General features: G+C 35.9%; 1 long non-coding RNA gene across 1 annotated transcript; it reads right to left on the reverse strand.

Moving 5' to 3' along the window:
• Positions 1-17227: 17227 nt before the first annotated feature.
• LOC308640135 lies at positions 17228-81880 on the reverse strand. Its single transcript, XR_014020182.1, has 5 exons — positions 81798-81880; positions 54255-54327; positions 39267-39436; positions 20787-20913; positions 17228-17360 (listed from the first exon to the last, which is right to left on the reverse strand). It is a non-coding gene; the product is annotated as an uncharacterized lncRNA (long non-coding RNA).
• Positions 81881-122670: the final 40790 nt, after the last annotated feature.

Here is a 122670-nt window from a genome sequence, read left to right on the forward strand (position 1 = left end):
ATTTTGATAAAATTATACAAGCATAGAAACTCTTATTTATAATTCATAATTATTTTGAGTTGGGAATATAGTACATTGGTAAACTGCTTGCCTCACATGTAAATATCTGGTTCAATCCTCAGCACCAGAAAAATAATGATATTTTGTCCAGTTAAAACAATAATTCATAATTATTCTAATTATTCATTCTAATGTCTTTCCTATTCCTATCTATTCTACCTTTCCTGAAGGTATCTTTGGATAATCTACTGAACTTCTCCCCTTTTCCTCTCTCATTTATTGTGGTTTAGCCTCCACATATCAGCAAAAACATTCCACCTATGTTTTTTGTTTGTTTCACTCACAATGAGAGTCTCCATGTCCATTTAATTACTGGGATATGTAATAGAGTCATTCTTCTTTATGTGTGAGTAATATTTTATTGTTTATATATACAATTTCTCTATCCATTTATCAGTTGATGAGCATCTAGCTTTGTCCCATAGCTCAACTCTTGTGAATTGTTTTGCTATAAACATTAATGTGACTTTGTCACACTATATTATGCTGATACCAAGTCATATATGTGTATATATATATATATATATATATATATATATATATATGATATACATATATGTTCTCTTACTATATATATATATATATATATATATATATATATATATATATATATATTGAAGAATGTGATAATTGGTTCAAAGTGGGGGGGTGTTAAATACTAGATTTTCCTTTTTTTTTAAATTTCCACAATGCATTCCAGAGAGGTTACACAAATTTGCAGTCTCACCACAATGTTTGAGTGTTTCCTTTTTTTTCCACATCCTCACCAAAATTTGCTTTTACTTATATTCCTGATAATTGGCATTATAATTGGAATGAGATGGTAGCTCAGTGTAGTTTTAATTTGCATTTCTCTAATTGCTAGAGGTGCTGCCTTCTCAGTGTTTTTGACTTTTGCTTCTTGGTAGCAGCATATATGGCATTTTGGGAACAAGTTTTGCTTTATTTATGAAGTGTGGACAAAATTCCACTTGAAGGAATGACTCTGAAGCTTAATACACATGACCATGAGTCCATGGATGACTCTAACACTGTTGTCATGACCATGATTATGGAAAAAATGAATATAGGGTGAGAAGAGGGAAAACAAATAGGGAGCAAGAAAGAAATGAAACATATTGGGGACAAAAAATACACCTTCCTCAATTAAGTGTAAGTGAATCCAAACCAGGCCTGGTCCTCAGATGTTTAGGAGAGGTATGGGCCATTTCTCCAAATACCAGTTCCTTAGCTAAGCGAAGCTGAGACTGGTAGCAATGTGCCCAAGATGCTCCCAGCTATGGTGTGCAATGTATCTCTGGAAGTCACAACTTGAGGTAAGTATCCTCTTGAATTTTCAAGGTTTAATTAATGCACACACCCCTTTTGGGCACATTGATCCAAGAACTGAGATTACTGCTGGCACAGACTCTTGGTAATGGCAGACATGACCCACACTCCCCTTGTATTTTCTGACCAGTAGAGGTAGCAGCCCCAACAAGGAAGCTCTAGTTTCAACCCAGTGTTAACAAGAAGCATGCCAAATATGGCTTTACATAGTGCTGATGAAGGAACTCCCTATGGGATCCTGCTGAAAAAAAAATGGGCAAGAAGAGAGACAGAGAAACAGACACAGAGAACTGTGGTCATGGTACTTGACAGGTAGTAGTGACCTTGAGTTCTCTTACAATACTGGAGAAGGAGCAAGACCTGTGAATAGTCATCCTGAATTGTAAACCCCCTGAGGTTAGGGTCAGGGCTCAACCCCCAAGCAACACTGACACATTCATTCTCATAGGAATGTCCATTCCAAGCCTTAAATTTTTAAAAACTTTTCCTCAAGACCACATGCACTCTGAAAAATACAGTGTCATTCTTCTTGGTGTGGCACCTCCTATGAAGCAGGACAGGTTTGGTACCTGGATGAGCTTCCTAGCATACATTCTTAGGGACAGCTGTACAGGGCATGCAGGCCAGAGTTGGGTATCCCAGGCCACTCTGAGGCACTGAGTGGAAACAGGGATTATACTTCAGTCATGTATTTCTATATTTGTATGCACTAGCAATAAGTTCACTAGGACCACTATAGTTATATATGGGTTGAAACATTTTCCTCAAGAAATTCAGCATCAACCAGCACAGTAGTAATCTCATCACACATGCAATTAACAATTTGTTTTTACATATGAACATTATCTGAAATAAACCATTCATACTTTTAAACCATCATTCTTAGGTCTGCATAAGAGCTTGTAGAATAGTTGCACCATAGATACCCAGCCATATTGCTATATTGGGTGATTGGGTTTCTTATAGTTTTTAGCCATTCTAAAAATAATCATAATAAACATCTTATGCTAAGTAATAAAACAAGAAGTGAGTGTAGAGGAAGTATTCTTGATTGGGGAATGATTTCTTTCCTCTCCCTTCCCTTTTAACAAGACCACACTTTCTTGGAAGTCTAGGCTTTGGGGATAATATCTGTCCTTAAATTGTTGGGACCTCAACTTGTAGCCTCTTTGTGTCTCTCACCCATACTCAGCTTATCTTTCTGGTGTAGTTGTACAGATTTTGAGCAGGTGGGATGCATTGACCTCCTAAGGATGACCCTTACCAACACTGAAAGAGGAGGCAGACTGAATCCCAGTTGTGAAACAGGGCTGAGCAGAAGGGAGCTGAGTGGCCAACTGTGAGAGAAAAGAATTCAAGCCACAATGACTTCACATTGCTTTCTGAGACAGAGGAAATGTACTTTATGTGCAGCCTTATGGTTTATGCAATCACATGAAGCCTTCTCCATCCACAGGATGAAATGTCTTGGAGTCTTCAGGATGAGGGAAAGGTGTGGTGGGGCTCTCTATATCCTTTAGTTTTTCCAAGTTTTTTTTTTTTATTTCTATTTCTATAGGATCATTAGCTTCTAGGAGGTCACGTGGTTCATCTCCTAGGTGAGAGAAAGTCATTGTGACTACATGGCTATTCCACAGACTAGACCATTTTAGAATGAGAAGTTTGCACACTCTGTCCTTAGAGAAAGGAGATCAATGCCATTTGTGATAGAAATAATCTCAGTTGAATAAAAGAAAACTTTGTGCAAGGAATCAGGAAATATTGATCAAATACAGCTTTGTCCTACCTGTTTGTGCAAGATAGACCAGGTCCCTGAGGACTGATTTTTTTTTTTTCTCTTCACAGTGACTGGTATTTGTTCTTACTCTCAAAGGCCCTTTTTTATTCTGGGGTTGGTATCCTCTGTGTCTTCCCCCTGAAAATTGGTCTAAGTCAGACATTTGTGCAGCAGATAGGCAGAAGGAAATTGGGAAAAGAGGTGCAAGGCCTAGCACTGCCTGGCTTCCAGGATACACAATGAAATCCTGTTGACTTCTTCCAATGGCACTTAAAGCAATAATCACACTAAAGGTAAAATGGGAGTTACAACACTATACAGTGTTCACACAAAATAGTGCTGGAAGAAACCAAGGTCTCTGAATAAATTTATACACCTATAAAAGTATGTGTTCAGAAACTAGGGGGTGCAGTGGCCAGGATCTAGTGCCTGAGGAAAGGTGTGGAGACTTGGCCACATTCGGGGTAGGATAACCTGGAATCCTGGTTTAGAGGACCTGGTACTTCCTTTGACTTGCTCTTAGAGTGCAGAGGAAATTGCAGGAATGGAAAACTGCATGTGGAGAAGAAGCATTTGTGTTCTTCTGTGACCTGGTAGCTCTAATTATTCAAATTGATTCAGAAGACCCTACCTCAGTTGTGGGATGATATTAAATGGTGAACAGATGGCTAGCCTTTTATTAAATTGTTTCATGGAATTTTAATGTAATTTTTATTTGAGGAAAGCATTACTCATTTGGGTTTTAAACTGCCACAAACACTTAAGGTTTTGAGGACATTTCTGTAAGTATGCCAGGGAAGTTAACTTAAGAAAAATAAGTGAACAAAAAAAAAAAGAATATGAATGCCAAAATTAGAAAGGTGATGTGGAAATATATATGTTTATCAACCATTAGAAGATATTGGTAGGCAGGAAACCTCCAAAACTCAGGAACAAACTTACCAGTACAGGGTCTATGTGAAGTTCTATCAGGGGATCTTTATCTTTCCTGCCTCCCCTCTTCCTCCTCTATGTCAATGATAATCTTCTTGTACTTGATGGAGAGTAGCCTTGAGCTGGGAGGTCAACACTGATTCAAAACAGTCTGGATTTGTCTTCATATTCAGGTCTGCCACTTTCAAGCCCAATGGTTTTGACAGGAAGTTTAAACTCCCTGTGAGCTCTAGTCTCCTCATTTATAAAGTGGAGATGTTCTGAGCCCTGAGTGCTTGGACAGTGTCATGAACTAACATAGATGCTCAGATCCACAGTATAGACAATGGCTTCCCTGGAGACCAGAATGGAGTCTGATGTGTTATTTGTCTCCAATGTCTGTTTTCTCTTCTTCCAGAAGTTGCTTGTGTTTTTTCCTGGGAATCCCCTTTTGCTTTTCACTCCATGTGGGGTGAGTCACAAAGGTTACCCAGACCAGGAAGTCATAGCATGAACCCCTCTGAACAAGAGGCTCTTAACCTGCAAAGTTGGTTTGAGCTGGTCTGGACATACTCTTTCAGAGGGCCACAAATAACTAGAAAGTGAGCATGGAAAGCTTATTGCCAACTATGGCTACAGGGGAGGCCAGAAAATAATATGGGAAGTGAGAGATGAAAAGACACTGATTCCTGAAGTCACCTGTGTCTCAGTCAGAACTACCCACACATATTTTATGTTTAAAAAAACAAATATGGGGCCAGGTGCAGTAGCACATACCTGTAATCTGAGTGGCTCTGGAGGTTGAGGAAGGAGCATCCTGAGTTCAAGGCCAGCCTCAGCAATAACATGGTATTAAGCAACTCTGTCTCTAAATAAAATACAAAATAGGGCTGGAGATGTTTCTCAGTGAATAAACTAACTCTGAAAGTGTTGTTTTTTTTTTGTTTATTTTACTGATATATATATATATATTATAATTATAAGTGGGTATACACTTATAACCAATAATTTGTTTCTATAACCATATCAATTGAGATACATTTCTTGAGTGAGTAGAACAGGTAGAGACAGGTTATAGATTCCAGTTTCTTGAGTGTCCCTTGAGCAGGGATAACTTCTGATTGACTACATGTACTAGTGGTTTGAATAGGCCTAACAGAATTTGTGGGTGGGTATCAGATCATTGCTTATTTCTAAACTAAGAGTGGTTTATTAAACCAAGCATTTACCAGAGCCCCTTATGCTGGAGATACAGGATGGAACTGATCCTCTGATGAAATTCTTCTGGTTGTTCAGTGCACAGGCTTACCATTTGTTTTGGTGAGTTTCTAGCATAAAACACCTCACATGTAAATCTTTATTTGAAAGTGATGAAAATGTGCGTGTATCTTGTGAAAACATTTTATACCTGGACTCACATACTGTGGATGATGATCATCCTAACCTCATTGGTTATTTGGATAGTGAAGTGGGAACCAAAAGTTTTTGCTGCACAGGAACTGGGCTCAACCTTTTCTCCTGGTGGTCCTAACAACTAGAATGTGAGGAAAAAGACAGTCACACCATTTAGCTTTATCTTAGTTGATCTATCTTTTGGCTCTATCTTTTGGCTTTGCCCGAAACAGCTGAAGACTACAACTTTGTAAATCTTGAAAATGTATCTGGAGCAAGCTTAATGTATATCATGAGAACTTTGTAAATGTTTAATGATACAAGGTTGGTGACTTCAAATAAACTGAGAGTGTAAGAAGGCCCCCTTTCAAACTCTAATTCTTTTAACTAAGTCAGAAAGATTTAAGACATTTCACTCAGAATAACAGGCATGAGTTTATTGAATAGATAAACAAGGAAAGGGGACACTCTCATAGTAGATGATGGGTCCTCTGAGAGGGGAGAGAGACAGTGTGCCTTTCATGCAACACACTTTTGTTGGTATCCCAGAGAAGTTTCCAAAGAGTCTCACACAGGCCTACTACTTGACTTTGAATTGACAGCTGGATGACATCCAACTCTCAAGTCCCCACTGGTATGATAACTTCAGGTCACCTTGGCCAATGCAACTGATTCTAATTGGATTCTTAACCATAAATTCTTGCAGATTTTAGAGATAGGAAAAATATTTTTATCTCTCTGGGTTTCAGAATCTGCTATGTGGAAAGAGTCACAAAAGTTCCTTTCTTAAGGGTAACATGGCTTCCACTTACGGACATTTATTTTATACCTGATTTTCTCCTGCAGATAACAGTTTACTGAGAAATGTGATATACCCTGTCCACTTAAAGCAGGCAGGGTTACAGGTTAATTTCTTCATGAAGAGAAAAGCATGTGGGAGTCAGCACAGTGACCCACAATTTATAGAATTATTCCCTGAATCTCATGCTCTCACCACTCACATCTGTCCCCTATCATTTAGCAAGAAGTAGTTTAGCCTAAATCGTGCTGTTGTTGATCCTATGTCCCAAAGACTGCGCCCCAGACAAACATCAGTTTTACCAGAGAACTGGATAAAAATGTGGATTTTCAGGTTGCAGATCAGCTTTATTATATGAGACTCAGAGTGACTCACAAATCTTAATTTTTATGATCCATTGAGTTCCATGGTTGGGGCTTACAATCTGTGTCCTGATTTGGTCTCTCCTCCAAGAACAATTTTTTTTCACCACTTTACAAAAGAAAAGTTAATTATGACCTCACTAACTTACACCTTAATGGCCTGCATCCAAAATTGACTAGTTTCAGCCCTGGTGGACAGACCCTGAGATCCAAGGGGCTGGATGCATGGATCTCTACTGCTGAGGTGTTCAGGGAATCATGATGCAATGACCTCATTAAGACCTTCAACCACAACATCCACAGCTAACAGTGAATCCCTGTAAACATTTTAACCTTTACTTCTGTTCCAGACATTAAAGGGATACCTAATCCCTTGTTTAAAAACACTAAAGGGGGCTGGATTTGTGACTCAGTGGAAGAGTGTTCTCATAGCATGTGTGAGGCACTGGATTTGATCCTCAGCACCACATAAAAATAAAATTTAAAAAATTACATCCACCTCAAACTAAAAACAAAATATTAAAAAAAAAATTAAAAAACTCCAAAGGCCATGCTACTGCACTGTAACCCTGATTGGATGGACCATGGTTTTCTTAATAAAGATTCTGGATAATGATGTGCAGATCCCCACAGTTACCCGATAAGACCACTAGATGGCGAGCGTGATTTTTGTTTTGTTTTGCCAGTGGAGGTGCTCTGCAGGTGGCTGGGGGCTTCTCTTGGTTGCTCCCATCAGAGTCCCTGAAGTGACCCTATGCTGAGGCAGGTTTTACTGCAGATTCCAGGAAGTGATAGGAAGCCAGGGTCTTTGACTACAGTACTACTATAGTACTGTAGCAGGAAATTTATTTAAAATGGTGCAGATCCTTCTCCTCATACAGGACAGGCTGACTATTTGCCCACAGCCTGAAATCCTGGTAGTCGCAGAGATATGGTCATAGGCCCTAATAATACCAATCTCGAAGAGAAAAGTAGAGACAATATTTTTTTCTCCTGAAAAGTATACTCTGGTTTTATTAACACCCAGAACATATGGCCTGCTTTTTTTTTTTTTTTGATGCTTTAAAGTGTTTATAAGGAAGGTAACTGAGAAGGTTAGAAGATATCTCGAATTTGAATCCAAGCCTAGCTCTACTCCAGACTATTGTGGACATTATCTGCTAATGTACCTCTTCTGCAACCCACGTTTACAACAATCCTGGAAGAGACTGTATGCAACAGGGACAGTGCCTGCACCATTCCCACATTCCAGGTGCAGAGCCCTTCCTTTCCTCCAACCTCTGGAAGACTTTTGTGTTTCCCAGCACTATGATGGGGAAGGCCTAACAGAAAAGAGGGGCTTCAGTGCCTCCTCATGACCAAGTCCAAGTGGTACAGGTTACAGATGCAGTTGCTCTGGCCCTTTTTAGGAGATTTATAGATTTTCCATTGTCATAATAGTGCTTAGGGTTGTTTTAATCATATACAGGAGATGCACATGAATACACGCACTGTCACAGAGAGCTACAGTTTTCTATAAGCAGTAGAGAAGATCCATTTGGGAAGCTCCAGGGTTGGTTAGGAGATGAGGGTGTGGGAGGTGATGGAGAACAAGTAAAAGAGACTTTCTTCTATTCATGCAGGACAAAAAGATGATTCAGCATAAGTGGATTTAGGGTTATTTTGTTATTATAATTTCAGTGAGCTTTAGGGGGCATGAGCCATATCTGTTTTTCTGGTAACTGGACATGCCATGATTAGATCAGACAAAAACTGACTTTGGATGCTGGGAGCATAATAGGAAGGATATTGGTAGTATGAAAATTATATTAGTTAATTTTCACATGAACAACTTGGGAAGATGGCTGACTATCTCTAAAAATTAGCTCTTTCAAGAAGGTCATGACTGGGTGAAATGGTCCATGCCTGGGTGAGGTGGTCCATGCTTATAAATCAAGTGATTCAGGGGATCGATTCTGGTGGATTGTAAGTTCAAGGTCAGCCTGAACAATTTAGTGAGATCCTGGCTCATGGTAAAATTTAAAAATGGACCATATGCAGCCTTGTGAGTGACTGCGGAGCAGCAGGACTTTTTGTTTTAATAGAGTGTCTTCCAGTGAGCCATAAATCTTGGCCAGCAGAGCAGAGACTTCTGATGCCTGTCAACAGTCTCTCCACTGTCCATTGATCCTCAAATTGTCACCAGGTGATACTTGCCTGGGGAAAACTCAAGATGTATGGGACAAGGACAGATTAGTCAGATACAGAGAAGATTGCAGTGGCAAGGCTTGGAATCTCACTGTAGCTTTTTCTTTTTTCTCTCGAACGGCATCTAGGAAGGGATAAGTGAAACACTGCACAGAAAATTCTGGAATGTGTAGGATCAGAAGTCAAAGGTTTTTCTTGTAGATGGCAACATACTGTCCCAGGTTACCAGCTCCAGCATGGGGTTGCAGAATTTGATGGCCTGAAAAATAATTTGTGTGTGTGTGTGTGTGTGTTTGTGCATGCGCACGTGCACATAAGAATGCAGGTAAAGTCCTCAATGACTTAAAATTCATTCTTGGAAAAGAACTTGTGGAATGACTGCTTACTCAATGGGGTTTCTGCTAAGAAAAAAATCTTGCCTGTTGTTCAAGTAGGGGCATCTGGCTTGATACTGACAACTGACCCAGGACTGGTAAGGTTTGCGAAGGATGGTAGAACTCTTTGACAGAGAGTTAGTAGCACCATAATCAGGCCCAAATTAATAATTCTCCTGTCTGCAGGCTTTAGGTTTCTTCTGATAATATGCTATGTGTGTCCTTCAGCTCCTTCTCTTGTTTCTTTCCTCCCTTCTTCACTACTTGGGGACAATCATTGTGCTTAAAACACTAGGAGAAAAAAATAATTTAGAAAAATACCAGTTTTTTTTCAGCATGTATGATTTACCCTGAGCCTCAGTATGGTAAAACTTAGAAACCAAAGGCTTGTTTTTGTAAGAGGCTTGTCCATCATGATGATGTTTAGTAATCCTAGTCCCTACTTGAAAATAAAAATGCCTCTAGAATACCCAATGTGCACTGGGTGTAACCACTGCCAGTATGAGTTCTCTGGTGTTGAATAAGGCATAATCTTTTCTTAAAAGCTTTGCCACCTTCTTTACATTTGTATGGGTTTTCTCCAGCATAAATTCTCTGGTGTTGAGTAAGGCATGATTTTTGATCTGAATTAATGAAACTTTCAGGGGTTAAATGCACACCTTTTGTGAGGGAGTAATTGAACAGAGGCTACCAAATGAATCCCTCCATCAACAGAGGCACCATCTTAATATTGTGGGATTATTATGGAGGTATTTCTGTGACAGTAAAAGTTATTGGAGGTATCTGTGCTTTATAGCACTATGGTGATCACTAAGTAACTATAGCTAGTATATAGATATTTTTTTTTTTAAAGTTTTTAAATAATGCAATTGTTCAGACTTATGTACAACAAAAGATGAGTCTTATGACCACTAAACCTGAGCATCTTTGTCTTTTTTTTGCTACTAGGTATCAAGCCAAAGTGCTCTCTATCACTAAGCCACATCCCCAAATCTTTTTATTTAGAGTTAGGATCTTCCTAAGTTGCTTAGATTCATGTGAAATTGCTGAGGCTGGTTTTGAAACTGTGATTCTCCTTCCTTGAACTCCCCTGCTGCTTGGGTGAAAAGTGTGTACCAGTGTGCCCAGCTTAAGTTTGAGTCTTCCAAAATCCTGAAAGAACCTGAAGTACTGCAGTGGAAGAGATTTCCTCATACTTTATTAACTGTTAAAAACATCATTCACTTGGTACAAGCAACTTGAAGAGCCGAGGATGGGTCCAGGGAAAGATGTAACTTTCTGAGCTTTCACAGTGTGGCTTGAGACAGACATGCCTTTTTCTGGGTGACACAACTGTATCCTTGTAAGTGTTATTGGAAGGATGGACTCATCAGTTCAAATGCTTTTCATTGACACCATTTTTTAACCATTCTTATTTGTTTTCAAGTGTAACAAAATTGTTCTAAAAATGTGCAGGGCTGTGGTTTTCTATTAAGAGAATAAAGGGCAACTATGTTTCATCAGGTACTGAACCAGTGTTTTCTAAAACAGATGTCATATATATGCAAGTAGAGCCACACTTTGGTGCAAAGACACACAGTGCTTCCCCTGGTCTGTCTAGTAAATGCTATAGTATGTTTAGGGGTGAGAAAATGCAGTATGCTTCTTTCTCATTTGTGCAGACCCTCTGGTGTCTCAGGGGCTCAAAGTCATGAATGGAGTCTCAGGACCCTCAGGGGTCATGGACAGGTCTCTTGATGTCTATTTAGTGGGAGCATTCATACCCACTACATGTGTGGATTTAACGACAACATGTGTTGCATTTTGCCATTCAATATCTTTGTTTCTCAGCCACCTGGTTTCAAATTTTTGAACTCTACATTTGATGTAGAAAGCTAAGATGTATCATGCAGGACATTTGAAAAGCCAGAATCTGATGCCTGAAGTGTGACAAAACCATCTTTTGAATGCTTTTTATGGACATGAAATCCTGAGTAAAAGTTTTTAATTAACTACAAAGCAAAAGATATTGATTTCTGGGTTCAGGGATGCATGTCTTGCATCCAAGTAGTGCAGGAGGCTGAGACAGGAAAACCACAAGTTCAAATCCAGTCTTAGTAGTAAAAGTGATACCCTAAGCAACTCAGTGAAATTGTGTCTGTAAATAAATACAAAATAGTGCTGGGATATGGCTTAGTGCATGAGTGCACTTGAATTTGCTATACACCCAAAATAAAATAAAATAAATATATAATACATTGACATAGGACCATTCTGTCCAGCTGAGATTATGGGAAAAATATTGATGTCATCATTGACTTCAGGCATAAGGTAATTTTATTAATGTGTTGGTTTGGTGCAAATAGGCCTTTAAGTCCAGAGATAGTTTTGAAAAAAAAAAAAAGATGATTTGAATTCAATCAATACAGAGAAACTGATGAAAGGACAATTGAACCTGGAGAGGTCCACAGAAGAAAAGAGGGCCAAGGATCCAATCATTATTCCTGCCCACTCCCATGGGCTCCTGAGTAATGGCCAGTTGGGATAGGGTTGGGATTTTATGGAGTCAGTGTTGTGGAGCTATCTCTGGGTAATTTTAATTTTTCTTTCCAGTATGAAGTTTCTGGTGACCAATGAGGTGTGATGTTACAAGAAATGATTCTTACAGTCTATGGATTTGTGAGAATTGTCACAAGTATGAATGATCTGTTTCTTTTTAACACTTGAAGCATTCTTAAAATTTGCCACATTCTTAAAATTTATATGGCTCTTATCCAATATGAATATTTGGTGAACAACAATACTTTTCCTAATAGAATAGCTTTGCCACATTCTTTGCATTTGTATAGTTTCTCCCCAGTATGAATTCTCTGGTGTTCAGAAATGTGTGATCTTTGATAAAGAGCTTTGCCATATCCTTTAAACTCGTATGGCTTTTTGCTAGTATTAATTTTCTGGTGTCAAATAAGTTATATTTGATTAAAAGCTTTCCCACATTCTCCAAATTTGTATGGCTTTTCTCCCATATGAAGTCTCTGGTGTTGACTAAGGAGTGACCTTCAATTAGAAGCTTTGCTACATTACAAATATTTGTATGGTTTCTCCCCAGTATCAATTCTCTGGTGTTGAGTAAGGCATGATTTTTGATTCAAAGCTTTGCCACATTCTTTACATTTTTATGGCATTTCTCCAGTATGAAGTCTCTGGTGTCGAATAAGGTGTGATTTTTTATTGAAAGCTTTGTCACATTCTTTACATTTGTATGGCTTTTCTCCAGTATGAATTCTCTGGTGTTGACTAAGGTGTGATTTTTTATTAAAAGCTTTGCCACATTCTTTACATTTGTATGGCTTTTCTCCTGTATGAATTCTCTTGTGTTGAGTAAGGTTTGATTTTTTGTTAAAAGCTTTGTCACATTCTTTACACTTGTATGGCTTTTCTCCAGTATGAATTCTCTGGTGTTGAGTAAGGCATGATTTTTGATTGAAAGCTTTGCCACATTCTTTACATTTGTATGGCTTTTCTCCAATATGAAGTCTCTGGTGTCGAATAAGGTGTGATTTTTTATTAAAAGCTTTGTCACATTCTTTACATTTGTATGGCTTTTCTCCAGTATGAATTCTCTGGTGTTGACTAAGGTGTGATTTTTTATTAAAAGCTTTGCCACATTCTTTACATTTGTATGGCTTTTCTCCTGTATGAATTCTCTGGTGTTGAGTAAAGGTTGATTTTTTATTAAAAGCTTTGTCACATTCTTTACATTTGTATGGCTTTTCTCCAGTATGAATTCTCTGGTGTTGAGTAAAGGTTGATTTTTTATTAAAAGCTTTGTCACATTCTTTACATTTGTATGGCTTTTCTCCAGTATGAATTCTCTGGTGTTGAGTAAAGGTTGATTTTTTATTAAAAGCTTTGTCACATTCTTTACATTTGTATGGCTTTTCTCCAGTATGAATTCTCTGGTGTTGAGAAAGGCATGATTTTTTAGTAAAAGCTTTGCCACATTCTTCACATTTGTATGGCTTTTCTCCTGTATGAATTCTCTGGTGTTGAGTAAAGGTTGATTTTTTATTAAAAGCTTTGCCACATTCTTTACATTTGTATGGCTTTTCTCCAGTATGAATTCTCTCATGTTGAGTAAGGCAAGATTTTGGATTAAAAGTTTTGCCACATTCTTTACATTTGTATGGCTTTTCTCCAATATGAAGTCTTTGGTGTTCAGTAAGGTGTGATTTTCGATTAAAAGCTTTGCCACATTCTTTACATTTATATGGCTTTTCTCCAGTATGAAGTCTCTGGTGTCCAGTAAGATGTGATTTTTGATTCAAAGCTTTGTCACATTTTTTACATTTGTATGGCATTTCTCCAGTATGAAATCTCTGGTGTCGAGTAAGTTTTGATTTTTGATTAAAAGTGTTGCCACATTCTTTACATTTGTATGGCATTTCTCCCGTATGAAATCTCTGGTGTCCAGTAAGATGTGATTTTTGATTCAAAGCTTTGTCACATTCTTTACATATGTATGGATTTTCTCCAGTATGAATTTTCTGGTGTCGAATAAGGCAAGATTTTTGATTAAAAGCTTTTTTACATTCTTTACATTTGTATGGCTTTTCTCCAGTATAAATTTTCTGGTGTTCAGGAAGGTGGGATTTTTTATTAAAAGGTTTGACACTTTCTTCACATTTCCAGATTTTCTCTCCAGTATGATTACTGTAGTGTTTAAAGAGGTTTGAGGAACATTTAAAGACATTTTCACATTTCTTTAATTTGTAAGGTTTATCTCCATTGTAAAGCCTATTGTTTTTAGTGACAGATAGAATTTGAGTAAAATATTTTTCACATTCCTTTCTTATGGAGGATTCATCACTACTCTGATTAAGAATTGAGAAATTTTTAAATGCTTTTACATATTTTTTTAATTTGTAGAGCTTCCCACCAATATTAATTCTCTGGAGTTCAGGAATTCTTGTAGTTTTATTAAAAATGATTTCACATACCTTATACTTGTAATTTGTCTCTTGATTATACAAGCTTGGATAAATAAATTTTGGGTATGGATTAAAACCTTTTTCAATTTTCTCATTGAAAATCTCTTTTAAATGTTCACATCGGTGATTTCTAAAATTTAAAAAAAAGAAGAAAATTTTAATGACTTTCACAGAATTTACATTGTTTTACACCAAATCTATTATACTGCTAAGTACCCAGGTTAAAGACTGTCTACAGGTCTTAAAAGACTTATCATAAATATAGGTCTCTCTGAGTATGTACGTCTACTTTTAAATTAAGCAATATTAGATAAGTACAAATACTCCCATGTTCATTATAATTCCATGCATTGCCACAAGAAGAAACTGTTCATTTCATCATTTTTGTAAAGTAACAATCAGACTACTAAAACTCAGAAATTTCTTCTTCTCCTGCTCCTTCTTCTTCTTCTTCTTCTTCAATCTTGTCTAAAGAAATATTTGTGGATATTTACTCAATGGTTAATTTTAAATTATTCCAGTGACTAACTAAAGCATGAAATAGACTCCATTGCAAACTTTTTGTTTTTTAGAGGAAGGGTTTAATTACAAATACTGTTCAAATATATTTAAAAGCACACAAAGGTCCTCAAATATGATTGCCATATGTGTTGTTGTCTCTCTCCAGCTTAGCCAATGCCCCACATCCCTACAGTTCCACCTTGCCTCCAACACACTATTGTCTAGTTTTAATTTGTGGGGAATCTTGCAGGCACTGGGACATAATCATTGCCCTGATGTGCCAGAGCATTCTTCATTAAGCCAAAGAGTAAACATCATCTGAGCTGGGCTGCTCAACTTTCCAGCAAAAAATATCTATCCCAGAGGGTGTTTTAAAAATTCTTTCTATGTAACTAGCTGATTGAAATATGTTAGAGAATATTTTTAAGTTGTTGAAAACATATTCCTTGAGATGCACAGGTAAGTAGTCCTAGGGTCTCAGAAAAATCTAATAGCAACAGGATTTAGTTCAGTAGGGACATGTATAGGATCCAGGAAGTCTCTGTTTCTCACACTCAGAAAGTTTTTCCCATTCCACCCAAAACCACAAAATGTATAGATCTTTTGGGATATTCACTTGGAGTCTGGTCAAAATCCCTGTTGATATGAAAAATGAAGCAGTGCATGTCAGATGGAGCTGCTGAAAGATATCTATAAACTGTGCATGAAATTTAAAAAATAAAGCATGGAAGCCTTTAGGGAAAAAAGTCTTGTATCTGGAAACTCGCAGTCGAAATCCAGCTAGTTTGAGACTATCCAGTACATGTTATATACTACCTAGTTTTGTCTAAATTCAGCATGGCACTGGAAATGGTATCATCCACTGGAGCCACATAGCCACATAGCATCACAGAGATGGGTGAGACATGTCAGAATGCGAATCAACCTGTCTCAAAAAATATTCTTCCTGTTGAAATTTTATTCCTTCTTTGATGCACAATCCCTTAAATAAAGAACTGGAAAAAAATATCTAGTCATTGTTTTTCAGAACTTATGTGGTCTAGAGAATGTATAAAATGTTCACCTCTTTTAACGTAAGCTCTTGCCTGGTCTTATATTCCTTTACTAATTATTTCAGATATTTATTATTTTTTTTTCAGATGGCTCATCACCTTCCAAAAAAGAAATTACTCAGGTGGGATGCTCGATGACCCAAGACATGGAGTAATTATGCTAACTTATGAGCCATAAATACATTGGTAACTTCAAAAGACTGCTTCAAGTTGAATTGAAATGATCTATAAATATTTACAAGCACCTTTGACTCAAACTATCAAGTTTCAGGGAGAAGTTTCTACAAAAGTGGGCTTCTTCAATGGTAGACAGAATCATGAAATGACAAAGACATTATAGATCTTTTTTCTTTTTTTTTCTTACAGAGGAGAAGTTTCATGGTAAGCCATTCCTCATTCAAAGGTGGTGTTAAATCCCCACTGTGGCTGCTTTACTTTTCTCAAAGGGTTATACAATTATTAGCTTAAGCCCTTCATTGTTCTTCATTTGCCCCACACCATCCCTACTACTTCTATCCCAGGCATGTTTTCTACCTCTTAGCATGATCCCAGAAAAGGGTTAGAAGCCTTTCACAATTCTCACAAGACCCTCATGTCTGCTTTTGGGGTGTGATGCATTCCTGCAAGCCATTTGGGCTGTTGATTTTCCGGGAGACTGTGATAAAAGTTCCTGAGACTTTCCTGTGTTTCGATTGTCATACATGACAGATGAGCTGTATGCTTATTTGATGTGTTTTAGAAAGATTTAACTGCTTCTCTTTTTCTTTTTTTCTTGCTTAATTATTATTGCATTTAAAAAGCAATATCTACCAAACTTTCAGTGTAAAAACATTTAATTACTGAATTATTCTTTTCAACACAAATGTCTTAATAAGGCTTGTTGCAGCATTTCCTTAATCTGCATGTTTTTATTTTCTTTAAGTAGAAATACTATGCATGTGTTTAAAATATTTAAAAAATTGTCTATACTGTGTAGAAAATCTCCTTTTTATTACTTTATTAAAAAGACAGATTAGAATGCTGCAACTTTAAATTAATGATCTGTACACTTTTCTCTAACCTGCACTTATGTAGAGATTACTAAAGTTTTAAAAACATAACTGATTATAAGCATTTTATAACTTTTTGAGATTTTTTCATTAAAATGCCTATTTCTATCCTAATCCTATTTAAAAGCTGAGCAAACTGGTTGAGTCTTTGTTTTTCTAAAGGTATTTTTAAGATACAGCTTCATAATGCCCTGTAAACATTGTGTAAATGTAATTTGATACATGTTTTTGCAATTTAAAATTTTGTGCATTGCAAGTGGTTTTACACAAAATACTGAGTAGTAAAAATTTTACAATTACAATAATGTAATTTAAAGTTTTAACCAAAGAATAACTGAATGGCACTAGTTGAGCAGTCTTTTGAGATGTTTGTAATAATATAAACTGATGAACTTGTAATTTTATGCATAAATAATTTTCATGTTTTTTTCCATTAAGACAAATTTTCTGAACTTCCCTCTCTTTCAATTTCAATTTCTTGTTTAAAACCAAGTATTATCTCTCCTGCTTTCCATACCTTTGCTTTTTCAAGTTTTGCAAAAAATATTTTATTTCTTGCTCTCCTGAAAATTCTTGGTTTTGATTAGAAGTCATACCTAAAAAAATAATAGGAAGTTATTTCACTTACTATGGTGAATAACTCTGCAATTATATAAAACTTTATCAAAGTGGGGGGGAATAGCCAGTATGATTCAAGGCCATTATTACTCAAAAAATATGTAGAATTTACTACAATATGATGACAAAAGCTTTGAGAACTTTGAAAATTATCTTAAGAAATTATAGCACCACAGATGAGGACAAAATGCAAACTGACTAATATTACTACAACAATGTCAAATCATAGCCCTTCACTTCAACATATTCAAACTCCATCTGTGACTCAAATATTTCAGGAAATGAATATCTCTTATTTGTTTATTTATATTTTTATCTTTGGGGGATTATTTCATAAGAGAACACAGGGGTATTCTATCACCAAACAAGATCCACAGGCATTTCTATATATCTATTTCTATATTTCTATATCTATATACTTTTTTTAAAGACAGTTTATAAAAAAGATCCTGAAATTTATTTTAAACTGGCATTCCACTGTCCCAGCTTTCCAGTTATATGGAATTAAATTTATATATCATTGCACATCACCTTTTTTTGTTTACTTTGTAATTCCAAATATTTTCCAAAATGACTATAATGATCTAGTTGAACCAATTTTGAATAGAAAAATCCCAATGAAAATAATAGATCACACAATAAAGAGTATAATCAACTCAACCAAAAAAAAAATGTAATACTAGTAATTGAGAGTTCAAAAATTGATGTTGTTAATTATCTAAGTAATGCCAGAAAACCACCTGAAATATGTTTAATAAAATAAATAACAATGTAGAAAATTGAAAAAAAAATCAGAAAAAAATAGTGACAGAAAAGGTAAAAATTATATACTAAAAATATTCTTTTAAAAACAATGTCTCAGGCTGGGGACACAGCTCACATGTTTGAATGCTTGCCTCACATGCAAAAGGATGGGCTTAGTCCCCAGCACCACACACACACACACACACACACACACACACACAGTCTCATAAATTAGAAATTTGAGGAAGAAAATATATCAAAGGCTAGAATCAATTAAAATACACAGGTACTGCTCAAAGATGTGTTACATGACTGTAATCCCAATTTCTGGGGAGAATGATGCGGGAGCATAATGAGTTCAAAGACAGACTCAGCAATGGTGAGGCACTAAGCACATCATGAGATCCTATGTACTTTTATATAATTCCAAAGTAATGATAAAATAAATATTGAAGGGAATAAAATAAAATAATCACCATAAAATCTATGAAATACAAATTAAGGCAGTTTTTTTTCATAGTAGAAAAATTTATAAAATATCAACAAAATTTGAAATCTACAGAAGTAAGTTCTTTCTCATCAGTAACTTAAGTAGAAATGAACTAATTTGAAAAAAACTAATCAGAAAATGTGATTAATAGGAATATATTAAAATAAAATTAAAAATATATTAATAATGTCAGATGAAAATCTACAGAAAGTTCTCTTAAGATATAAGGTCACAAAATGACTAAAAACAAAAGATATAACAAATATTACATTCAAAATTGCAAAGGTGATAATAATTATATAAATGAGATAGAAAGTAGAATATCATATAAGGATAAATATGACTAATCACTGGAATACAATCATAGTAGAAACATTTATAACTCCAATCATATTTTTTATATATAGAAAGAAATCACAGAAAAAAAATCTAGAAAGGAATCACAGAAAAAAATTCAATAGCATAAAAACCAACACAGTAATAGTAGGATACATCAATCCCTAGTTAATGCAAATAAAAAAAAAATCATTGCATTAGTACCCAGAGAGTGAAAAAACTTCAGAAAACATTAAAAACTAACTAGGTTTACAGAGGCAATCTTCTTTATAGTGTATGGAATATTGTTCTAAAGAGATCAGGTTAAAAATACAAAACAAATGTTAAATATATTAAAATATTGAAGTTGCTTTGTAACATAAAATAATAAGTTGGAAAGCAAAAGTGAAAGTGATATTGAAAATTTATGAATATTAGTTTAAACCCAAATTCAGCAAGTAAGCAAGGCCCTAAGCAACTTACCTAATCATTGTCACAAAATAAAATATAAAAACAGCTGCCAGCTAGGCACGGTAATATACACCTGTATTTCAAGCAGCTTGGAAGTCTGAAACACCAGGATTGTGAGTTCAAAGCAAGCCTCATCAACAGCAAGGTGCTAAGCAAATCTATGTAAAATAAATAATGGGGCTTGAGATGTAGCTCAGTGGACAAGTGCCCCTGAGGTCAATCTCCAGTACCCTTCCCCAAAAAGATCTTTGATGTAGCTCAGTGGTTAAGCAACTGTTCTAAAAAGAAGTGTCAGTAGCACCCCCCCAAAATCTAAGAGTATATGTAACACCAAATAATAAACATTATTTTTGTATAAACAAAATAAGTTATTTGAACAATTCTTTGGAATATTCTTGGTGCATCAATAACTACACATAAAAAATAAAAATGCTTCCTGATATAAAATAATAAAAGCCACAATATTCAAGGGAATGAGGTTAAATGAGAAAGCCATGAATAATAAAATTGAAAGTATATCAATTAGCCCTCAACTTGATGGTCAATTCAAAATATATTTACAGAGCTATTCTCATTAAACAACATTCAAAAGAGACCAAGGTGGCAAGCCAATCAAGTATCATTTCAAATGACTACATGAAGGCAATTTGGAATGAAAAAGTCAGAAATCTTTTCAAAGATAATAAATTATATAATATCTACAATGATCAACATTCAGGAGAGTATGTTAAGTAAAAGAGTAATTCACACCCCCCCCCAAAAAAAAACAGGTAATTCTTCTGAGAGATATCTACTATAGCCAAATATAAAGACCAAAAGGAATGGCATTAGGGATGAAAAAGTAAGATAAAGGAGAACTTGTTTGAAGAAAATATTTTCTGTCCAATTTTAGCTTATCAATTAACATTTTTAAATGTGAATTCCTCTTTAATTTTGGACCTCTTATCTGTATTCTTTGCTTCATTGGTTTCTACCCAATTTGATATGTCTACTGTCATTTTTCTATTCAAATCCCAAGGTTATTTCATTGGATATCAAATGGTGACCAAAGATTACAGAGAGACATCAATTTTTTTTATGGAATATATCACATTTTGTTATTTTCATGGAAACTAAAGAAGTCTTTTTAATGTTACCCTCATTAGGAAAAACCATTTTCATTTTCTACATTGTGAGCACTACTTAGAAAAGATAAGTTAAACATAAAAAGAAAAAAAATCTTTAACATTTTCTTTTCTACATAAACAATTGCCCAATCTTTGTACTAAAAACAAGAAACAAACTTTTTTAATGCAGAATGAAAGCTACCATAAGATACTCTATAAAGTTACAAAAATAAATATTGGTTTTGAATTAAAAAATTCTGAATGAAATTTAGGCTCACCAATAAAGAGTAGGTTTTTACAGATCTCTAACATCACATCTCCATATAAAGTCTGCTGAGAAGGGTCCAGGAATTTCCATTCCTCTTCCGAAAATTCAATGACCACATCCCTTAATGTCAATGGTTCCTGAAATAAAAATGAAGAAATACATATCACATAAACCATATGATTAATGACATAGTATTTAATTTCATACAAATTTTAATGAGAGTTAAAAGAGGTGGCTTTCACAAATGGTAGTGATGTCAACCATTCAATAATATACTTTTTTTGTGGTGCCCAGGATTGAGCCCAAGGCCTTTTGCATGAAAGGTAAGCACTCTAACTGAGCTATATCCCCAGCCCCAATAATTTATTTTAAGCAGTAAAATTGGTAGATAATTTTGTTATAATGAAACCCAGGGAGCAGCACATGTGAAGCAAAACACTGAAGCAAAAATGTGGGAAAAAATCCAACATAATTCCAAAGGATAAATAATAGTTGCAATTAGTTATTGAATATTCAAAAGAAGCACAACCAAACAAATCAATGATACTTGAAATATGCATAGCAAAATTGTAAATAATAACTATACTCATATGACGGTGGTCACCTTAGTGAGTAGAAGACATAAGAGATCACTAAAAACACACAAAAATTTTCAACAGTCCACATAATTATTTGAATGTTTATCTCTAAAGTTGTCTATCTGCTCATTGTTTAAATATACCATAAATCTATACTGTATTTAAAAAAATACTTTCACAACATCACAACTCACTTCTAAAACAAAAGAATAAAGTTTTTAAGTATCAAACTATTACAAAACACTTAGGTACTTGGGTCACCTTGAATCACATGGCACAAAGTTATAACAAAAAATAAATAAAAAAAGCAAATTAAGTGAATAGACTCTTAATCTCTCAGTTCATAAGGAAACTGACATATCAGGTTTAATATTCCCAGATTTGTAAAAACACTCTCACTGTGAAACTGTATCCTCACTTGGCTCATTTCAAAGTAGAAAGTGAGAGAATACTAAGGAGTTAAAACAAAATTCTGAAAGGTTCTTGCACCCTAAATGCCTCTCTGACAGCTTGGAAATACTCCTTTTACCAGGGTCTCAATTATCACTAGTGAACAAACACATACATGAAGTTACTTTAACATTCTGATCTGTGATGTCTTTCTTCTGAAACAGCATTAGTATTATTTTTTTAATTTAGAGATTTAATCCAGGGTCACTCTACCCCTGAAATGCATTTCAAGAAGTTTTGATTTTCTTTTTATTGTGATAAATGTGCTTACAATGTTGCTTAGCTCTGTTATAACTCATTAGGGAAAGAAACAAAATTAAATAGCAAGAGACACAAGTAAGCTACTTGGTATATACCTTACTTTTACCATATTAAAAATGTTGGTTTGAATCTCAAAAATCTACAATTCAGAAACAAAAGAAAAAGAAAAAAAAAAAAAAAACAAGACCACCAACGGAAATAAATACATCCACTCAGTGAAAGAAGTGAAAGAAACATGAACCAGTAAATTTTCTATTCTCAATTAAGTAGATGACAGATGCAATAAAGAATTCCTCCAATTTTTAAAAAATAAAAACAAATTTTCATGAAGTTTGTCAGAATCAGCCCTACACTTTTGAACACTGCAAAAAATAAAATATATTAAAAAGTATTTTAGAACAAAATATTTTATAAAGAATAAGTAATGAGAAGTTATATAAAAGATCAAGTCACATCTGCAGTAAGCAGCAGGTAAGATATTAAATGAATAAATAAATAAATAAATAAATAAATAAATAAATAAATAAATAAATAAAATACTGAAGAATTTGCCTTACCAAGTTCATTCTGTTTCTGAAAATATGCTAGCAAGCTTTCAATTACACTTGCAAATATATATAAACAACCTGGACAACCAGTATTTATATTTGATACCAACCACTTTAGGAGGATTCAGTTTGGTTACATTGTCAATTAAACTTGCAAAAAAAATCCATAGATTCCTATTACAACTAAGGGAAATAATCACAAATATAACAGCTTAAAATAATAAAAACTCATTCTTTTATAGTTATGGATGTTTTTATTATCAAGACAGAGGATTAATAATAAATATTAGCAAAGACACACACCTTCAGAAACTCTGGAAGAAAATCATTCCAGCTTTTAATGGCTATTGATATTTTTTTCTGTGGTTACAAATGTTTCCCTTCTCCTAGTAGTGATACAGCCTTCAAAAGAATAAAGAGAGACTACACACACACACACACACACACACACACACACACACAGAAGAGAGAGAGAGAGAGAGAGAGAGAGAGAGAGAGAGAGAAAGAGAGAATGGTGCTGTGATAACAAGTTACAACATTCAAGCCGCATAGAATCTGAGAACTATAGCAACATAGAAATTAGATCCTCCATTGAGCTTATTTTTATTATTGCACAGAGTATTTGACAGAATCACAAAAAAATAAAATTTCATGCAGAGTGGATGAAGGAAGAGAGGGGACACTGATCCAGGAGAAAGTAGCAAGACAGGTTAATTATGCACAAAACAGATTATGACAGATTAAAATGTGACATCATACACTATCTCCAGATGCAGAGCAGAGGACAGAGCTGTGTACAGAGTGGAAGTCTTATTTATTTTATTCTTGAAACCCTCTCAATTACATGGAGCTTTGGATTATTCCAACTAATACTCTATTTATACTTTCTGCCTGTCCTTGGTCATCCTCTTACAATGAATGTGCATGGTACTTATTAGAATACTGGGAAAAGAGAAACTATATCAGTGACCTATATTACTCAATTTTTAAGACCATTTCCTGTTTATTTTCATGGATTTATGTATGTGAAGGCCAATTTTTAATATTGTAGATGAGGAACACTCAGGTATCCAAGCTGAAATATAAAGTGAGAGAAAATACTTGCAAAGTACATATGTAGCAAAAAGTTGATATGACAGAATGAAAGTGGTTTATATTTGTGAGGAAAAGAAGGCATACCAAAAGAGTATGTTACAGTCAAAATATTTCTAAATTCACTTAATTAAAGAGGAAATATTAAACCATTATGTAAATTTACAAAAAGGAGTATAAATCATGACTATTGAGACAAGTTTACAAAAAAAGCAAATTCACTATTGCATATCAATCAGGAAGGAGAACATGAAATAGAAAGGCAAAAAAAAGTGACTGAAATTACAAGCCTTGTGGAAAATTGATTTGGTACTGCCTACATAGGTATACCTCAATGAGTCATCAGTTCTACTCTTGGACACCAAAATATTCTGAATTTTCCAACAGGTTTCAGCCACTGCTGTTTTCATCATGGAAGTACACTGCTTCTGCCACCATCTTCCAATGTCCAGGTTCTCTAAGTCAGGGCCCTGGTTACCAACATTCCCATGAGCCCATGCCCAGTCCCACAACAATGTCAGAGTAAAGCATAAGGAATGTGGCATCCTTGAGAATCAAGGATCTGAATGTGGACACAATGAAAGAAAAAGCAAATTGGAACAAGTAGAAGAAAAAATGGTGAAGGACTAAAAGAATGGATCTAAGGAGGATGAAGAAACTGCTAACTGTGTATTAGATGAGAAAAGAGGTTGATCCCTATGGAGAAAAAGACAGGAAATATTGTGGTAGCAGGATACTTAAACCAGTGGCCTCATATTTGGACATTTCTAAAAACCAGAATGCTGTAATCAAACAAGTATGCCACACACCTGGCTTCCTGCTCTTAGAGCTTTACCAGAAATGTCACTCTCATTTTCTTTCAAGACTTTGAATTTATCCCTTTCCAGGCACTGCTCATCCAACTTAATTCTGCTGGTCCTCTACTTCTGAACCTGTTCCATTTGAGCTCCCTCAGATTGTCTCCAGTAACTCATACCTAATTTTTTTTTGTCTTTTTCTTCAAACCATCCCACCAATCCTTATACTCAGGTAACCTCTCAGAACTGAACTCTTAATGCTCCATCCCTGACATTTTGAGCTACCCCTCTTTTTTATGACTCCTGGATCACCCTCCTATTTGCTCCACCAAGAAAAATCTTCAGGCATAATTGGTTTAAGATTTTCTTTCCTACACAATGAGATATATATTTTACTCATTTCATGTACAATTAATAAAATAAATGGTCCCACCTGTTTTTTGTTTGTTTCTTTGTCTAAAGAATAATACTTTAAAATAACTGGTTGAAACAAAAAGGTAGAAGTTACCACTAGGGTGACTGGAGTGTATAGTGAAAGCAAGAGGACACGAAGCTGTTCTCTGCAGCATCATTAATGTTCTATTTCTTAATAGAAATAGTAGTCACATAGTATGTTCCACTTGTAATAATTCATTGATCAGTAGAGTGTGATGCTGATCAAGTATTTGCATTGTTAAATATAATCAAATTAATTTCATAAAAGTTGGTGGGGAAGAGCATAAGGGAGACAAAAAAAATTAGGGTACTAGAAATTACACTATTAAATGATTAATTCAAAATAAAAGTAAGAATTCATTCACTAAATATCAGTCTCAATATTTTGAGAAAGGCAATTTTTATAGGTAGAGAGTATAGGGAAAATACTAACAAAGGAGTAATACTTGAACATATTAACAGTGAATATAGCATAGAAGGTATCAGTAATTCCAAATGTTGCACTGAGAACACAACTAAAATTAAAAGAGCTCTGGTAAATTTTATAAGTAAAATTTTTATATTATTTATATATTATATACTTGTAAAATGTATGGTATGTATAATGATGCCTCATTTAATTATGTAGATACATTATAGAAAATGCACCATAAGGTGATTCTGTTATTTTACTAATGATGCAGGGTACTTACATAATTCTACATGGTATATACCACTACACACCTAGGTTATAATTTAGCCATTAGAGTACATAAAGTCCATCATTAATGAAAACATTGTGCTACATATGACTATTGGATTTAATGTTATAGCAATCAATATAGATATCATGATGAGGTGAGTTATTAGCCCTGTGGAACTAAAGACAGAATACTTAAGAAGACAATGGTCATTTAGACAATGATATAACACAGAAAAAGAACTACCATAAAGAAGAAAAAAGAGATAAACTTTCCAAAAAAAAATCTGCTTAAACAATGGAGTATCTGCATAACAAAAAATGCCATTGTATCATTTCCTGGTATTAATTAATAAATCATTCACTGGTAAAATATACCTTAATATAAAAGAAAAATATAAGATATGCCAAAGTTTATACAAGAAAGAAATTTATACAGTGTACATAATGGTTGGTGATTGTAATACTATCTACATGGAAGAAAAAGAAATATTGCAAGATTAAGATCAGCTTAAACATCTTAGTGAGATTTTTACTCAAAGTAAACTTTACAAATGGATGTGAATGTGTCTGAGTAGTATGACACACCTTGTTTTAATCATGAAGAATAATAAAATAATAATAACATTAAGAGACAGAAATATGGTTGTTTATTTTCAAAGTTAAATGATACCTTTATTTTTTGAGAGAGAGAGAGAATTTTTTTTTAATTTTTTATTTTTTTTTATTTTTCAGTTTTCAGAAGACAAAACATCTTTATTTTTTTTTATGTGGTGCTGAGGATCAAACTCAGCACCCTGTGGATGCCAGGTGAGTGCACTATGGCTTGAGCCACTTCCCCAGCCCCTAAATGATACCTTTATAACAAAAGAGGAAAATACTTAAATGCAAATCATATTTATAATATGATACCATTAAAGGGTACAAACTGAAGTAACAAATTGGGGAAAAACTAATTACCTCACAAATGACAAAATGTATGCCTCACATATGAAAAAGGAGTAACAGAAGCTAGGGCAAGAGGATCTCAAACCTTAGCAACACATCCAAGCCCATAAGCAAATTAGAGACCCTGTCTAAAACTTAAAAAAAATAAAAAATAAAAATATTAGGGGATGTTGCACAGTAGTTAAGAATCCCTGATTTTTTTTTTTTGAGAGAGAGAGAGAGAGAGAGAGAGAGAGAGAGAGAGAGAGAGAGAGAGATTTTAACATTTATTTTTTAGTTTTCGGCGGACACAACATCTTTGTTTATATGTGGTGCTGAGGATCGAATCCGGGCCGCACGCATACCAGACCAGCGCACTGCCTCTTGAGCCACATCCCCAGCCCAAGAATCCCTGATTTTAAAACTGGGCACCAAAATAGCAAATAAAAATAAAAAGAATATCAAACACAGAGACTCCAAAATAGAGAAATAGATCTTAATTTTGCTTGTGCTGAAGAAGGATCCTCACATTAATACTAATAAGAAAACAAAAAAAAATGATGGTTATCAATTTTCTTGCAAGGGCATCCATGGGCTTAAGACCATGGGATTGGGACAGAGAAGTTAAATCACAAATAACTTGGTTTATGGATTTATGGGTGTCCAGCACACAAAGAGTTCCAGTCTTCAGCTTGCCCCTCTAAAAATTCAATGACAGCCATTTTTTTCCCAGCAGGAAAATTTTTCTTTATTGACTGATGTAATATCTCAACATTTTCCATTCAATGGAAGAAACTAGTTACACCACATATAAGAAAACACTCTAGAGAAATAAAAGTAGGAGGCTTAGGCAGAGGACCCCAAATAAAAAGCCATTCCCTATGCTCAAGTTCTGGGAATAAAGCTTACTGATCATATGCAAATCTCCCCTAGATCACAAAATATTTGTTTACTATTGGTTTCCAAGCATCTAAATGGGCTTCTAAAATCCCAAGCAGTAGTTCAGATAAGGGGTTATAAAGCACATATATTTGTTAATTCCCAGAAAAGGTTTCCACACACTCTCTCTGTGGATACTTGACAAACTGGACTCCACAATCCTGACATATTTGATAAGCAAGTCAAATAGTGGACAATTTTATACTGAACACAGGTGTTAGAGTAGCTTTCATCACCAGTCACAGTTGCACATGCCTGTAATCCCGGCAGCTTGGAAACTTGAGGTAGGAGGGCCTCGAGTTCAATGCCCAGACTCAGAAAAAGTGAGGCACTAAGCAACTCAGTTAGATGCTGTCTCTAAATAAAATACAAAATAGGGCAGGGGATGTGCCTCTGAGTTAAATCGCAAGTGCCTACCCCCCAAAAAAGAGAATAGTTTTGTCAATAATCTAATACCAAACAAAGAGTCGAGAAACTATTGATATGGAAATAAAAAGAAAACCCTTGTACTCTGTTGGTGAAATGTAAGTTTAAAAAAGTCATTTGTGAAAATAATGTAAACTCCTTGAACTATTTAAAAAATAAATAACATATAACATGGTTAAATTAATTCTGGATATAAATTCAAGGAGTTAAAATGAGTAAGTAAAAGAAATGACTGCATGCCCATTATCATGTAGCAGTATTGCCAATAGTCAAAGAAAAGAAAAGACTTAAGTAAAGGGTGTCTCAGGAGATTTATTTCAGGTGCAGGGCATCCAACTACTCTCCAGATAATCTCCACACAATATTTCAGAGTGCTTCTCCCTTTCCAGTGTACAGATACGGTCTCAATACCTTGCAAAGTAACTATTGCCTGGCTTTCAGGGTGACTTGCATTTTCCCAGTAGATTTTTTTTATTATCTAGGTGGAAGCAGAACCTCAGTCTCCTGCGTACTGTGAAGAAAGCCTAAAAATGAATCTGAAGGAATGACAAGCTCCGGGAATTAAAACTCGATCAGATAGTGTAAGTCATAGCTTTTGTACTTATCATATGTTGGATTAAACAATTATCATCCAAGAGCACATGATTGGAAACTGCTTCTCTCCTAGTCTGAATCCACTGAGCCTACTATCTAATAACAGTAGATGTCATCAACTCCAGGAATGAATGAGGCCAGAATGAGTCAAGATAGGCATGTTCTTGTGTGCATTTACTTCATTTTTTAAAGGTGATTATAATTGAGTACAGACAGCAGCTTTTTTAAAAGGCAAGTTTATCAAAAGTTATGGAGTCTAGCCTGGCAATAGGATATTTACATTAAGCCTTTTATATAGGATAATATCAATGTATGAATTAAATGCATACATATTGTTAATTACTGAAAACTATATAATGGGCAATATTTTTTTTTTATTAAAGTCTCTTGATCTAATTTCTAAAAAGACAGTTAGAGCTCTCAACTGGGAAGCACTCCCCTAATCTCCAATTACAAATAATATGTTAGGCACAGGTGTAGATTTAACTATTTTAGTATATAAAATAAAAAAAAGACATAGTTGAAATTTATTTTAATAACAAAACTGAATATATCTAGAGTATTCTTATTATGAGACAAATATAAAATTACTAATAAAGAATATATATGTATTCAGAACTCCATCCTCACAACTCCCTCAATTTTAATGCTCTATCACAACTTAATTCATAATGATCACATTCCATTTTGAGAATATGGCTTCCCTGTCCTCGGGGAGTCAAAGTGCCTGGGCCCCTGCATTCCATACAAGAGATATGAGAATACACTTTCTAATAAATGATTTTCCACAAAACCAAACATCAGTAGTGACACTTCCCTCAGAAAGAGAAGTAAGACCAAAAGACAAGGTCTAAAAGATAATGATTTTTTTTTTTTTCTATTTGATGCTGGACACAGACTCATTCCCATTTCAGATGTCAGATAGCATAACAGAGAGTTCCAAGAGTTGGATGTCTCATTGTGGTATATCTTTTCACAGTGTTGACTCTAAAACTTATATATATTAAAGACAAACATCTTATTTTGTAACTTAGCCTTTGACCCAATGCCTACCTAGGCTGTGATATTGTTTCCTCAGTTTGTATGAGGTATTGTGACAGTTTTTGCATCAATCTGATGTATACATGTCTGCATAAGCTAATAGCACCTCAATAATGGTCCAGACTTAACTTAGGGAAAAAGGAAAACAGTACTAATAAGGCAACTGCTGTTTTCCACAGAATTTTCTCCAAGTATGTGACAGAATCTTGGTTTCCAATTATAAATGGTGAATGATTCACTCTAAAGCTTATTAGATTTTTATTGGGCTGCTTTATTAATTCAAGCTGGGCTTATCTGGGTTTTTCTGGTAGAAAAAGTTAGCTGATGGCTGGTGAACTTCAGAGGGTTAGCTATCATCCTCACAAGCAGCACCTTGATTCTCTGCTTTGATAATTCCTCCACTAATGTAGGCTTGTTATTTTGGACACAACAAGATTTGAAAAGTAAAATCAAAAGAAATCAAGATCTTCTGAGTGTAGGTACTATACTATTCACTTTCATCTTTACTGGTTCCTATGAGCCACAATAAATAAAAAAAATGCAAATAACAGTGGTGGGTGCCTGAACATAATACAAGTGTCTCAGGAGACTGTGGCAGAATTCTTAAAAATATTCTTTAAACTGAGCCTCAGCAATGTTGAGAAACTAAGAAACTCAGTGAGACCCTGTCTATAATAAAATACAAAATAGGGCTGGGGATGTGGCTCAATAGCCAAGTGCCACTGACATCAATTCCCAGTACTCCACCCCCACTCCAATAAAAAGAGAAAGAAAAAAAGAAATAAATATTATATAAACTTAGGAATAGATTCTGCATTTTAAGAGGTGAAGATGAAAAACACAATACGTAGTTTATAAAGGCAGAAAATAAGGAAGAATTGCTGATATCAAGCACTCTATATCATTCAACCCTATTTTATACATGAAGCTTATATAATGATTTGAAGGAAAAATGTGTTTGTACATCCACAGCTATTAAGTGGACCAGACAGAATTCAGAATCAACTATGCATGACTCCAAATCCCAAAGATTTACACTAAACCACATACTGCATGCAAATTTGCTTACTCTCTGAGGTTTTGGACAGAGACATACCAAAAAGAGCAGGATCTGTATCCATATTGTGTACATCACCAGTGGGGATAATATACTCAAGAGTGTTCTTCTGAGCCTTCTAAAAAGAACTTGGAATAATTTTGAGTAATGGCTGATGTCTCAATTTAAAATAAAATCAGTAATCAACAATATATTCTTAATTTCTTACCATGTGAGAAATATGAAAATGCTATAATGCATCCCACAGGCATGGCATTAACATATTCTATGGACATTTTAGAAAAAGAATATATCATCTGTGTCCCAAAAGTGCTAAAAATGAAAATTTAAAAACCCATGAAAGAGTGTAGAAGAACACAACACTTTTAAACAAGATACCACAGAATACACTAGAATTCCCTGATGAGATTATTATCTGTGCCTTTATATATGACAACATAAAGCTACATGGAACTTGTGTCAAAACAAAAGGATTTCAAATAGACATAATTGGGAAATGCATTCAATGATTATGATATATATGCATTGATAGAGCACTATTTTAAATTTAATTGCAAGAATTATTTTAAATATCATAAGATAAATCCATATATGAGTTAGAGTAAAAAATAAATATAAATGAATAGAAAACAAATAATAATTTAAATAAAAATCAATTCTAAAAGAAACCTGAGGTACGTAAACCCCCCTTTGTCACAAGAGTAATCCCTGGTATACAGATAAAAATTCAGTTCCAGCTATTACCTAAAGAGGCCACATTTATCCTAAAGTTTTCTGATTATTAACACTTCTGTTAATAAGTGAGAATGATTTTCAATAATGCAAGTTAACAATATTTAATCTTTATAAAATACAAAAACTAACAAAACATGGTGGCACATATCTAAAATCCCAGTGTCTCAAGAGGTAGAGGTAGAAAAATAATAAATTCAAAGTTATTGTCAGCAACTTAGTGAGGCTCTAAGCAACTTTGAGGGGTTCTGTCTCTAAATAAATATGAAAAGGTATAGGGATGTGGATTAGTGGTGAAGTGCCTCTCGTTCAATCCAAGGTTAAAAAAAAAGTGTTTTTTTTTTCTAAAAATATTGTGCTTCAAATTTTTCACTAGTTGTTCTTCTTAATGTCTCATAAAATTAAGTAAAAAGGTTCTGTCATTACATATTATATCTTACTGACATTGACATATCCTATTACCTTAATCATTATAATTATTTGAATATTCAGGTAGTATATATACAAATAAGATTGAACAACACAACAATGGAAGAAAACTAGAAGTCTATAAGTAAACTCCATACCTCTGGTCAATTTAATTTTGACAATTGTGTCAGAAAAATTAAATGGAGAATAAGTAGTCTTTTCTTTAATGTAGATTGATATAAATGCATGTTTCTGTTTCAAGTAATGTTATTGGACTTTACATGAGATTATGTACAATATTTAACATAAAATGTGTTTTACACTAGAATATAAAAACTAAAACTATAAAAAATTAAGAAGAAAACAATTACATATTTATAAATCAGATTCAGCTGTGGAGTCTTCCTTATGCTTCCAAAGTAAAAAATAAGAAATAAGAAATTGGACTTGAAAAAACTGCTGTACAAAAAATAACCTCACAATGAAAGTGAAGACATAATAATCAAGTTTTCCTTTTTGTTTTCAAAGACCTATCTTTTCCAAGTTTTTAGCCTTGGCTAGAGGGCAGTCATTCCTCCTTATTGAGAGGCTGATTGAGCCCAGAGCCCAAATAATTACTTTTTTAGGCTCTCATACTCCAGTGCCAAAATGCACCCTTCATAATTACCCAACAATAAGGGACTAAACCATTGAAAAAAATGTTATACATCCCAGAGACCCCACATTTTTTAAGCTGTTAAGTTAATGATAATTCCTAAAATCTAGATGACTTCATAGTACATAGTATATAGTACAGATTACATAGAACTGCTACCACAGTTCTAATATGTCTTTGTTATACCTTTGAATGAACAACTATGTGTTTATTTTTGACATTATTCTTTTGTTCCTTTTGCCTATCCAAAGCAACTGTTTTATATTATGTAAATAAAAATTATAAATATTTGCAAAAATACCCTAAAATAAAACAATATGCTAAAGAAAAAATGTAAATATGCAGAATATTGAAAATTCCATGCCTCTCTGATACAAAAGTAAAATTACATTGATGGTTTCTTGGTAAAATAAAGAATTACTAGATGAAGAAGCATTTATTTCTGAAATATACCAAAAGTAACTGGAAATGTATTGAGACTGTCATTCATATAGGAATATTTATTACTGAACTATTCATAAGAACCAATATGTGAAATCAATGCAAGGTAAATAGATAAATGGAAACATGTAAATCCTCACAGTAGACTGTTACTCAGTAATATTATATTTGTGTTGCTAGAAATTGAACTCTGGGCCTCACATAGCCTAGGAAAGCACTCTACCTCTGAGTTATTATCCCAGCCATATTGAGCAAGTAGGATTCATGAGAGCACTAAATGTTACAATGAATGTGTATGTGGAAACCTTTAGCTAATTGAAAGTAAGCAGAGAAACTGTAATGTGATTTACAATTAATATTATATTTAATTTTTTGCACAAGTAAATTCATGAATCCAAAACACATAAGTCACTGGCTAGAGCTATGTGAAAAAAAAAAAAGGAAAAACTGATAGTGGGCACTAATTTCTTTTCATCTAAAATAGTTTCTGAAACTAAATGCTGGGGATGGTAAACATGTGAATATACTAAATGATAAAGAATTACACCCTGAAAATATTTATAGTTAATTTTAAGTTCACATGTGCTTTCTAGGAATAAAAAGATAAATAATTTATGGAATTCATAAAGCAGCCAAAATTAAAGCCTGTAAAATAGGGAAATAAAAATGTAACTTATTACTGTTAAAAAAAGCACTGAGTTTTCATTATGGGATCCACTTACATTTATGTGAATATACTGTGACTTTTTAAAATTTTCATTGTTACTTTATAATTTGTAATAAGCATATAAAAAAACTTTGTCTATACATCAACCACTATTGTAAAGTTGTCAAGTTTTTAATATTCTTATATGAATTAATATTCATTTTTTGTGAGTGTGTGTGTGCATGCACCAATGGAGATCAAATCCAAGATCTAGCACAAGCATGGCAGGTGTTTGACTGTTTTGCCACAACCCATGTAAAAACGTATATTTTTAATCTTGGTGTGCTCGCTCTCGCTCGCTCGCTCGCTCTCTCCCTCTCTCTCTCTCTCCCTCCCTCCCTCCCTCCCTTTCTGTCTGTCTGTCTGTCTGTCTCTCTTTGTCTCTCTCTTAGCCCCTCACTCTCTTTCTCTCTGTTTTGTATTTTTGGACACAGATGGCACCCTGGAGTCATTTACCACTGAGCTACATCCCTAGTCCCTTTGATTTTTTTGGCAGAGAGTTTTTCTAAGTGTATTAGCCTGGCCTCTAATTTATAATCCTCCTGCCTCAGCCCTCAGTCCTGGGATTACAGGCATGTCTTGCTATATCTGCCTATTTATCTCTTTTTGAAAAGATATCTAATGCCAATTTTCAACTGTATTATACATATTTCTTATTGCAAAAGTGAACATTTATTATGTTCTAATTAACATTCTGCTAATACTATATTGATTGTTGTTGCTGTTTTATGAGTGAATACAAATTTTACATGATTAAATAGAATCTTCTAATACTTCACATATATGCTTTCTTGTATTGCCTATTTATTTTATGTAGATTATAAACTTGATCTCCCTGCTGATTAGTGTGCTCAGTCTCACACAATCCTCAGTTCTCTGCGCTCCTCAGGCTCCTCGCTCCTGCTTTTGCTCTAGTTCAGTGTCGGCAATCTCTCTTACCTATGCTCTTGCATATGTCATGGGTCTTACTCTAACATAGCAAGGAACAAGTCTGCATTAAAACCAACAAAACTCATCTATAACTCATAGTCATGTTTTCAGGCAGAAGAAACTATACATAGGGACACTCAGATTTATGAAAAAGGAGTCACAAGGCATTTACTAAAAGACAAAATGAAAGCTGACAAATAAGATCCGGAGCATAAAGTTTCCTGACATGTTATTTACACATAAGTTATATGAGTAACTCACAAAGACGCAAATTACACAATTTATCATACATTGGTAAAACTGGCAATTTTGGAGGCCAAGGCCAGATGATTACAAATACAAAGCCAACTAAGCAAGGTCATTCTATTTCCAATTGTCCTCTCTTAAAATCTAATAACTGTAGGGGGCAGTGGAACACTACTGTAATCACAGAAATGATGAAGCTTGAGTCAGGAGGATTGCAAGTTGGAGTCAACTTAAACAACTTAGTGAAGTCTTATGCAACATAGAGAGACCATGTCTTAAAAAAGAAAATCCTCAGGCTGTGACACATTGGTAAAGTGTCAATGGGGTCAATCCCCAAAACCCTTAAAATGACTAATATCTGAAATTTACTAAAAATGAATTAATTATCTAATAGTTCTTTGAATTACAAAATTAGCACTTAGGTGAAACAAATATGGCCTACAAGTTTATTAGCCTCTACTTTAATTTCTATTTGAAGGAGATAACTAAAAGTTGCAAATCAAAGGAACATGATATATATTGTAAATAACTGATGAACTGTAATCTCCTGAGACCAGGACATATACATTACTTTTAGTTCATTATCCAGTTTCATAAAGCCTAATTATAATAGTATGGGTTTAATAACTGGTTTTATTAACAAATATTAATTTAGTAATTAAATAAAAAAAAACAAATGTGAAGTATGTATCTTGTTGTGGATGGACTTTTAATTTTTACAAATTTAAGTATATGTGATGTTTAGAATTGAACCCAGTACCTCAAACTTGCTCAGCAAGCAACAGGCCTGATGGTGTGCATCTATAATTTTAGTAAGTTGTGATGGTGAGTCCAACCAAATAAGTACAAGATTCCTTGTTATGATGGTGAACTTCTGCAATACCAGTAGCTCAGAAGAAAAAAGCAGGTAATTCTCAAGGTTAAAGGCAACCTCAGAAATTTAACCAAAAAAAAAAAAAAAGAGTTTTTCAAGTAGCTCAGTGGTTAAGTTCCTCTACGTTTAATTCCTGATACTAATGAAAGTACAAAACTAATTGGGCAACTAAGGAAGAGACGATTTTGCTCAATTATAGAGCACTGCTAGATTTGATCCCCAGTACAAATAAGAACCAAAATAAAAAGAATAAAATAAAGAGCCATACATTTACTTAAGTCAATTCCACAGTAAAATTAAAAATTAATTAATTAATTAATCAGTGCCTTTTGAGGACTGATTTCCATTGGTGAATAACTAATGTGGCACTAAATACATGCCAGACTAGAAGATACACATCCTGAAACTTTTGGTTGCACTCTGAAAAAAAAAAAAGTGCAAATTAGTAGAATTAAACAAGGATTTTTGTACCCAGCCAAATGTATGTGTGTGGGTGATAAAAAAAAAAAAAAAGTTAAACACTTCAGTCTAAAGACACTCTCTATTTTTTACATATTTTTCTTTAGAAACCTCAAAATATGTGTCAAACAATATAAAGAAGAATACTAAGAATGCTTACCACATAGTGAGAGGTTTTTTTGATTTTGTTTTTATTTTTCAGGTTAGAGTTTTTGAGGAACTAGGGACATATATTCTAAATATGCAGTTTTATATGTTGCTTTCAATATCCATTAAGAAAGTAGAAAATGTGTATTTCTATTGCCTTTTATACTTTTGTTTGTACCTTTACGTGTCTACTTTCTTGAGCTACTTTTCTGGACCAGCAATTATAAATAGTTGAATTTTTTTTTCCTGTTCACTAGTTCTGCTGGGCTAACCTTTCATGAATATCTTCATGCTGTCATGCTAAAGGTCTCTCAAAATATTATATTTTAATGAATGTACACTGAGTAAATTATGAGCTGTTTTTAATGGACACATTGTGGTAACATATTAATTACTAAAACAACTCACAATCACCTATGAAGTAGTCACACTACTATTTTCTTTATGGGCTTATCAGATGTGATGATAACCTGAATAAATAAAATTAAATATTTATTTTTTGAATGAAACTAAATTTTGTCATTGGCCTACTCATCATAAAATGACAAATTTGAGTACAAACAGTAAAAAGTATGTCTGAAACTAGCTACATTGGGGTCATATAAGATTGAAGAAATATGAGCTTATTCATTTTTGGTTACTACATAGCTACAAAAATATTAAATGTTGTAAAAAACTGTCAATAACATGACATTAACATGATATATATTTAATTTAGTAAGTACAACAGAAAAATTATAGAGAAATATTACCCCTCCAAAAAATTTGCTACCACAATAATAGTTGTATAATGAATGGAAATATATTTCTGTAAAAGCAACATAGTTGTATTTGCAAGTTTAAAATGACATCAAATTAAGACGTGCAAGATCTAGCAGAGTAAGGTGGCTTAAGCCTAGAATCCCAGTAGCTCTAGAGACTGAGGATGGAGAATTTCAACTTCAAAGCTATCCTCAGCAACAAGGCACTAAGCAAATCTGTGAGGCCCTCCACTAAATCAAATACAAAATAGGTCTGTGTATGAGGCTCAGTACTCCAGTAGCCCTGAGTTTAGTTTCTAGTTATCCCCACCACCAATCAGAGACTTTGATGGGAAACTTTAAAGAAACCAATATCAATGAGGTAGAAAAGTAGAGAATGGGACCATAAAATTGATCAAACTACATTCACTTGATGAAACAAATGATAGGAAACTAGCCAACAAATTGACCAAATTTAAATTGAGTAGGTTAAAAAGCTGGAAATAAAACAGCCAATCTCCAAAATATACAACTGGAATGATCAGAGTATATATATAACAGTAGAAAACCTCCTTTTGTGAAAATCAGTTTTTTTTTAGTTCCAAATAATAAAATGAGTCCTTAATAGGTTCATAAGAAAATAATAGTTAAAGCAGAAGTTATCAGAAGTAACTAAAAGCAAAGAGAATATGTGAGTATCTAACATGAAGAGAATGGTTTAGCAAAGAACACCAATAAGTTACATCACAAAGAAACAGGTATTTCTTTCTCTCTCTCTCTCTCTCTCCCTCTCTCTCTCTCTCTCTCTATCTTGTGTGTGCTAGGGGATTGAACCCAGGGCCTCATGCATGCAAGGCAAGCACTCTACCAACTGAGCTATATCCTCAGCACTGCAAACTAGTATTGAAAAATGAATCACAAATAAACTTACATAGTATTCAGAAATTTAATGTTGCTTTATCAACCTGTTTCTTACACTCAGAAAAGGCAGGGAAGTTTCAATCATGTTTTATAGTAACTTTGTTCAATGTTATCTTAATTCCTACTTAATTCTGATCACATTATTATTGTGGAAATTTGAATACATAGATTTAATTTTCAGTAATTTCTGATTTTTAATATGGCTAAAAAAATTAAGTCACTTATTGGAATGAAATAACCAGAAATTATTTCTTACAATTATGGATTATTTAAATACAAGACTTTCACAGTGTGAATGACTGTGAGTATATAAATTTTTATCAAATTGATGAAATAGCCATACTTCCTATAAAACTCTAAGAGAAAATTATTACTTGCATTTTCTCAAATCTTATAGCTTCTAGTGTTCTTTAGCTTGTGACCACAAATACTTCTCTTCTCAGTTGGTGGAATACAAAAGAGAGATAAGCCTTCTCACAGGGAAGATGATAGGAAAACAGCAGGGAACTACCCTCAATTCCCACAGGGTCTGAGAACCATATTATATAATATGGAAGACCCTCCTATAGACTGACTATTCCAAACATTGTTTGCAAAGATAGAAAAAAGTCAGTTCATTGAACAAAGTGAGTAAAGTGGGTTTGTGCCTCTGCAGATGAGAATAAGTTGTAAAAAAGCAACAAAAGTGAGTTCAGGACTGGGCATTACAAGACTTAGCTGACAAAATCCTGAAAACAAAAATTCAGAAAGCACTTTACCCACCTAAGCTTATTTGAGAGAATCAAATTCAGATAAACAGCAGAGGAAAGAGGCATACCCAAAGGGATATAACAATATCTATTATTATTAAATTTTTATTATTATTCCCCACAATTATAGAGTTCTGAATAACCTCAATTACTACTTTCTTCATCTTTTAGGTGTCATCATTACCTTGTACATACAACTCATGCACACTGAATTTACCCTTGACACCACCTTACCACTGAAGAATCTTTATTGCATTCCACCTTGGACACTGGTACTATCCTTCCACTGAAAGTGATTCATTAGTTATGAATATTGTTCTTTTTCTGCTCTCAATACTCTTGGAAATGTTGGGATTCATGATAGGTTTAGAATCATAATTTTCAACACACTTATCATAGACCCATTTGATAACAAGAGACCACATGTATCTAAGAAGAAGGAAGAAGAGAAAGAAGACCATTTATCAATCCTAAAGAGGTAACAGAATAAACTCTGGGAATAAAATAGTAGTCATCTAATAAATTTGTTTCAAAAAATATTTTAGATGGTAATATATTACTGCATTAGAAAAGAGTGATGTAAATGCTATTTCAATTATTAGAGTTGTGACTGATTATTTTAAAGACAGTATCAAAAGCTGTGTGCAGTGGTGCATGCCTGTAATTCTGGAGTCTTCTGAGGTTGTGGGTGAAAGATCACTAGTTCAAAGTCAGCCATCCTCAGCAACAGTGAGGCTCTAAGAAACTCCACAAAACCCCTTTTCTATATAAAATATTTTATAAAGGGCTGAGGATGTTTCTTAGCAGAAAAGCATTCCTGGGTTCAATCTGTAATATGAAGAGAGAGAGAGAGAGAGAGAGAGAGAGAGAGAGAGAGAGAGAGAGAGAGAGAGAGAGAGAGAGGTGGGGGGGGTAATCAGTGAAACTTTCAGGGTCAAGGATTTAATCAATTTAAAAACAATAGTGTTTTTTTTTGATTAAAACTCATCTCTATTTATAAATGCTGCATTCAGAAATTAGTATGTTCTCAAACATATACAAGTGAGAGAGGAGTCCTATTGTAAAATGTAAATAGGAACAAAGAAAAGATTTGACACAGCTTTTAATTGACCCAGGTGCCCACTTTAGTTTGTGATTGGAATTATGCTCAGGAGACAGATCCTTAAGCTGTTTAAAATAATGTGTTTTTATCAAGTATTTATAAAACAAGATTAAGATCTAATATAAATCAAGCTTGGCAAGGGGGAAATTGTTCAAATAATAAGTATATACATAAACACATAAACCAATATTAGAGAAATTAACATTCAGGATATTTATGCCATTATATAATCACTAGTAATGTAAAAATAATGACAAGAAAAAGTGAGTAAATAAAGAAACAAATAAATAAGTGAATGAATGAATGAATAACTAAAAAGCACAAAGATTTAATGTGACTGCAATTGTAAAAGAGAGCTTGTAGCCTTGAAAAAGTGTAAAGGTACTTCGATATGCTGTTCTACTACTTACTGAGGCATACCTAATGAACTTTCAATTCCACTTATAAATGGGAAGAGTTAAAAACAGAACACACTCAACTGGCTCTCTCTCTCTCTTGGGAATAGTGCAACAGTTACCTTTTTCTTTCTTCCCAAATTTTATTTCTGCTTCCAAGAACACTATCCCTCTAACCTCATGATGCCATTATAGACTTGTTGCATCTGAACCCTTCTGCTGCTCAATTTTTTTTTATTGATCTTTTTCTCCCTACCCCCATATATTCCACAATTTTAATGTCTTTATATTCAGTTGTAGTTGGACAAAATATCTTTATTTTATTTATTTATTTATTTTTATGTGGTGCTGATGATCAAACACAGGGCCTCTTATGTGATAGGTCAGAAATCTGGAGCTGAGCCCAGCCCCTCAACCAGTACTTAAAAAAAAAAAAGTCACCTACATACTTAGCATCCACCAGTCTTACATTCTGATCCATCCATTTACTGCTTTTTGCGTGAATAATTTTGATATTTTTTTCATTCAGACATCAATAGTCCAGAGTGCTCAGAATTGGGGGGTAAATTTTACAGAATATTAGAGGTCAATTACACAACTTTAAAACGTTATATAGTGGGATGCACCTAAAGCTGAGGATAAAAAGAAAATCTACAGACTCCACTAGTTAAAATAAAAGGTCTAAAATTCAGGAGAATGAATAATTTTGAAATGACAATTTCATAAAAAGGAGAGTAAAGGGCAGAACATACTAGCAAAAGCAAAAATTTCATGCCACAAAAAATGTACATCTGCATAGAGTGTCATGTATCGGTGCTTCCAGAAGACAAATTAAATTAAAAGGGATATGATTAATTAGAGATGTAGCAATAAAATATTAATTGTACATAATAGTAATATATATGTACCTGTACCAAATATGCCTCATTTAATAATAGGTATGCATTATAAGAAATGAACTCTAAACTTTTTAAACTTTTTTTTTAAATTTATCTTATTTATTTTTTATATGTAACAGTGAATACTGACATCTAGAATTTTGTATTGCCAAATGTTCAGGTTACATATTATATTTACTTGGAGTACATCACTGAACAACAGATGGATTTTACCACACATTGTTGTTCAATATGAACTTATAGAAATAATTAGATACCTTATAATAATATGAATAAATAGATGTGTGTAAGTAACACAGAACCTTTATTAAGAAAAAGACAATGAAAACAAAAAACAAAACAAACAATGAGAAACTTGAAATTTAGAGAAAGTTTGAAGTGTTTTGCAGAAATAGAAATATGACATTCTTTCCAAAAAAATCATTGGGACAAGAAATTATTTTTGGGAAAACTATATTATATTCTTTCTTAATACCAGAAGAAACTCATTTTCAGAAGTATTATATACTTCAATATAAAAATAAAATAGAGCTGTGGATGGTATTATACAAATAATCTCAATGACTTGGGAGGTAGAGGTTGAAGAACCAAAAGTTCAAGGAAAGCCTCATAAACACAGGAAGGCCATGACCACCATGAGGAAGTTTCTGCCTAGAAATAAAATATTGAATGGCCTGGGTATATAGCTGTGGCTTAAGGGTATGTCATCCCTAGATTCAATAACCCATATATATCTGTCAAAAGTTACTGTAACAAGGAATTTATGCTAGATGTGGTGGCACATGCCTGCAATTCCAAAACTCTGAAGACTGAGGCAGGAGGATTGTGAGTTCAATGCCAGCCACAATAAAAAGAGTCACTAAAAAGCTCAGTGAGACCCTGTCACTACATAATATATAAAATAATCCTGGCAATGTGATTCATTTGTCAGTTGCCCCTGCATTCAATGACCAGCATGAATAAAAGGGATTTATATTGAAAATATCATAGTACTGGCCTCTAATGCCATCTGTTTGGAAGACTAAGACAGAAAGCTTAAAATTTCAAGGTTACCTTCACCACTTGCCAACAACCTGTCTCTATATAAGATTTTTAAAAAATACCTGGGGTTGTTGATGAGTGTAATGGCAACTTTGGTTTAAATCTCAAGAACCACATAACAGAGCAGTTATTTATTTTTAGAAAGTTACATAAATATGTTAAAAAATATAAATTGGGCAACATTAATACATAAACTTTTTTTTTCATTAAGTTGTACAAAGATGGTCTGGAGTTCTGGATCAGTAGCAGATCACTCACCTGGCACATGTGAGGCCCTTGGCTCTATCCTCAACACCACATAACAATAAATAAGCAACATAAGGGTATTATGTCCAGCCACAACTAAATAATAACATAATTTTAAGAAAAGGTATAAAGAGAAGTGGGAGAACTCATGAGCTCTCATAAATGTTAAGAATATTTAATAAAAAAGAAAATGACACTTATGGTAGGAGAAATGTTCAAAAATTAAAACCTCTTAACATCTTAACAAAGTATAAAAATGCAAGCTAACATCTGATGCCAAAAATATTTCACAGTATTGATGAGGACAAGAAACAATTTCTCTTAAATTAGAGAAAGAAAATAAATTGCTATTATATTTTGTGTAAAGTGTTTATTTAATATATATGATACTCCTCAAACAGTAGCAAAGCCATTATAAAATACTGTTTCTGATCCTGATAATATGTAGTTATATGATAGCATAAGGCTACAGATATATTTGTCCATGCTGTTGAAACCAGAAAAATAGGTGAAAAGAGGAGGTACATTCAAAATGAAATAAATGGTATAGTTTGAAAAAATTGCTTTCTTGGGATCAGACACATTTATAGTTTCATTGAAGTGGCTCCTGTTTTCTCCACATTGTTTCAAAATAAAACATAAAAAAGACTGGGGATGTGGCTCTGTTGTTAGCACTCCTGGGTTTATCTCCCAGTGCCAAACCAAGTAAGGTGAACAATTTCTGAAAGATTACAATTATGCCAGTGTACATATACATGTAAAAATATTAGTGAAAATTTAAAAATTAATAAATATATTTTTTTGAAAAAAGTGTTAAGGTCCTTCCAAACCTCAAGATAAAAATGACATATAATCCACTAATAATAATTTTGGGTAGCAAAGCAAGGCTGCACATGCCTATGCTCCAGTGGCTCAGGAGTATAAGAAGGGAGAATCTCAAGTTCAAGACCAGTCTCAGCAATTTGGCAAGGTTGTAACCAAATGAGTGAGATGCTGTCTCAAAAAAGGGGTACAGGTTGGTGTATAGAACAGTGAAAAAGTGCCCATGGGTTAATCTATAGTGACTCAATAAATAAAAATAATAATAATAAATCTGGCAAAAAAGTGCCATACAATCCAGTAATAATATTTCTGGGCATACATCTAAATGAATTGGAAAACTTTTCTCAAAGAAATAACTGCAATTCCATTTTAATTGTAGCTTTATTCACAGTATCTAATAAAAAAATGAAATGCCAGTCAGGCATGGTGGGAAATCCCTCTAATCCCAGGGGCTTGGGAGTTTGAGGCAGAGAATGGAGAGTTCAAAGCAGCCTCAGCAATGGTAAGGCACTAAGCAACTCTTTCCAAAAAAAAATGTAAAATAGGGCTGGGGATGAGCCTAAGTTGTGGAGTGCCTCTGAGTTTAATTCCTGGTATGCACCTCCCAAAAAAAAACATCCTTTTAGATGAAAGGAATATCAAAAGATTTCTTCCAGCTTCACAGCATTGAACTACTCCCCTTAGATGCTACACACTTAGAGTTCAAACTGATCTCTAGAAGACAAGACTCAGATAATAATATTTTCTAAATAGGCTAAGAGACATTGATATCTGTGGACACCTTATGTCAGACTGTTCTAAAACTGAGGATTGGGCAAATATGGGGCGTTGGAAAGAGAACACAACACAGTTAAGTCTTCAAAGGGGAATCTTAACTCAGACACTGTGATATCTGAAACCACAGTTGGAGATAAAATTAGATTCTTTGCTTCACTGATTTGTGGGTTATTAATTCAAACCAAACAGATATTGAAAAAGTGTTAAGGCTACTGGTTAATGTCTATGTAAAACAGGTTATTAAAAATGTATCAGATTAGGGCTGGAGTAACAGAATGCTTGCCTAGCATGGGTGAGGCACTGGGTTGGATCCTCAGATCCACATATCAATAAGTAAAATAAAAGTCCATTGATAACTATTTTTTTTAAATGTACCAGGTTTCTCACATGACTTTTGCTGTTCAGATTCACTATGTACTATAGCCTTTGTGATTAAACTTCCTTATAGTTTAAATCAAGTCCGGTCCCATCTTTATTTTCCTCCACACTAGGACAAAGATGTTTCCTGGAAATGTTTGGAATGCTTCTACAGGTCATTTTAATAAAGTGGTCTTACATATATGGAGGGAAAAACCTCAACTAAGGTCCCATTACATTTTTTAAAAGTCTTTAATTGGGACTGTGAGGATGGCCTTAGCCCTGAGCTTAAACAACTCCATTTTAAAAACTCCAGTTAGAAACATGCAGTGGCACCAGGCACACACAGAGTCCTCCAGTATGGCCTAAAAAAAGTTACTTCCCCTTAACTTGATAAACAGAGTGAAATATCTGGCAGGCTATGCTTGCCTGATAAGAGAGAAAGAGAAGAAAATCAGAGTGGAGACCACAAGACCAGAAGTTTCTAACCCCAGGGTTAATGATGTCATGGAGAAATCCCATGATAGCTAAGAAGAATTGAAAGAGAGGTTAAAAGCCCCCAAATTTAGTATAAATAATAGAGCTAATGAGCAGGAATTTAGCCATCAGAAACCAGCATGCACTCAAGCTGAAGAACCTCATGAGGACCTGACATCCCATCACTTGTCATTGTTCTTCTGATCCTCTGCATGATTTTCGCATCTCTCAAACTCTACCACTTCATCTGAATTTTGGTTAAAGCCACAACTTCTCCATAGGTTCTCTCCTCAACCTGTTGTCCACTCCAAGCCAGGAGAAACCTGCCTTGGTTCTGGACCTGGTCACCATGGTCTGAGTGAGTGTGCATCTGCTGGACTAAAAGCCTAAGGCTTAAGAATTTTGTTCTGACATTTAAACTTAGTACACAGAGGGAATGTCTGTAACTAGCCTGTCATGATTAAGTTAATTTGCAGTGTCTAAAATTAATCTAGACTTCTTAGCAGTAAATTAATCAACCTTTATTTTTTCTTTTACTGTGAATGGATTATCTCTATTACAGTGCCTAGCGTTCAGGATTGTTATTTTCTTCAGTATGAACCTATAGAGTATAATTGCTTTGAGCAATTTGAGTGAATAAAGCATTAAAAGGGGCAGAAGCATTTGGACATTTTTTATTTCTCTCCTTGACTGCATATGTCGCAATTTTACCCCTGGTGACTGGGACAGATTGACTATATTATTTTATTAAGAAAAAAGTCATTATTTTTAATGTCATCTAATTTTTTCCTGCTTTTTTTTCTTATTTGAAAGTCTCACAAGGAAAAAGCAAATTTTTTTAAAACAGTCATCGAGTTCTTGGAGAAAAAAATACAAACAAAGCATGCCTTTAAAACAAAATATGGGAAAACATAATTATGTTGAAACAGAAGTTTTGAGAGTTAAATTTCCCATTTAACCAATTTTCTCTGGGATCTTGTCTCACAAGTTTTGAAGAATAAAATCTATGGACACTCAAGGAAGGTAGTAGTAAAAAGAATAGGATTTATTTTAGCAAGAAAAAATACACCTCCCAATATGTGGGAAAGGGCATGTTAGCAGAAGAACCCATTTTTTTTGTGTGTCAGTTTCGAAGTTTAAATATAGTTATTGGCAAAGCTTTGGTTAATATCTATTTAAAATGAGTATTGAAAAAGGCATTTTTATTACCAACTAGGCTTAAGTTTGTCCTTAATGTATCCCATCCTTTTTCCAGTGACTTCCAACTGGGTTCACCCCAAGGAAAAAGAATTTGATTGAAGGTATTCCCATAAGTGAGTCTCAAGTGTTTTTTTTTTTTAATTTGAATAGGCCTTAATGGTGCTCATTAACATATCTATCCATTAACATTCAGGTGTGGTTAAATAAGATGTCCATGATACAGTTGCCTGTTAATTTTACTATCTATTTTATTTTATTTTTTCTCAATCAAGTTGTGTAAGAACCCTGCCTTTGAGAATCTGAAGGGAGCTGGAAATTTGGGATTTAACCTCAGACCTATAAATAGCTAAACTATCAGATAACCATTCTGGATTTGAGATACTTCTTAGTCTACATTTAGAAAGCTCAGGAGGAATGAGGATGTTGAGTTCAAAACCAATTTGAGCAACTTAGTGAGGTTCTAAGAAACTCAGTGAGACTTTGTCTCTACATAAATATATAGAAAAAGGTTGAGAATGTGGGTCAGTAGATAAACACCCAGGGAAATAATTCATGGTCTAAAGTACACAAAAATATAAACAACAAAAATAAAAACGTAGGAGGAAGAAGAACAGGGGTCCCTAAAAAAGCCACAGCTTCTCTCACACAGGAACACTGTAAAGGTAAAATTTCTAAGCTGATTCTAAGCTGCAAAAGCCTGAGTTAAAGTGTAAAAGACTGGGCATTGTAAAGCTTCTAAATTGCAAAGCCTGAATTAAAATGTAAAAGACAGGGCATTGTAAAGTTTCTAAGCTGCAAAGTCTGAATTAAAATGTAAAAGACTAGGTATTGTTAAGTTCCTTGGCTACACCCAAAACCTGAAATTCCTGAGATAGTTAAGACAAGGCCCTACTGGCCATTTAGCCTAGGGCCCTGTGCAGTTTGTCACAGGGCCCAAACCAATCAGTTTGAATGTGTACCCCCTTAGAAGTGACCAATCACCCCTTCCCAACCTGTTCCCACCAATGAATGTGCTAATCATGTCTCAGAGTTGTTGTTCAATTTTCCTGCGCCTCATGATGATTTGTTCTGATGTATGCAAAGCCCCCTGCCTTCCCCAAAAAGTGTACTTAAGCTCTGCTTGACCTCTGCTCGGGGCTCTGGGCTGCTCTATCTTCCTGAGTGAGCCTGGAACCTCAGCATGCTGAATTAATAAATCCCCCTTGCCAATTGCATGAAGTCAGTCTCTTGTGTGGTCTCTTTCTCCTATGCTCCGCCGGGCCCTTACAACACAACTAATGAAGGTTGGGGTCCTCTTCTGATGATTATCCCAGTCTTCACCACACATTCTGGGGACATGCTGAGCTAATGGCACACAGATGTCCACATAGGAATTCAGGAAGGCCCTGAAAACACCATACAATTATGGAACAAAAGACTTGAGGTCTAAAATGCTAATCTAAGCTCCACTACACTAGTCAGAGAAAACTAAAGGCTAAGCTGAAAAGGAGAGATCCTCTAGCCACCAGAGTCTGGAGACAATTATGAGGAGTTTCCAGCCACCATTGCCAATCCCACTGGCTTCAAACAGCCTCCCTGTAAGGGTCCGGCAAAACATCGGAGAAAGAGACCACGAGACTAGCTTCATGCAATGGCAAGGGGGATTTATTGGATCCGTTCCAGCACGCTGGGACTCTGTGCTCACTCAAGAAGGGAGAGCAGCCCAGAGCCCAGAGCAGAGGTCAAGCAGAGCTTAAGTACACTTTCTGGAGAGGGTGGGGGGCTTTGCATACATCAGAACAAATCATCATGAGGCACGGGAAAATTGAACAACAACTCTGATACATGATTAGTCCATTCATTGGCGGGAACAGGCTGGGCAGGGGTGATTGGTCACTTCTAAACTGGGTACACATTCAAACTGATTGGTTCGGGCTCTGTGACAAACTGCACAGGGCCCTAGGCTGAATGGCCAGTAGGGCGTTGTCTTAACTATCTCAGGAATCTGGGTGTAACAGAGGAACTTAATACCTAATCTTTTACATTTTAATTCAAGCTTTCCAGCTTAGAAACTTTACCCTTTCATTCCCCACTCCTTTTTCTGACTACTTTTAATCTTAAAAGTAATGAATCATAATTATTGGGGAGTCTCATTTTTCATTTCTGTCGGTGGAGCATATTGCCTTCTGATTACCATGGGTTGTCCTGTGTTTCCTGGAATCATTTTTAGCATGGCCTCCATTTTAGATTTCACTCGGTATTAGACCCCGATTTTTCTAACTACACTGACTACCTAACTTTAAATCTGGCTTCATTCCCCCCTCTAATTTGGGAACTCCTTACTGCTGTGAGGAAGGGGGACGAAGAGGATCTCTCTGGCTTCTTCAGGCTGAAAAGGGACGGTGTGGGGCAAGCAGTTTGGAGTCCCCCTTAAAAATATCGGGTCTATCGAGTGGTCCATGCTAAAAGTCCAATTGAGAAGTAATAGGCTGGAGGGCCATTCGAGTGATAGGTGGTCTATAAGAGAAACAAGAACTCATTAGTACTAGAACCATATTGATGCAGTAATAAATGCCACAGCATAGGAATATGCCAATGAGTATAATGACCAAGACAAAGATTAACAATGTTTTCCAATAAGGCAGTACCAGGAACTAGGAGCTAAGATATTGTTTTCACAACAAAGTTGCTGAGGACATGGCTTCCATCTGAGCATGTAAATCTTTAAGGATATTTTGTCACATTGTCAGAAATGTCAGGGATGTCAACACAACATTTAGGGTTACAGATGTCTTTTCCCTTAAGATATAGTCTAATAATCTAATGCCATCTGATCCTTCAAAATCCTTTGCTAGTATGACCTCTGTGTCTAATAGAGAAATCTTTTAATTCTGCTACTCAGGGCTGGATAACCATACTAGGAAACATCAAGCCTACCTGCGTTGGTTAGAAATAAAGGCCTTAGACTAAAACTACTCTAGCAGTCCCTTTGACAGTTATCAGGCATTTCTGTCTAAGAATCTCTTTTGTAGCCTCCAGTCTACTTATTTATGGAAGTTACATTTAACTATTATTATCATTTAAGATGTCCAGGAACAGCTGTGCTTTGGCTTTGACTGTCTTTGCTAAGTGTTTTTAAGATGAAGCAAGTCAAACTGACTTATGTTTCTACCTATTGTTAACAGTCAGCTGAGTCTCTTGGGAGTCCTCGGGAACTTCACAGCAGCTTCTTAGTTCTGCTAGTGCCATTTGCGCTAGGATGGGTCCAGGCCTTGCTTGACCATGTGGCTTCCCTCAGAAGCATCAGGGATGTCTCCCTTCTCTGATGACCCTCCTCTTTACAGCAAATGCACTGATTGGCCTTCTGCCCTCCACTGGTCTCATTAATCTCCCTGCTGGGGAAGTTATGTGGCCTAGAGTTGCAGAGCCCTTTGCTCAGTTCCCTATTCCCTGATTCAGACTGACTCAGAGGGCAAGAGCCAAATTTTTATTTTTAAAACTTAATCTTAAACATCTAGGAAATAAGTTAACAGCCTTATATTAAGAGTACTGAACTTTAATGTCTATCTCTCTATCCTGTAGGTGGCAACTCCCTATAACTCATTATCTTAAATTAACCCAGGTTGTGAGTTCTTAAAGCAGTACCTCTTTAAAACATTAACAGGCAATTCTTAAACCATCTATAGGCAAACTACAAAACAAAACTAACTAGGGTAAAAACATATTTAGTCTATGTAATAGCTACCTAGAATTTTGGCAGAGTACATCCCCTGTTTGGTATCCTGGCAATCGTGACAAAAACCAACTTTTGGGCACAACTTTAAATGCACTGAAATCTGGCCTACTTCTTTCATAGTCACTTTCACATGCAGTGAGTTGGGACATAGAGCCTTATCTCAAGTAAGGTGGGGCTCTTCATAAATCTTAAATACTATAGTTCTAAAGCTGATCTTTTTTTTTAGACATCATTTTACAAAGCCTATATAAATTGTTGCTCAAGTTTACATGAATATTAGCTAACACAACATAATATCAAATCTAAAACATGAATTAAAGGAAGGCTGGAAGCTTCTAACCTTCTGTTGGAAAGTAGCAAAGTATTTCTGTGTATTACAATAAAAATTTCACCCAGATTAGGCTCTCATTAACTTAAAAATACATTTAAATTGTGTCTCATAGAACTTTACATATCTTACTGATAACAAGTCCAGTTATAGAACACAAATGATATAATTGAATCTCCAACATGTTTTTTTTCTTTGAACCTAAAATTACCATACAACTTTAGAACACCAGCTTGTAAAGCTTCTACCTTACAGACTTGTATACGTGGAAGATATGAACACATTAGTAACATCACAATTACATTGATGATTTTATGCTAACCAAGTTTGGCTTTTAAAGAAATAACAGCACAATTCTCTAAAACAACAGCACTTGTTTAACCAGCTGCTTAATTTCTTTAAGATTACTTGCTCAAAAACTTACTTATAACCAACTTGCACAGACCTTTTTTATCACTTACTTAAACCCTCTTAATTACTTAATCACATAGACTCTCTTATCCAGAAACACATTTTCCCTCTATTAAATCCATACCTAGAACCTTCTAGTTTCTCTTTTCTATCTGTTAACCTCCTTCTGTTCACATCTTGAAACAATACTTGTAAACTTTTTAATTTAAGCAGATTTAACATTTTATTAGGGCCTTTTTGAACACCTAGAAAAACTTATAAGCTTAATTTAAGAATTTAAGACCTCCTTTTTTTTATCTATTTACCAAATTTAAATTGAGCCATTTGAATCACGTGAATCAAAGATATTTGGATCCATTTTTAATTTTTTTATGAGTGCTCCTCATCTGTTAATTGTCATATCACTGCAGGATATATGGACATACACACATACAGACATACTGACATACAACACATAACAAGAGTGTGCACACAAGAATAATAAAGGCCTCGTAGTTGTTCGCAGATGCAATCTCCATTGCAATGTTTTAAAAAAAAAAAAAAAAACTCCAGTTGATCAAAAAATAGAACTTATCAGAAAAACATTAACTTGTCTGTAGTATAAAAATCATGAGCTAAAAAAAAAACATAGAATCTAAGAAAAGGCAAAAGTCCTAGAAAAAATTGACTGGCCAGTAATTAGTAAATGCCATACAATTTACTCTTTGGTTTAATCTAGTTTGAGTTCAGGTAAAAGACAACCTTTACTTTTTTTTTTTTCCTTGGGCCTCAGATCTGTCTCCTACTGAGTGCTCCAGGCTTCTTCTTTTTGCATATCAATTTAAGTCCTGGCTGAGGTCTGGAAGGAGCTGGGAAAACTGGAATTTTGAGCAGAAACTTCATGTCTAAGGCATTTTAACCATAAGTCCTATTTCCAGGTTTGGATGTTGAAGATATGGTAAAAGTTTAAGATACAATTTACAAAATTTCATCTTTTATATCTTCCTACACTAGAAAAACTTGCTCACACAAAACTGAAAATAGGATCTTTCTTGATAATACAAAAGCCACCATCAGAAGAAGTTCCTTCAGGATCATTAAGCCACTTTCTTTGTTCTGAAGTTTCTAAAGTAGTATTAAGTTACATTAAATTTGCCTAAAAAATTTTAGAAAGAACCACACACTACCATGCATATCTGAAATTAAGCTTTTAAAAATTCCCAAGACTATTGCTAATTAATGTCATTTCAATAAGCCAGACCAACATTTTAATTTAACATGTTTTTTTCCTAAATCTTACACACAGAGAAACAGATACCAAATCATAATTTACTATCCTTGCCCAAATCAATGCACTGTATACCTAGAGAAATCTCCTTAGGCTACCCAGTTCAAAATTGAAACTCTTTAGAACTATCTGAAATCAAACTAAACAATTGCTTAAACCCAACTTTTAACTGCAAGATAGTGCAATGCTTTAGAAACCCATTCAGATACCAGATTGTTACAATAAAGAAATTATTTTTTTAGACACACATATAACCTAGTTTATCTTTAAGAAACAATCAGACAACCAGATAAGAATATATCCCTCCAAGTTTTGAACTTTCATTTAATTATGACTCCCATCAGTGGCACCATAGACTTTCCCACGAGTGGACCAGATGTTTTCACGTAGGGGCAACTATAAGTATAAAATCAAGGGTCTCAGTGTGACTGGCTTTACTGCATTCAGTGTCCCCTTTTTTTTTTAAGTAAACAAAGGTGGAGTAATCCTTAAGTGCAGATAAGAGAAGGGAGTTCCCCAAAGCAAAATGGCTCTGGCAGCTGCTGGGAGTCCCTTAGTCTTATCTCCCACCCACAGAATTAGCTCCTCCAGTTTGGTTTGACCTTAGGCACTCGGCATTTTTTTTCCTCACCTTTTAGTAGCCATCTCCCAAAATGCTCATCCTCTGCTTGCAGTTGTTTCGAGTGCTAGGCTTCCCCAAGAAAGCTGAGTGGAGACTCAAATTTGTGACTGAAAATTTGGTTCCCATCTCTAAAGCCAATTAACACAAATTTAATAACAAGGACAGGGCTTTGAGAAAAGTCAAAGCAAGATGTCAAAGTTGTTAAATCCCCAGCAGGCATCTCTATTTGCATTCAAGCCGAAAACATCGCTTCCCTAGTCTCAGTATTTAGCCTTAGATGGAATTTATCATCGGGCCTTGGGCTGTATTTCCAAGCAGCCCGACTCTAGAAAGACCCGTTGGCTTCTTTTGCCCCGGGATTTGGTGATCACTGCAGCCAGGGAGGGGAGGGCTGTAACACTGGGGGGGGGGGGTTTGGGGACCCGGTCCCTTCTACCCCCACAAGGGAGGGAGAGGGCCGGGTGCCCCCAAGCCGCTTTTTTTTCTGCTCGCCAGCTGGACGGAGGGGGGGGGGATGCAGTCCCCTGCGGGCTCCTACTCCAACCCCACCCACCCCACTGTGGTGGAAATACGCCCAGTGGCAGCCGGTTGCCGGCAGAGGAGGGGTTGGAGGGGCAGTCCCCCACCGACCTCACCCCCGATTCCGTCTGCCCATCCACCGCACCCGCTGGAGCACCCCTCTCCCCTCCCGGGAGGGGAGACGGCCAGGGGGCAGAGAGGACAGGTGGGACAGGGACAGGACAGATCCGCCATACCGCCGGGTGGAATCCTCCCAGTGGACTGCGCAGACCCCACCCATACAGGAGGAGATTCGCAGAGGTCCTGAAAGGTTAGATCACCATGATCTGGATGGCCATGCGGCCCTGGCTGAAATGGGAGGGACTCTCCTGGGGGCCATTCAACTCCGAGGGTGGGCCACTCTGAAGCGCAGGGAGACAACACAAACGTGACGCAAATGCGGACACACAGTAAACGTTTAACACAAATTCAGAAGCAAAAATTAAAGACAGACAGTGAGTTCAACAGAAAGAGTTGCCGGCAAAACCAGACGGGTTGGCAGCAAAATACACCGACGAGGGTTCATCCGCCCCTCTATTTGATGGGGAGCACCTCCGTCCCCCCGAGTCCCCCAAAGCGTCCCTTGGGGGTGTGACCTGTGACTCCTGAGGCACGTCTGCCAGTCACCGCCAGGGGAAGCTTACGCTCTCCACTGACAGCCACACACACACACACACTGCCAACCCCACCCGAGGCTCTGAGAGATTATGCCCTCTGGGGACTTACGCCCACCATTGAGCCACCAGAGACCAAACCTGAGCGATCGCACCTGAGAGAAGAAGGAGGGAAGAGAGAGAGAGAGAGAAAGAGAGAAAGAGAGAGAAAAAGGCGCCTTACTTACCCCCGAAGCTGTTCGTTGGGTCTCCCTGTTTGGCGGTGCGCAGTTCCCGGCCAACGCACCAAATGTAAGGATCCGGCAAAATGTCGGAGAAAGAGACCACGAGACTAGCTTCATGCAATGGCAAGGGGGATTTATTGGATCCCTTCCAGCGCGCTGGGACTCTGTGCTCACTCAAGAAGGGAGAGCAGCCCAGAGCCCAGAGCAGAGGTCAAGCAGAGCTTAAGTACACTTTCTGGAGAGGGTGGGGGGCTTTGCATACATCAGAACAAATCATCATGAGGCGCGGGAAAATTGAACAACAACTCTGATACATGATTAGTCCATTCATTGGCGGGAACAGGCTGGGCAGGGGTGATTGGTCACTTCTAAACTGGGTACACATTCAAACTGATTGGTTCGGGCTCTGTGACAAACTGCACAGGGCCCTAGGCTGAATGGCCAGTAGGGCGTTGTCTTAAATATCTCAGGAATCTGGGTGTAACAGAGGAACTTAATACATAATCTTTTACATTTTAATTCAAGCTTTCCAGCTTAGAAACTTTACCCTTTCACTCCCTACCCAGTCTCAAAATAAGAACACACACTTACCATTTTCTGGCTTTCAGTATGCTTAGTGTTCCACATATACATATTTTTTTCAGCTCCAGTGTAGCACAGAAACCTGGAAGCAAAGAAATGGATTCAGTGAATGGCAGGCTCCAAAAACAAAAGGAACAGAAGACTGTGGAAGTCTGCCCCCTCATCACTGACTGTTTCTTGATTGGACAGTTCTCACCCAAGAGACAGATTGGAAAGGGCTTCAGGAACTTCCTCCAAATTCAGCCTGGTAGAGATACCACTGGTTTCTGGTGACAAGTCTTACTTTTCCACATGTTGAAGTTTGAACATTAGAGAAGCATGCTGAGGGAAGCATATGAAGCAGAGTTTATTTAGAAAAGGGTAACACAGACTTCTCCCACAAGGGAGAAGGGGGCCATAGCTGGTATCTGGGTATCCTAAGAAGCAAGGTGTTCTGCCCTTTTTATATGTCCTAGGCTTCCTTTGTTCTCCTGCCTTTCCTCCCTTAATCTTACTTCTGCCTGAGTACTGCCTAGGCTCAGAAAGGCTTGGTGGGATGGCCTAAAGTTGGGAAATAGGTGGGCTGAAGGGGAAGGGCAAGATGGAGTAGAAAAGGACACATTTACAATCTTATAGCTCCCTGTAGGGAGGGGAAAACCTGGGACAGGTTACCATGGCAACAGGTTGGAGCAGGGGCAGGTTCCTGATAATATCCCTCAGGGGACCGTCTCTAAATTCCCAGATTCACTCAAAATTGGCTTCCTAGATTCAACCTAACTCAATTCACCTATCTACACTGAGTGTCTGTCTAATTTAGTAGGCCTACTGTTTGAGTGACAGTAAGTTGCATACAGATCAGAATCAAATAAGGACACAAAGACTGGTTTTTGGCTGCTCTGTTTTTGTTGATCAAACCCTTGGGATCTACCACATGCAGGGGTGCATGCCTGTAATGCTAGTAACTGGAGAGGCTGAGGCAGGAGGACAGTGAGTTCAAAGCCAGCCTCAGGAATGGCAAGGCACTAAGAACCTCACTGAGATTATGTATCACCTTTGTCCTTAGAAAGACCCACAGAGCACTTCTAGACACATTCCCTCCTTGCTAAGTTGTTTGTCTACTAATGACAGGAGAGATCTGCTGCACAGGTGTCACTGACTCAGACTAGGTGGGGACTTCAACTCATTTACTATTAGTATTAACTATGTGTTTCCTATTTTCATCATAATTCCTGTGTAGGGCAAAGAAGGCTTTGTTAGTGAAGGGAATGTATGTTGAACAAGTTGTGGCTTTAGAATGAGGGGCTAAGTGTAAGTTGTTAAGCTTTTCTCAGGAACTTTGATTTGCAATCTTTTCCCTGTGAATTTCTTAAGAAATAACACTATTGTTTGTATTGTCAGACATACTAAAATACATCTCAGGGAGGCGATGAGTTTATTAGAAGTGATGTGAAGGAGGAACAGGGTGACACTCTGACAGAAGAAAGTGTGTTCTCTCTGAAAAGAAAATAGCATGACTCTCTTGAAATCCATTTTTTTTTTGTTTGAAGATCTAAAAAAAGATCCCAAAGTGTCCTGCCCAGGTACACTTCTTGACTTTGGACTGACAGCAGGATAACATTAAACTCTCAAGTATCCTCTGCCATGACAACTTTAGGTTAATTAGGCTCATGTTCACCATTTCTAATTGAATTCTTAAGCATAAACTCTCACAGATTTCATGGTTAGTAAGAATTATTTTTATTTCTCTGAGTTCCAGAATCTGGTCTATAGCAGGGTCACAAAAGTCTTCACTTCAGGGTAATTTAAATTGGTCTTATAAACATTGTTTTGAAACTGCATTTTTTCTGTAGATAACAGTTTGTTAAGAAATGTAACATACCCTGTGCAGTTAAGTCAGAACTTTCTTGTAAAATAAAGCATGGGGTCAACATGTTGGGCCTATTTATTTATATTACTACATGTTGAAATGTAGTAATATAAATAAATAGATTATTTAGATTAGCTAGTCTACCACTGAGCTACATCAGTGTCACCCTTGTCAGAAATAAGGTTGCATGAAGATGCAAATCTCTCAATCAGGCAAAGGCAGTATCTAATTGACATCACATTCTGGAGCTAAAAATCATAGAACAGGGTTCCTTTCAAATGTGCTATGCCAACTTTTTATTAGATGTGGTTTATTTACTACTTTCACTAATTCCAGAAAATCCCTTTGAAATCACAAGTTTTATTTACCTTCCAATCCTCAGAGGGTCATGTTCTTCTCCTGTAGATCCTGAGAACCACATATAAATAAATAAAGTAATTAAAGGTATTATGTCCATCTAAAAAAAACCTAACACTGGAAAACTGAGCACACATGTGCAAGTCTATAATCCCAGCTGCTCGGGAGACAGAGGCAGTAGAATAATAAGTTCAAGGCCAACATCAGCAACTGAGACCCTGCCCCAAAATAAAAAGGACTGGGGATGTATTTCAGTGGCAGAACATCCCTGAGTTCAATCACTGCCACTGCAAAAAAAGCAAAAGAAAGTGACAAAAAAGTAACACTTAGGATTTCCTGTCAGGAATTTTTCCACAGATTTCAACAAAGTAAGGAGCCTCAGACATTAGTTTCTCCTAATCCCTATTTTTTATAATCTTTATTTGTTTATTTTTATGTGGTGCTAAGGATTGAACCTAGTGCCTCATATGTGTGAGGGAAGCACTCTACCACTGAGCTACAGCACACTTCTCTGTGCCTCAATAACGTTATGTCTCAGAGACAAAACAATTTAAATCACAATCTTCAAAGAACCATATTTTATGTATAAAAATTTTTAAATATGGCAAAAGAATTAATTAAATCACATGCAGAGAGTAAATGAGAAAAAGTAGTAATGAAGAAAGAGCAGAAAGATCAATAAATAAACAACAGAAAAAATAGAGAAAAATAAACTAATTAAATGCTGGTTCTTGGGCTGTGGTATAACTCAGTAGTACAGTGTGTGCTTACCATGTGTAAGGCCCTGTCTTGATCCCAAGCACAAAAACAAAAACAAAAACATAAAAACAACACTGGTTCTTTGAGAAGACAGAAAAAAAGTTGAAACCTCCAGTTGGGCTAATGAGGGAAAAAAAGAGAGAATATACATATCACTAATATCAGGAAAGAAAAGATGATATCACCATAGTTTGTAGAGATATGAAAAGGACATATGCCAATAAATCCATCAACCTAAATGAAGAGAACAAATTTCTAGAAAGATACCACCAAACTCACCTTCAATGAAAACTTGAATTGAATAGTCACAGGTTTATATTTAAGAGAATTTGTAGCTTAAAAATCTTCCCTTAAAACTTTTTTCAGATCCAGACAGCTTCATTGGAAAATTCCAAAAAACATGTAGGGAAAAAAATATTATATGAATTCTATAAGAAAACTGAAGAGGAGGAAATACTTCTTAACTTATTCTGAGGCCAGCATTAACCTGCTACCAAAGCCAGACAATGACATTACAAGAGGTTTTGATATCCTTCATGAACACAGGTGCAAAATCCTATAAAAAATTGTAGGAGTGGGGGTAGGGGGTTGTAAAAAGGGCTTCACACATGCTAAGCTAATGCTCTAATGTGGCTAGGCTAATGCCACATCCTCAGTCCTTTTTATTTTGATACAGGGTTTCACTGAGTTACCCAACCTAGCCTTGAACTTGTGACCCTCCTGACTCAGAGTAGCTGGGATTATAAGTGTATGCCACTACATCCAGTTCTCAAGCAAAATTTTAATGAATTAATTATAATAATATATAAAATGAATAATACCTCATGACTAAATGAGATTTAAGCTAATATTGCAAAGCTGGTTTGCCATTCAAAACACAATGCACATCATTATATTATCAAACAAATAATAACAATCCAATACCCATTCTAAGTTCAAAAACAACAACAATAAAAAATTTAGGAATAGAAAAGTCTCATTCTGATAAAAGGAATAATAAAAAAACCCTACAGTTAACAGCACACATAATAAAAAAAAAAGATTGAATGTTTTTCTTTTAATATAAGGAAAAAGACAAGGATTACCAATCCCATCATTTCTATCCAACAATATACCAGAGATTCAGCTTAGTTTAATAAGGCAAAAAAAAAAAATGACATTCAAGTGAGAAAGGAAGAATTCAAACAATATTTTAAATGATTAGATAATCTATATAGAAAATCCAATGAAATATACACCCAGAAAAGCTACCCCTAGAAGGTGAGTTTGGCAAAGCTGCATGATACAAGAGTTAGATACAAAACTGAATTGTTGTTCTATGCTAGTAATGAAAAATTGAATATTGAATTTTTTAAACATACTATAATAACACCAAAAATGTCAAATATTTAAGGCAAATTTGAAAGGGATATGCAAGACTTCTACTTTAAAAGATTGCTGAGAGAAATTAAAGAAAATCTAAACAAATGGGAAGAAATAACATGTTCATATGTTGCAAGACTCAATGATGTTAAGAAGTCAATTCTCTCCAAGTTGATTCATAGATCCAATATCTCAGAATCCCAGCAGGCTGTTTTGTATAAACAGGTAAGCTGATTATAAACTTCCAATGCATATGCAAAGGACCCAGAACAGTCCAAACAACTTTGCAAAAGAAAAAAATCTGGAAGAAAATCACTATTACAAAGGTAACCTAATTCAGACAATGTGGTACAGATATAAAGATAAACAAGCAGATCATGCTACAAAATAGAGGCCAAAATAGACCCATGTACACATAAAACTGATTTTGGCAATGGGACAAAGGCAATTCAGCAAAGAAACAATGTTCATTTTTAACAAATGGTGCTAGAACTAAATACCCAAATACAAAAAATTATGAATTTTGACCCCTGCCTTGCACCACATACAGAAATTAACTCAAAATGGGTCATATACCTAAGTACAAAACCTAAAACAATAAACCTCCTCAAGGAAACAGAAGCTAACTTCTGTGACTTGGGGTTAGGCAAAGAGTTATTAGGTATGATACCAAAAGTGCATTAAAGAACAACTTGTAAATTGAATTTCATCAAAATTAAGAACATGTGTTCTTTGAAAGACACTGCTAGGGGAATGTAAAACATGTCAGACTGGAACAAAATATCATAACTCTGATAAAGAATTTGTATCCAGAATATATAAAGAACACTTAAAACTTAATAAATAAAAAAAATGAAATATTCCAAAAATAATAGCATACAAGATTTGATACTTTACCCAGGAATGGCAAATAAGCACATGAAAATATGCTCAATATCATCATCAGGCAATAGGAAACTGCAAATCAATATCACAATGAGGGACTGGGGTTGTGACTCAGTGGCACCGCACTTGCCTTGCACATATGAGGCACTGAGTTCAATCCTCAGGACTGCATAAAAATAAATAAATTAAATAAAGATATTGTGTACATCTACAACTATTAAAAAAAACATTTACAATGAGGTAATACTATGTATCTATTAGAGAAATAAAATTTTAAAAGACTACCACAGTAAGTATTTAAGATAGAGACTTGGGGCAACTGATTCCTCATTCACTGCTGGTAGGAATGTAAAAGGAAACAACAACTTGGAAAACAGTTTGGCAGTTTTAAAAATTAAAAATACCGTACCACATGATCTATTCAAATCACTTCTGGGTATTTACCAAATAGAAAAGAGAGCCTAATTTCACACACAAAGATATGGAATAAAGTTGTTCAGATGGATTTAGTTCTAAGAGCCAAATGCTGGAAACACCCAAATGGCCGTCAACGGTGAACAGGTACATCCATATAATGGAATACTTTGAGCACTTAAAAGAATAAACTACTGATATAATCAGAAACAGAGACAAATCTCAAAATAATCACACTGAGTGAAAAAGCCAAAAAAAAAAAAAAAAAAACAGGAGTACATGTAGTATAATTCAATTTACATAAAAATATAGAATAAACAAACTAACCTATAATGACAGCAGATCAGTAGGTTGGTATGTGCGGGGTTGTGGCTTTGATCTTCAGCACAACATAAAAATAAAATAAAGATGTTGTATCCACCAAAAACTAAAAAATAAATATTAAAAAAACTCTCTCTCGTAAAAAAAAAAAAAAAACTAAATTATTATTGTATATAAAAGGTAACAAATTGCAAATTGATCTCCCTGGATTGCACAGTTGTCTGTTTACTGGCTTCAAATGAAGTCTGAATGTTTAGCTACACTACCAGTACTGAAGGCTCAGACACTGAATACTTAAAACACTATGTTTGCAAGCTGCCCTGAAGCAATTCATTAATTCAAATAAATGTTTACTGTACATGTGGTCTCAGGATGTCATGGTTGAAAGGGCTGGATTTTATGCAGAATGGACAGTACCAAATTACAAAGTTATTCCATGTCTCTTTTGGAATAATTTGTAAGGTTTAGCAACACTTAAATCACATGATGAACGAATAGCAATGGAAACAGGCCACAGACAGCCAAGAACAGTGAGTCTTCTAATTAAAGGTTAAAATAATAAATTTCAATGATAACATGACTGAAGAACTGTATACTAACAGCTTAGAATTCCAAAATGACAAGTATCTCTCATATCTTAAGTGAACTCAGAACAAAGATTAAAAATTACTTCCACACACAGCAAGTATGGAGTCTGCCAGTTCTAAGTGGTGGTTCTGGCTTAGAAATATAAAAGGGTGAAAAGACATACCCCAAATGATTTTTTAAATACACATAACAAATAGGAAGTTTTTAAGTAAATTCTCTAACAGATGGTATCAAAGACAATATTTTGTAAGAGCATATTCTTCATTACTGAACTCAGCTAACTGGACCAAGAATGGAAATTATGGGCTGGAGATGTGGCTCAAGAGGTAGAGCAATTGCCTGTTATGCGTGCGGCCCGGTTTCGATTCTCAGCACCACATACAAAACAAAGATGTTGTATCCACCGAGATACTAAAAAAAAAAAAAAAAAGTATTAAAATTCTCTCTCTCCCTCTCTCTTTAAAAAAAATAAGTAAAATAAAATAAAATTTAAAAAAAGAATGCAAATTACTATATCTTATAGAAGATACAAGCTTAATTTCTCATCACAAATAAAACCACCCATAGCTCTGCCATAATATACAAGACCTTTTACAGCATAGAAAGGGCATCCATTTGAAAACCTTCCACTATCTTTTTCCCTTACAATGATAGTACCCTTTAAGGTTGTTTCTCTAAAAGAACACAACATCTGCTCCATTTGTGTACAATGAATTGAAGCATTTTCTTCTGTCATGTATAACTGATTACAACTAATGAATAATTTTAAAAAAGAACACAGGAACTCATTCAAGGTACCCAAAAATCTATAAAAATCACTTGCCAATAGTAACTGTGGATGGTATGTGCTTCAGATTCTCTTAAAAACTTACTCTTCTTCTAAATTTGTTCAGGTTCTTCAAAACTATCATGTTTTGTGTTTGCAGAGGTACAATTTTGCTAAACAATAAGCTTTTAATGAATTTTGACTGACATGATTTCTCTACATGTGTTTCAAACACATAATACCCAAATTCATATCTACATTAAACACCACTAATCCTGAGTGTTCAGTAACCATAGAATCCAGACTATGAGTTCTGCAAGCACAATATCCAAGTATTTTCCTCTTCACTGAGAAGCAATATCCACTAAACAAAAGATGAAGATAACCATAGCATTCAGTATTCATAGTATTCATAGTATTCATTGCATCTTCTATTTATTGATTTTTGGAGTTTTACAAATGAAAATGGTTTGCTTTAGGTGAAATGGTGAAAAAAAGCAAAGACATTTAACCACTTATAATTAAAGTTATGAAACGTTACATCTCACCTCTGATACTGATTGTAATTAAAATTGTGAAATAACACCTGCTACAGCTTGAGTTCCATTGAAGCTAAGAGCCAATTTGTGGTTCCTCTTGACACCTCCACTGTCAACTACTTCCCTCCTGTTGCATTTTACTTTGAAGAAAACCACTGTTTTGTGGAGTAAGATCTACTTGTAACTTGCAATGTGCTAGGCACTGTGCTTACCATCTTCACAACAATGCTATGCTGGAGAATATTATACACAGGTAGAGTGTCATTGATTTTAAATAACTTGTCCAAGGTCACTGAGCTAATTTCCATTACTAATAGCACAGAGTATATCTTGAACCTTTTATTAGGAAGGCCTCAAATGGGACCACACCTGCCAGAGAATATGGATTCATCCCATCACAAGTACCTCCCCTTTAATCTCAGTAGAGTTATTTTTCTCTAATTCATCTTAATCTGACCATCTGCCTTTGCATGGAGAAGAAACAACATAGTGGCAGAGCTGGGTGTGTGCTACAATTTATCTTCCAAGTTTTGGCTCTCAGCTAGCCTTTATTGCCATATCTTGCAATTTCAGGTAAGATCAAGATCTCTTTATTAAAATGACATCTATGGAATGGCCTTACCAGCAGTGCTATTATTAATTCTGACCATGTTTAAAGTGATTTTAAATATTCAAAACAATTCTGTTCTTAAGTGAAGCATTGTTTATCACATAAGCAAATGATTTGTGTCAAGTTATAACAAATAAGATATATAAATGAGTAATTATCCTTCATTCCTCCAAACATGACTTTGTATTTCTTTAATGAAAACATAGAATAATGATTTATTTGTGGATCTGAGGATCAAACCCAAGGCCTCACATATGTGAGGCAAGCCACATCCCCAGCCCACAATGCTGGTTTTGGAATGATTCTGTGTGAGTAACAGTGTAGTGACAGCCCTGCCTTCCACTGTCCTTTGACCAAAATTCCTATTTAACTGCTACACACAGATAACATCCAAAAAAGAAGTTTACAGAAACTACATAACTTCTACCCTTTTAGAATTGCTGTAACTATTTTGTTCTCTTTGAAATGCAGAAAGAAATTTAAATTAAGACTTCACTAACATAAGAGCAAGAACCAGTTAAACAGCATCTACTGTTCTTTGTCAATTAAGAAGATTGTTCAGCCAGGTTGGTGGCACATGCCTGTAATCCCAGTGGCTTGTAAACCTGAAGCAGGAGGATTGCAAGTTCAAACCCAGCCTTAGCAATTTAGTGAAGCTCTAAGCAACTTAATAAAACTCTGTCTCAAGAAAAGAAGAAAAAATGTTTGGGGATGTGGCTCAGTGCTTGAGCACCCTGGGCTCAATTCCTGGTGTAAAAAAAAAAGTCAGAAAATAGAAAAACAGAGTAAACTGCACTGTATAAAGTGAATTTTAATTACTTTTTCTAGAGACTGACAAGGGTACCTCTGAAAATCCATGTTCTTTAATTTCAGCTCTGTAACAGATTTTAAAAGTGATAAAATGTGAGGTTCCAGGACCTTGGTTCAAAAAAATTTCATGTAGTTATTTAACTGCATACACAATTCAGATTCATGATTTTGATCTCATCATTAAAATCTGAAATGTACTGTTTTCCAAACTGAGTAGCTTTGTTAAAATTTAGATCACAAAAAGTCTCTATTTTATATTTCTTCAAACTCTAACTGAAAGAACAAGCATTAATCTACAATTCAAGCAAAAGTTAATCTGAGTTATTTTAAATAATAAATTATAACAATATATCTTACAATAATTTCAAAAGCTGAGATGCTATAACTTAATTTTAATTCTTGGAAATATCTATTACAACTTGCTAAAAGATACTGCTGAATCTGAAAGTTTTTGGCAAAAAAAAAAGTAAAATTTTTTAAAAGGCTCACATCTACTGCAGGGAATAGGAAGATTTGAGACAATAAACACAAATGTTAAAAACACATTGGTGGGCTGGGGTTGTGGCTCAGCAATAGAGCACTCCCCTAACACATATGAGGCCCTCAGTTCAATCCTCAGCACTGCATGAGAATAAATAAAATATTGTGTCTAACTACAACTAAAAAATAAATAAATATTTTAAAACTGGTCTTCCATATTTCAGTGTTCTACATGCATGGATTTGACCAACTGCAGATAGAAAATATTTGGAAAAAAACATGCTTTTGTTCTGAACAGACTTTTTGGAGGGTCATTATTCTCTAAGGAATACAACATCACAATTATTTACACCACATTTATACTATATTAGATACTATATGTAATCTAGAGATGATGGAGAGTACTTGGAACAATGGGTATAAGTTACATGCAAATATTACATCATTTTATATAAGAGAGTATAACATCTACAGATTTTGGTGTTCACAGGGGGTTCTCAAGCCAATTTTCCACATACACCAAGGCACAAACAAATATGCAACTCACTATGATATTGTGTTATATGGTAGGGTGGTAGGAAAAAAAATATTTAGCCTCTAAGTTAATACAACTGTATTTTTGCCTTACATTTTTAAAAGCAACACAAACCTATCCCAAGTAGAAGAGTAATATTACTAATTTATATAAACACAATTATTTTTTTTTCTGAAATTGAAATAATAAAAATTATGGCATACCAAGCTAACAATACTTTGGCTTTACTGAATATAGAGTGGAGATAAAATTAGAACCACAGTCATCTCAAAATTAGAGTAAAAATATCAAAGTTGAATTCCATTCTAGACTGGTATTCCAATAACTATTAAGAGAGAGGAATCAGGAGTCAGATTTAAAGATGCCAAAATCTGAAATCTGTAATCATTTTATTTTTTTTAAAGATAGAGTGAGGGGGGGGGAGAGAGAGAGAGAGGGGGGGAACTTTTTTTTAATATTTATTTTTTAGTTTTAGGCGGACACAACATCTTTGTATGTGGTACTGAGGATCGAACCCGGGCCAAACGCATGCCAGGCGAGCACGCTACCGCTTGAGCCACATCCTCAGCCCTAATCATTTTATTTTTAAAGAAGAAATGGAACTACATTAACTTCTGCTACTCGGAATACACAATCTTGATATCAACTGAATTCTTACTTTTAAGGTGAAATTTCAGTCCTTTCCATTCACAAATAAAGCCTGATTTATTAAGTTCCCTGCTTTGTATTTCTAGAGTTGATAAAAGCACATTTTCTTAGTACAATATGTATTGTTCCAAGTGTTTAATAAACATCTTCTGTGAGAGTTTACAGGAGTGATCTGAAATCAATTCCAAGATTTCATCCTATGAGACAGTTATTCTTAAAAGAAAATAGAGTTTCACATACATTTATCACATAAATTTCCCTATTTATCACAAGTCTGATTCTAATCTGACTCACACACACACACAAACAAAATCAACAGACAATTACTGTAATTAAATTCTAGGCAGAGCAAAAAGGAAAAAAGAAAACAGGCACAATTTTGTTACTTAGACGTTAAAATTACAGGTCCACACAATAGGTGAACTTTCATAAAAGTCTCTTAGCCAATAAGAATAATTCTCAAGACTTTTCAACCACCTAGCTCTACATGGGGCTCCTAAATCTATATTTTCTGATCAAATAATTCATCCCAGCATGCTATGCATGAACACCTGTATGCATTCATTCACAGATGTGCCAAGTACAGTAATGATAGGCTCTGGAAACTCATAGCAAAGAAAATAACCTGTCCCTAGAATGGCTTCTATTAGGGAAGTAAGTCAAGTGAATAGTCACAGGAATGTAACATCTGGACAGTCACTTCCCAAACTAAGCTGGTCTAAAGTGAACTCTGTTTACTTCCTGCATTCTAGTCTACTCAATCCTGGACCTTGTTCTTGCACAGAAATGCTGTCATCACAGACTGTCAAGGCCACAAACTTCTGAGGCATTCTCAACCTTCTGCTTCAGATCTTAACAACTGCCCAAGTCAGCTTGAATTACCAAAGAGGAACAGATGGCTCTGCTACACAATGCTTCCCCAATTCTGGGAATGCTACTGAAGATGGCAGGGAGCTCCCAGCAAAACTTCTGCCTGAGCAGAGGGCAAAAATCCCAAGCCTAAGAGTGATCTTGGGGGCTGGCGTTGTGGTTCAGTGGTCGAACACTTGCCTAGCATGTGTGAGGCACCAGGTTTGATTCTCAGAACCACATAAAAATAAACAAAATAAAATTAATCAACTACTAAAAGAAATAATATAAGTTAAAAAAAAAAGTATGCTCTTGGGATTTTAAAAAGCACAGCTGGGAGGATACCCTCTTTCCTCCCTCTTGTGGAAGAGCCTGAGGATGGCCCTTGCTCTGTCACTTTTAACCCCAAGGTTCTAAAATCATGCTGATTTCTGTGGCATTTCATTCCTTTGAAACATTCTTCAGAATGTCTTCCTTCTTTAGTAACTCTCCTTTTAACTAATGATGGTTTACTGCAGCCAAGCATCCAGACTTGCACCTTCTAAAATTTTCCAGTCTGTGTATCCATCTCTACCATCAGTACCCTAGCTCAGGTCCTCATTGGCTCTTATCTGGACTAGTCCAACAGCCCCACAATTCTCTTCTTTCTAGTCCTCACAACCAGCATCTGTGCTACAATAACAGGAAAAACCATGTTCCCCACACACACAAAAACTCATCAAGAGCTCTCCATTATTATAGATAGATCTAAATTCCTTAACAGGACTCACTCCACCCTCTATTCACAATCTTCCCTCCAGCCAAACAGCTTTTCCTCCTTGATTCACATTGTAGCTCTGACTACCCAGAACTGCTTGGGTTTGGGCTGGAACTCAGATACATGAACACACCGCACTGAATTAATTAGTAAATAGGAAGTCCCCATTATTGAAATCCTGAAGAAATCCAAGAAAAGTGGCTTTCTTCAGGCTTACTTCTAGGTATCTAAGTCATCACAATGATGTCTACATATCATTACATTAATATCCATAAATATTGCTGTTACAGATAACTGGTGCCAATGTACACAACACACACAGCAGCAAGTGTCTGAAAGGAAGAATCACAGATTATAACAAAAGGTTCTGATCACCCATGCATCTCTGCAGACAGAGCACCAGCACTGACTCCCTGTGAGGCTTTCTCACCCAGACAGTGCCCCTCCTCCTCCACTGGTGCAACTACCCTCTATAGAAATCAGTAGCCTGGTACATGACCTCTTGTTCCTTAAGGACAGGACCATGTTCCCAGCATCCCTGGATCTCCAAACCCACTCAAGTCCTCAAAGTACATTAGACACCTATAAATGTCTACAGAATAACATGTGCATTCTGAGCTGAGCAGAACACTCAAAGATATTTTCTGACTTTAAAAAAGGGCACTAGATATCAGGTTTGAAAACTTAGGCTTCTCCCATTAAATTTGATAAAAATATTTGAAAATACAAAATATTTTTTTAATATCTCTAACCCATGTGTAGTTAACTAAATGACAATTATTTCTGTAGAAAAAAATTTTGATGGGGGCTGGGGTTGTGGCTCAAGCAGTAGCACACTTGTCTGTCATGCGTGCAGCCCAGGTTCGATCCTCAGCACCATATTCAACAAAGATGTTGTGTTCACCGAAAACTAAAAAATATATATTAAAATTCCCTCTCCTCTCCTCTCCTCTCCTCTCCTCTCCTCTTCTCTTCTCTTCTCTTCTCTTCTCTCTCTCTCTCTCTCTCTCTCTCTCTCTCTCTTAAAATATATTAATGGAACATTGAGAAATATGGTCTGTTGTGTTTTTTTTAACTTATAGAAAATTTCAGAGAAACTGCATAAGGAGACAGAAAATTGGTAAATTAGACTCCAATAAAAAATATACATGCTTCATAAAAAGTAAAAACACTATATCTGATAAGAGTACATTTGTGTATATCCAGAATACATAAGAACTATTACAACTGATCAAGAAAAGAACAGCTCAATTTTAAAATTGGCAAAGGATCTGAATAGGCATTTGTCTAACAAAGAAAAACAATGGCTAACATGCACATGAAAAAGTTCAATATCATTAGTTATGAGGGAAATCCAAATTAAAACCACAATGAGATGCCACTTCATACCCATTAGGATGATTACTATGGAAAAATACCATGGCAAAGTGTTGGCAAGGATATGGAGAAATGGAATCTTCAAACATTGATGATGGGAATGTAAAATGATAGAGTCACTTTATAAAACAGTCTGGCAGATTTACTTATGGCCAATAAATTTCACTTCTAAGTATCTACCCAAAAGAAAACATAAGTCAACTAAAAAACACAAATATTCACATGATCATAAGAACCACAAAGTACAAGTCACCCAAATATAAATCAACTGATAAATGGATAAACAAACTGCAGTGTATCCATATAATAGAACACTATTTAGCAATAAAAAAGGAATAAAGTTCTGTTATGTGCTACCTCAAAAACAGGCTAAGAAGCCAGACACAAAGGGCTGAATGATTACATTTATATAACATGTCCAGAACAAGTAAATCCACAAATAGAGAAAGGAGATTCATTGCTACATGGAGCAAGAGTGAGTGCAGAGTGATGACTAAAGGGTATGGATCTTTTTTGGAGGTGACAAAAGCGTTTCAGAATTTGACAGCAGGATAGGCACACAACTATGTGAGTATACTAAAACTCAGTGAATTGCATTTTTAAGGAGTGACCTTGATGGTAATGTGAATTATTTATAAATAATGCGGTTATTTTTTAAAATGGCTGCACAAAGTCATATAGTAACACCTCTGCAAGAGGGTCTGGTTGAATCACTCTGCCAGTGACAGAATAATCTGTCATAAAAACATACAATCTGTTCAAATGGGGAAATAATCTATGTTCCTACCAATAAATCCCTATGAAAACCAACCATAAAACCAGATCCAAAGTAAAAAGAGCAAAGAACAAAAGAGCATGCAAGTCACAATTAGCTGGCAGGTTACAGAATGAAACTAACCAAAGACTACAAAAAGAAAAATGTTTATTAAGACTACCCACTTCTTATGAATTACACGGATATAAACAAGTCAAAATCCTTTATACTCATAAGAAAATCTGCCAGCTTCTTTATTAGCACATAGCAATGAAAGACAAGCATTCTCTCCTATAATCAAATTAACATCCCACAGAAGGTCTGTTTGTACTTGGCAGCATGAACCTTTCATTTCAGAGTGCTGCTAAATTAAACTAGCCTATGTTGTATTGAACACATTGAGCCAGATACCGTGGCATGCTCCTAGATTTTATTAGTTGATGCTGAGGAACATTAAAAATAAAAAGGATAGTATGAATGAGGGCAGGGGTGGTGAGAGAATAGAGTTATTGTCAGTCTTTTCAACATTTCCATTATCTAGAATACAACAATGGAAAGAGTCTAACAACATTTTCCTTCTTTTTGTGTGTGTGTGTGTGTGTGTTTGTGTGTGTGGAACCTAGGATTGAACCACACATGGATGTACTACCACTGGGTAACATCCCCCCCACACCTTTTTATTTTAATACAGGGTCTCATCAAGTTCCTGAAGCTGGCCTTATACTATCCATCATCCTGTTGCAGCCTATGAAGTTGCATACAACTTTCTAAGATTCTAACCAATACTCTTCTCTGTATGCATAAGAAAGCACTAGAACTTAGGGATAGAGAGATCTGAATTCAAGTGTTTGTTTTTCTTTTTTCTTAAACCTGCTAGCTACATGCCTAAGGAAAAAATTTACAATTTTACTGAGTCCTTGTTGTTTTGAGAACAAAATGAAGTAATGCACACAAAGAGCACAGTGCAATGCTCAATCCACAGCCCAGCACAAGAATCCTTGCTGTTCACAACTCTTCACAGCAAATACTCATTTCAGAACTTGTACCAGAGTAGGGGTAATTAACATGGGCCATCCTTCTACCTTGTAAACATCTAAAGATCTATGAAGATTTCACATTGAATGAATAATCTTCCTCCTTCATTCCCCTCCCACATAAGTTTTTTAAAAAGTTATCAATAAAGTCTTAAAAATATTAAATCACAGCATGACACAATGTATTCATTCACCTAAAATGTATTTAAAAGCACTGAACTGAGAGAAAGACATGGAAAGAAACACTCTATTAGACAGAAATGCCTATTTTGCTGTGCAATAATTGGTAATCTTTCCATAAAGATTGAGCCAATATGATTATAATTTCCAAGTGTCAGTAATCTGTTATTAAGGTAAAAGAAAAAAGAAGTGGGATGGTTTAATCACCATGAAAAAATGTGGGAAGATATCCTTTCTCATTGACAGCAATTAATGTTTGAGTGACGGCTGCTAGAATGTTCAGACTAAAAATATTTGTTATATTAGAACAGACTGAAATATATCTAAAACAAAACACAGGGGGTTTAACATACTCAAACACCACCTGCACCTAAGTGTCCTCTCTAAACAAACCAAAGAAGGAAAAGCTTGTGTGAAATTCCAATTGCACTGCTATATATAAGATGTGGGGAGGGGGATAGTGGTTTTCAGCCATATTCCCATGCTGGATGTCCATTAAAAGACAGCATCCAGACTCTGTAGTAATAGACTTGCTCTGCCTGGCTCCACACAAATTTGCATTATGTCACACACTGGAAAAAACTTTCAGGGTTAGGACAGGAAATTTCTCAAGAGGATGGGATGTTAAGAACTTTAGGAGTTTCACTAAGCTCTGAGCTCATTATGGACCTTGTGCCCCAAAGCTACTGTTATTCCCTCCCCTTTCTAAAATTCCACTCAGAAGACTGTGAGTTAACAGTGCCCCTTGAGGAGATCTGGTCAGTTGCAGAGTCTACAGAAGGAAAAGCTGAGCAGCTCTCATCTACACTGTACACCAGAACTTGGCATCTCTCCTTCCACTGCAGCTCAGTACTACCACCCTGATTGCAAAGCTGTTTTATCGAAAAGAGTACAAAGTTTCAAATTCTGCACAGGAAGACTGAACTTCTCTGTCTACCCAACTTTCCAATCAAATGATCACTTACTATGCCAGTCTAAACTAAGCTTTATGCCTAATATAGGAGGAAACTGTTTCAAATGCACAAAATCCAACCCATGTAATATGTAATAAAGTATTTTTTTGATAGTTGTAGATGGACATAATAGATTGATTGATTGGTTGATTGATTGATTGTTATGCTGAGGATCAAACCAGTGCCTCAACATGCCATGCAGGCACTCTACCACTGAGCCATAATCCCATTCCTGTAATAAAGTCTTAATATCTATTTAAATATAGTATAAAAAATTGTAACAAATGCAGCTAACAGGAGAAATAAAGGATAAAGCCTTCATTTTAGTTATAACTTCTATTTAATCCCTCATTTTCCAGGAATATTTTTAGTAGGCTTTAGGGCACACAATTAAAGAAATGAACTCATCAGTAAAATAAAAGGCACTGATATAAACAAATACCTGTACTGCCACAGAAAAGAGATTAAAAAACATTGAACTTCAATATTTTAGAAAACAAATAAGATTGCATCCTTAGCCACAATAAGATCCCAGAAGGAAAAGTTCAGTAAAACCTCATTAATTTGGCCCAATAATGAAGACTCAAAAATTCCAAGTCTGCCTTGACTTAATTTTGGACTATGTATTAAGAAACAATTGCTAGGGGCTAGGGCTGTGGCTCTACCTGGACAGTACTTGCTTGGCACATGCAGGGCCATGGGTTCAATACTCAGCATCACATATAAATCAATAAAATAAAGGTATTGTGTCCAACTACAACTAAAAAATGAATATTAAAAAAGAAACAATTCCTAGGCAAATTAAAGTGCAAATAAAAATTTCTATAGGCTTATTTGATTTTAAAATTTTCACATGCAAATTACTTCTGCAAAAATACTAATTAAAACTAGTTTGGGCTGGGGATGTGGCTCAAGCGGTAGCGCGCTCGCCTGGCATGTGTGCGGCCCGGGTTCGATCCTCAGCACCACATACCAACAAAGATGTTGTGTCCACCGAGAACTAAAAAATAAATATTAAAAAAAATTCTCTCTCTCTCTCTCCTCTCTCACTCTCTCTTTAAAAAAAAAATTAGTTACATTTATTCTTTAGAACCCTGTATTCCAATAGAAATAAACTATATAAAATACAGACTAAAACACTGCTTAAATCTATTATATCATTCATTTTTCCATCTCTGCTTACTTTGGCTGTGATAAACTGGTTTAGGAGTCAGGAAACGTTCATAGACAGGTGCCAGACAACAACTTATTCATTCTACATAGTCTGGCAATCTAAACATCTGCTTTTATTTTTAAAAATGTGAACCATACAATTATATTTATTTTATTTTGGGGGCATTTACTTTATCCTTATTTTCAAAAAAAGATATTGTAAAAAATATTGTGATATCTATACTGGTAAACATAAACAGATCTTAAACAATATCCAGCAGCATACCTAGTTTAAATACTTACTCTGCCCATAAAGAAAAAAAAAAAGATTCAAACTACATGGCTTATGTGATTCTAAAAATTAACTAGAATATAGTCCAAATCAAATTTTGAAACAAAGTACCATCAAATGAAACAGTAGCAAGTGCCATACAGTTATGCACATCTAAATTAAATGAAACTATGTTAGTCCTCTCTAAATTAAAATGTATGGGTATTCATTTTCACATCTTTAACCTAATAATGAATATGCATCAACCATTGGGAGATTGAGGCTGGGGCAGGAGGATCCTAAGTTCATGGCCAGCCTTAGGAACTTAGTGAGACCCTAAGCAACTTAGCAAGACCCTATCAAAATAAAAAAATAAATAAATAAACAAAAGGGATGGAGATGTTTTTCAGTGGTAAACTGCCCCTAGATTCAATCCCCAGTACCAAAAAAGTAAACAAATAAGTAAATAATGATTTGGATGTCTGTGGATGCCCACCAGGTAGGTAGGTATTCAGTGCTGAATAAAAACTGGTGAATAAATCACCAGTTGGACCATATGGTCCCAACCTTGGGGTATTCTGTAGACAATGTTAATTGAAGTGAAAAAAAAGCCCCCTCAGGAAAGGCAATCTAGAGGTACTTTATATATAGAAGACAGTTTAATGTTGTCTTATTAAGCCAAAGAATAAATAGTAGGTCAATGACAAAGCTGTGAATCTGCTTCATGTGAGGCCATCCTTATATGTAACTCTTATTTGATTGAAATAAAATGTAAAGCAAACATAAAATTAAAAATCATATTTACATCAGGAAGTGATAAAATCTTTTGGACAAAAGAAATACACATAGGTTTACACATGAACACACAATCACATAGTTTACATGACTCTAAAACACTATATTATCAACCAATTATGGAAAGAATATTCTGTATGCTATTCAGCCATTGGTATCCATGTTTGAAAATTGTTAAGAAATTTATTTTGAAAGTTACTTTAGACTTCCCTTCAGGTAAATGAAACACAAAAGTACTGCTCTTTGCAGAGGAAAACATTTTGTATTCAAAACAATTATAACTGGTTGATCAAGTTTTCAATTTTTTTTAATATTTACTTTTTAGGTGGACACAATATCTTTATTTTATTTTTATGTGGTGCTGAGAATTGAATCCAGTGCCTCATACATGCCAGGCTAGCACACTTCCACTTGAGCCACATCCCCAACCCTGAAGTTTTCAAATATTAATAATGAGTTAAAATCAAGGCAAACGACGTACAAACAACTCAATATATTTAAATATTTTAATCACATTTAAGCCTAAGAATATCTGACACAAAAGAATCACAAGTATGGTCTTAAGGAGAGAATTCTCTGTTAATAAAAATACAGAATGAAAGAAATCTTTAAGTAACACAAGGTTTCCTTCAATAGTTGAGTACAGTGGAACACACCTGTTATCCAAGAACCTCAAGAGACTGAGGAAGGAGGATCACAAGTTGAAGAAGAGCCTCAGAAACTTAGCAAGGCCCTGTCTCAAAATAAAAAAAAATAATAATAAAATAAAATAAAAGGTGCTGGGGATCTAATTTACTGGTGAAGTGCCCTGGGTTAGATCCCCAGTACCAATTAAAAACATGTTATCTCAAAAATGTACTTTTTCTTACCTATTGGATTAGCAAAGATTAAAAAGATTAACAAAACTTGGTGTGATGAAGGGTTTTGAAAATAAGATTCTCATGGACATTGAAGATTCTCATGGACATTTTACAGATAACAGCTTAGTCATGTTTATCATACTTAATATATATATAATGTTTGACCTGAGAGTTATGCCTCTAAGAAGATAAATGAATAAGTATACTATCATCAACATACAATTATTCACAAGAAAGAAAAACAAGTAACAATCTAAATGGTTATCAAAGGAGTAGACAGATAAAGTATGATGCCTCTAAATGATGGAAAACTAGGAAGCGAGGGCTGGGGTTGTAGCTCAGTGGTAAAGCACTTGCCTGGCACTTGTGAACAATAGGGTTTGATTCTCAGCACCGAATATATAAATAAAGATCTACTGATGAATAAAAAAAAAAATTAAAAAAATAAAACTAGGCAGCCAGTAAAATGATCACCCATGATTATGCACATCAGTTTCAACTCACAAATAGAGATACATAAAACTCATTAAAAATGACCACATAGCTTCATATAGAGAGAAACTGCTGTTTATTTGAAGTCTTCTATATACTTTCATATCCATCAATAAGTTTCCAAAAGTGAGCTAATGGTGGCCATTTCTTTGTGCAAAAATTGAGGGCTTACTTTTGTCATTATGTTGTTTTTATGGGTAGAAATTTTTCTAATTATTATAATAAAAAATCACAACAAACTTTTAAGATAAACAAGTGCCTCTATATCACCAAAATTACTTCAATCCTTTTCAGCTTCCTATTTAAGAGGAAAGAATTCATTGAATGTTGCAAGTAGATGTCATACAGGATCTCCTTCTCAGACCCACACTTTAAAATGACAAGATAATAGAAATTAAAATATTAGAGTCAAAGAGATAGGGAAAGACAAACATCATCATTCAGACAGCCCGTATTATTGGCATCCACTTTACCACCCACAGGTTCTATGAACTCAAACACTCCTAAAACAATATCCCTTTTACAACTTAAGGAAGCAGAATAAAAAATAATAACAATTAAAGAATTTTTTAAAATGTAAAATCATAAAACATTACAGTGAAAATATTTAATTATTTTCCTGTCTTACATTCTTTCTTAGCACCTTTATTAAGAACCTGAAAAAAAGGAAAAAAAAAGTTTGGAGAAATTAAATAGATTTTAAATGTATACATTTAATCTGATGTTTATTTCGTTTAGATTTTTGTTTTTCTGGCACTAGACAAAATACATCAAAAGTACTCATGGAAAAGTAAGCAAGCAAGAATTCCCAGGAATATAAAAAGCAACAAGGGGAAACTAGTTTTAAAAGATGTTAAAACTTTTACAAAACCAATAATGTAATGCTGGTATATGAAGAAAAAGACTGATAGAATACAAACCCCAGAGACACCCTAATACATCCAAAAGTTAACAATACCAAAGAATATTCAAAGAAGGGTTCTGAAATCAACAGGTGAAAATAACAGGCACACAGAAAAAGATAAAGTTGAACCTATGCATCATTCTGAACACCAGAATAAATCCTAGTTTGAACATTTAAATGTAAAAGTGATACCATAAAAGTACTAAAAGAAACCATGGGCAAATTCTAAAACTCTTGGAGGCCTTAGAGTGACTTAAAATCCATATACCTATGCTGGGACTGTAGCCCAGTGGTAAAGCGCTTGCCTAGCACTTGTGAGGCACTGGGTTCAATTCTCAGCACCACATAGAAATAAAGAACAATTTTTAAAAAATCAAGATACCATAATGAGTAATATAAACAATAAAATTCGAAGAAAAAATGTAAGACTTCTGTATATCAAAATATGTGAAGGTAAATAAAAAAATAAGTGAAAATTTGGGGAAAAACTACAATTTATATCACACAGGACTAATATCTACAATTTATAAATTTCTAGAAATTGATAGGGGGAAAACGCAGTTCAAAACAAAAATGTGAAAAAAACACATGAACAGAGTTTACAGGAAAAGAAATACAACTATTTTTTAAGCATAGAAGTTCAGCCTCATTAATAATAATAGTAATGTACATTAAAATGACTCTGTATTGATAATTCTCATACTTCAAACTGTTAACAAATTCAAGGGTTGTAAAGACACAGTACATTAGAAAGGCCTCAGAAAAACAGGAACTCTCTCATACACTGCAATCTGCCCTCTTGTATCTATGGTATTCAGACTGGATTCGACAATCACAGGTGAAAATATTTTTTAAAAAATTGTCATACAGAACACATACCAACTTTTTTCCTTGTCATTAATCCTTAAACAATACAGTGTAACAAGTATTTACATGGCATTAATATTGTATTAGGTCTTGTAAGCAATCTTAAAATGATTTAAAAGTATGTGGCAGATGTGCATAGGTTATACAAAAATATTATGCTTTTTATATAATAGACTCAAGCATCCTTGAATTTCAGTATCCACAAAGGGGTGCTCAAACCAATCCTCTGTGGATAAGGAGGAGCAACTGTACTTTTGGGAGTTTAAAATGGTGCAACTCAAGAAAGGAAGTATTTAACAAAATCATAAATGCCCTGCCCACTAGCACAGCGATCCCACTTCTAGGAATGTATCCCACTGATGTACCTGCACATGTAAAATGATATGTATACAAGCTGTTTCACCCCAGTATGGTCTGTAATAAACCTAGAGAAGACCCAAATACCCACAAGGGGCGCTGGTTAAGTAAACAAAGCACTTAATAGATGCTGTTTAAACACAGCTGTTTTTTTTTAAAAAAGTGTTTTCTATAAACAAAGATTATATTCTTTCTAAATAAATACTAACAGAAAAAGATCTCAAGAGCATATAAAGAAAAAGCTATGGGACAAAATTAGTTACATATTATGCTACAGTTTATATTATAAGAATATAGTACACTGGCATTTCTCCAACTATATAAGGAAACAATTGACATCTATGGGAAAAAAATTAAAGGAGGAAGGAGGTTATCTAAGAAAGAGGGGTGAAGGGGGCGCCAAAGCCATTGGAAATCAGATTTTCCCAAGCATGCCTGTGTCATTTTAACTTTTGAACCATAAGAACATGTTATCTACATTAAAAAGTTTTTTAAACATTAAAAAGAATACTTATAAAAAGAAGAGAAAGAGACACCTATAGATAAGATTTAAAAACAAGCTTTAAATAGATTTTTGCTCTGAAATTAGATGCTGAAAATCAATCTTCGTGTGGTCATTGCAAAAACATATGCTTTTTCCCCCTTCAATGAATTTAAAGAATATGATAATCTGTTTTTAAAAAGCTATTTGAAGGAGTAAGAAATTAGGAAAGAAGAGAGAAATGTACAATGAGGACACTCTAGTATAATGATTCTCCATATATGGCCCCTGTACCAGCAGCATGAGCATCATGTGATAACTTGTTAAAATTAAAATTCTCAGGCTCCGACCCAGACTACTGCATCAGAAACTTTGTACTAGTCCAGCAATCCTGGTAATACCCTCAAGTCTGAGAGTCACCTATGTTGTCTCCTGCTTCCCACAGATTCACAACAGCACCAGTCTGCATTTCAAACAAGCTCCAGGACCTAGGACCACACTTGGATAAGCAAAGCTGAAGTCCTCCTGGGGGAAAACGGTATGTAACCTTCATATGGTTGAGTTTCCTATGAAACCTGTCCTCAATATCAAATGGAAAATGTCCTTTCACAGGCTTCCTAGCCAAGATATATCATGGAGCTACTTTCCCACATAAGCTGTGTACACAGAGAATAAATGCTATCAAATACATTCTTATAAAACAATAACAACTATGAATCATCAAAATTCAACTTAAGGATGTCTTGAAAAAAAGTATGAGTGGACCTACAAGCTTTCAAAACTAGGAGAAAGAAACAAAAATAATCCATATTTCATAAATTCTCTTCATGTTTTCTGAACAAATTAACCTCAAATGCATTAACTGCCCGCCATGTGCTCTCCATGAAAAAGAACCAAGAAGTTTGTTTCCCGCAAATCCTTTAAAAAAAAATGTACTCATGTATATGAACACTGGCCTTCCATTTGTTTTACATGAGGAGAAAGATCTCTATAGGAATCTTCTGAATAAAGAATTCTAGTTTAGACAGAAGGATTTAGAAGTTAAATGTAGTGGCACACGACTATAATCCCAGCAGCTCTGGAGGCTGAGACAAGAGGATCTCAAATTCAAAGCCAGCCTCAGCAATAGTGAGGCACTAATCAACTCAGTGAGACCCTGTCTCTAAATAAAATATAAAATGCGGCTGAGGATGTGGCTCTGTTCCCCTGAGTTCAATTCCTGGTACTCACGTCACGCCCTCCCCCCCCCCAAAAAAAAAAAAAAAAAACAGGATAAAGAATTGTGTATCTTCTTTTTGCAAGTCACCCTTGAATAGTTTTTGGTGCTAAATATTAACCAATGTCCTAACATTTTTATATATTTTCTATTTCATTGCCTCTGAGATGCCATCACCTTTAAGACACTTAGAACATTCTTATTATATGTACCACTCACTAGAAAAAATGCCATGTGGTTACGACATGCCAATTTTAAAATTCCATCTATCTCAGATGTGCATCTTAAAAATTAATGAAATGTCTTAATTATAAACCACAGAATTGTATGGTAAAGTATTTGTTTTCCTTCTAGCTAACTCTTATGTCTCTCAAATGGAAAACAACATAAAGGCATGCATGTTTTGTCCACTGAAAATATATCCTCTATGCTTAGAAACTGGAACATTTTCAATATCTTTGTAATTCATTATTTATTTAGTTTACTTAGGAACATGTGAATATGAAAAAAAGTAATGATTTTTAACAGTATTTTTTAACAGTACAGACCTCTTTTACTATGGAACATTTTACTTGCTCAAAAAATTAAAAATTAATTATTTTCAACTTGGCTGACTTCTCAGGTCAAAGAGATTCAATACATCTCTAGACAATTGAAAATATATCCTCTTCCAAGAAGTCTTTACTTACATGTTTGTTTTCACAACACCTTTCAATAGTAATAAGCAACATACACCTTACAAGAATTTTTAAAAATCAAAATAAATATCCTTTTTAGAGTTAAACAAGTTGATGAAATTTTTGTTACACTGTAGCTAGTTTAAGCTGATCTTTATTTTAATTTTTCTATGTCATAGCTAGTGTTTCAAATGAAAAGATAATTTGTAATGAGTCATACCACGAAGACTGGTATATGTACATCTATCTACATTTTCAAATTTGCTAATATGAACACCAGTGAGTAGAAAGGGTTATTTTAAAAGTGATTACAGCTGGGCATGAAGCATCTTGCTTGTATTCCCAACAATTTGGGAGGCTGAAACAGGAGGATCCCAAGTTTGAGACTGCTTCAACAGCTTCAGAAGATTTCATTTTCAAGAAGGGAAAAATGGCTATAACTCAGTGGTAGAGCACCTATGGGTTCAATCCAATCCCTGTAAGTAACCCAGCCCCTAAGTGATGACATGAATGTATATTCTACTCAACTCAGACCTGCTATAGTACACACTGTTGTCACTTTCCAACTCTTTTCTCACATCAAACTGCTAAAATGATTCTAGTGTTTAGTTGTCAACATTTCTAATGTGAATTCCCATCAACAGAAGACAAAATTTTATGACAGGAAATAACCTTCTCTCCCAAGTTTCTAGAATAATTGACAAAATTGTCACTCACCAAGACCATGTCTTTGTTATATGTCAAACACTTCAGAAAAAAACAATTTTCCCAGAAAAAAAGTTGTTCGTCACCCCTTTCTTGTTAAAATTAAGTAGATAATGGATATGCTCTTATTAGTATTCTCAAAGAGGCAGAAATAGCCTTAAAAAAAATTTAGTTATCAAAGAGTTTGGGGGACACCCTGGGGCATTTAGTGTTTGGGGGCCAGGATCTAGGCTTCACACAATGCTTGGGTGGGATGGATCTGTATCATCAAGATTCATCCTGGTCACAAGAATTTTGATCTTAAAATGGTTTAATCAAGCCCACTTTAAATGAGCATTTCTTTAAGACATAATATTTAAAGGTGTTATAGGAAACCCCACAGCTTGCCTCTAATTATGTAAGACAAAGTAGTAAGGGATGCTTCAGCAGAATAAGGAAACTCTGAAAATTAGTACTCATTTCTTCACACTACACATTAACTCAACATAAATTTAAAATTGTAACGAGTATACATAGACTAGTATATATGCTAACAGTATGAGATAGCAGATAAATCTCACCTTGATGAATCCAAAAGTTTCAGTCTTGTTAATAGTTTCCTGTTATTACTAGCAAGAGAAGGAACTCGTTACTGTTCCTTCAAGTAGCAGTACCTCAAAGCACAAGACACAAAGGATGTGCTGTGATATAGTGGAAAAGGAATCCAAGGAAGGGCCATAGTATGACAGCCTGTAATTGACCTTGACATGTCATCCCTACTTCAATCTAGCCTTTCCTTTTTATTAGCTTAAATAAGGTTATCCCAACACTAAGTGTTTTCTCTCTAGTCTCCATCTCCATTTCCCTCTTTGATTTCCTTGTTTGAGCTAGAGCCTAATACTTTTTTTTTTTTAAACTAACTCAAACTTCTTCATTAGCAGCAGGTGGAAGCACTCGAAAGCATGCGGTCTTCCACCACAGCTGAAAGTTCTGGTTATAAGTGAGACAGCACTGCACATCATACATTGTTATCCCTTTATTTCTCTTTTACATGTAAGTGAAAGTATCATACCCACTTTCACTTATGTGTGTAGGTAGGTTCTCTTATTTAGGAACCTCACTGCTCAGTTGTAAAGTGGGCTCTACAAAGGCTCAACACCAAACACAGGGGCCTGGTTTCTGTGGTTGACAACCAACTGTTCCAGGCTACAATCAAGGGCTTCAATGGGAATCAAACTTTCTCTTGCCTGAGGCAAGCCTTGGGCTAGTGACCGCACCCCTAGTGTATAAAGGTCACTCTGTGCCCACCTCTTCTCTCTCACACAGGACCAAATGACAATTTATGAGTGGAAGACCTTCCAGGAATTGGACAAAAGGCTTGAAAAAAAAAAAGCCTTTCCCAATGAACTCACATACCATGCTGCATCCAATTTCAGAGTGGGTCTGACACACTCTCTGCAGCCCCGCCAGGACCCCAGGAAACCAGCTGCAAGCACTGCTGGGAGAAGGACTGGAGGCAAGGAAGGAGCACAGGCCAGTGCAGGTATTGGAAGCCCCATCCCACCACATCCCAGCAGTGCAACTTTCCGCAGGGCGCTGCACCTCTCTGTGCAGCCCTAGCTTGGAAGTGCACACGTTAAGTGCCTGGCATACAGCAAAGTGAACCAGCCATGACCAGCAGTGCCAACCCAGCCACCCTGGGAGACTGAGGTGGGTCTTGGGTCCCAGCGAGCTCGAGGTCTGACTGGCCAGGGGGAACTGGCCCAAGACCCAGCCGCCCCACCCTGCACGGGTCGGGATGGCGCGGACCATGCGGCGCCGCTTCTGCCACAAGCCCTGCTGGACGGCCTCCGAAAAACTGGCGATCCACCCGCCCCGCTCCCCTCTCCAGGGGCTGGGTCTCTGCTGTCTGCTGCTTTCATTCCCTTCAGGCCCCAATGGCCGCCACCGCCGCCCACAGCCCACTGCTCACCTTTCACGCTGCCTCCTCCACGGCTGCTCTGGCCACGCAGTGAGATCTCGCGAGACTTTGGTCCTCCCCTCACTACTCCGCCCTCACCACTGCGCAAACCCAGCCTGGAACTAGCTTGGCCCCTCCTCTTTACACCGCCCACCGTGCTTGAGGGTCAGTACTAGCCATTCTTGCGAACTTCTCTCCATATCCCCGCCCCTGAATCCACTCCGCCCACCACCTGACCCCAAAGGATTAAAACCCAGGTGCTAGGTAACCTAGCACCTGGGTCTCATTTGGCCCGCCTGGTGTTTTTGTGCATGCGCCTGCCCAGGCCCTGGACCTCACAGCCTCAGCCCTGATGGTAAAAATAGTAATCATTGCAGCTGAGAACTTTAATGACACCCCTTGGATCCTCACAACTGCCCTAAGAGGGTATTACCATCCTCCCTATTTCACAGAGGAATAATTGGTGTGGCAAGATTAAGCAATGGGCTCCAAGTCACACAGCTAGGAAGTGACAAGAGCCCACATTGGAATCCAGGCTCCTCTGGTTCCCAAACCAGTGCCCTCCATGACAACCTCCAGGCCCTGTCCCTGCTTGCACCAAGGGCACTGCCTTTTAGCCCCAGTCATCACTCCCCACCCCTTCCCTGGCCCCAATGTTCACCAAGGTAAAAAGAGACACACCTAGGAGGTCATCTGCTACAATATCCCTGGTCTCCATAAAATTGTTATCAATAAAATGTTTCAGCTTCATTGCATGAATTTCCTAAGGCCTCCCTGTGACGTTTCTTGGGCAGGACCCAGAATGTATTGAATTCTGTAGTCTCGTTGGTTGACATTTTGCTGAAACAATGTACAATGGAATGACATACAGGACATAGAATACACATGATGTTAGGGAAAAGACACATGTCACTTTTTCCCAGGGGACATCGTAATAATTGTTTCTAAAGAAGAGGAGCTAACATTTGTTGAAGGCATATATTCTTTCAGTCCTGGAGATGAAGAAACTAGCATAAGTGTTCATAGATAGTCAGAATTTGAACCTGAGTCTGAGTTTGATCCTGTTCCACAAGACAGCATTTTCTACTTCTGGGTCAGGTTCTGATAAATCATGAGCCTTTAAGGTTCAGTTTACCCCGTTGTTGGAGTTTTCCTGGGCTACTGTAGGTTACATGATAGTTATGTCTGTTAGAAAATGCGGGTCCACTCACCCTCCAAGATTGTCCACTCTCCAGGAAATAATTCTGCTATATGAGCCAGAGAATATGAGTCCCCTTCTTCATATCAACCCAACCCAATCCACCAGTTGAAGGAGTGGGTAAGGAGGCAAAATCACATCAAAAGGGTGGCTACAAGGTGCCTAGCACAGCTCCAAGTGCTGTCCACTCACTAACTAATTTAGTCTGATAATTCTGTTTCAGTTAGGATAAGCAGCACTGGGCTGAGAGTAGCAGGAGTTGAACCAAGGATAGGCTCCTGGCACCTGGCTCTCCAGGGAAGCAAGGGAGAAGTGGTCATTAGTTCATGTAGCCAAGCCTGCATGTGGTTTGGGGCATTTTCCTTTGAAGCTTAGCCTCATGTTCTTTTCTCCAGCCCTGGCAAATCCATTTGTCAACACTGTGACCACAGACCAGGTACCCAAGCTGTCAGTTTAACATGGAGACTATCATCTGTCACTATGCTTTTCAGTTATGTAAAACAAAGCTTAGAAAACCTCTAAAGATGTGGCCCAGGGTCAAAATAGTTAGCATATGGCTGAATTGGATTCCAGATCCAGGCTTTTATCTATCTACAGCCCAAGGCCTTGGCTGCTTCATTTAAGGCCCCCGCTTCTCTTCCAGATTTCTCTCTTGTTTCTCCCTTTACCTTGAACCATGTATTCTGACTGCATTAAACTGCCTGTCACTGCAGGCCCATACCATGTTGCAGTACTTTGGCTTCTGCTGTTGTGTCTGTCTGGTGTGCTTTCCCTCAATCCTCACCATCTTGATTCTGAACCCCAGCAAGGTCATTGAATACTTGGTTGGGTGGACCCATCCCTGATACTATGAATGCCCCCAACAGCACATTCCTTTACTGGCTGACTGAGCACCTCCATCATTAGATTACATTGGGTCTCAGTTTCCTTTCTCTGAGTCATGTAACTAGCATTGGGGACACTGTGCTAAAGCACCAGCCATGACCCCATGAATGCTTAACTCAGCTAAATCACATTCCTACAACCCACAAGTCAGATCCTTCCAACAAGACCACACAGTGAAATATTTATGAAAGGCCTTTGTTTTCTCGTAATTTTGTGACCACTGTATAATTCTCCACCTTTGTGAATCTCAGTTTTCAGAAGTAAAATGAACTAATGGGAGTACCTGCCTCATGGTTGTGAGAATTTATTAAGAGGCAAACTTACATGCCTTGCCTGGTTTATAAGGGAGACATGAACTAAATCCCAACCACCTTGGTTGTTATGAGTATCTTCTTTTTACAACACTGCTATTATCTCTATTCAGCATACTCGCATAGATGTCATCATTAATATTATCACTCATACTTCCCACCAAGTCTAAGTGACTGTGCTAACCATTCCTTCCTAGAATGCATAATATTCTCAGAATCCTCAAAATGAGTTCTTCACAGTCTTGTAATGATTCAGTGCCCAATCATAAATTATCTCCCTGGAACCTCCAGGAATCTGTCCAGTGCATCCTAAGGAAGTCTGTGGCTGCCAGACAGTTCCACTCAGGCTTTTTGGATATGGCTAAGAAAACATAGGTCCTCTTTAGCCTCCCACTGTCACTGACATTCTTCTCACTATGGGTGTTTCCAATTCATTTATGGTTAGACCAGTCCACTGTGGAGGTGGCCCCCGTCTCTCCCTATGGTAGGATCAGGATGGCAGACAAACCTGCCTGTGGGATTCTGGAATCATTGATAACTCTAAAAGGAATAATACCTGCAAAAAGCTTATTTTCTTTCTTACTAGAAGGAACTCAAATAATGGGGATTTTAGTTGGGAATAATAATGCCCTCAGAGTGATCTAATATTGTCCCCCTTCCTTCCTCATCTTTCACATATCTGAAGCACAGTAGGCAAAATTGAGGTTTTGGTGAGCATTTCCAGTTGAGATTGTGTGTTAAATGAGTCTGAGCTATTATAAAAGGACAGGAGAACAGATCATTTTCCCACACCCCAAATGTCATCAGAACAGGCAACCTTTGAGGAAAACCAAAGCTCAAGCTACAAAATAAAGAAAAATTGAATCTTGGCTTTTCTGATTGAAAATATTCTGAAGACCCTAGCTTTGAGGGGTGTTTGCTGAGACCCCAAACTGAGATGAATACCCAGGGGGTCTGTGGAAGATAAAATAGATCCCGGTTTGTAGGAAGAAAAGTATACAGTAGGTATGTTGGCATTGTTGGAATGAGAAGAGACCAGAAATCAATGCAGAGATAAAGAGGTGGGCCAAGAGGCAAGTTGCTTCCAGGGAGGCCAATGACCAAAGTGAGAGGGCCTCAGAATGGGAATTTTCCCCAGAGGGATGGAGTGAGAAATAGCCTTTTTTTTTCAGAACCATGTTGATGCACAACTCCTTAAATAAATGTTCATTCCCATCTCATCTGACTCATTTGGCTAGAAAAATGAGCTTATATTCCATAGCCTTGGCTGAACTTCGTGCACCCCACTACTGATAAAGCATAAAGGGTGTGATTAGTGCTTTTTGCATGAAGAAGGACCATGAAATCAGCTGGATTCTCATTTATGTAGCTTCTGACAGCAATATATAGCAACCTATCTTGTATTCTTGTGTCAGCCATTTCTAGGAGAGAAAAAAGATGGGGGAGGAATGATCGAGGAACATTTTTTCACAATTTAACAATATGTAAGCAACAGCCTTTCATTTAAAAAAGAAAAAAAATGAATTTCACAGTTGCAAGTAAGGAAAGAGAAAATTAGCTGGGTTCAGTAGTGCAGGTCTGTGATTCCAACTACTCAGGAAGCTGAGGTAGCAGGATCGAACGTTTGAGACCAATCTCCACAACGCACTGAGACCCTGTCCCAAAATAATATAAAAAAGGCTGGAGAGGTTGGAGAGGTATCCCAGTGGTAGAATATCCCTGGGTTCAATCCCAAGTACCAAAACAAAAAAAAAAAAGAAAGAAAAAAAGATGGTATTAGGATGAACACTGTGGTGATGAATTGAAATTAGTAGTATCATTATAAACTAAAGCTTTTTAATGAAAGGAAAAAGAAAATTTAAAAACAGAGATGCATGTGTATGCATGCATTTATAGACATAACATAGTTCCAAATTCTGAAGACTAAGAGGGCTTAGAACTCTCACTCCATAGAAATGAGCAGGAAATATCTCCACCCAGATCTGGCTTCTTCTAAATACTATTCTCCAATAATAGAGACCAGGGCTCTTCAAGATATGGTTGCTCCCAGAACTGGAGCAGGGAAAATGCAAAATAATCTTGAAACCTTGTAGTGGCATAAAATAGAGATACTTAATAAGGAATAGGGGCTATTTAAAAAAAATGGTACATTATTATTACATATATCAGGAGGATTCCTTGTGACATATTTGTAATGCATGCAGCATAACTTGGACGATTTGATAGGAACTTACTGAAAGCATACAGGAACCAATCTGAAAGAGTTCCCAAAAGACAAAGTTGGAACAGGTTGAGCAAATAAATAATGATAGTATTGGACTATAAGTCATAGAATTAAATAGATAACCATAAACCCATATCGATAGAAAAAAAATAAGAAGAAAGAAAAGAATAGAGAAAGAGAGAGTTGCTTCCTTAAAGACAATTACAGTTTATAAATAAAGAAAGGATGAGTGAAATAAAAATAAAATAACATTTAGGAAACCATAATAATAATTGTTATGGGTAAGATCTATGAATGGATGCCAAAAATATAAGTGAGCAAAAACAATTTTTTCCTCTAGTACTGGGAATTTAATCTAGGGCCACATGCATGACAGGCCAGTGTTCTACCACTGAGCCACATCCCCTAAGTAAGTAAAAATTGAGGGAGAAATAAGATATTTTCAAGGTATCTTTCCCAAGATATTTATTAATCAGAAAGGGAGAAATAGTAAGTTTATAATAAGAAATCCAAGAAGCATCACATGATAAAAATTAATATAACTCCTAACCAGTCATGTTGATGTATCCCCCTTCCCACCAAACAATCCCATAAGGCATCTCCCTACAAAACCCATAACCTGGCCAAGTCATAAGGAAACACCAAACCCAAGAGGAGAGACCTTGTGCAAAACATCTGACCAGCATCTTTTAAAAGGATAATGGTCATAAAAGACTAGGAGAGACTGAGGCATTGTCACAGACTTGAAGAGACTAAGGAGTCATTATGACTAAATGCAACACAAGAACACAGACCGAAACAAGACCTTAAAGGAAAATTGGAGAAATTCAAATGAAGTCTATAGATTAGCTGATAGTTTTGTACCCAGGTTTTTGTCTTTGTTTTGATCATTATACTATAGTTATTTATTTATGTATTTATATTGGGGATTGAAGCCAGGGGTGGTTGGCCACTAAGAGACATCCCTATCCCTTTTTATTTATTTATTTATTTATTTTTTATTTTGAGACAAGATCTTGCTAAGTTGCTTAGGGCCTTGCTTACATGCTGAGGCTAGCCTCAAGCTTGCAATCCACCTGCCTCATCCCCCTGAGTTTCTGGGATTACAGGCATGCACCCTTGTGCCCAGCCTAGTTAATCTTTTTAAGAGTCAATATTAGAGGAAACTGCGTGAAGGGACTGCGGGAATATTCTGTGATTTTGTAGAGGGGAAAAAAACTTTAAACAACACCAATACAAAACCCTTGGTTAATAATGATAGAATCGAGAGGTGAGCTCCATGCCGGCATTTTAGGTTAGGTCTGTGTGAGGGCGTGTGACATACTTCACATCAGTGGGCAAATAAATCTCTCCTGCTCTTTTTCCCTGGCAAAACCTGGTGTGAGTGCAGGAGACCAAATGGTGTTTCTCAGCATAGCTAGATCATCAGAAGAGAGAGGTGCAAAGAGAAGTCCAGAGCAGACTTTGAAATGAGGGAGTTGAAAAGACACAAATTGTTCTGATAAAGGAAAATGTGGAGGAGAATATTGGGGAAGGGCAGGGAATATAAAAGGTGGAAATGGACAGAAGTTCAGGGAGCTTTGAAGGAAGATTCCTAACATTCATGCATAAGTTGTTTGCATTAAAGACTCCTTCCATGTCCCCAGACCTTTATAAAGTCTGCTGCACAAACAAGCTTGGTGTCTGTGTCCATGGGTCTCTGTGTGTCTATCAATTTGTATGTGTGTGCATATGTCTAACTATGTCAGTGTATATAACTATGTATGTCTTTATTTTTATGTTTTTTTAGTTCTGTGAGGTAGTCCATATCTGTGTGTGTACATTTGTGTGTCTTTATTTCTATGTGTTTGAGTCCATTTCTAAGAGTGCATCTGTGTGTGTATATTTTTGAGCCTATATGTCTTCTTTGTGTGTGTATGTGTGTGTATTGGAAATCCCAGCAAAGGACTAATTTCTTGTGACAATGAATTTACATACAAAATCACAGGACTCAGAGGACCAACAAGACATCAGCCAAGACAGGAGGAAATTGAGGCCTAGATATCATAAGAATGTAAGGTCCGGGCTGGAGATGTGGCTCAAGCGGTAGCGCGCTGGCCTGGCATGCGTGTGGCCCGGGTTCGATCCTCAGCACCACATACCAACAAAGATGTTGTGTCCACCGAGAAATAAAATAATAATAATAATAATAATAATAATAATAATAAATGTTAAAAAAAATTCTCTCTCTCTCTCTCTCTCTCTCTCTCTCTCTCTCTCTCTCCTCTCTCTCACTCTCTTAAAAAAAAAAAGAATGAAAGGTCCTAGGAATTCAATGACATTTTTGCACAGGCATTGGAATTTCCCCCAGGCACTTGGAATGCTGGTGGGGGTAGAGTTTCAAGTCAGGAATAGCTAAAGACTTCAGAGGGCAGGATGACCCTACTCCATGTCAGCTTACTCTGTAATATCTCCATTTTGTAGGTGGGGAAACTGAGTCTCACAACAGCACTTTGATGAGACTGAAGAGAAACAGCCAGCTGCTGAGCCAGAAGAGGCCTCTGGGTGAATTGGACACAGTGAACTGCAGTGAGGAAAATCAGCATCCTATCTGTTTGCTTTCAGTCTTTCTGATGATAAAGTCTCTTGGGCATTGACCATCTGCAACACGTCTCTCTTACTGCTAGTGTCTCTTTACTATCAGTCAACACATGCTAGGAGAATCACAATCTCAGGATACAACCAAACATATTCTCCCATGAATGTGCATAATGTCAGCTCTGCAGATATGTGATGTCACAATCATAGCACACCCTGCCCCACCCCCCACCCCCCCAAAAAAAGAACAAGTCTGGTTGGATTCTTAGGTAACTTGGCTGTCTTATCTACATAAACTTAATGACAGGATAGATACTCTTTTTCTATTTATGAGACATTTTAATTTTGTTAATAATTTTGGGAATAAAATATGAATTGTTCAATTCATTAAAAACCATTTAACATCTGAAGGCCCCCTGAGCTCCTAAAAAACTTTAAAAATTTTTTACTTATTTTTTAGTTGTAGATGGAAACAATACCTTTTTTAAAATTTAATTTTTATGTGGTGCTTAGGATTGAGCTCAGTATCTCAAACATGCTTGGCAAGTGCTCTATCAGTTCTCCAAAAAAATTTTGAGATTTGTGCCATGAGAAGTAAATTTAAGAGAGTTTCTGTTTGTTTAATTTTTATTTTGGAAATATTCAAGGCTATGAAAGAGTTACAAGGACAGCATAATAGTCTTTTATACACTAGATTTGACAGCTTATATTTCAGCCCAGTTTACCTTGTAAGCTCTTGTGTGTGCATGCCTCTTTTTTCTATACGTATTTATATGTGTATAGGTATGTGTTTATGCACATGCATATAACACACACACATTTTTTTAAAGCATTGAGATTCCAATGTTAGGATCTTTAGTTCTAAATATTTGAAGTATTTCCTAAGACCAGGGACATTCCTTTGTATAATCACAATATGGTTACCAAATTCAGGAATGTAATATGGACACCATGATATTATTCAACATACAATCTATAGTCAAAGTTTTCTGGTTGTCCCAATGAAGTCGTTTTCAATAATTTTATATTTTTTCTGATGCACAACCATTTAGGAATCAGATTATACATATTTTTTCATTTATGATTTATGAACCTTCTCTTTGAGGTTCATTGTAACTTTCTTCTTGGCATCTCAGTATTTGTGTGCCAACCAGACATGTTCCACAGTTCTTTATGGACCTCAAGTGTTGCTAGATGATTGAATAAATAATCAGTTAGTTATCAAAGCAAAAAGGGAAGTGTTTTCAGGAAGGAAGTCTTAAGAGAATGCTCATTATTAGATTTCTATTTTTACTTATGTGTTTAGCCATGGACTCTTATGGTTTTTGCAGCGATCTACAAATGTGGTCCACAAACCAGCAGATTTCAGAAACTTTTCACATTGACAGCTATTTTCAAATAGTTGCATTCTGATTGAGGCACATTTTACCAAGGGTAAATATTAAGATGCTTTTAAAGTGCTCATGAATTTTCCTGGCTAGAATATTGCAGAGAAGAAGAAGACTTCATAACACTGGCCAGTAAATGGAGATTATCATGCTAATGTAAAATAAGACAATCCTCAAAACCCAAAGGTCACATGTTTTCCTGACATGTGTTATGTACATCACAAGGAAGGGGCACAAAGAGAATTCAGTAGATTAGACCAAGGCCAGGGACAGGTAGGGAGAGGAGGTAAGAACAGGAAAGACAGTAGCATGAATCACCATATTGTTCTTATTTAAATATATAAAAATACCTAAGTGAATCTGTCCATCTTGCCCACCCACACTAATGGGGTCCTAAAGAGAATAAGGTATACTTTAGGTTTGGATAATTTTACCACAATGGACTCTATTGTAATATATATCTAAGAAGATCCAATAAAACAGAAAAATATAAAATGTACTGATAAGGTCCATGAGACCAAGTTGATAGCATCATAGCAAGGTGAGGAAATGTGTTTAGGTACATTCCAGAATTTTCTAAACCGCTCCCACATTGGATGATTCTAAAGGTGTTGGAGCCTGTGGGATGGTGGAGGTTCAGAGTGCTCCATAGAGAAGAAAGGACTCCCCATACCCCCGCATACATCTGCAGGTGCAGGGGTGGGGGGGCAGGTAATCTCGAGGCCTCCTCGGTTAACTAAGGCAGAGAATAGCAGGGTGCATTTGAGTCTATGGATTTATTTACCAAATTAGGAAAACCTGGAATTGTCTTTCCTGGACTCCCAATCAAAGGCAAATTGTTTTTCCTTAAAGAGAGAGACCCTTGAGCCCATCTTAATGGGAAGTCTTGTCTGTATTATGTGACTTTTTGCACCACTGAATTGGGGGGACAAGATCAGAGCCCTCCTTGGAAACACATTGACTTTGTTTGCATCAAGACAAGCAGGTAGGGTCTGTCTTTTTTGTTGTTTCTTTTTTCTTGTCAAGTGCAGAGTATTCAGCTGATACTAAGGATGCACACCTGGGCAGGGGGTCTCTGGGTTTTGGAGGAGGCAGGATCACATTGCCTGGGATGCAGGGGACTGGCAGGAACTAGGGAGAGCACCAGGCTATTATCCTGTGGCCACCACAGTTATTTCTCTCAAAAAGAAAGAAAGAAAAAAAGTGGCACACGCCTGTAATTCCAGCAGCTGGGGAGGCTGAGGCAGGAGGATGGCAAATTCAAAGCCAGCCACAGCAAAAGCAAGTTCTAAGCAACTCAGTAGGACCCTGTTTCTAAATAAAATTCAAACTAGGGCTGGGGAAAGAGCTCAGAGGTCGAGTCCTCTGATTTAATTCCCCAGTGGGCCAGAGAGCGAGGGAGCCAGGGTGCAGCTGGGGTTGACCCAGGTCTGTGCACTCCTGTGTCTCTTCTGTGATGATCTCCTTAATCTGCCTCCAGCCTCAATGTGGGCTCCAGATAGATTCAACTCAGCTGGAGGAACATCAGCTCTCACACTGCCAACTGGGTGGTAAACTCCTCCAGGGCGCTTGCCAGGTACCCAGTGAGCCTCCACCAGCGCTGGCCATGACACACTAGGCAATTCCCACCAGGTGAAAGGCCAGTTCTGCTTGGACAATTTTGCACAGATAAACAGAGGACAAGTCAGCACCCTGAAGACGCTTTGGGTGGTCTTATTGTAGGAGGAGGCCCAGGTGATGAAACTTTCAAGAAATGACTTCAATTTCCTACCATCAAAACCCAACAGAACTTAGAATTCTGGTCAGCCTAACCCTAACCCAATGCCCAGACCTCAAAAGGAAAAGAAAAAGAAAAAAGATATACCCAAACCCTGCCATTCTTGTTTCCTCCTTGCCTGGAGCAGATATCACCCCCCTATCAGTCAAAAAAAAAAAAAAAGGTCGCTGGGCTCAGACTGGGGAGAGTGGAGACTGACTCACGCCCTGTCCACTCAGAAGCCCCCGTGCTGAGCGCTGTCCAATCCTGAGGCAGCCAGAGAGCAGGGGGCGGGCTTCCACGCTTGGGATGGGATTTATTTCTCTGGCGGTCCTCGGTTCCACTCAGATCCCTGCAGTTGGACTCCAGGCTTTGCTCCCTGCCCAGGATCCCGGGTGGCCCTGCCATGCAGGAGACGAAGCTCCCCAGTGCAGTCCTGGCTGCTGGGCACCAGGAGATGGTGAGTGTGCAGTGGCACCAGGTGCCTGGACAGGAAGGCTCAGGAGGGCGGCGGGGCAGGGAGTCCATCTGGCGGGATCTGCTGTGGGGGGAACCCGCGTTGGCCCATCCTGATTCCGGGGGCTCTCTGCAACCACAGGCCTGAGCCCATTGGGGACAGTGCCCCTCTGTCTCCCTGGCCAGCCTGGTGGAGAACACGACAGTGGCGGAGACTCCAGGCAGCCTCCTCATCCTCTGGGGCAGCCTCAGCCCCTGCTCAAGTCCTATCTATCTGGCAGGTGAGCGCGCCAGCCTGGCGTCTTCCCTGACTGTGGTGATTGACAGGTGGGACCACTATAAGAATCCAATCTCCAAGCCAGGGGATGGCGCACACCTGTCATTCCCAGCGGCTGGGGGTGCGGGCTGATGCAGGAGGATTAGGAGGTCAAGGCCAGCCTGGAAAGTGGGTGAGGCACTTGGAGACTCAGGGAGACCCTGCCTAGAAATAAAATGCAAAATAGGGCTGGGGATGGGCTCAGTGGTGGAGTGCCCCTGAGTTCAATGCCCAGCACTCCCCCCCCCAAAAAAAAAAAATCAAATTTCCAAATACCGTTTTCCTGCAGGAGGGAAGCTTCGGTGAACAGGGCCTTGCCTATTCCTAGGCTAGTTTTGTGAAGTTTATTGTTTTTTTTTTTTTTGATTGTTGTGTTTTGGTAGTTAACAAAAGGGTGTTTTACCAATAAGCTCTCTCCCTGGTAGTTTTTAGTTTTTATTCTGCCCGTCGGTCTAGCTAAGTTCTGAGATTGGCCTTGTTAGGGTTTGATTTACAATGACTTTTCCGTTGCAATTAAGTGTATGATTTTTACAATAACGTGGGTTCGTGGGTGGAGTCTGTTGATGTCCTGATTCCTGGATGACAATTGTAAGAGTACAACTTCACAATGCACGTGTTAGGTAATAACTTCTTCTTATTATTATTTTACTCTTATAATTCAAAAGTTTTTTGGTTAAGTTTACATATATTTAACTTTGTGGATGAATTTTAGGACTGGGTGCTTCCATTAAGAGTAAAGCATGCTGAATTGTTTATTAGTGCATCATAGTTATACATAGTACCACATACATATGGCACCCGTGTAAAACTTACCCATGGTATTTTATACTATTTTTAAGCTGAATGTACCATGACTAGTAATGTATTATCCTGGTCATATGAACTGATTGCAGCAAGTCCCTGCGGTGGGGGACTATCATGTGTCTTTAATGGCAAAACATTTCCCACAAATAGTTAAGCACTAAAACATTTTGAGTTTATTAGGATTCTTTTGTTTCCTATCGTCATTGATACTATTTAATTTTATCTCTGATATGTTTTTATTTTACATTTCTTGGGTTTCTAAAGATGTTGAATTCTTTTTATTCTCATTATTAAACACACGGGTATCTCCTATACAAATTGGCAGCTCAAGTCTCCTCCCTGAATTTCTTCTGTGCTGGATTTCAGAGTGTTGGGACCCTGAGAATCACCAGTCTGTGCGCCCTTTTCCTACCCAAGTGGGCTGGGATTTGTAGGGGTCTCAGGTTTTTCTCCCCTCTGAGGTTTTCTTTCTTTCTGGGGGGCATGGGTGGTATAGTGGATTGAATGCAGAGGTTCTTTCCCACAGAGATACAGCCCTCGTACTTTTTATCATTTATCTCCTCACAGATGCTGAGATGCTATGTCTGACCTTGAACTTATACCTCAGCCTCCTGAGTGGCTGGGATTACAGGTGTGGCCCTCCTGCCTGGGTCCCCCTGAATGTTCTATATGTAAGGGAAGCAAAATGTCAGATCCACAACCCTGTCTCCCAGACGAAAGCTGTACACATGTATCAATGAATTCCTCAAATTCTAGTCCCCTGTCCCCATTTCCAGTAACAGTTTTTCCTCCCGAGTGTAATAAAATAAGAAGCAAAGGTTTTGTTTTCTGTTTATGAGCATTTCACATGAGAGAAAAGTACCCCAAAAACCAATTGACATTTGAAAAAATGTGTGTTTGTGTGTGTGTATGTGTGAGCGCGCGCATATGTATTCTCGCTACCTCACCAAGGCCAGACACCTTGTCAGAATGTCTTTGGGCTGAGAGTCCTTCCTGTGGACTGCATGTCCCAGGGGTCTCATGCCCTCTGTGATGTTCTCCTGATCCTGTTTTGGCTCTGCCTGACATGAGGATCCCACACCTGGCACATCTGAGGTCTCTTGAGTGTCTGGTACATATCAGCCACCTGTTGACCTATTAGCAGGTGCATTTAGGGGGAGTAGTTTTTCAGGGTAGTAGGTGATGGCTCTGTGGCTGGGAGGAGTCTCCTTATCCAGAAGCCACTTCAGATGTTCCCTCATCCTGGGTCCTGTGGATCCTGGAACAGCGATGGGCATGCAGGCATTATTAACACACTGGTACAAGTTCTTTTGGAAATGCGTCCAGAGTGGTTGTTACTCTGGTAGCTTTTAATGAACTCCATGCTATTTAATATAAGCTGCACTAAGCTTATATTCTATCCCCGTGTGAGCGGGTCTTTCTCCATATCCATGTAATTGGAGGACTGGTTCCTTCACCTGTTTGATATGGAGCCTTTCCCACAGCTGCGCTCAGGCTGCAGAAACTCTCCTACTTGGCTGGGGACTGAATTCTTGAAGCAGTTGGTTAGAACCGAGGTTGCCTGTGCTCACTGCAAGAAGGTGGTGTGAGCCTATTCTAGAAAGAAACAGGGAGCTGTGGTTTTAATCCTTTTTCTTCACTCCTGGGGTGGGGGGAATCGTAGTCCATGGAAGTGTTGCACCCAATGTGAAGCCCCTTCTTTGTGATCCAGGGAGATTTGCACATGCTCAGTTGCCATTGCTCCCAAAGCTTGGTGGGTTAGGATGGAGTCCATGGAATGGGGAAAAATGTTGGGACTCTGAGTGCCTGTACTTACTCCTTCTAGAAAGAACTGGTCAGGCCTGGAGTTATTACCGAGGTAGAGGGGAGAGGGCTCAGGCAGGGCTGTCAGGGTGGACTGCATTTGTCCTGTCTACCCTTAGGGACTGGCTAGGGAGGAGCTCGACTGTTAGCAGACACAGTTTGCAGATTATGCTGGCAAATCCCTTCTAGGGATAAACTGGGACCCTTGATCTCACTCCCTTTCTGCCCTGATCCCATGGGATAAAGCTCATGACCCACCACATCCATAGAAAACCAACCCTTTTCTCTCATCCTGATACTTGTGTATATCCAGCTTGCTCTTCTATGAACACCAAATTGTGTTTCCAGCTACAAGTCATATAGTGTCCAATGTGCTCCATTTGTGACCCAAATCAGTCTTCATCTACTCTGGGTGACACTGGATGGGGGTATTCTGTCCCCATTGTGTAGCACATTGCTCAAGGCAGGACTAATGCCCAAGTTTCCCTCAACTTTGACTGCTCTTCGGATGGTAGATATTTTCTCAGTGGTCCAATGCATAGGTATCTCAATCCACGTATAACTTTATTTAAGAGGAACTCAAGAGAAAAGTAGGTGTTTATTTGTTGTATGCATGTGTGGAAAAAATCCAGGAGCCTCCTATTCTGGTATAATTATAAAACATAATCCTACTCAATATGTGCTTCTTTGGGTTGCTGGAGTATAATCCAGTATAATGCGCGCCCTGCACTCAAGCCCTACCAGTGTTCTGCGCCTCCAGTTCCCACACCTCCCTTCATGCTGGGTTGTCTTGTTCATTCACATCAAATCCTCTGCTGGTGATGGTTGCATTTATCATGGCCTTTTCATTGCACTTAATCATAAAAATGACATTTACATATATGCGGAGTCATCTATGAAATTTCTGCACTGTGCAAATTTTTTGGTTTTCAAATTTCTGCAATATGATAATTTTATACTATGCATTAGTGCCTGGTAATAATTGCTCCTGCTTTTGCTCTTATAGTTCAGAATTCTTGGCTAATTTCATATCAATATAAATAGGAGAATTTTCAAACTGTTTGCTTTGGTCCCTTCTTCAATTACAAAGAAATCATGGTGAAATTTTGATGGGTTTTTATCATAGATGAACCTGAGGCAGCGGTCCTCTTTATAATGAATAATTTTATCATTCAGTCTCTTATATGCTGATCTGTATTTGTATTTTTTCAAATTCTGCGTATGTAGTTTTTAAGTATGATTATATGTGAAATGTGACATTTATGTGACATTGATATAAAACTGAGACGGTGTTTCATAGTATTGATCAAACTGTATGCAGTATAGCAAACAAAATATGGCTGATTGCCAGAAATGGTTATTTCTGGATGGAATTTCCAGGGTATCCTATTATTGAACTATATCCCCAGCAGTTTTTAAATTTTACTTAAAAATATTTTTATTATTTTTTTTTTAATTTAAAATTACTTTTGCCTACTTTTTTTAAGTTTAGGCAGGGTTTCACTCAGTTGCTGGTGTCAGCTTCACAATTGTGATCCCCTGCCTCAGCCTCTAGACCACTGGATATATCAGTTGTGTAGCACCACATGCATCCTATCTCACAATTTCTTACTTTTTCTTTTTTTAGGATGTTTTTTAGATCATGATTTAATTTTATATATATTGTTTTTATTGTTTAAATACATGATAACTGTTGAATGCATTATAATCCTTATTACACACATAGAGCACAATTTTTCATATATCTGTATATAAAGTATATTCATGTCAATTTATGCCATTATACATGTACTCATTTCTTTCTGCCTTATAATTCTTACTACACATAAATACCATAATTTTTCATCTCTCTTTGTATATAAGGTATTTTGACACCCAATTCAAGCCTTCCTACATGTCTTTTTAATAATCATGTCAATTATATCATTGTATAATAATAACCATCACATTCCAATATCCTTACTAATCCCCTTCCCCATCCATTTTCCTCCTACCCTTCTTCCCTATCTAGTATTAATCTAATCCTCCCATGCTCTTCTTCCCTACCCCACTGAGAGTCACCCCCATATATCAGAGAAAATATTTGGCATTTGTTTTTTGGGTATTGGCTAACTTCACTTAACATAATATTTTCCAACTTCATCCATCTACTGGCAAATGCCATGATTTTATTCCCTTTTAGTTTTGAGTAATATTTCATTGTGTACACATTCCACATTTTTTTTTATCCATTCATCCACTGAAGGGCATCTAGGTAGGCTCCACAGTTTAGCTATTGTGAATTGTGCTGTTATAAACATTGATGTGGATGTGTCCCTGTAGTGTGCTGCTTTTCTTTGGGTAAATTCCGAGGAGAGAAATAGCTGGGTCAAATGGTGGTTCCATTTCCAGATTTGCAAGGAATCTCCATACTGCTTTCCTTATGTCTGCACCAATTTGCAGTCCCACCAGCAATGTATGAGTGTGCCTTTTCCCCCCACATCCTAGCCACCACTTGCTGTTGTTTGTCTTCATTATAGCTGCCATTCTGACTGGAGTGGGATGATATCTTACAGTGGTTTTGATTTACATTTCTCTAATTGCTAGAGATGATGAGCATTTTTTCACATATTTGTGTACTGATTTATATGTATATCCTCTTCTGGGAAGTGTCTGTTCAGGTCCTTGGCCCATTTCTTGATTGGGTTATTTGTTTTTTTTTTTTTTTGGTGTTAAGATTTTTGAGTTCTTTATATACCCTAGAGATTAGTGCTCTATCTCATGTGTGAGGGGTAAAGATTTGCTCCCAGGAAGTAGGCTATTCTATTGTTTTTTTTTTTTTTAATAAAAGGCTTTTTAGTTTGAATCCATCCCATTTATTGATTCTTGGTTTTAATTCTTGTGCTATAGGAGTCTTATTAAGGAAGTTGTGTCCTAATCCCACATGATGAAAATTAGGGCCTACTTTTGCTTCTGTTATATGCAGAGTCTCTGGTTTGATTCCTAGATCCTTGATCTACTTTGAGTTGAGTCTTGTACATGGTTAGAGAGAGCTGTTCAATTTCATTTTGTTGCATATGGATTTCCAGTTTTCCCAGCACCATTTGTTGAAGATGCTATCCTTTCTCCAGTGCAATTTTTTGGCCCCATTTTCGAGTATAAGGTGGTTGTAATTTTGTGGGTTGGTCTCTGTGTCTTCGGTTCTGTGCCATTGGTCTATCGGCCTATTTTGGTGCCAATACCATGCTATTTTTGTTACAATTGCTCTGTAGTATACTTTAAGGTTTGGTATAATGAAACCTCCTCCTTCACTCTTCCTGCTTAGAATTGCTTTAGCCATTCTGGGTCTTTATTTTTCCAGATGAATTTCATGATTGCTTTTTCTATTTCCATGAGGAATGCCATTGGGATTTTGATCAGTATTGCATTAAATCTGTATAGTGCTTAGGTAATATGGTCATTTTGATAATATTAGTTCTGCCTATTCAAGATCAAGTTGAATCTTTCCATATTCTAAGGTCTTTGATTTCTCTTTAGTGTTCCATAGTTTTCATTGTATAGATTTTCACCTCTTTTGTTGATTCCCAAGTATCTTATTTTTTTTAGGATATTGTGAATGGAGTAGTTTTCCTTATTTCTCCCTCAGAGGATTTGACACTGATATACAGAAATGCCTTTGATTTATGGGTGTTGATTATATACCCTGCTACAATGCTGAATTCTTGTTATAGAAGTTTTCTAGTTGAGTTTTTTAGGTCTTCTAGGTACAGAATTATATCATCAGCAAATAGTGCTAATTTAATTTCTTCTTTTCCTGTACTTATTCCTTTAATTTCTTTCCTCTAATTGCTCTGGCCAGTGTTTCAAGAACTATGTTGAATAGAAATGGTGAGAGAGGGCATCCCTGTATTGTTCCAGATTTTAGAGGAAATGCCTTCAGTTGTTCTCCATTTAGAATGATATTGGCCTGGGGCTTAGTGTAGACAGCCTTTACAAGGTTGAGGTAAGTTCCTGTTATCCCTAGTTTTTCTAGTGTTTTGAACATGAAGAGGTGCTGTATTTTGTCAAATGCTTTTTCTGCATTTATTGAGATGATCATATGATTCTTATGTTTAAATCTACTGATGCAATGAATTACATTTATTGATTTCTGTATGTTTAACCAAACTTGCATCCCTGGGGTGAATTCCACTTGATCATGATGCACCATCTTTTTGATGTTTTTGTATTTTATTTGCCAGAATTTCATTGAGAATTTTTGCATCTGTTTTTTAGAGAGGTTGGTCTGAAGTTTTCTTTCTTGATGTGTCTTTGATTTTAGAATAAAGGTGATATTGGCCTCATAGAGTGAGTTTGGAAGTGTTCCCTCTTTTTCAATTACATGGAATAATTTGAGGATTGTTGGTGTTAGTTTTTCTTTGAAGGTCTTGTATCCATTAAGTCCTGGGCTTTTTTTTTTTTTTTTGGTTGGTAGGCTTTTGAAGGTGTCTTCTAATTCATTGCTTGAAAATGATCTGTTTAACTTGTATATATCATCCTCACTCAGTTTGGATAAACTATATGATTCTAGACATTTGTTGTTGTCTTCAATATTTTCAGTTTTATTAGAGTTCAAATTTTCAAAATAATTTCAAATTATGTTTATTTCTGTAGTGTTCATGGTGATATTCCTTTTTTGTCATGGATTTTAGTAATTAGAGATTTTTTCTTCCTCTACATTAGCATGGATAAGGGTTTATCAAATGTATTTATTTTTTCAAAGGGCCAACTTTTCATTTTGAATTTTTTTAAAAAAATTAATTAATTTAAAAAATTTCTGGTAGCAGAATGTATCACAATTCTTACTACACATGTACAGCACAATTTTTCTTCTCTGTATATAAAGTATGTTGACACCAATTCATTTCTTCATACATGTACTTTGGATAATGGTGTCCATCACATTCCACCACCCTTGCTAATCCCCTGGCCCCTCCCTTCCCACCCCTCTGCCCTGAATAGAATTCTTCTATTCCTCCCATGCTCCCCCTCCCTTCCCCACTATAGTCAGCCTCCATATATCAAAGAAAACATTGGGCATTTGTTTTGGGGGATTGGATAACTTCACTTAGCATTATTTTCTCCATTGCCATTCATTTACCTGCAAATGCCATGATTTTACTCTTTTACTCCTGAGTAATATTTCATTGTGTACAAATGCCACATTTTCTTTATCCATTCATCTATTGAAGGGCATCTAGGTTGGCTCCACAGTTCAGCTATTGTGAATTGTTCTGCTAAAATCATTGTGGCTATGTCCTTGTAGTATGCTGTTTTTAAGTCCTTTGGGTATAGACTGGGGAGTGGGATACCTCGGTCAAATGGTGGTTCCATTCCCAGTCATTTTGTCAATTTTTAAATGCTTCTTTGGTTTCAATTTCATTGATTTCAGTTCTGATTTTAATTATTTTCTTTTCTTTACTGCTTTTGGTATTGATTCATTTTTTTTCTAGGGCTTTGAGATGCAATTTTAGGTCATTTGTTTGACTTTTTCTTTTTTTTAAAGAATGAACTCCATGCAATGAACTTTCCTCTTAGTAATGCCATCATAGTGTCCCAGAGACTTTGATATGTTGTATCTGTATTCTCATTCACTTCTAAGATTTTTAAATCTCCACTTTGATGTTTTCTGCAACCCATTTTTCATTCACTAGCATATAATTTAGTCTCCAGGTGTTGGAGAATCTTCTATTTTTATCATTGATTTGTAATTTCAATCCATTATGATCTTATAGAATGCAGGGTAGTATTCTTACTTTTCTGTATTTGCTTAGAGTTGCTCTGTGGCATAATATATGGTCTATTTTAGAGCAATATCCATTTGCTGCTGAGAAGAAAGTGTCTTCACCTGTTGAAAGATGAAATAGTCTATGTATGTCAGTCAAATCTAAGTTATTGATTGTATTATTGAGTTCTATAATTTCTGTTTGGCTTTTGTTTGGAGGATCTATCCAGTGGTAAAAGAGGTGTGTTAAAGTCACCCAGAATTATTGTCTTGTAGTCTACTTGGACCTTGAACTTGAGAGGATTCTGTTTGAACATAGATGCTCCATTGTTTGGGGCATAAATATTTATAATTGTTCTGTCTTGTTGGTGTATGGTTCCCTTAAGCAGTATGAAAGGTCCTCCTTTATGCCTTCTGATTAACTTTCACTTGAAGTCCACATTATTTGATAAAATAAAGATATTGTGTCCATCTATAAAAAATAAATATTAAAAAACATACCACTCACATGGACTGTGAAAGCAAGCAGGGGTTTCTATCCTTATTTTATCTATTTATTTTTATGTGGTGCTGAGGATCGAACCTAGGGCCTCAAACATGCTAGGTGAGCACTCTACTGCTGAGCTCCAGCCCCAGCCCAAGTGATATATATTTTTTCCAACCTGTCACTTTCAGTCTGTGGGTGTCTTCCTATGAGATAAGTCTCTTGGAGGCAGCATATTATTGGGTCTTCTTTTAAATCCAATCTGCCAGTCTTTTGATTGCTGAGTTTTAGAAATTAACATTCAGAGTTATTATTGATACATGATTTGTATTCCCAGTTATTTTTTGTTTATTTTTTTGTATTTAACTTGCTCTTTGATAGGTTTTTCATTTAGAGGGATACTTCCATTTTCTAATTTTCATTGTTTTTCATTTCCTCCTCATGGAATGTTTTGCCAAGGATGTGCTGTAGTGCAGGCCTTCTAGTTGTAAATTCTTTCAAGTTTTGTGTATCCTGGAAGGTTTTTATTTTGTCAGAAAAATAACAACTATATCAAAATTCAATTGCTAAATAAAAAATGACAAAATCATAGAATTTTCAGGGAAATGGATGGCATTAGAGCAGATTATGCTTAGTGAAGCTAGCCAAACCCTAAAAAACAGATACCAAATGTCTTCTTTGATATAATGAGAGCAAGTATGAACAGAGCAGGGAGGAAGAGTAGGAAGAAAAGAGTAACATTAAACAGAGACTTGAGATGGGAGCGAAAGGGAGAGAAAAGGGAAATTGCATGGAAATGAAGGGAGACCCTCATTGCTAAACAAAATTACATATAAGAGGTTGTGAGGGGAATGGGAAAATAAACAAAGAGAGAAATGAATTACAGTAGATGGGGTAGAGAGAGAAGATGGGAGGGGAGGGGAGGGGGATAGTAGGGGATAGGAAAGGTAGCAGAATACAACAATTACTATTAGTGCATTATGTAAAATTGTGGATGTGTAACCGACGTGATTCTGCAATCTGCATTTGGGGTAAAATTGGGAGTTCATAACCCACTTCAATCTAATGTATGAAATATAATATTTCAAAAGCTTTGTAATGTTGTGAACAACCAATAAAAAAATGTAAAAAAAAATTCAATTGCTAATCAAAATTTAATTTTGCTGGGTATGATTCTTGGTTGGCATCTGTTTCTTTCAGAGCTTGGTATATGTTGTTGCAGGATCTTCTTGTAGCTTTCAGGGTCTTGGTTGAGAAATCAGAGATTCCAATTTGTTTCTCCCATATATAATCTGATTCCTTTTTCTTGTGGCTTTTAAAATACTCTGCTTCTCCTGCATGCTAGGTGTTTTCATTATGATGTGCGTTGGTGTTTATCTGTTGTCATTTTGTTCATTCAGTGTCCTGTATGCTGCTTGTATTTGATTTTCCAATTCACTCTACATGTTTGGAAATGTTTCTGATATTATTTCATTGAATAGATTGTCCATTTTTGTAGTTTATATGTCTATGCCTTCCTCTATCCCAATAGTTGTTAAATTTGGCCTTTTCATGTTATCTCATTATTCTTGAATCTCCTGCTCATGGTTTCTTACCATCTTCCCTGGGGTCAACTTCATTTTTTCAAGATTATATATTTTGCCTTCAATGTCGGAGGTTCTGTCTTCCAAGGGATCTATTCTGTTGGAGATGCTGCCTATTAAGTTCTTAATTTGATTTACTGTTTCTTTCATTTCAAGGATATCTGTTTGTTTGTTTTTTCAGAATTTCTATCTCCTTATTGAAGGAATCTTTTGCTTTCTGTATTTGCTTACGTAGCTCTTTTCAAAATGATCCTCTGCTGCCTGTATTTGCTCTGATATCATCCTTTAATTCACATAAAATTTTGTACTTCCTCCACTCCTTCTCTGTTTTTTTCTCCTGATGTTCTGACCATGGATTCTAATAATGTAGCATCTTTGTTTGGTGCACATTCTTCTTGGATTTTCATGTTGTTCATTAATCTTCTCTTCCATCTCTCTGTTTTCAAGGTTTTACAATCTTTACCCTGTAGGCTTATAGTGTCCCCAATGGGTTCCAATAACTTTCTTTTTTAAAAAATTATTTATTTTTTAATTACATGACAACAGTATAATGCATTATAATCCATATTGCACACAGAGCACAATTTTTTATATCTCTGTATAAAAAAGTATGTTCATGCTAATTCATGCCATTATACATGTACTTATTTCTTTCTCCATTACAACTCTTATATAACACAATTTTCATATCTGTTTGTATATAAGGTATGTTGGCATCAAATTCAAATTTTCATACATGTGTTTTTGAATAATGATGTTGATAATATTCCACCATCCTTGCTAATCCCCTTCCCCATCCATTTTCCTTTCACCGTCTTTCCTATCTAGAATTAATCTAATCTTCTCATGTTCTCTCTCCTTACCCCACTGTGAGTTACCCCACATATATCAGAGAAAATACTTAGCATTTGTTTTTTTTTGGGATTGGCTAACTTCACTTAACATAATCTTCTCCAACTCCATTCCTTTACTGTCAAATGCAATGTTTTTATTCTTTTTTAGTGCTGAGTAATATTCCATTGTGTATATATGCCACAATTTTTTATCCATTCATCCACTGAAGGGCATCTAGGTTGGCTCCACAGTTTAGCTATTGTGAATTGTGCTGCTATAAACATTGATGTGGCTGTGTCCCTGTAGTATGCTGTTTTTAAGCCCTTTGTGTATAGACTGAGGAGTGGGATAGCTGGGTCAAATGATGGTTCCATTCCCAGATTTCCAAGGACTCTCCATACTGCTTTCCATATTGCCTGCACCAATTTGCATCCCCACCAGCAATGTATCAAGGTGCCTATTCCCCCACATCCTTGCCGACACTTATTGTTTATATGCATAAAAGCTGCAATTCTGGCTGGAGATGAAGTCTTAGCTTTGATTTGCATTTCTCTAATTGCTGTGTTGAACTTTTCATATATATTTGTTGCTCAATTGTATATCATATTCTGAGAAATGCTTGTTGAGTTCCTTGGTCCATTTATCTATTGGGTTATATGGTTGTGTGTGTGTGTGTGTGTGTGTGTTTGTTGTTGTTGTTGTTTTGTTTTGTTTTGTTTTGGTGTCAAGATTGAGTTCTTCATATACCCTAGAGATGAGGGCTGTATCTGACATGTGAGTGGTAAGAATTTGCTCACAGGATGTAGGATGTCTCTTCACCTCACTGCTTGTATATTTTGCTGAGAAGCTATTTAGTTTTGATCTGTCCACTTATTGATTCCTGGTTTTAATTCTTATGCTATAATAGTCTTATTAAGGATGTTGGGGCCTATTCCAACATGATGAAGATTTGGACCTATATTTTCTTCTCTTAGGTGTACGGTCTCTGGTTTAATTCCTAGGTCCTTGATCCACTTTGATTTGAGTTTTGTGCATGATAAAAGAGAGGGTATTAAGTTCATTTTGCTGCATATGGATTTGCACTTTCCCTAGTACCATTTGTTGAAAAGGCTATTTTTCCTCCAATATGTTTTGGGTACCTTTGTCTAGTATGATATGTCTGTATTTATGTGGGTTATTCTCTGTGTTCTCTATACTATACCATTGGTTTACTTGTCTATTTTGGTGCCAGTACCACACTGTTTTGTTACTATTCCTCTGAAGTATAGTTTAAGGTCTGGTATAGTGATGCCACCTGCCTTCCTCTTCTAAGGATTGCTTTGCCTCTTATGGGTCTCTTTGTTTTTCCAGGATTAATTTTTATTTATTTTTCTATTTCCATGAGGAATGTCTTGGGATTTTTAATGGAATTGCATTAAATCTGTACAGTGCTTTTGGTAGCATGGTCATTTTGACAATATTACTTCTACCTATTTAAGAACAAGGTAGAACTTTCTATCTTCTAGGTCTTCTTTAATTCTTTTTCTTTAGCATGTTGTACTTTTCATTGTACAAGGCTTTCACCTCTTTTGTTAAATTAATTTAATCCCTTTCAATTCTCATTACCTTATTTTTTCCCTTCATTATTTTCCCCCAATATTCTCCTTCATCTATTTTATTAATCTATTTATTCATTTATGTTTTATGCTTTCTCCATATACAGGAATGTGGAATTCACAGTGCTATGTGTGTATTACATTTAATATTCTCCTTTCATGTCACTCCCACCCAATCTCCTTATACTCCACTAATCTTTCCTATATCTTTATGATATCCAACTCTCCTTTCCCTTTGTTTTGCTGTAGCTGCTGCATGTGAAAGAAAATATTTGACCCTTGATCAGTCTGATTTATTTCACATAGCATGATGTTGTTAATTTCTGTCCATTTAAATTGTGACATTTGTCAATAATATTATATATGGCTGACTAAAAACTCCATTGTGTGTATCACATTTCATTACTCAATTCACTTATTGGGAACTGCGTCCATAATGGGAAGTGGTTCCATAATTTGGCTATGGTGAATTGGGATGCTGGGAAAAAATATGGCTCTACCAAAATATTGTATTAATTACAATTACAGATAGCCAATATTCATGGCTACTCGGACATGCTTTTCTGATACAAATATGTCAGGCATAAGAAAACAATCCACTGTTGATCATTATATATAGGCAGTAGCATATTCAAATAAATGTTTCTCATTATGGAAATAGTGTTATTTATTGGGCAAATATCACTTGCATTTTTGTTTGCCTTTTGAAATCTTTTATTATTTCATAATTATTATTTTTGCTATGGTTTTGACATTTTTCTTGTTCCTCTTACAAAAACTTTTTTTTTTCTTCTGGCAAAATATAATTAAAATCTAATTTACAATTTCTAAGGTTACAATCCCATAGCTTATACAGTAGTCACAATGTTGTAAAACGATCACAAGTGTTTAGTTTCTGATATTTTTATACATAAAAAATCAGTTCATTCTAACACCTATTTACATTCTCCCAAAGAATTATTTTTAATTTTTGCATCCCTTGTGATTTATAAATCTGTTTTCTTACATTTTTAGAGTTGTGTAAATTTTAATTCTGTTTTGTTCACTAGGCAACAACCTTTAGAAAGATAAAAGGCATAACAATTTGTTCCTTATGGCTTTGACTTTTAAGAATGTACTGATACATGGGCTCATCCAGGGCAGGGCTATCAGTCTAGATTCCCTAAGGGGGCAGTTTGTACATTTCAGCTACAGTTCTTGGAACCATAGTGTTTGAACAGGAGGAATAATTTGGGGACTTTATGAATTCCAAAGTAAAAAAGGCTGGGCACTAAGTAGAAACAAAGAAAAGTAAAAAATGAAAGTTTAAATAAAAATTATGCTTAAGGTACATGAGGATCATGATTGATTGTTTTAACTTAATGACATTAGAAATTAATGGGGATTGGTAAAATATTTCAAGTAGAAGTTTTCAGACATTGAAGTTTCTACTACATATAGGAGACACAGAAACCCACTAAATTCTGTGGTTTTCCAAGAAAATGACTGAAATATCTGTCAAATGTCACTATGTGATCATGGCCTTAGTGGAAACTATTGCATTTGTTTTTGTACTGCTGTAATCAAACCCAAGGTCTTGCACAAGCTGTACGAATTCTGCACCACATAACTACAACCATAACTCCATAAAATATTATTGCATAAATATCTCTAAGTGAAAACCTTACAAGTTATTCTGTATTTATGCATAAATTATATACAATGCATCATTAATGAATGAATTATAATAAAGGTTTTTTTAAGATACATGCTTAAACTATGTAATTCTGTATTTTATATATCAATAATTATAAATCTAAGTATGTACATATACAGAAGTCTGTAGAAAAACAGATGTAGATAGATAAACAAATCTTATCTCCATGGATTTGTATATATTATAGTTTCTAATTATATTATTCTTACTATTGCTCCTTATGAGTTTCTAATATCATTATATGTGATAGTGTCATTTTGAAACTCATTGTTTCCTTGCTCAATGTTTTTTTTTAAATTATTATTTAGTTATCAATGGAGCTTTATTTGTTATTAGTTTATATGTGGTGCTAAAGATCAAACCCAGTGCCTCATATATATATATAAAATTCGGCAAATACTTCATCTAGTTTCTTCTCATTCAGTTTATAGCATACTTCAAGATACAGAATAGTTTTCAACAGAATAAAAATTCATTAAGTTTCTCATTTATAAATGCTGCTTCTGGCTTTGAATGTTCATGTCAAGGACAAAGCCATATAGAATTTCTGCTATGTTGTCTGACACAAGCTACAAATTTAACATTTTCTTTAATATGAATGATTTCATTTTTTAAAAGTTGTAAGTTCTGTGTCAAATTCATTTCTTTGCATACAGATGCCAAGCTATTCATAATTAATTAAAAATATTATATCATCTCCAGTGAAGTCCTTCCATTTCTTGTATTTTTTTGAGTTTCTTTCTAGACTTTGTTCTATTCCACTAATCTGTATATTCCTTGCCACATAGCTCACCTTTTGGGTTACTTTAAGTTCATAGTACATCTCAGCATCCAATATTTCAGTCCTATAAACTTATTCTACAGAATTGTTGACCACTCTATATGCCTGCCTTCTCCATATAGCCTTTAGAAGCCAATTTTTCAATATTTATGCAAAAACTTGTTAGGATTTTATCATGGTTGTGTTTAATCATTTATTAGAGTTGTAGAGAACTAACACTTAATATTGAATGCTCCTTTCTGTGTTTGGTAGTTGTAGGGTCCACCAACTTACAGGAAGTTGATCAGCAGTGTAGATGACATTCTGGGACTTATAAGTGACATCAGACTTATAAGTGACTTATAACTGACTGCAGCTATGTGTCTGTTAAATGGTGAGAATTGTGACTCTGGAAGACTAAGCATTTCCTTTCTTTGCCAAAGGTATCTGAGGTGTGTGGACTTTCTTTTCTTAGCTGACCAGAATTACCTCACTTACTTCTTAGGAATGAGCCACAGAAGACTACAGTGTTACAGTGAGGGTGCTCCACAGTTTGGAAAATATATTTATTCTAACATGTCAGGATTTTTATTTTTTGTGTTGTGTGAACAGTGACTCTAATCATCTACTAACCTGATTTGTCTTCTTGTTGTTGTTCTTTCATAAAATCTTGATACCATACAATTCCAATTTGTTCAGTTATTTAAACATTTTGCTATTGAAGATTTTTAATTAGTTATTTGTGTAGATGGGGTGACTATGCTCTGGTGTCAAGGTAATTGTTCCAATAAAGTAGCTATGTTTAAGTAATTAGGATCCATCCACGTGCAGAAAACCCGTGTAGACACTTCTGGTGTGTCTTACTGATCTCATCTTCCTTTTGCACACACAGATGTTGACAGTCCTGTGCCTCTTATGACTAATAATTTTATTATGTATTTCTCAAAACCATCGTTTTCCTTGGTTATATTTACTTGGTTGTATGAGTCTTAAGTAACTTATTGTTACTATTATTTTTCCATTACAATTATATCAAAAGGTAGTTTTTCTTTTATTAACCATTTCTTTGCCTCAGTCTTTTGAACACATATGTGCTGTTGTCTGGACCTCTATTGTTCCAATCTTATTCACTCATTGAACTGCTTATAGAACTTGACATATTTCAAGTTTGTCTTTTCACGAGGTGGAAGTGTCACTTTACATGTCTCCAAACGTTAATATTATATGAATATTTTACACATTGGGAATGTGTCATGGATGATACTTGAAACTAATTGTTTTGGGAGCTCAATCTATCTCATGGATATAAAGCAGAGAGAATAGGAACAAGACTGTTTTCAAAAGCTTTTTTTACCACTCTTTTGTCTCCCTTGGGCACAATGTCTTTATGAGAATATCTTTGAAGAGTCTGATTTGCATCTGTAATGTCCACCAAATTTCACATTCACTGATAGCAGAAAAGTTAGGAGTTGGGCTTTATTCATTGCTTGGATTATGGTATATATCCTTCACTTCACTCTGATATGGAATACACACAAACACACATACATACACATATACACACACACACACACACACACTGTTTTGGACTTATGTATTTTCCTCTGAATTAGATAATGGAACGATAATGGAAAGTATATTTTTATATAATTAAAGTCACTCTCCTACATGACAGTCAGTTCTACTAACTCTTAATTCAAACTAAAAACTAAATAATGGTTTGGTCCATGTGCTATTGATCTACCAATTTTTATTTTAGGAGCCATTGACATTCAGGGATGTGGAGATTAATTTTTCTGAGGAGGAATGGGAATGCCTAGATCCTGCTCAGCAGCATTTATATAGAGAAGTGATGTTGGAGACCTACAGCAACCTGCTCTTTGTGGGTGAGCAAAACTTTCCTTCAAAATTCCTAATTATCATTATTTAATTTTCTTCCCTTGAAGTATATATTTTGGGACCTTCTCCACAAGAATGAATTTCACATTTATGCTATCAATAAAGAAGATTGGGTAGTTCTTGGTGCTGACAAAAAAATGTTAATGTTGTTTATTTTCATCCTTAATGTTTTCCTTTGTTGGCATGATATATATCCTTCAGTTGACATATGGTTTCCTTAGAGGTATGCATGATGTCAAATCCTGTGGCCCACATATAGCAGAGAACATAGTTGAGGTAGAGGAGGAAGCCTAAATTCATTAAGGTTGATTGAGAAGTTACCCAACAGAAAAGATATTTGAGAAGCCTTGATTTTTTTTCTCTTGTTATCATAGAAAAACCTGTCCTGTGTTTTCTGCTTTAAAATTACCTAGTTTCCTGCTTTTCCTCCAGTAATGTATCAGAACATTCAAATTAACAACAAAACACTCCCCTTGCCTTGAGTGTCAATATTATCTGACAGCACTTCCATAACTTTTTAAAATATTTTTTAGTTGTTAATGAATTTCCCATTTTTTCATATATGGTGCTGAGGATCGAACCCAGGGCTTCATACATGCTAGGCAAGCACTCTACCACTAGTCTACAACTCCAACCCTTCTTGCATTATTTGCAGGAAATTTTTGCACATTTCTCAAGACCTCTAGGTCAACCCATTGTAATACATTACTATCATAAATCAGTTTCTCTAATCTTATTTGTGCATTTTCTTCACTAAAATTTCCTTATCAGAGTTCTTTCTGAATATGTGTAATGGATTTTCTGTGAAATTATCTGCCATGGAATGAATGTCAAGATGGACAAAGATTGCTCTTCTGAGAGATGGTGTAAGTTGTAGTTGAATAAGAGGATTCGTAAAATAATACATCTGTGGATAATTACAATTTGGTTGGTTAATTTTTTTCAATATGTTTTTATTGTGTACAGAGGGTTCCATGTTATAGACGGGGTTTCCTCATATCAGTGAATTGCTTTACAAATTAAGATATGCATGACTCTTGTTTGTATTGCCAATCATATTATATATGCTTTTGCTTGTATAAATATTAAGCCTCTTTTGTCTATGACTTTTGTATTTTATGTTGATTGGCATTTCATTCTGCCCATGTACTTAGAACTTGAAGTTTTCTATATGTAAATGTAATGGGATTAATGGCAGTTATACTTGAATGTTGAACTAGACCCCAAGCTCATTAATATTTGGAGAGAGGTACTCACTATGTTATTGAGGATGTCTTGAATTTGCAATTCTTCTGCCTCAGACTTCCTAATAGCTGAGATTACATGCATGGCCATCATTTGTATATTGATTGATTTGTTCTTTTTTATACGATATAGACATTAATAAATAATAAAGACATTATTTTAAATGTAGCTTTTTGAGAAATGTTGCAATTCTCTTTTATGAAATTTTGTAATTATTATTAAAATCAAAACTACAAAATAAAACTTACTGCCTCCAAAATTTTAAATATACAGTTCAGTAACATTAATTCAAATTGTTATGCAATATATCTCTAAAAAGTTTGCATCTCAAAAAAAAAATCAATGCCTAGGAAGCAAAGGCTGATTTCTGTCTCCCCATCACAAAACCATTCTATTTTGTTCAGAAAGCTGCTTCTTTAGTTTGGAGATGTCATGTTCTAGAATTCTGCAGTATTCTTTCTGTGACATTTCAGTTAACCTAGTGTACATACATTTTGTAAAATATATAATTAGAATAAATTCCTTGACTTTAAAGTTTTATTGTTTCTATATTTCAAATGGGCTCATCCATTCTTTTCAAGGGATATTTGGTTTGCATCCCCCATGATGGCTCTGTTGAATAACATTGTAACAACACTGATGTGTAATGTTTTTAATTTGCTATTGATGTGAGGGCTTATTGCCACACTCACTAAGAACTCCATTTACCTAACTCCAAGTCTGCATTTACAATTGAATGCTGTAACTTTTAGTATATTTTTTTAGCAGGAAGAAGTCTTATTTGTATTTGGGGGGATATTCATATAATTTAAAATATAGATTTCTCTGCAAAAAAACAAAAACTTTTTGACAATGTGAGTTTGATGAATATTACCTGGAGCTTCTGGTTAACTTTAAGTAGTATATACATCTTTTAATTTTTATCTTTCAATTCTTGAACAACAGCATGCCCAAGAGTGTTCAATCAACTGACACATATTGAGTGATTTTTGAAAATCCCTACCACTTTTGACTTCAAATATTTATTCCATGTTGGTTAAAAAATAACTATCACTTAAATATTTATTAACCTTTTTTTAATACATAAAATAGGTCTATCCAGCATAATATCCCATTTGTGATTAAGAACAGGGATTCTATAAGTCTGAAAATATTTTGAAACTATTGTAAAGTCTTATGCTTTGCAATTACTATTTTGCTTCACTGTATTTCCCTTTTCAGTAAGTGAGGATTGATGTCTTTTAGTATGACAGTGATTCTTGGTTTACATTCAACTCTCTCAATGTTTTCTTTGTGTGTTTGGAAAGTAGGATGTTTGTTGTAAATGTATTTACTCTTAATTAAGAACCTAGGGAAAGCTTCCTTTTCTCAATTTTGCCTCTTTTCAAAGGTTATTTTTAAATTTAAAACGTCTTCTATGTCCTATTACTGTCTTAAACCATGTTTTCTGTACAATAATTTTGACAGCCCAGATTGTGTTTGGTCACCTTTGTATGTGTCCTTCTTATATCCTCTTGCTTTCCGTGTATGTGTGTGTTTTTAGATTTAGAGTATCCTGCGGACTACCAACAGTTGTAATTTTTAGAGTTAAATCAGATAGCTAAGGTTGTTTTGATCAGAATTTTGTAATCTTGAATTTGGCAACAAAAAAAAAAATCTTAAAACTGAATTATCTCCTTCGCATACTTTGTATGAGTTTCAACTTCACTTTATTAAAAAATTGTTATATTTATGTGTCCTTTCAAAATTATATTATTGTTACAGATATATATGCCTATTTACACTTTTGTTTTTATGCTTTTTTCTTTCAAATTCTATTGCAAAATTACATATTTTGTGAACCATCATTACAGTACAATAGAATTGTTTGTGCCAAGACATGTATAAAATTTCATATGACTTGTGTTGCTGGGCACATTAGTATGAAGGATTACCTTTTGTACTTGCAGAGAACAGCTAGTGTTGATGAGTAATGTGTGCATTTTTATATCTTTAAAGTCATTATTTTCCTTCTCTTTTGAAATATAGTAGCTGTGAATATAATGTCTTGGTTGATAATTTTATTCTTTCATTTTTTGAAAATAGCCCTGAATTCCTTTCTGTGTTGTGAAGTTTCAACTAAGGATTTCACAATTATATAGTTACACATTTCTAGGTGACCCATCTTTTTCTCTTGGATGCTATCAATATTCTGAGTTTAAAAACTTAGTTTAATACCTGCTTTGAGTCTTTACAACTTGGTGATAATTAAGTGGCTTGGATGTTTTATTTTTCCTATTTTCTGAGATGTGTTTATTAGTACTAGAAAGAAAACTTAAGGATTATTTCCCACTTTTCTTTTTTTTTCATTTTACTTTGGCTGGCCTTGAAATTTTGATCCTTCTGGCTCAACCTCCTATGTTGCTGTGTTCTCCTTGACACTTTCAGACATTTTCTAAAGAAATTATTTCAACACACATTTTCTGCTTATTACTATTAACAATTATAGACTAATTTTTATTCTGTTTTTGTGTGTTGGTTTAGTTCAGTAAACTTCATTTAAATGATAATTTACTATTCCCTTGGATTAATTCATAACTTTTATTACAGTTGACTTAGCTGGATTTTTTTTTTCTGGTGGTAAGCAGGAACCCCTTTTTTGAACAGTCCCCAAATATTTGCATGTTTCATATTTTTAATGAAGCAGAAGAAAGTTGGTAAATTTTTAAAATATATTGTGAAGGAGGAAAGGTTTGTGTAACACAATGTATTTTCCTCTACTGTATTACTCTTCACAGTAATGTACTCATCTTGGATACTGTGAAGAGTAAGATGATTTGAAAATTTCTCAAAGTATTTTTCTGTGTAGATTTTTCTTTGATTCATATATATTTCTGCCATAACAATGGACTTGGATTTAATATCCACTCCCCTGCTGATGTTACTTAATTGCTGTAGTTTCCTATGTTTCCCAAATATACTCAGCCCGGTATAGTAAGTAAATATGATTGTTTTTTATTTATTTTTTATTTATTTCAGCCATGACTTCTCATCATTCTCGAGAAATTTTACCAGAGCAGGGAATAAAAGAGAGAGAGAGAAGATATGGAAAGTGTGACCTTGACTATTTACAACTAAGGAAACAATGGGAAAATATAGGTGAGAGTAAAGTTCAAAAATCATATTATAATGGACAAAACCAATTAGTAGTCTGTATTTGTAATAAAAATTTTATAGCCAAAATACACCATAAACAATTAATATCTGAAAAATTAATGTATTCCTATTAGTATTAAGGATGGATATATATATATATGTTTAAGAATATATCCACAGCCATTTTTGATGACTATATTTCCTCTGAAAGGAAATGTGGAAAATTTGAAAAGATATCTGGTCCATGCATAAGTTCTTAACTTAGCCAATTATAAATGTAGCACTGAGTTAAACTTCCCATCAAACATTTGCACAGAGACAATATTTAAGACAAATTTCTAAAAGTGATTCTTTTGAGAGTTTCTTTACAAAATGTCCATTTTTTTCTGCAACAAATCAAATGGACAATATTAAGAATTGTAGAAAGGTTTCTACTTCCCCACCATTGCTGAATGACAATTCTGATACAGATTTCTGGAAAGTGCACTATATAGATAATGCTATAAGGAACACCATTAGCCATGTCTCTACCCTGAGTAATTACCAGGATATTTACATTGGTGAAAAAAAATTATGAATATAGAGAAACTCCTAGTAATTTTGTAAAAATAATTTACCAAGATGAAAAATGTGGGAAAGTCTTGCTTCATGCTCAAAAACTATTACTCATCCAAATATTCGTAGTCAAGACAAAACTTTCAAGTGTAAGGTATGTGAAAGGGCTCTTACTCACAGTGCAGAGCTTGCTCAATACAAGAGAATTTATAGAGAATGAGAGCCCTATACTTTTAAAGCAAATATCAAAGCATCAGCTTGCTCAACATCTTCTAAACACAGTAGATACTATGACAGAGATAACCCCTATAAATTTAAAGAATGTGGAAAAACTTTTAGTGAAACGTTACAACTTGTTAAGCATCAGAGGATTTATACTGAAGAAAAGACCTGTAAATTTAAAAAGTGTGGCAAAGCTTTAAAAATTTTTCAACTCTTACTCAACACCAAAAATTTATTCTGCAGAGAAGACCTACAAATGTGAAGAATGCAACACACTCAAAAACATTACTCAACATCACAGTGTTCATACAGGAGATATTCCATGCAAATGCAAAGAATGTGACAAAACTTTTAATAAAAGCTCCAATCTTATTTGTCAGCAGTGGACACACACTGAAGAGATGCCCCACATATGTAAACAACTTTGCAAAACTTTTAGTCAAAAACCAAGCCTTAAAACTCACCAGAGAAATAATACTGGAGAGAAGCCCTACAAATGTAAAGTGTGTGGCAAAAGTTTTAATACAAAGTCGAATCTTGATCGCCACAACAGAATTCATACTGGAGAGAAGCCCTACAAATGTGACGTGTGTTGCAAGAGTTTTAATCAAAAATCATCACTTACTCAGCACCAGCGAATTCACACTGGAGAGAAGCCCTACAGCTGTAAAGTGTGTGGCAAGAGTTTTAATAAAAAATCATCACTTACTCAGCACCAGCGAATTCATACTGGAGAGAAGCCCTACAGCTGTAAAGAATGTGGCAAAGCTTTTAATAGCATCTCTCAGCGTAATTGGCACAAAAGTATTCATACTGGAGGGAAGCCCTACAAATGTGACGTGTGTGGCAAGAGTTTTAATAAAAAATCATCACTTACTCAGCACCAGCGAATCCACACTGGAGAGAAGCCCTACAAATGTGACGTGTGTGGCAAGAGTTTTAATAAAAAATCATCACTTACTCAGCACCAGCGAATTCACACTGGACAGAAGCCCTACATCTGTAAAGAATGTGGCAAAGCTTTTAATAGCATCTCACAGCATAATTGGCACAAAAGTATTCATACTGGAGAGAAGCCCTACAAATGTAAAGTGTGTGGCAAAAGTTTTAATACAAACTCACATCTCTATTGCCACAACAGGATTCATACTGGAGAGAAGCCTTACAAATGTAAATTGTGTGGCAAGAGTTTTACTCACATATCATCACTTACTCAGCACCAGCGAATTCACACTGGAGAGAAGCCCTACAAATGTAGAGAATGTGGCAAAGCTTTTAATCAAAAATCTATACTTAATCGACACCAGAGAACCCATACTAGAGAGAAGTCCTATAAATGTGAAGAATGGCAAACCTTTTCAAATTGAAGATCATATCTTACTAAACATTACAGATTTTATACTGGAGAGAAGCTTTACAAGTGAAAACATTGCATCAGGGTCTTTAAGGATGAATCAACCCTTATTTCACAGTAGTTCAACACTATTTAACACCAGAGTCATGATAGCACAGAAATCATACAAGTGTAAAATAGGTGTCAGAGTCTCCAACAGTTGTTCACACCCTACTCAGCACCTCAGAATTCATACAAGTGAGAGGACGTGTGGAAAAAATTTTGCAAAGCTTTTGGCCATTGAGCAAACATTTTTAAAACACTGGAGGATTTATAGCATATAGAAACCCAAAGAATGTGTCCAAGACTGTATTCAAATTTCCAACATTTTTAAATTTCTGACTTCATATCTGTAGCAAATGTGGAGTAGCATTTGTCCAAAGTGTGTACCTTAGATAACAGCAAAATATTTACAAAAACACCTTGACAAATAGAAATATTGTAGTAAATTTCTTATCTATAGCCCATCCCTTGAAGTATTTGGCACCTAGGTGGAAAAAATCATTTAAATGTAGAAAATGGGTAATTGCTTTTGACAATTGCTGAAAAAATTCTTAAAATCTTTAGCTGATATTGTAGAAATAAGGAAATACAAGTATAGAATTGTGAATCCCTAAAAGGAAATAATTTTAGTATAAATCAACAATTACTAAAGAGTCTCATTTTCCACAACTGGAGAAATACTAATAACACTCAGAGTTGATTATTTCAGAAGTCTCTTAAGATTTATATGAAATTTAAAATTTAAATTTTTAAGAGCCTCTTAATATTAGGGGCACTTAATCAGTAAACCACATCCTCAGATTTTTTCTTTTTTATTTAGAGATAGGCTTTACTAAGTTGTATAGGGCCTCACTAAGTTATGGAGCCTGGCTTTGAACTTGCAAAGCTTCTCACGTCCCTAGGGTCACGGCATGGCCCACCATTCCCATTTTACAGAGCATTTTTACTTATATTTCATTAAAGATGCAATTTGTTACTAAATAAAGTGTGAATTTCTTAATGTTAACCTTGTCATGCATTTAATGATATTAGGTCACACATCTCCCACTATTCACTTTGCCAATGGATCGATGCAATAGTAAAACATTCTATTGGGTAAATAATACTATAACGTCTCCATTATTTATTTTATATGTTTAGTCAAGTATTATTTGGAGAATATTATTTATGTAAATTATATACTCTCTTGTTTGTAATTATGGGAAAATTAAGAGAGTTATAGGAAGGACCTAGGGATACTAAGATAATGCCCAGATATCCGTAGTTTGAATTATGAGTTTAACATTTCACCTTATAGAGTAGCAGTACACCCTAAGGGATCTACAACTCCAGAGAGTTATACAAGCTCCCAATCAGGGAGAGGAGAAAGACCCAAGAGACTAGGAGCCAATGTGCGTATTCAGGCAATAAAGGAGGGTTGCTGAAGGGGGAAATAGTCTTAATGTTTCCTGGGGAATCCACATTGTCCATAGGCCCATCCTGACTCTTGGACTGAAGAAACCATGCAGTTCCTCATGAATTCTATGACGTTCATCACTGAGGTGACTATACTCACCTCTAGTGTAGGAAAAAATCACAATTTGGGACCACTTCTTTAGTTTTGGATACCCAGTAGAAAAGTGTAACTAGAAACATGTAAAATGATGAGTGTAAAAAGAAAAAGACATGCTATAGGAGCATTTACGTCCCCACATTTTTTTATTTGATTATATATTTTGATTTTGTAGACCCTTTGGTTCTACTTAATGATTTACAATATAATGTTTGTTATACTTATTGGATTATACGATAGATAGCATGTGTCATGGTCTCCCAGAACCCTCTGCAACCCAGTAATTATAAGTTACTATAAACTAACCATGTCCCTCCTCAGATCTTGTAGCTCCAAGAGCCCATGACACCACAGAGAGAGAAACACAATTTTGATTGAAATAAACCTCTAGTTTCTAATCTACAAGTCCTGTTCAAAAAGTAAAAACACAATATTCTCTTCATATGTGAGTCTTTTGAGTCAACAAAACACCACCCACCAACATTCCATTTAACTTTATTTGAGAAAATAAATACTGAAATATAATGATAAGTTCTAGGAGAATAATATTCACACCATTTTTTATTCCAAAGGGTAAATATCTAGGTTTCATGCTTATCTCCACATTATTCTATGCAGAAAACTGGCTTTATTTTACATATGAGAGTTTAAACTATTTATAAGGCCAGGAGGGAAGATTCAGTCCTAGAGGTCTAAGGAAAATACTAAAGATCTTCCCTTTTCTTGATTGAATGATGTCTGCAATCCTTGATGAAACAGATAAAGAATGCGGATTTTTCAATGCATCTGGCTCAGTGGCCCACTCATTGGAATCCCAATTTATTTAGTCATTTCAAGGCTATCACTCCGTCCTCTAGTATCTGACCTGTTCTTGGGAGGACTTGGTGTTCTTCAGGGGATCACCAGGTTATGCAAGATGTTAGAATGAAGTTTTCTTTGTTCTAACTTGTATTATTCGGCCTCACTTTCAATACAAGGTAGAACAAGACTTCAGACTCTCACCTGTGGAGAGGATGCTCTGTCCAGCACTTCCCAGTCAGGACCCTGAAAAGCTCTTTGGGACTCCCCAGTACATAGGTTCAGTGGTTGGGTTTTCCTAGTCTGGCAATACAGTTGCCTGTGTCTTTCACTTTTGCTTTCTCTCTTGCTTTCATAGTATTACTCAAGGAAACACTGTCTTGTGTGAAGAGAGAGTTTTCCTTATCTATTGGATCTGACCTGCCAAGTTGAGCAGCTGCCCACATACTGAATGTCACAAACACATGCATGTGTTATCTAATCAGTAACTAGTGTATCTTTCAACTGCATGATTTTTTTATTGCATGGGGGAGGAAATTGAGAATGCTTTCTTTGAGTGCTCACAGCACTAGTCATAGTATTCATAACACTGCTGTGTAATGTTTCCTCTCTGCTCAACTTGTTAGTATTGTTCTTGTGCTGCTTTGTAAAACAAATAGAAAAGAGGTGTAAACCAAAAATGTTGTGATTATAGCTAGTTGCGCAGACTGACTTGGGCAACTCTATTTACCATTGTTGTTTTGTATGGGCTCAAGGTACTCTTTTATACTTTTATTTAACCTTAATGTCGTTACCATTCATTGAAGAGTTTTTAACTCACAAACCTTCTCGGTATACAAATTTTCCCTTGTCATTTTTAAAATTTCTTACTCTCTTTAGGTATACATGACAGTAGAGCAAATTTTGACATATTATACATGGAGTAAAACTCATTTTAGTTAGCATTCCATTCTTGAGGTGTACATGGTGTGGACCTTCCCTGGTGGTGTATTTATATATAAACATTGAAAAGGTGTGTCTGATTCATTCTACTGTCATTTGTACTCCTATTTCTCTTTTCTTTTCTTCAGTCCAACTTTGTCTAATCCACTGAATTTCTACTCTCTCCCCTGTCTTTGTTGAGTGCTTTAGCATCTATATATATTATGTATTATATGTAATGTCTGTTTCATTCTACTATCATTTCTATCCCCATATTCCCTCCCCTCCCTGCAATCCTCTCTACTTAATCTAAATAACTATTCTTCCCAACCCCCATTGAGAATTAGCATACACTTATTGGAGGGAAAATTTGGCCTTTGTGTTTGTGTGTGTGGGAGGGCTTATTTCACTTAGCATAATATTCTTCAACTCTATCCTTTTAGCACCAAATGCATAGTTTCATTCATCTTTAAAGCTAAGTAATATTCCATTGGTGGGGGAAATTATATATATATATATACACACACACACACATATATCACATTTTATTTATCCATTCATCTGTTGAAGGAAACATAGGTTGGTTCTATGGTTTAACTGTTGTGAATTGTGCTGCTATAAACATAGGTGCAGCTGTTTCCCTGTAGTATGCTGTTTTTAAGTCCTTTGGGTATAGTCCAAAGAGAGGGATAGCTGGGTCAAATGATGTTTCCATTCTGGTTTTTCAAGGCGTCTCCATACTGCTTTCCATGGTGGTTGCACCAATTTGGAGTCAATCTCATGAGCAATGTGTGAGTGTTCCTTTTTCCCCACACCCTAACCAACATTTATTGTTGCCTGTATTCTTAATGATTGCCATTCTTACTGAAGTTAGATAAAATCTTAAAGTAATTTTGATTTACATTTTCCTAATTGCTAGATAGGTGGAATGTTTTTTCATGTATTTGTTAATGGATCATATTTCTTCTGTGAAGTTGTCTGTTCAGTTACTGAGTCCATTTGTTAATTGGTCTTTGTTGTTGTTTGTGTTAATTTTGAGTTCTTTATAAGCCCTAGACATTAGTGCTTTTTCTGAATTAAGTGTGGTAAAGATTTGTATAAAATCTGTAGGTTCTTTCTTCACATTATTGTTTCTTTTGCTGAGAAGCAGCTTTTTAGTTTGAATCTATCCCCTTTATTTATTCTTGATTTTTAATATTTGTGCTGTAAGGGTCTTGTTATGGAAGTCAGATTGTGAACCAACATTCACCTCAGATTTTAAATGATATCCCAAGTTCATGAATGTTTCAGTTTTATTGTTTCTCTCACTATCTTGCCTTATAGATCTACATGTTCTAAAGAATCATGAAATGATCTAGCTTCACATACATGATTTTCTGATGTCTATTATTTTTCAATATGTAGCTGCAGATTATATAAAATATATATCTACTATTTTAGACTTTAATTAAAGCAAATACATGCCTTGTGTAGGAAATATTCCATCAGTAGATCAACATCAAATCTATAATATATATAAACATATATAAAATCCTGGATTCAAATGCATGCACATCCAACCCAGAGCTTGGCCCATAACACTTATTCTATACTAGTTCTATACTTTAGAAGTCCATGAAAGTTGTTATAAATCCAAAGCCTGAGACTCACTCCCCAGACATTCTCTTTTGGGGGGGGTACGATGAGGAAGATTGAACTCAGGGGCACTCAACCCCTGAGCCACATCCCTATCCATATTTCATGAAGAGTTAGGATCTCACTGATCTGCTTAGTGAATTTTTTTCACTGAGGCTGGCTCTGAACTCATGACCCTCCTTACTCAGCCTTCCAAGCTGCTGAGATTAGAGGCAAATACCACCATGCCCAGCTCCACAGAAAGCCTTCTTTAACTGGTTGGAACCCACTTGTTCAGTATGTTTTGGCCTAATCCTCACAATTAGAGATGAAATTAGTTTCCTCTCTATGAAAAATCAGGGCTACAAAGAGATTGGAATCAACAACTAATTACACAGCATGTCCACATTACAACAAATGTGTGGTATGCAATTCTCCACCCCTCCAAAGAGATCTTCTTGGCTCCACAAAGTTGGGAGTACTTGCCAACTCTGTGCCATGGCTCATTCAGAAGCCTCCAAGGAAGTGAGTGTATATGAGGGACAGTATTCCAGGTGGCACATTGGTGATTAATGGGCTATGCCATGGAGTAAGGCAGAGCCCAAATCACCAAAGGCACAAAACTTTCATGTGGCTGGTACAGGATGGGAGCTGCATGAGGGGATTCTTTTCCTCCACCCTTGATATGTCTTTCCTAACTGTTCATATGCTGAAATACTTGTTCAATGACTTGCACTCTTTCCCTGATTTATGTTTCCCTCTCTTGTGGCTTTGGAGGTCTCATGCTTTGGTAATTATTGTGACTTTCTTCTACAGTTTTCCAACCTCCCTCATCCCATCCATGTGGAATTTCTGTCTGTGTATATGAGTTTTTATTTTATATATTTCCATTTAGTCCAGGTTTGAAATTACCTCTAGAAAAAACAAATGTTAAATTCATTATCATGCCTGTACTTACCCTGCACATGTTGATAATGGCAGTGTTCAAGAACTATCTTCTGATTTCTACAACTGGAACATAAATGAGTCTGCTTGAAATGACTGTCCTTTCTTTTGACTCCAGATAACAGGGATCCATTTTAATATAGTGCTTTAATGCTTTTATGTATATTTATATACAGTACCCAGGAGACTG

Source organism: Spermophilus citellus (genome assembly GCF_964194105.1).
Source record: "Spermophilus citellus genome assembly, contig: SCAFFOLD_338, whole genome shotgun sequence".
NCBI classification, from domain to species: Eukaryota; Metazoa; Chordata; class Mammalia; order Rodentia; family Sciuridae; genus Spermophilus; species Spermophilus citellus.